The sequence below is a fragment of the Drosophila melanogaster genome, chromosome 2R, assembly GCF_000001215.4.
Source record: "Drosophila melanogaster chromosome 2R".
NCBI classification, from domain to species: domain Eukaryota; kingdom Metazoa; phylum Arthropoda; class Insecta; order Diptera; family Drosophilidae; genus Drosophila; species Drosophila melanogaster.
The window spans coordinates 5,801,703-5,945,881 of record NT_033778.4 but is presented as its reverse complement, the minus strand read 5'-3'; the positions used below and the strand labels follow the sequence as shown (position 1 = coordinate 5,945,881).

The following is a 144,179-nucleotide window of genomic DNA, read 5'->3' as shown; positions in this document are numbered from 1 at the left end:
AATGCAAAGTTTTTCATTCGAAACCCAGTTTCCAACCAGCGTGCTCTCTTAATATGCACTTTTATAATTTTAAAGTTGATTCGTGTTATTGGAAGACAGTTAGTTGCCTTGCCAACCTGGCTGAATGACTGGCTAATGCAGCTTGGCTGGTTAGCTCTCCTGCCACCCCAAATCGTTAAACCCCAGCAGTATATTGAATAATTCAAGTGTTCAAGGACCACTTTCCTCCACGCAGCCGGGTAGTGCACCTCGCAGTCGGCATGGCCGAACCTGCTAAAGTTGCACCACGATATCATCAGATTATATTGAGAAAATTCTCCACCCACTAATTGTCTGTCAACTCTCGGGAGGCGTAGAGTATACGTACGTATGTAGATTTATCCCTTTGCCGAGCAGCAAATGCGAACCGACGGAGTCTAACATGTTAAGCCAAACGTGTTCGCGTTTATGCTGGGTTAGTCAAAGACAAATTCCTTTCCCATTACTTCTGCACAATTCAGAAACCCCTGCACATTTTTATACACGTTACTCGTAGAGTACGAGGGTATATTGGATTTGTTGAAAGTAGGTAACAGGTGGAAGGAAACCATTTCGATCATATATATACATATATTCGTGATGAGGATCAATACCCTAATCGATTTGGTCATATCCGTCTGTCCGAATGAACAACGTCTAGATTTCAGTAACTACAATATAATAGCTAGATTAAGCTAAATTACGCATGCAGGTTCTAGAGACATACACGCAGTGTATGTTTATTTGCTGATGTTGCCGTGCCCAATCTAACGCCCACAAACCTCCAAAAACTTTCACGCCAACGCTTTTGATAAGTGTTCTAATTTTTTTTCGTTTTATTTTTAGTCTTACCAATATTTATCAGAATATCAAAAACATTTTGGACACGCCCTTTCTAACGCCCACAAAGAACCCAAAACTGCAACACCCACACTTTTGAAATTTTTTTAATTTACTTTAATTTTACGATTTTGCTTGCATATTTCTATCCATTGGGTAAAAAAGTGAAATGGCTTGTTCGCAATTCCACAAGCGGAGTAACGGGTATCTGATAGTCGAGAAACTCGAATTTACGGAATTCAGTTGGAGCAAATTAAGCAATTTCGAATTAAGTGCAGTTCCGTGAGATTCTGTTCACAGATTCAGTATGAACATCACTCAGTGTGCGAAAATGCCCGGGTTTTTATAACTGAGCTCAGGTCATAGCCGTACTAATAATATTTTTTTAACGGTGCTTGAACGGAAAATGACTCATAATATATATTAACTCCGTGGAAAATTCTTCAGTGACAGCTCCAACGATGGTTGGCAATACAGAGAGCAAAACTTTTGAAATTATTCGTACTCTCCACTTATTTTGTGCGAATTTTCGGAAAATGTTCAGCAAATTTCTTTACGGCTCCTTTTCTGCTGCGCTTTTTGTCGTCCTGCTGATGCTTTTAATTCGAGTGCATTTTCCCGTTGGACCAAAGTTTCGAGTTCCGTTTTCAAGCTCATAAAAATGTTTTCTTGTTGTTTCTGCGTTTTGTGCCGTCTGTGTTTCCGCATTGCTTTCCTTTCAACCCAGCCCCGAAAAACTCTTTCGTTTGCATTTGTTTATCTTTTTATGGAGCGACAATTTTGTAATTAATTTATTACAGTGGCAGCAAGGGTTATGCATAAATAAAATGGCAGAATCTGTTGGAAATAAACTTAAATTAACATGCAATACAACTAGACAATGCGAAATCCCTTGCTTGTTTGCATGAGCCTTGCCATATCAGAAAAGGCAGACGATTTCGATACTCTATTCACAGCCCACATAATTTAATGGGTGAAAAGTGCACAAAGTACAATCAATCATTTGCAACATGAAAAGTGCATCGCATTTACTTTGTAATTAATAAAAAAGAACAATGTAGTTGAGTTCCCGAGGATCAGGATTACTAGCCAGGTCGATCTACCAAACAATAAAAGTTGGTAAGTTTGAGATTAAGAATGCAAGTTATAGTAAAGTTTACGCTGTGTAAGTTTGTTTCAGATGGTTGACACGCCCACTTTAACGCCCACCAGCCACCCAAAACTGACACCCTTTTGAAAAATTTTAATTTCCCTTTATTATTTATTTTGCCAATTTAATTTGGTATACAAAAAATATTTTGGACAAGCTAATTGTAACACTACTAGTAATGGGCATTAGTAGAAGAAAAAGTAAAAATATTCGTAGCGCGTTTTATGCGATTCTATTATACGAAATTATTTTTCGTCGCAAAATTTTGATTTCAGAACTTGTGAATCTTGGTCACTTGCTTGTTTCCTAGTCGAAAGCTGTTCTTTTTATATATATTTTTATATATACATTTTTCATCATATGCAATTTTAATGTTTGGGTTCTCTAAAATAAAGTTAGGTATGTTATTTTTTGACCTAACCGAGTTTGAATACAACTTTCAAAAGTGATACCCAAAATATTAGTGGTATCACCCCATTGTTCCTCAAGCGCAATGAGATGCCTCGTTTGACTTCAATGGGTTAACATGCTGACGTTCACAAAACATGAAACAATTCTTTAACGCACCATTTGTCACATTGAGCTTCAGTTCAGGACCCCATTTGCCGTGTGTGCCTGTTCTGTGTGGACGGGTGTGTCAACGCATTTACACTTAATTAATTAAACGTAATTGAAAATCAAATAAAATGACATCCCAGCTGGGACAATAGACTATGCAATGCGAAACAATGGCGTAAAATAGCCATTGATAATGTCGTTAAAAGGAAATGAGCAAAATAATGAAGTGCAGTCGAACGAACTGCACCATCCCATTCCTCGCTCGCGATTCCTTTTTCCCCGGAGGAGCATCCACAAGTCACTTGCAGTTGTCGCGAGCTTTATGAACTGCCGCGACAACTACGGCAATAGCACTAAGGAATGGCATAGTACACGCCAAAAAAAAGTCGTGCCTGCCGTTGACCTTCATGACTGCAGTTTGTCACATCCGATAGAGAATAATGGCAAAAACTAGACAAAACGCTTTATTGTAGTTTCTCGCATATCAAATACTCGTTACTCAGGTAGTTGCAGTGCGAGGAACAAAGTTCAAAATTCTTTTGAAATTTGCGGCATATGTACCAGTAACAAGAAAGCGTTTTCGATCAGAATCATTTTCCTTGTCGATATTGCCAAGTCGTTTGTTCCTCCTTCCGTATAAACGTCATGATCTAGGGAACTGTAAGGGTGGGATGAAGTGCTGTGCAGACGTATTTCATATTAAAGCGAGTTTTGTTATATTGCCAAGAAGCTGCCGTAAACCGTCGTCAATGCAGCAATTTGGAATATGTGTTGTTTTTTTTTTTTTTTTGAGGACATAGGTTTATATACATACATACATATGCGTTTTTTTCCCACCTAGCGGAGATTGCAGCTCGTAAGTTTTTAAGTAAGGGACTCAATCAAAACAATTTTGGAAAAGTGATTCTTGCTATACATATGTGTTCATTTGGCCTATTGTTTTTGAAACACCCAAGTATTTAACTCCGCTTTAAAGTGTATGGAGATTTCGTTTCATTTCCAAATTATAATTGAGCCTGCTTGCGCGGCCACAGCAACAATGAACAGCCGGAGGGTGGAGCGATCTCGATGACGTATATATGGTCAAGCTCGGGGACTTTGTATTGATGTGTGCGTGAAACAACAACGTGGACATCAAGAGCCGTCAGGCACAGTGATTGCTTAAAATTAAATTTATGCCCAACGCTTTCAATTGGGGCCCAGAAACGGGAGGCTGGCCGAACAATAGCTGGAAATTAACAGCCATGAAAGAGACATTCGGCTTGTGGCCTACACAATATGTCCGGTTTTGGCTACGTCTCGCGCTCCGGCTTCATTTTGCTGACATGGTCCGGCGCTGGCTTTGGGTCCGACAAGGGCTAAGGCTCAGTTGCCCGGCCTCCGGGTACAATAAGTCAATGTCAAGTTTAGTGAGTGCTGGCGCTGGCACCCGAAACTCGTTCACTTTTCGGGATTCCCCTTTAGCGCTTAATTAATATTGCAGGAGCGCAGGCGCCGGATCCAATCCGTTTGCAGCTGTTGCTCGCACAACTCCACAATTACAGGTCGTCTCGGGTCCGGGTCCGGGTCCGGGTCCGGGTCCGGGTCCGGCCCAGACTCCTCTGCTGCAGCTGGCGCGTTTTTGTCCTTTTGTCCACGAGCGCAGGAAATTTATGCATCGCTTTCTTTTGTGAGGGGCTACCGAAGCGTTTTCATGTTTATCGAGTGCATTGAGTAATGTTTTTTTGTTTCTGAAAATGGACAAAATTGACATCCGCGGCGAAAAGATAATAGTGGACGATTTACAGTCCCTGTTGGTAATAACATTTACATATGTACACTCATATACGGTAAAATTGAATAATAAATGGCTAATGTGTTAGTTATTTCTCAACTTCCTTTTATTTTTCATGCACAAAATTTGAGAACCGTAAAAAATCAAGGTCTTTCATTCACAGTACGATGAAACATGCAAACACCGGGGGGAAAACGTGATTTTTGTGTGTTTTTGAGAAACTTAAAAAAAAATTTTTTTTTCCTCTGAATCTGTCAGTTTTTTCTGAACAGAACCGGACGAAGGAAGAAAAGTTAGATTGTGGTACATAGAGCCTTATCTATATTACATTTAATAGTTTTGCCAAAAAATGTAGTGTAATACCAATATCTCTGCTATTCGGCTGTTGTAAAAGTTGATCAGATCACCAATTAGAGAAATCTGGAGATCCCTAAATGACTCACCAAGGGACACCGGACGAGCAGGCAAGCAGCACGTGCCTAAACAGTTCTCAGTTTAATATCGCTTTGACTAGCAGGACTTTTGTAGACAATTGAAGTCTGCTTGAATTGGCCTTGACCGCTGTAATCTAGGCCCCCTCCAAATGAGTTTTTGATCCAGCTAGACTATCAAGTACCAAGTAAAAAGTTACATTCGATTGCATTCGAGTCCGAGAGAGTACTGGTGGACGGAACTGACATATCTGCTGTGCATAGGGTATTCAGACAGTTCCATGAATCGCTTCAGAAGAATGCGTTCGAAGACTTTCGAAAAGGTTGGAAGCGAACTTATTGGGCGGTATGAGTCTATCTGCGTTGGAGGGTTGCCGTCTTTGGATATCGTGTCAACCCGCGCACGCTTCCATTGCTTAGGGAAGTACCCAAGACTTAAAGCATTGCGTTATAAATAATAATTATAAATAATTCCTTTGTGTGGAAAGTATTTGACTGCACTATTGTCAATGTCATCGGGTACAAGTGTCTTCTTCAGTTCGAGGGCTTTTTAGTTACAGTATGTCTAATCAGCGGAGTATGTCTATTGCCTCTTACTCATAGAGTAAAGATAATACTAAATTCATTGTTAAGTATGGAACTGGTAAAAGGAAGCGAATATAAAGTACATATATTCATGATTAGGATCAATAGACGAGTTGATCTGGCCCTGTCCGTCCGTATGAACGTCAAGGTCGCAGTAACTAGTAACTAGTAACTGCTAGAAAATTGAAACCATGCATGCAGATTTCAGTGACATAGTTTGCTTCCTGACGTTGCGACGCCCACAAACCACCCAAAACTGCCAAGCCCGCACTTTTAAAAAATGTTTTGATATTTTTCATTTTTTTATTACTCTTGTAAATTTCTATTGATTTACTAAAAAACTGTTTGATGATCAAAATTTTAGATCATCTTCCTTTTATATATTTTTATTTTCCGGCTTAGATGATTATTTCCCTCTTGTCGCTATCACGCTTCAGCCAAAGACCCTAGAATATTATTCTAGTGTCTTTGCTTCAGCCTTGTTGACTCGCTGGCTTGCGGCCAAGTCCATCTTGTCGGTTTTGTCCATAATAAATAAACGATTCTTTTCGAAAACACTTACAGGTAACGTGATTTGTACCTCTTCTATTGGGTCTATTGGCCGCGAGATTCAATGCTTGGTCCAGTTTTTTAAACACAGCGGATATACCCACGAGCTTCAACACTTTAATGCCATACTTATAACCATGGGATAGAAAAGCAGCTACCAACATCTTGGTGTTAGATGGCGGGTTATCATACTGGAGTATTGAAATAAACGTGCAAAAGCGTACTAAGTAGCAAATAAACATGTCTCCAGCTAACCCTTAATAACACTCAACTTCCAGCCCCTAACAATGTAACACACCTTCGCTTCCACCTTGGCAGGCAACTCAGAAACAATTAGATGCTGAATTCACATAAACGATCGCTACCCCTCTGCCTGGATTTCAGGTTCTATAAGTACTTAGATCTTTCTGTTAAACCCGTTAAGGATGATGTATTCAAACAAAAAGCGACATACCCCACTTAACTTACTTAGTGATTCTCTGATAGAAACTGGCAACACAAAAATAAAACCAATAAAGAAATTTTGAAAATCTTCGGCGTGCATGAAGTTCGAATTTATAATGCCAGCCTTCTATACTTTATAGTTATCACGATCTTGACGTCCCTACCGACCTACATCGACTTGGCTAGTGATCCTTATTAGCTTAAAGCCAGTTACATACTTTTCACCGAGTGTAGAATATCCTTAACCATACGAGGAGCGGCTATCCAAGTAATCGAATTTCGTTTTAGTTTCAGATAACAATTGCTGTCCTATTTGAAAACCAAAAAGCCATCCGCAGGCCCCCTCTGCCGCATACCAATATATTCCCACGAATGAATTGTGCAATTCTAGTCAGTGGACTGACAACAATTCAAATTATTATTGCAAATAAAGGACTGATATGGAAGACGAGCAGCAGGACGTGCAGTTCAGAATTCGTTTTCCCCTTTATTGTGCGTCACAGCTCTACAATTTTGCAATATGTAAAGTGTATTTAATACATTATTCTTTATGCTCGGCTGCCTTTAATCAGTGTTGTCTCTGGCACCGTTTGGTTTGAATTCGCATTTGCATTTTCATTTGAATTCCACTCTCACTGCATCCATTTGTCTCTGTCCAGCTGGCTTTCGTCCGCCGTCCGCCGCCCGTCGACGGCCTTTGACCTTGTTTCTGGGTCTGTGTTACCTTTGCCCATATGGCTTGCAAAGATAAGAACGTCAGATCGTAGCCTCGTAGCCTCGTAGCCAAGCGCTGTTGGTCGTTGGAAAGAAAACACTTTGCTATTGTTAATGCCCGGGCTGCAAACTCTGTCGACTTGTCGCTATCCTTGTAGTTGTCGTTGTCGCTGGCAACCAGACAACCAGATACCTGGGACCTGGGACAGGGTGGTACATTTTTAGAATTCATTGAATTTTAAAACATAACAATAAAGCACTCAAGATGTGCTGTGTGCCACAGCAAACCAAAGGTATGCCGAGCACACACTGCGGCCCGTGAAAATGGGAAAACTTGTTCTCCCTTGGTTCGGTTCGCTGTGCTACGTTGTGTTAAATGTGGCTCCGGATTGCTTGGCACAGACAACGAGCTCGAAAATAGCGCGGAAAATTTCAGCAAGTTTTCCACGCCCTTTGCTGCTCGCGGGAAAATCACATTTATAATGAATTGCAGCTGTTGCGTAGACACTGCAGCAGCAACAAGCGAGAGGAATGCTTGGCCCGGATTTGCAATTCATTGGCGTGTATATCCTGCCAGTGTGTGAGCCTGCTTCAAGCATTTTGTATAAATTTAATTCGCGGCTATAAACGCATCAACAACACAGACGATCCGGGCTGGGCGGCGTGCTCTCGTTCTTGCGAAAAGCTGCAGCTGCCAGTTACTCAGTGCACAAATCCACCCTTTCCGCCCAGGGACCCAAATACGTTTACAGCAATAAACGTGTTGATTTATTGATTTTGCACGTCGCATAATTTACTTTACCTGCATGATGGCATCAAAAAAGTGGGCGACACCCAAACAACAACGACGCCGGGCGACAGGCGACGAGGGGATCTGGAGGCAAAGGCAAATAAAAATCATGCGCCCCTGTTTATTTCCCAGCTCGCACGAACCTCTACCTGGATTGCTTGCATTTTGTATTTTCCATTTTCCATTTCCATTTCACTTTCTTTTTTCGGTTGTATATCTTGTTGTCAACTCTCGGTGCCAACTCGCCCGCCAACCCCTTTCACCTGTCTGCCATCCAGATTGTCATCCCCTTCCTCGTGGTTGTTAAGCTGGAGTTGCTACTTTTTTGCACCTATCTATCTGATGGCGGCAGCAACAACAATGGCCACCGCCGACTCCATGCCGTGCGCCATTTTCAAGTCGCTCCTGCTCCGGAAACGAAAGCGGTTTTCATATGCATGTGCGCGCCCAGCAGCACAAACAAACAAGCGCATGTACACACAGCGTTGTGCTGAGCTTATGTGTGTGTGGGTGTGCGGGACTTTGACGCCTATGGCCACGCCCTTCGTCCTTCCTGCCCTCGCCGAGTCCGCCCTTACATGATGACAATATGAAATGTGCACAAGATTTCTGGAAGATTCGACTTGCTTGCCGATTCGGATACAATGACTGCAGAAAATGTGTTAACAGAAGGACCAGGTTTTGGGAAAATTCTTAATACTCGAATTTTTGTCTGCCTGCAGCGAAACGCTTTTTCCGAAATAATTTGTGTTTTGTAGATCAGCTACATATGTATATAAAACACGCTAGCTTATCGGGAAAACAGCTATAAATGCATTTGTTTTAGATATTGATATTAAAATGACTTCTTTTAAACTTGTAAATTCCTTGAATGTTTGATATATAACACATTTTCGTAATTCACATTTAAAAGGAAATAAGCAACAAATAAACAAATTCAACAACTGTCTTTTTTATGCAATATATTTTGTTTTAGCGTAGCTAAACAGTGTTTAACGGTTAAGAAACAATCTAAATGATTCAAAATTGTGAATATTTTGGATATATTTTTTACAAATATTGTATGTTGGCGGTGCTTACGTCACTTGTCTTTTCCTGAGGTTGGGTAACCTTAAAAAATGAATACCCTAACCCTAAAACTTAGCCTAAATAATAAAAAAGTGTACCTATTTTACCTGTCACACCCCATACTTTTTAAAAATGCTGAAATTTCTACCTACGTTCATACAAGCTGTGTAACGGTTATCTAATATTCAAATAATATACTATAATCATCGCATTTATACGGACAGTTTTCTTTTTCAACTCTTCTACGAATCTAGTTTATCGAGTAAAAACTGCGTAGGTCTGATTGAAATCTGCATGCTTAATGACAACTCTTGAGCTCTTGTAGTTTGAAATACATATCCAAAGGTTCCAAAGGACAGTGCCTAGGGAAAACGGACGGACAGTAGGAAACGGTTACATTGAATGGGCATGCAATTCTGATTAAGATTATGGAAACGCCTCCGTAAAAGTGTGACATATTTTTTAATGTTCTTTAAGCAATAGCTCCAGTGAGAGAGATACATCCTATTTAGCAACAGAGACGTGATGGCCATAAACTAATACTGGGATAGCTAACACCATAAAATGTGAACTAATAAACTGTCAGACAGATGAGAAGTTTAAAGCTGAATCCGTAATGGACATATAATTTTAACGAGGACTGTTCTGGGCCGGAGACCTGGTGATCCCGATGATTGTTTATGTACTCTCTATAGCATACATTTGTTTGGCTTTACCCACCTGTCACCCCCTTTGCGTTTCTCTCTCCGTTGTGTGCATAGAAATGGTAAATAAATTTGCATACTTTAGTTCATCGTTAGCTTGGCAAAAGCTCAATTTTCTATGCAAAAATGCAGCTCTGTTGATGACAAAAAAGTAAACGAATTACAATGCCAAAATAAAAAGATGGCAACAAAAGGGTTAAGCTAAAGATTCTGGCAAAGCTCGGAATGAATAATCGTATGTGCTGGGCGTGGACGGGTGAAGTGGAAACATGTTAATGAGGAATTTGTTTATCACATTATTCCAGTGTCCTTTGTTTAAAAGCTGAATGATATTCAGTTAGCATAAAAACGGCGATTCGTGACAGTTTCTTTTGGACTTGATTTATAAAACCGCAATGTGTGGGCATCTCCTTTTTTGCCAGGTCTCTGCTACGCCCAAATCTATTCGCTCCTTTCCCTGCCCCTGAATGCCAGATTTCTGGCATTGTTTTTGCTGACCGTGGCTTTAATGGCGCATTTAAGCGCAACCGCAGCCCCTAACAACATCAACGGTAACAATCCTGACTGCATGTGTGCACTTTATGTACTGGTCTCGGCTGCAAGGATGCGTTGCCGGGTTGCTGGGTTGCTGGGTGTGTGCGGCTTGTTCGCAGGAGCACGACGGGTGGAAAGAGGTGGCATGGCTCAAAACCCGTTTCGGTTAAAATGCCGAGACACACGCTTGCGCGAAATTTTATGATAGTATTTTGGTGTAATGGCGTACCGCATTGTAGCTTTCGGCGTCGCCCCGCTTCCACCTCTGCCACCTCTGATGCCTCGGCTGCTGCCTGTTCCTGTAATCTAGTGCTGAAATATGGTTTTAAGGTAGATTCAAGGCAATTTACCATATTGGCCGCAATACAATTTCCGCCGAGCAGCGCCGACAGAACGGCGAAACAAGGACAACTGCCGCATAAGGCCACATAAATACCCAACAGCAGCGGTAGCGGCTACAACAACAACCGCAGCAGGAATTACAGCTGCAATGCCAGCGACATGTGTATTTAAATTTGCTGTGGCTTATGTTATTTGCCTTGGCGTTGGCCGTTGTTTTTATTATAACAACATCACACGGGGTTTCAGGAACAACAGAAAAGCGACGAGCAATTTACTTATCATAATAAGCCTCGGTTATGTATGCATTCATATATGTAGTATAAACCTATAATGCGTTAATCTCCAGTGTGTAACTTTCCAAGGAATCTTGAGCAGCAGGAGGGGTTTCGTTTTATTAAAGAGTCATTGCAAAGTAGAGGTCAATCTACATTTTATTTGTAATTAGTTTATAACATCATATTTGAAATATTACTATTAAGCACTTCCGAGTAAGAAGCTGCGATTACTTTTTAGACACGCGAACTTACAGGAGAAAGATATAAAGTACAAGAAATGAATCCAATTGGTAAAGAACAATTGAACTTACTTATCAAATATCAAGTGGAGATCACCAAAAAGAAATGTACCGATGAAGAGGTACTTAGTTGTTTTCGGAAGCAGTCGGTAATTAATAATGCGACAAACAACAAATAAAGCATTTATTATTCGCTTTGTGGTAACGAAACGGTCGAACGGTCAAAACTTATTAAACAAGAAATCATATCCTAACATTGGGGCGATCTTCTATAAGCATATTTTTAATCGCATACTTCCAGCGGAAATGGCCTTCTTAATATCGTTAAAAGTTAAAGGAACTCAAACTTTTCTTTCATACCTAATATTACCAAAAATTTTGACATCCTAGATGGTTTCAGCTGCACTGCAATATATTCCATTTCACTCTCTTATCCAAGGCGTCAAAGTTTCCCAGAGTCTGTGTCATCATTTTGGATTTGAAGCAGCTGCATAACCAAGGGCTCTGCTGAACATTCCCCATTGATTCACATAGTAAATTTCACCTATATGATCTAAGGAGAACTCAAGCGGATCAAGTCATCTAATCGATCCAGCATTCAGATTCGTGGATCATTCCACCGATCCAGTTCAGAGCCTTGATCCCAATTCCCAATTGTTACTGTGGTCAATGGCAGCAATCTGGCAAACAACAAGCAGAACTTTGCTTACAAACGAAGATACCTGGTGGCTCTTCTAACCCCGCGAAATTTCGAAATCCAAAAGTCCTTTGCCAAAAGTCCGCTATCGCATTTTCGACTTTCATCTCGCTGACGGCCAACACAGAACACCAAGCAAACCGATCTAGGTCTGTATTGGAGCAATCGGAACATTCAGTTATACATATTAAAACATGACATTTTGTTAGTCAACTTCTTACTCCTGCTTTAAGCTTTGAAATCTTCTGCACGAACTACTTATCTAAACCTGCAACGAAAAGAAATCAGTGTTCCCAACGACAGATTCAAGATAGATTAATAGGGTCACTGTTAAATTGAGATAAAAACATAGCTTTCGGTACTTGCTAGGAGAATTCTCTCCCTGGGTTGAGGTATCTCTCGCAAGCATCACCGCTGAAATACTGGCTAAAGCTTTTGGTTATCTATGCTGTTGAAATACCTAAACCAGTAAGAACAGACCTAGTTTAAATTTACGCTCTTCAAGGAGCGTTCTCAACTTAGAATTAAAGTCTAAAGGAAATAGACAATTGCTCCAATATATCAATAATAGAGTATTTACTTTATATTTCAATAGACCGTCTCTGTCCATCTAAGCCTGCCTCTAAGCCTGCTTTTATCGCTTTCGTTACGATCCCTTAATGGATCCTCAACTGGAGTTCCACGGTCACGTGTACTCACGTGTGCGTGTACCACGTATACTGTAACGTCCACAAACTATAAAGCCTATACAGTAAATATTTGTGCAATCGACACCACTTCGTTAATTTACAAGTTTTTAAAAAAAATATTCTTCACGTCGTAAGTAATCAATCTAATATGGTTTTTATTGCTCCTTTTTGTAAAGCAATTCTGACTTTAAAAAATCTCGCTTTTCCAACTAATGCCTTTCAAGTTTTTGGCAAATATCCTCACACAATTAGCTCCTTTAGCGCTAACAACGGACGTGAGATGCCACTGGCAGTGCTGTTTCCGGGTTTTTCCATCGCGATGGCTAACAGTGGGGTTGCGTTGCCTTAAGTGCCGTTTGTACGGGTACCCAATTCATTTGGCCGCTCAGACAGTTCATGCAACCCACTCCCCAGCCCGTAGAGATACCAGACTGGGCCGTCAGCCACAACTAGATTTTTGGTTGGCTCGTTGCTGCTTCAGCTGCTGTTGCGGCGTTAGGCAATTTGTTTGTCATTGCAATGCATGTGAGGGTAGTGGGTGCACGGGTACACTGCAGGAATTGGGAAGTGCTGTATAGAACCTCTAAAATTACCAAAAAAGTTAAAGTGCGTGTTACGTGCAAGCTACATCAGTTGTGGTTATATGCAAAACTGCTGCTGCATCTCTGACTTTTGACTACATGGCGTTAATCAATAGGCTTTCAGTAATCTAGAAATTTTCTGTGAGCTAACAACATCGACTTTTCTCCAGTGTGCTGATATGTACGGGCTTGGAGGCGTCTCCGCTTTCTTTTGGCTGATACGTTTTGCGCCGTTGCTATCCTTCCCCAGGGGCAATCGTCAGCGATGGCTGAAGCCCAGACAAGAGATTTATGCGCTTGCCAAGCTGCAAGCAAGCAAACGGACAGCAATTAATTTGCATTCTGGTAATTAATTTTGCATTTCTCCAGTCCTCTTTTTTCCGCTGCTGCTGTGTGTGTGTTTGTTTGCTCAACTAGCTTCCGTTTCTTTGGTGCCATGCAGAATGTCATTTGCCAAATTGCTGTTTGCGTTTTAAAGTCCTTAAAGGTAATCAGCCGTGCGCTGTATGTGCTGCTAATAGAAACCTGTTGCCGGTGGTACAGGTAAATCAATCAGAAGACTCTAAATTGGATCCTCTTGTTTACAAGGTCTATTAATTATGCAGTTGACCAACTCTAGCCAGCAAGCAGCCGGTCACTTAGTGCTTCCAAAACACCGGACGAAAACCAAAACATTAAAGTCCTCATTTTTATACCCGCCACTCGTAAAAAGAATATATAGTATATATATTCTTAATCCGAATCACTGACCGAGTCGATCTGTTCGTATCAACGCCTCGATCTCAGGAATACTATAGTCGCGTTGCCCGACTTTCGTATACCCGTTATCCAGCTAGTTTAAAAGCAAACACGAAATTTCAACATTTTTCTGAGATATCGATAGAAATGGAAAAATGGCGGTTTTAGGGCGTTAGAGCGAGCGTGGCAAAATTTTTTTTGACAAATCGATAGAAGTTTACAAGACTAATAAAAATGTGAAAAAATTTCGAAAACATGGCATTTTTGGGCGGTTTTATGGCGTCTAGACTGGGTGTGGCAACATGGGTCAACAAACTTGCGATGCAAGTCTTTGTCTCTAGAATCTGTAATCCTTCTAGCTTTTATAGTTCCTGATATTTCGACGTTCATACGGACAGACGGATATGACCAGATCGACTTGGCTATTTATCTTGATATAGAATATATATACTTTATATGGTCGAAACCGCTTCCTTCTGCCTGTTATATACTTTTCAACGAATCTAGCATACCCATTTACTCTATTGTCTTGTGGATTCCTATCGGTTTACCAAAGCCATTTTATCTCTTCAAACTCCCACATTTATGAAATAACTAAAAATGCTTTTCCTTTTTTTTTTTCTGATTTTCCCAATTCCTTTCGTTATGCGTTTTTTATTGCACAAGCAGCTAGGTAACTTGTAACTGATAGTCGAGGCTCTCGGCTACAACGTTTCAAATTTTTGTGATGCAAGTTCGCAGGTAAGGTCGACTGGAGAAACATTCTCGCAAGGTATCAGTTATCAGTTCATATGGGTTTGCTTTTAGGTAATATGTGTTTATATTTTTTATTAAGAGTTTTTATTTAAGCTTACATAATAGCATACATAACTTTTAGTTTGCGCATTTGTAAAGTTTATTTTACTAAATTACATTTGTTCAGTTGCCAAAACATTGACGCATTTCATGATTGCATTTGCATTTAATTTTCGATTGCGTTGGCAATCGCCGCCTACGTATTTGTTCAACATTTGTTTGCCAATCCGGCAATTTTTTCAGTGAACAAAAAGGGAAATAAAAGTGCTGTTCATATACCACGCCGCATCTGCGTTGTGTGCCGCACATTAAATGCAATCCAGAAAAATTGAAGATATATTTACGCAAACTGCACTTAAGTATTTAAAATATTTGCTTTCATTTTGGCAAATGCAATCGTTTGCTGCACATCAATCTCGTATCGGACCAATCCATCAAATTCGGGACGCGGGATTAAGGCACAGCAAGCAGGGTTCATTACAGATAAAATTATCATTATGCGTACGGTATAAATTCACTAAGTCACATTCCAAGGTTTAACAAGAAAACGACCCACACTTGCTTGTGAGTCTTTTAGCTTCACGGCAGCAGTCGGGGATTAAAACGCCCCATGAATAGAATCATACCCGTAGGGTTGTGGCGCACAAAGTATAAGAAAGGCTTGTCGAAGCGCAGTCGTGGAGCGTCAGGGACACGAGCCTGGCGTGGACGGAGTGGCAACGGCAGTTCCAAGTATTTCGGGTCCAGAAGGTCATCGTAGAAGCCTCGTCCCAGTGCAGATTCCTGCACCAACGAGCCGAAGTCCACGACCCTCTCCGAAGAATCAAAGGCGTCGTCATCTGTGGCATCTACGTCCTTGTTTCGCTTACGCAGTGGTGGCGCGGGGTACATTTCCACATGGTGGTGTTCCGAGATCTTCTCCTCGCCGCAGGTGCTGAACGTGTTGATCTGTATCATGTCGGACAGGAAGATGTCGCGATTTCCGGCGCCAGTTAGACCCCGCAGGTCGGCAAAGTCAGACTTGAAGAGACCGCGTAGACCCATCTTTTGCAGACCCAGAGAGGCGTTAACGAAAGAGCGGTGTGAAAAGCGCGGCAGTTGCACCTCCATTCCTGGTCGATCCATAAGGGACGTGAGCAACCTACGCCAGGCCTGCTTGTCACTAAACGCCGTCTCCACTAGACTGCGCTCGAGTCGGTCGAGGTTGTCCATCGGAGAAATGGAGCTCTGGTGGCCAGGCATTACATAGACTGTGCTAACAGTGTTCTGAACTCGACCGAAGGAAACGACGGTGGCGTCCAGGCTGGGTTCATACCCTGCCAAGAAGCCGGAACGGTACAACACTGCTGGAATAGGCACGAGCCGGCGCTGGCGAACTGTAGGATGCACTTGGAAGAACATCTCTCCATCACGATCAGTGGTGGAGCCATGCGAGCAGTCTGTCTGGAAAAGATTGGCCGAGATGGTGGCCAATGGTCCGTTTACCCATACGCTATTTGTACGTAGATACTCAAGAACCTTCCCCATCGTGTGGCGTTTCACCAGAAGGTTGGTTCGACGTCTCACGATGTCGTTAACCACGTGAAAGTTAACCTCCTCAACATGTCCGGCGTAAAGCTGCTGGGTCTTCTCCTTAAAGAAGGGTAGAATTTTTCCGTTGGCCCTATCGCTGAATATTTCACGCACAAAAGCAGCAGTCGCTATATCGCTGTCCGAAGCTTGTTCCACTGAGTTGGTTATATTCTTGAAGATGAGGTGCGGATTGAAGGTGACCATGTCGTCCAATTTCAGGATCTCGTTCATCTCGCCAGAAGTGCTACCGCGCGCTCCCAGAAAGACCATAGAAAGCATGGACGTGAGGGCAAATGGGGATATGACCAAACTTCTGGCGGAGCTGATCTTCTCCGAGGTTATAGCTCGCCAGTAGCTAAAGGCCAGCTCGTTGCAGAGGCGGGCGAAGGATTGCAGATCCTCATCCATCATCGCGGTGGAGGCCTCCAGCCCCTGAGAGGACTCGGGACTTGGGTCTAGCTTTACGGGTGGTCGAGTTGATTGTGTGGAGCTGGCCATCAGATTGATTAGCAAAGGTGGCCGTTGGGAGGGACGCTGCTGGTTGAGCATCGATTGACTATGGATCGGGACTTGTAGTTGGACCGGGTCTGCCTTATTCGCATTGTAAGGCAGAACCTTTGGCGGCTGCATATCCAGTTGGTTGTATCCCCCCATTAGCGAGGGTTGAACGTAGTAGGAAACTGGCTTTAAAGTGCTTAGTCGCTTTGTTGTTGGTGGGGGGACACTAGTAGTACTTGTTGACCTAGCTGGGGCTTCTGTAATAGTTATTTTAGTACTGCTCGTCGTTACAGTTGTACTGCTAGCCAGCATGGGAGGTATGTGGTAAGCTGCTTGATCATCCTCGTCTTCTTCATCCGCTTGATCTACTGGCGGATTCCCGTAGTTGCTAAGGGGCAATTTCACCTTGTAGTTATAGTTATCCTCGTCTGATTCAGTTGCGCTCTTATTCTCGCCGACTCCTTCGGAATTGGGGTTCAGAGGCCTAACTACAGTCGCTGTTGTTTCGCCTAGCTTTACGTAGGGATCCTCATTGTCCAGCTGTATTTCTTGGGTACTTGTTACTGGCTCCGCACTTTCAGCATCCTGTTCTTCCGAAATGGTAGCTGTAAGTTCGTCGGAAATTTCTTCCATCGACTCGTCGTTCAGTTGTTGCGATTTCACTGTGCTCAACTCGATTTTCTCAGTAACCTGCTCGGAGCTTAGCGACATGTCAGAATCTGAAGATGCCAAGGACATATCACCGGGAATTTGAGTGACCGGTGATTTATCCTCCTCCCGTTCTCCGCTGGGTGGATATTGATACTCAGGCTGCAGTTGCGCGGCGTTGGTGTCAGTGACCTCCACCACAATTTGGGCTTCCTGCGGCTGTGGTTCTAAGTACACATGCTTTTCCGTCGTTGATGATTGCTCTTCTTCCTGGGCATCTTGGTAAATATTAGTTGGTAGTGTTATTTCTTCTACCACGGACAGCTGCGTTGTTGACCCAGGCTCTTCCGACGTGGAAGGCTCGGGCTCTGTCTCCTTTTCTTGGATATCTATGTTCGGCGTCTGCTTCTGCTCCTTGGTATCATTTTTTAAGAGCTGCAGTATTTCCTCTTCATTTTCCCGGTTCGTGTTGCTTTCAGGAATGTTGCTATAGGTAGTCGTTGGTTCTTCGCTGCCGGAACCCTCCTCGCTAGAAGTGGTCTGCTGGGTGGGATCTTGTGGTTGAGGCTCGATGGGTGTGGTGGATTCAACACTGTCAGCATCGGTGGTTTCCACGGAAGGGGTTTCTGTGTATATCTCCTCTGTCGTTGCAACGGTTTCCTGCCCAATGGTCTCCATAGTTGATTGAACTTCTATTCGTTCATTGGCAAAAACTTGCTGCTCCTCATCTTCGTCTTGCTGTTGCTGCGCATAAATCTGGGACAGCGATAAAATCGGTATACGGTGGGTGCTTGTCTCTAAGTGCGTTGGACTTTCAGGCAAAGCTTCCGGATATGTGGATTCCTTCTTGAACGGACCCGCGGTTGTTGTACCGTGCGTCTGCTGTATTTGGTTTACCTCCGTTTTTTCTATGTTTGGCTGGAGCAAGAAGGAGGTATTCAGTTGGGCGAAACTGGTCAGGCGATTGGAATCGTCGGCTGGTTGGGCGTTTGGCGGGAGCTTGTTTTGATCGCCTTGGGTTATTTGCTGGATAACATCGGATATAAGGAATTCCAACTCATCCTTTGTTTCGTTCGAGTTTAAAGGAACGTCTGAGACAAGAGTATTGCTGCCGTCAACTAACGTTGAGGCCACAGTGGCCGCCTGGGTCTGAAAATTGGCCATTGATATTTGGTCCGTGGGCTTGAGCATTTCTAGGTTGAGTTGCTGAACGAGGTCGGCGATCAGGGGGGTTACTTCGGTACTGTCCATTTCAGCGACTGTGCTGGTCTCCGAGACTGGAAGTTTAGTAGTCTGTTCTGTGGTGACAACCGCTGCAGGCACCTCCTCCTTCACTTCTAGGTCAGTGGGGTATGATTGGCTAGCTTCTGATACGTTTTCGTGAACTGACTCTACAACAGACTTATCTGTACTTTCGTCAACGTCATCATCCACTTGTGACATCTGCGTTGTAACTAGAAACTGTGTCAGTCCGGGCAACTCGGTGGTCTCCGTCTCCTCCTGTCTGTGATCAGTCTTTATGTGCTGTAGTGGCTCCGGCACCCTTGTTACTGTAAAGTATTGTGGTCTAGCGGTGATCACAACTACAGGTGTTTGGTCCTCGTTTTCATTCTCAAGGCTGCTGATAGTGGTATCTGCTGGTTGCTGCTGGACCACTGAAGATTCTGTGAATTCGGTGATATCCTCATCTTCCTCTGAGAGCATCGTGGCCAAAGTACTGCCTCCGTAGTGGGAAGTAAGCGGCTTGTGGCTGGTCGATAATTTGGTGGGCTTGCTGGGGGTTGTTGTAATAGAAGAACTTGAAGGCGTAGTTGTTGAAGCCGGAGTGGTGCTGGATACGACTGCTACTTTCTTCTTGTTGGCTAGTGCCTCTATCTCGAGCTTGCTCTCTGCACTGTCGTATTTCACCGGACTTGCACCAGAAGCCTCTTCACCCTTGTCTGACGCCGACAAGTCCTGGGTAAGTGACTGCACTATTTGATCCATGGAGAGAATCTGATCTGGCGAGAGCTGTGGAGCCGGCGATGGTGAGCCAAGGTGCAATTGCTGCTGCAGTTGTGACAGCGAAGGAAGCGGCGTCTTTTTCAGAGGCTTATGTTGCACTGGTGGTGGAGTTAGTAAAGTAGACACATTTTGGACGGCGTCATCGTTGTAGCTTGGTAGCGGATAAAACGGTTTGTGTGTGGTGGTGGAGGAATGAATGACGTAAACTATGCCATAGGTCTCGGTTTGCGGCTCCCCAACAATCTTGCTCGACTCAGTTGTGGTGTAATGAACTGGACGACCTAATCCATGGTTGTGTTGCTGGGACAGTGGACGGTTTGCAGGTTTGTTGTGCAATTTCTGATGGTGTAATGCTGGTGGTATTGCCGTGGTCTTAGCCGGTGCAATGCTTGTTGTAGTAGGAGCAGTCACTGTTGTTGTGGGCGCCTCGGTGGATGTTGTTGTGTATGTTTCAGTTGATGTTGTAGTAGAAGCCTGTGTTGAACTCGTTGTTGTAGGCTCTGGTTCGGAAGTGGTGGTAACCGTACTCTCTGCCGGTGGCTCTGTTGTTTGGGGCTCAGTGCTTGTGATCACTGGTTTGAAAGTGGTAGTTGTAGTGGTTACTTCTTGCGCTGGCATTGTTGAAGTGATAGATGGGTTACTTGTTGGTCTCTGCGGTCTGGAAGGCTTTTGAGGTACCACAATCTGCGATCCACTTACTTCCTGGATCTGTGGCCTGGGCTTAGACGTTGGCTTACGTTTTGGCTTGGAAGGCTTGGAGCTGCCACCAGAAGATCCTGTACCCGGTGTTCTGGTGGGTTTTCGTTTCTTCTTTTTGGGTGTGGTCGATGCGGGTGCTTGTGTCGTTGTTGTCGTACTTTCTGTTGTTGCTGGAACAGGCTCCTCCTGAGTGGGTGGCTGTGTTTCAGGCTCTGGAGCCGGTGTGGTTGTTGTTGTCGTCGTCGTTGACGTGGTAGTTGTCTTTCTTTTGATCTTCTGCTTTCCGGCTTGAGATGTAGTTTGAGTTGTACCATTACCGTTAGGCTTTTTCACTCGATGTGGCTGGTTCGGCTTGCGCTGCACACTAGCCGGCTTCTTGGCCAGCTGGTGGGTGAGCACAACTTCTGTGGTAGAAGGGGCGCTGCTCGAGGAGGTGGGCGTGTGGATTATCTCTTGGTTGTTGTAAAATACCCTTCGTGTGGTCGTTTCCGGACGCTCTGATGTGCTGCTCGGTTGCTTCTGGTAGATGGGCTGCATGTGCACGAGCTCAAAATGTGGCATATTTGCGGCAACCTGCTGGTATTGCTGCATTCCCGTGTACACGGACTCCATTGGGTCCAGCTCCTCCTGCACCACCTGCGGAGTTACAGCGGTAGTGCTGGGAGTTGTAGTCGTCTTACGCTTTGTCCCCGGCTTACGCTTCGCGGGCTTCGGTTTCTTTGTGGCCATCGTTGTTCCTGTCGGCGTCTTATTGGGCGTTTCCAGAAGTTCCGATTCGGCCGTCATCACAATTTGCTGTGGGCGCTGCTGAGGGAAAATATCCCCACCAGTGTTGCCGAAAATGGCGGGCAAAATTAGTGACCAAGACGATGAGACGTCGGGCGTGTCCAACAGAGGAAGAAGCAGTTCCCCAGAGCTATTCTTTGCTGAGCTGGAGGCCATCTCCTTATTCAAGACATTTTGCACACTGTTCACTATGTCTTGGACATTCTTATCGGGATGGCTCTCAGCTAGCGGAGCCGGATGAATTATCGATGGTCCCTCGCCGTCACCGTTAGCAACGATACTCTGAATCTCCTGCATGGTCATCAACCGCTTGACTAGCTCGCCGTGATCGTCGAACGTATAGAATTCGTAGCGGTCTGGGTTAAGGAGATCGATTGGACTAGCCACTTGCAATGATGGCTGTGGTTTGGGAACTTTGTGTCCAAGGGCATCTGTAAATTGCGGCTCATTTCCGTCGAGAATCACGGACACTGAAGGGTTTGCACTAAAATGACAAGAGATTTTAAAAAAATTTTAGTCGTTTATTTTTATTTATTTGGGAATGTTTTATAGATCAACACACTGTTTCCCATGCGCTAACTAACGTTGATCTGCTTAAAGTATACCAGTTTTTATTGCGGGCTTGTTACTTAAAACTAGCAGAAGTTTTAACTGCGGAAAATTCTATAAGCTTATGATCCAATTTGTTACATTTTACCTTTGTAATTTTATTTTTTCTAATTATAGTAGTATATGACAATAGTAGTATATGTTGTAGATTTATTTGTAGATTTATATTTGACGATTTAAACCCATCAGGAGAGATGTGGAATGTGCGATCTTCCAGGCGAAGTAGTACAAATCCAGTAGTACAAATCCTGCCTGTTGTATGTCTAAAAGGGCTGCTACTGCATAGCCTTTCTTTTCCATAGCCCCGAGGTGAAAGTTCGCTACTCAGGCATGCAAATGGAAACCAAAATAGAAATTCGGGCTTGTAACATCCTGGCATGTAAGCAGTCTGTTAAAGGTCTGCCTCTCAATCATTTTTCCCAGGGAAGGGAGTAGACCTGTAAGAGTCAACGTCTGGCGGTGGTTATTCGAGTTTACGGATCATTATTCATTTCTAATTGAATCTTTTATTTCTAAGGTTTCGGAAAAAATACTGTTGAACATTGAAACAAGGAACTGCAATGCTTGATGTGTTAGCAGTCTGATGATTCTATTGTAAAGAAGAGCTGCTTTTGGAGTTTTCTTGGATGAAAGTTTTGGTATTAGTTCCATCACGTCGTCCAGTGTTATAGCACTAGCAGATAGGCTCATTTGAAAGGGCGCTTCCAAATACTCTTCAACCTAACACCAATATTTTCCAATCCAAAGTTATAGGGTGTAATGCGTTGTTCAAGGTTGTTAGCGAACACTTCAGCATTTTCGAGCTACTGCGACACACGCCACCATATTTTTGATTGCCGATTTTGGAGTGGGCTATGTATTGAATAGTTTCGTAATTCCCCACATTGAGTAGTTTGTACCCACGTCAGTACCCAAGTTATCCAGAAAGCTATATATTTTTGTCTGCTTTCTTCGAGCTAGAGACTCATGCAGGCAGTTGGCAAGTCATCCCTTGATTTTGTTGTAACCAGTGGACATGGTGTTGGCAGGCTGATATACAAAGTCTTCAGGAACTCTCTTCAGATCATCTACCCATTCTAGCTGTTTTGTATGCTACACTTATAAACACAACGCCCACGTCTACTTACCCATAATTCTGTCACAAAAATATTCAAAACTCATCTTGAACAATTGAGTGAGGTCAATATGCAAAACAGGGACGCGGTGCATATTGATAATAAATAAATTATTTGCTCTGATTGTTGCACCGAGAACTCTACTAAAATATTGGCTGCTTCAGCTAAAACGAAGATTGCGAAAGGAATATGCTAGAACAGGAGACCTACTTATACAACGGATTTGATGTAGACTTGCCAAATTCCTGCATAAGGCTCTAGCTCATTAAGAGGTACTTTTGTTTGATTAATTACTCTGGTGTTTGCGGGATATTTTAACATTCGATTTCGTGGATATCCTTTTTCCTAACCGTCTATCAACAAGTAAGCGCTACTGCACATTGTACCTAGGTGAGTGGGAGATTCTGCGTATAAAGCTGTTTTAGAGGAAGTATCGTTATCGTTTATCCCTGTCGCGTTGCATACTTGACGGCGCAATGCTGGCATTTTAATGGAAATTGAAAACTATGCAATAGTTGGAGAAAGTCACGCAGTCAGCCAGCCATCCTCCTCCATCTGACGCAACTGCATATGTATCCCTATCTGCATTTGTGCAGCTCTTAATGGAAATATCTCGGCACACACTGCGCTTTACATATGTTATGTTGCATCTGTGAGTGCGTCTGTATGATATGAGTATGCAAGTAATTCCGCTTGTGGCATGAGCACATCATTAACATTTAAGCACGTGAGTCGAAGCGTGCTTAGTCATATGCAGCTGCAACACACATACTATATATGTATGTATGGACACACATAAAAGCATATGCCATATGCCATAAGCCGGGTATGATGCCTCGTCAAAATCATCAGCGCGGTGGAGGCAAATCCGTTCATGCGAATATTAAGTGCAGAAATGTGTTGCAATGGGATTAGGACGAAAATATTCGATAGCATTTGAGTGAATTTTCCACTGCATCCCAACGATTTGCAGCTTAGTCCGATCTGGCCTTTGGGGCAAATAAAATGATTTATTGACTTATTTCCAATTTAATTTTTAGGTAAGCATTGCCGTCCAAGTGACGTTTTGTGGCACAAGACCCAAAGAATGTCAAGCGCACGGATTGGTTTTAATTGGAATCCAGAGGGCATTGCAGCACAATCAAAAATACATGTAAATACAAGTATTGCAGTTGCGCTTGACTTGTTTTGCTAGTTTTCAACACGGAGCTGCGAGTCATCAATTTCATTATCATCGTTATCACCATCACTGGCAACAGCTCGCAGTCATTACCAACGGTAAAAGGAGGAAAAAAGGAGGGCGAACAGCTGACGCAGAAGGGCGCTGGTTGCGAACAGTGGAATTAATCAAAAAACCGTAACCCGTTAATATGAACGATCTAAGGCCCGTTGAGAAAACGACGGGCCTGCCACAGAAAAGGAAAAGTGTGCCAATAAATTCTGTTTTGCTGTATTCCATCTCTATCTCTCTCTGCTTAATGTTAAGCCGTTTTGGGGCCCACTTCAATAACATCGCGCCCACATAAGCCCAATTGATTAGCATTGATTTAAAGTTAATGAGCACTTCATTTGGACAGTGTTGTCTGGCCCTCGATTGCAGCCCACCTTTGCCTAGCTACCACCTACTACCTTAGAGCCAACGCCAACTCAATGGGATTCCAAACGCGTGCCACAAAGTATGCTATGCTTTTCTGCCCGCTCCAGCACGCTTTGCGGCCTGAGAGCAAATTAATTAAAAATACTAAGGCGAGGACCCAGCCTGACCAACCCACGCTTTTCAATCGGAACGGCAGCTACAACAAAGCAGAAATTCTATTTCAATTAGTGGCAAAAATTGCAAAAAGCTGTGCAAACAAAAGATTTTCCTTAGCAACAGCAACACCGATAGAAACAACAAACAAAGGGCAAAAAAATTAGAAGTGGAAAAATAGCGCACCCTTGTACACAGAAAATAATAAGATTGGAGATTAAAAACAATATAATCTAGCTCAATCTGATAATATTTAAGTTTGTTTCTTTAACTTATTTTTCGGAAAACTAATCTAATTCCGATACTATATTTATTATTTATACTAGGCGAGTCGGATATTTGAAGTTATTTTCAGTGATACTCGTAGTGGTAAGAAGTTCAGTGTTGATTCCTTAATTCTGATGAGCGTAAGTCCCAGTATAAAACTCGTGTGTGTACTCACCTGGAACCTATGACTTTCTTTGACGACTCGGTCGTCTTCTCGTCTCGGACATCGGATGTGGATGAGGATGTGGATGTGGCCAGTGAATGCTTGGAACCTTCTTCCTCTTCCGGAAGGGGTGACTCATAGACGAATGCGGGCTGTAGGTGCGGACTGGCGGAGTGGCCCCGCTGACTGGACGACGACGAGGTCGTCACATAGGTGACCAGTGCCGGCTGTGACTGGGTGTTTGGATAGCCCAGAATGCCGGGGGTGGCCAAGGGTAGCACGGCCCAGAGCCAAAGCGCTGGAAAAGTGCGCGGTAGACGCATTGTGGAGTGGTGAAGTCCCGGGCGTTTGTTTGTGTTTCAGCCTCGTTCTAATCTTAAAATGGCTTTCCACTTCCTTCTGCTTTCGAGAGGTCAGGACCTTTGGCTCACTGAATCCGATTGGTGCTTGGTGTCGAAGGACGATGCATAAACATCAAGAAAAAGCTGCAAAGTGGAATAAAAAACTAATTAATGAAATGTTAATGAAGGCGAGCGTAAAGAATGCCGTGGGAAATTTGCATAAAACGCGGTACCCTTAAAGAAACTGCGCAACTTTAAGCGCTTAAGCGGCACTGCAGGAGGTGCATTGTGGATGCGTCTCGCTTTTAGGCCCTGTCATAATCAGGCGTCCTGGCAGCAGGCAAATTGCCAAGCACCTGAAACCCGGCACGCTAATGCGCCTGTAATTATGCTAATAATAACGAGCAGCCACATGAGGCGAGTGGGTGAAGTAATGCCATTGAAGTCGGCGTCTTTGCAGTAAAGCATGTTTTCGGTGCGGTGCCCTAAGTGCCTGGCAATTTGGTCTTAGGCGAGGGAGTACGAAGGCACTGCCTACCAAAAATGGACGGGTGCATTGCGGAATGCATATACCTGACGGAAATTAGAGATTCGCAATATCTTAGAGCGGCTGTGAATGCAGCAGGGAAGATTTTGAAGACCAATACGCATCTAGGCACAGGGAGAAATCACTTTATTTCTATCCAGCAACCTCTTTTGCTCTTTTGGGCTCCCCTTCTGTCCTCGTTGTCTGTCACTTGTTATCAGCTTCAAGAATCTGTGTCAATACTTGGCAGCCATTTTGACAGTTTTCCTGCTCTGCGCTGTGGCACTAAGCTTCTTCTGTACGCGTGTGTGTGATAACACAAATGAATTGACAATGGCGCGACACGAGGGAAACAACAAACAGGCAATATGTTAATAAGCACAATGGCCAACAGCAGCAGCAGAGCCGAAGAATGCGCTGACAACTTAAAGCCCATGCTGTCAAAATGTTAGCTAACAGAAACGTATTCCGCTACCCTCACTTCACGCACAAACTGACACATACACGCATGTTTCCATCCCCCATGACCCTTGTCCTTGTGAGCCCGACAAGTTTTGCCACATCACGTATACGCACCGAAACAGCCGATGAAACCAAGTCATATACAGCAGATAGCTAAACAATTCCTGGCCAATGTGGAAAAAATCGGGTATAAATACCGAGGCCTGCCCATAAAAGTATGCTCGTTGACTGGTTGCTGACGGCATTGGAACTTTTAGTGCTATTTTTGATTTTCTCCGTTCGTTTTACGGCCGGAGAACAGCGGGAGGAATACAGGCAAATTAACATAAATTGGGCGTAAAATATTTCAGAATAGTGCGGGTGTGGTGTCACAGAGGCTCTCGGTCCACCGAGATTTGCGACGAAAGGCTCGTCACGGCCATAAGTTGGCAATTGATTTGTAACGGAAAATAACGATTGTCAGTGCCGAAAGCGGGTGACATTGAAATGTAAATGAAATGCCACTCGGCAGAGTGGCTTACCCTTTGGAAGAAGCTTCCTCTGAGAAGTTAACTGAGGTGAGGTGCCAGAACAGATTGGTCGGACGGCCATTGTCTGGGTCGACAATGATGGCGAGTGACATGACAAGTGGTCGACAAACACAAAGAGAGCGCCGCACACAAGCATTAAAAGCTGAAGAAGTGCGCCTGTTCAGGACCCAATCCTGGAGGTTGGCCATGATTGAACCTGACAGCTGTAGAGACAAGCAAACGAATCGAAACGAGAGGAAATGAGACCGCACACGTATTGGACGTTTGTTTAAACAAATCACTCCAAAATTTCCATGTATTGGGGCCAGAGCAAACAGGGCAGCTGAAAAGGTGTAACATATGCAAATAGTATGTGGTAGGGAGACTGGCAATAAATCAAACGGCAAAAGGTGTATTTAGCCACATGACATTTTGGGGCATTTGGCTGGCAGACATGTTTTTAATAACTTTTCCCTATTTTAAGTAAGAAATTACGAGTATGGAATTAAAATGACAAGCTAACAATGTTTAGCTACCAGTGTTCGCATATTACTGAAATACCTAAATACCTGAATCAACCACAAATAAAGAGGACAAGCGGCGAGGTAATCACACCAAGACTAGACATGAGTGTGTGGGAGTGTTGTATAAAGTTGCGAAGAGTTAGCAAAACTTCCGAAGCGATCATCGAAAATGTGTCACGTTCCGTGGGTTTGTCGAAAATTAAGATTTTCAACCAAGGCGAAAGTTTTCTTGTTTCGGTTTGTTTTTTGCTTGTTAGCCGTTGATTTCTTATTGAATTTACTGTCCCTGTACACACAGCCGGACTGTCGACCAATCAGTGGTCGCTTGCGGTGAGGAAATTTAAGAAAATCGCATTTCTTTTTCCAGCGATTAGTCAAGGTCGTAGTCATCTTGAAATTGCATAATTTGGACCAAGGCGAGCGCAATCGCCACTCACGGACGAATGGCCCTACTCGGAATATCAGCAATCTGTTGAGTCCGATTTCTGTTTCATCGGTTTTTCCGTTCCAGGAAACGCAGCCAAGTGTTGGTCGACATTTACACGCCGCTTTCGACTGGCGGAGCTTGGCTTTTGTCTTAAGCAAGCCTCTGGCCGGTTGCTTCAGTTTCCTCCAGAGCTCATACTTTCCGTTCTTTCACACTTTTACAACATCGCGGGTGCTGCTGAGGGTTGGTGTACACTACGCTAACAGAACTTTATCGCTCTGTTTCCGTTTCCGTTACGTTACGTATACGCTCCCGAGGCCCCGAGCGTGTCCCCCCGACGCTCATAAGATGTAATTTCAGTCGCTGACCCTGCCGTTCGCCCAGCTTGAAAACTTTCCTTCTCGTGGCCAGTAGGTACATCTGATTTTATTTATTTATTTCGATTTGCGCTTTTCTTTCGCGGAGGGAGCCAAAATCACCGGCATACGATGGACTATTGTTCTTGGGTCCTGGTCGACGAAACCATTTCCTTCCTCCTGCCCCACAGTGGGCAGTATTGCTGTGATTTTCTGAAGTAATTGTTCAGCTTTAACATAATTATCATTGACCTCGTCACTCAGGGATTGATCTAAACTCAAATTATTCCACCAATTTAAGTTTCTTTGGAACATTTTGACAATTTATTGCTCTGTTGAAGTCATGGGGACACTGTGTTGAGATGGCTCATGCTCCTGCTTTTGTGTTTCCTGCAGTACAGCTGCTGGCAGTTGAGCGCCTCTGACCGGCTAATGTGCATTTTATTTTCCGCCCCCACTGCCACTGCCACCGAGCAGTGCTCAATCGATTCATTGGCCATTTACTGACTGCCAGTGCCACATCCGCACAGGTTTTGCTTTGGCATGTGCATGACATATATTGTTTTGGAAAAGATTTCGCACGCCGCAGGAGCTCGATATTATGCTCGGCATTCCATTCCCATCACGTACATATCTCGCTATGCCAATCTTCATTTGGCTATGAAACTTTTCAGCTGCCATACCCCTTATCTTGGAGTCTATTCTTTGCTCTGACTGTTATTGTTTGCGCGGATCGAATTTTGAGAGGACGTAGGTGGACTTATATTAATGCTGCCAAGACTCCGGACAAAGACTAAGGTAGAATCTGTCTGTCAGTGGCACGCCACTTCACTATAAATAAATCCCTGCGCCAGCACCCGAAGCTCCTTTTGGCTTTATAGTTTTTCAAGTTTCTGCGGCTCAACAACAATCGCCTTGCCTCGCATTATCCCACTTCGCACGTGTAGCTCATCGGACATACCGCGCGCCCATTGTCATCGTCGGAGCTCCAGTCTATTGAATGACTCTGTCTTGATTCGATCCCAGTCCGGACACGTTTCGGTTCATGCTGCCGGGGTGTTCAGCTGACCGGTTGTCCGGTAGCTCTGCTCTGTCGGTCAGCTGCGCCAAGTGCCAAAGTTATGGTGCTAAGGCGTGAGCGGGATTAGGACACGTGGGTTCGTGGCCTGTCGTCCGCCGTTAGGAGTACAACGCTCTGGCATTAATTAGAAGGACTTTTTCAGGCCTTCGCTCGACGTACACGTGATTTGTAAGTGCAACCTGATGTTGCAACAGCGCCCAACTTTCAGCCACGCATTAAGCGACAGGCAGGGCTCTGATTGCCGCAATTTATCAAATGGCGCGTGCTTGCCGCGCATTGCTCTCGCCTAGGCGTACGTCTTGGGGCTAGGCCACAGTAAGCTCCTGCTAACGACAACCGGGCACAACCGCGTATTAAATAATACCGTTAAAGCTTGGCAATAATCATGAGCGGCAGGCGCGCCAAAAGCTTTAAACTGTGAATAAATCGATTCAAATTAAGTAGAACGGCAAACAGCGATGCAGCTTTGCTTCCTGCAGAGCTCGCGGTCGCATATTTATTCGGATTGGAATTGATAAAGGCTTAAATAAGAGCGGTGGCGAGGCCGTAAACAAACGACAGGGGAATCAACACCAGGCCGTGCTTAATCCATTAAGCAATCGCCTCCCATTATCACATTTGTAATATATTTATTGTAGCGCACTTACACTGCTGTCGTAGGCCGTGAACAATAATTTACGCCTTAAAGCTGCACCGAAATCGGTCCGCTGTCATAATTATTCTCACTTTAACGTGTATGACCCGTATGCGAGTGTTCAGATGGGATAGCTTGGTAATTCTGTTGCTAACTAGCGTGTCCTTTTTGGCCCCACGCCTTTGTATTCCACATGAGCAACCCTTTGCGCTTGGCCACCCTGTCAGGGGCTGTGACACATGGAAATGCCTGGGTCCGAGAAACCCGTTGTCCGAAAGAAAAACGAATCTCCCCGCAAAAACTTTGATTTCGCACAAATTTTGCACAACAGCAAATTTTCAATTTATAATCAAAAACAAGCTGGTAGGAGCTGGGGCGGAGCCGAGGGATCATTCGGTTTGCCTGCGCCTGGCTGTGGCTGATTAGTATGAACATGAACCCCAAGAGGGGTTCACAGCCGCCCCTCTTCCGCTGACCGCCCCGCAACCTTGGCACATTCAATCATCAGGCATTCAAGCATTCATTCATTCATTCCCGGACTTTATAGTCAACAAACTGTAAAAAAGGACCTTGAAAGGTGCACAAAATCCTTTTACTCTGCTTCGTACAAATGGCGTCATATCCTTTCATGCCCAACTGAGTTTCTTCTGGTCAGTGTTGGTGGCTTCCATCGCACTCCACTGCTCTCTCGGATAGCTTGCTTTGGGGTATGTGAATGGGTTAAGCTCCCATGAGTAAGTTTGCACCGAGAGTTTCCCCTTTGAGCTTATCCCAACACTCGTTCATTGGTTTTTTTTTGCCGCCCGCTGCGTCATCCTCTGAATGACGATGGAGCGCACGGGCGTCACCCTCATGTTGTCCGTATCCGTGTGCTTTTGAGTTATGACTCGCACAATCACTTGTCCTGTTTTATCAGCACGGCTTAATTGCCGAGCTTTCAAGCCTTACTTGGCCGCTAGTGCGAAAGACCAGGACTGATTAGTGCCCGCAGTGTGTCAGCTATTTCCAGTGCATTAGTCATGTTAATTAACCCTAGGCGAGGGCTTTTCATAATCTAGTTGCCTGAATTACATTACGCTGTGCCCAAGCCCAAGATGAGTTAAATCTATTATTTAACTGCATTTTAAACTCACCGACGACCACGGCAAAGGAGAAAGTATGCTCCGCTACGCCCCAGTCTGTCAGCTGGGCATCGGGTAGCAGGGACCACCAGAACGGGAGTCCGAAGGGAAGGGTAGCCATTCTCGAAAGGATACACACTCACTCACTTTGTGTGCCTGCACACTGGAGCGCAGGTTGGTATGGGCTATCTGCTGTGGAGCCAAATCCAAATGCGGACCACCTTCCGGCCAAAGGCGCTAACTACGGGAATATAAACATGAGAACATATTTCATGTGGATCTGCTGGCCAAGTCGGAGCTGGGTCCTGGAACTGGGTTCTGCAATAGCCGTTGAACGCGTGGGCCTCAGATAAGATTCCATGTGCTGCCACAACTACTGCCGCCATGCCTTCGTTCCTGTTTTAGTAGCAGATGGAGGCAGGGAAACTGTGTAGTTACCCAGGGGAACTTTTTTGTTTCACTTTACTTTGGGACAGATAAGCGAGGTGGTGGCCAGAGAAAGGCTACGAAGGACGCTAAATGTGTGGACAGTTATGAAGATTTGTGGTGTAGTCGTGTGCATGGCTCACACTAAGGCAGCGATATCAGGACTGATAGGTGATAGGTTGGGCCGGCTGAGCAGATACCCTTTATTGCATTTGGTTGATATAAGTTCGATGAATTATTGACCTTGTAGGTATGTGATTACAAGCAGAGCGAACAGAATTTATGATGAATATATTGAATTCATTGAGTATCTAAAGTTTTTCCGGCTCGGTAAGCTTGTCGTTCATTAGAATGCACTCCCTTCCGCTGGCTTCGACAGATAACAGCTTCTCGACCCTCTTGCTTCCAAAAGCACTCGATTTAGATTAGTCAGTCAAGCATTGGCAGAGATTTGGAAATAGAGAAGACTTCTTAAACGGACTGCGACCTTAAAGTATCCTTGCGGACCTCCAAAGGCGTCGCCTTTCATCGGACCGCTTTGCTCCAAAGCACATAATTTAGTGCCTGCAGTTGAGGTTCAGTTTCGCCAAAGCAGCTTTACCTATTTTGCATAATTTCCGTTGTTCCCCCGTAACGCCGTCTCCGCCACAATGACAGCGTCAACAGCAGCAGGAGCCGCAGGAATATATGCAGCCGCACCCACCACCTCCCCATCGGCTGTGGTGCATTTGGGCCGCTCCGCCCGTGCACCCTTTAGACATTAGCCTGCTGTTTAACATTTTATGCTGGCCGGAGTAGCAGGTGCTCCGCTCTGACCGGGCTCGTCAAGTCCGGGCTTGTTTACTCTTCTTGAGATGCGAGTCGGGCTGACTGCTGTTGACACAGTTAAACGCTGGCCCATTTGCTATGCGAATTTATTGTGCCAGCGACAGGAAGTTGCCGAAACTGGCGTTTTGACCGCGCAGGGCTTAAATATTTCCGCCCGAAATCCCTGGCTAACTCAATTAGGGCCCTATCGCAGGCCCTCCTGCCAGGGCGTGCATATCTTTGTGGACTCAGGTGTGTACAAGTTTATGAACTTTGCTTCAGAGAGTGCACCCCGGCGCAGTCATATGGACGGACTGCATGTTAGGCAAACACGCAACGCATTTTCGCACTCACGCAAATTACCAAATAAGCGACGTGCGAATTTGCGTATGTGTGTGTGTTCGTCCCAGCATGTGCGTATGCGTTTGGGCGTGGGCGTGGCTCTGCAAGTGGGAGGGGGTGAGGAGAGCTGTCCGCCAGCAGCGTTCAAAGTTTACCTTTGGTTTTTCGTGCAAATTTGATTTGGTTTCCGCTGCCTGTGCCAAGGAACTTTAACTTCCATTTCGGGCACCAGCGCTCGTGATTTCGGGCCTTTGCTCTGCGATGCTGCATTAGGGCGGTCCAACATGCTGAAATATCTCACTTATAACAAAAATAACAATATAACAAAATGATCTCACTTTTTTATGTGGCACGCTTTCAATAAAGTGCGACATTAATCAAACGCATTTCCGGCTTATTATGGTTACCAAGCGATTCATCGCGCTTAAGTTAGAAGATCAATCGAAAGTTAATATACAGACGATTCGAGAGAATTTCCAGCATGAATGTTACTAGGAACATAGGACGAACGGGTCAGAGTAGAAACTCAAAGTTTGGAACGCCCTAATGTGCATGTGGTTGCGTTCGTGGGCAGGTACATAGTTAATTTGCACAACAATGCGCCGCGCTGGGGATTGCTGCGTGTAGCTGCGCATCTTTGCCATTAAGTGGTGCGAAGAGGTGGTGTGGGACCGCTAACAGCTACTAAAAACTCAATTACCAGCCCCTCGCCCTTCGCCACCAACCAGCTTGCACCACGCCTCTATTTTGGGCACAGAGTTAGAGCGCATCAGACTGCGGAGCAGACTAAGATGGTTAGCTTCCACTAGAGTCTTTCAGTCGGACTGGCAGAAATTCTAATTAAATGCTGCTTACTGGAAGCTGATTAAGAAATTTGAATATTTATGGGCTCCCCAAGACCCCCTCCCCACACATCAACATGTTATGAATTTGGGGCAGGGTCAACAAGCAGCTGCAGCTGTTTAGTTGCGAAGGCTCCACAGGAAGGGGAAGGTATCTGATAGATACTTACTCCCCAATGTTAGTGCACAGCTTTAAGGGTCCATCCCAATTTATGTCGGAATGGACAAACTTTCGCACGAGATATACGCGCCGGCGGCCGAACTGCAATTTCATTTCGCATTCATATGCGAAAGTTTGGCGGATGCTTTCAGCTGGCTTTCAAACAAAGGCGGTTTAAATCGCCATTAAAACTCGCTCACATCCAGGAGCGTAGCTGAGCAGACCCACATGCCACGCCCACTGCAGACTATCCCATCAAGGGCCGGTCCGTAAGTGCCGGAGGAATGCGTGGAGCAGAGAGCCATATTTTGGCAACATTTTGTGTGCGCACATTAATTTATGCAAATAGTTGGCAAATATTAATGGCGGCCAGCAGCTGCTAAGGTTACTACGAGAAGGCGGTGAAGTGAGCATTTAGTGAGCGGGCATTTAGTCAGGAGGCAACAGAGCGGGCAGGGGGCGCTCGAATTAAACATTTATGCCTTTAAAAACTTGGACAATTTCCGTTACATTATGGGGCATAAAGACCAATAAGCCGCACACACCAACACTAACACCAACACAACGAAACTAGGGGCAATCGACATGGCCAGCGCCCGAAAGCGTGCTGCACAATCGAAAAATATGTAAGCAAAATGGCGCACAAGAAATAAACTTATGGCGCACTTCCGCAGCAGTCAAACATTTTATTCCATTTTATATTCCCATCTCATCTCCCTTCCTCTTCCGCCAGCGTGTGTGTGTGTGTGTTTGTGGGCGTTTGTGTGTGTATGTTCTGTTTGTGCTTGTGTGCTTACCATCAAAAATGGTCAAAGAGCAGTTCGAGAATTAAAATGAAACAAAACGGAAATGCTACAGAAATCAACCAACTGGCATAAACTTTGCGACCGCTTTCCACCCACAGTTCCACTCACTTTCAGCTTTTGTTATTTCTGGCCGGCTGGCTGGCTGGCTGGCTGGTCCCGACCAAATCAAGTAAAAAATGTTTGTTCTGCCGTAGTTGGTTGTGCAAAATGGTCATTTCCCGTGCCCAATAAAAGGGCCACGGGGTTCTGGCTCTGGTTTTAGTTCAGGATCGGTTCGGGTTCGGGTTTGGGTTCGCGTTCGTACTCTGGGTCGCAGAGTGGATTCGAAGTGACGTGCTGGTTAGCAGCGAGGCCAGCTCTAATAGCTTCATTAGCTCGGTTGCGCGGTAAATACTCGACGCTGGCTCCTAACCAATTCCGGGCGGCTTTTGTTCTTTGTTGAACCCACATATTGTCCATCAATGCGCTCAATATTTTCAATCGGCAGCAGGAACCTTTCATCGGAAGGGCTCACCGCAAATTCCGAGAGTCCGTGGAATTGTTGGATTAGTTTTGCCCAAAAAATACAACAAATTGCAGCGGAGCGCCGGAAACTATTTACTTTTATTACTCGCGCTGAACTTTTGGCAGTTCGATGATAAAATGCAATATTGGCTGATAAAATGGATGCGAATATTTTATCGCTGCAAAGGAAGGACTTTTAGATGGGGTATGAAAAGCCAATGCTGCTTTTGAAGGGGGTCAAACTTGAAGATAAGTTTTAGATGTTTAAAGTGCGATTCAACTTAAAGACACTGATTTTTTTTTTCTTAATTGGACTCGTTTGCCATTTTTCAGTCTCTTTGTTCTTCCAGACGAATGAAAGAGCATTTCGACCACGTCCGGTCCGATATTGTATTTAAAAAGCCCTGCGAATTCCGGCGGCTCAATCGAATTGATGGGCAACGACTGGCGGTATTCATATGTATACCAACAGGCACTGGATTGTACGGAGTGCAGGTCGGTCCGTGAAAATGGCCAGAATATGCAGAGCTATGGCGGCCCAAATTCTGTTTATTTTGGCTGTCGCACATCAAAGTATCTGAAAAATGACATGTGCTCGTCGACCCCTGCCCTACACATCGGCCTTAGCGGCTTAAAAGCTCAATGAGCGAAATTGTTTGATTTTCCCTAACGTTTCATTTGGCAGCTCGCCCGATGATTGTTGTTACTGGCTGTATCGATGCTATTTGTTTGGACGGGTGGGTGGGTAGTTGTGTGTTTGTGTGCACCACTTCGTCTATTTGCATTTGATGTGAGTGTAAGCTGGCAGCCCGCTGTTTTTGTCACTGACATTCGAAATAATTTTGTTGGCAATGTTGATGTCGTTGCTTTTTAATAAAATGCCCAAGCTTTTGGCAACTGAAATTAGCAATAAACTGCCTTTCCGAATGCCAAACCTGCATATCAGCACTTTATGATCCATATTTCAATTGCAACTGAGTATTGATACACGGATAGAAAACTGCAACTGCAAAAACAAGTATCTTGGGTTGCAATTAAATGTTTCTTATTTAATATTTGAATTAAAAACGGAAAATTAATATTTAACATTTTGATATCTCGTAGAGGAAGACGATATACTAGACTCGATGAAATGTCTGAAACCTGCGATGATTTAGTCTTGTCCTACGAAGCATTACGGTGACAAAATATCACAGTCATAGCTAAGTCACATTTATCAAAACTATCTTTATGAAGCTAAGCTGATGCCATAGTCTGATATATGGTGATTTTGGATTTGAAACTGAGGGAACTGTAGGACTTCCCAAGCATCCAAGAACGAACAAAATTAGACATTATTTTACTTGGCATTCATATGCGTAAACTGTTTCAGTTATTATATGAAAGCCCAGGGTGAAAGGGTCAAAGATACCATTATAAAAATGAAATATTTATTGGTACTTACGCACTTTTTGTTTATGTGCTCTGTACCATAAAAACAAGATCCATTCAATTTAAAATAAATTGATAACAAGAAATGTGCTTTAAAAATGTTGATATTAAACAAAACAATGATCACAAACTTGCTTTATTTGTGTAATTTTAATTCTTTTATTACTGATAATAATAATTGTTAAAAAAATAATATTGTCCCTACATGATGAACGTTCCATCCCAGAGTCTGACTCTTATATAGTGACATATTCACATACAAAACCACATAACGTAGAGTAAACATATTGAAAAGCCGCATACGTAAACAATAAGTGACCACCATGCTAATGTGGATCAAATAACAAAAATATCCACTCTGCATTTTGACACCCCCATACTGTATGCCATCTGCGCAGTATGCATTCTAATAAACAAATTCTTTGACAGCGGCACTTAGCCATTCTTGTAAACAAATCTTAAAGTCTGCCTGCTCTCTCTGAGGCTTCTCCTCCACTTAAGAATCCAAGAGCAATGCTCTCCCAAAAACACTAACATATTCTTTAAGCAAGCACAGAGGCTTCTCCTCATTTTCACTTTCATTTGATTTTCAGTCTTAAGCTGAACGTTAATCAATAAACAACAAAATCGATCCCGAAATTTTGATTCGTTTTATTTTGGCAAAACTCAATTTTCAGCGTTGGTCTTAGTTCATATTCGGAACGGTCCATTTAATAGACTCAAAACTATTTATTGCAACCATTTATTTGCAATTGGCGCAGTCGATGTGATCAGTGTTAAAGTTCCTTGATGCGGTAACCAGATTTGCCAATTCCTGTGTTCTTTTTGTTCTCTGACAAAAGTACCACGCTAACGGGCACCCACGTGACGGTTAATATCGCTTTAAGTTTTTAATTAAACCTCGACAATAAAGTGAAACCGAAAAATCACAATTTGCCTAAACAAACCTGAATTTATTATCAGGAAGACGCTATTGAATTTGTGAGAGGCTGTAAATCCAATTGGTTACCTCAAAGACCCACGAAAAAGCTATAGTGCAACCCTTGTGAAAATCAAAACCTATCTTAAAAAAAAAAAAAAATATAAATAATAAATTAATAAGCGAAAATTAAAACGTATTAAAAGTAAGAATAATAAATAAATAAGTGAAAATTCTATTTGATAAATTAAAAATAAGAATAATAAATAAAAAGACAACATTTTAAATTAAACAATATTAAAAAAATATAAAAATATTAAAAACTATATTAAAAAAAAAAAAAAAAAAAAAAAAAAACAAAAAAAAAATACACGATAATAATAATATAATAACTAAATAATAATAATAATAAAAAAAAAATAAATAAAAAAAAATAAATAAATAATCCAAAAATCAAAAATGGCTCAAGAACCAGCAATTGTGCCACCACTATCAGACAGCAACATGACCCAGGTTGCCTACCAGATTGGCAATGTGGAGAAATTCAACGGTGATCCAGGCTCACTATACACCTTTGTGAGTCGAATTGATTACATACTGGCTCTTTATGCTACCGGAGATGAACGCCAACAGCAGATCATATTTGGGCATATTGAACGCAGCATCAGCGGAGAAGTTATGCGCTGCATTGGAGCCTATGACATGTACACCTGGCAGCAGCTTAGAAGACAATTGGTACTCAACTATAAACCCCAGACCCCTAACCACGTTCTTTTAGAAGAGTTTCGAAAGACCCCATTTCGAGGCAATGTACGAGCATTCCTGGAAGAAGCAGAAAGCCGCAGACAAACACTTACTAGTAAGCTTGAATTAGAGCAAGATCTTGAAGAAAAGACTTTTTATTTGAAATTAATAAAATCCAGTATAGAATCACTAATTGAAAAATTACCTACACACATTTATTTAAGAATAAATAACCACAACATACCAGATTTGCGATCACTTATAAACCTTTTACAAGAGAAGGGCATGTACGAACAAATAAATCATACAAGTACACATGTCCAAAAACAAAATTTCTCTGATAAGCCACAAAAGTCCTTTAATCAAAATACTAATCAGTCTAACAATATCAGAAAATATCCAACACCTTTCCTACATTATAATTCACCAATACCATATCAAGCTCCACAAATTTATCAAACACCACCAACTAATAACCCACTTTATCGTCATCCAATACCCTACCACCCTAATCCAAACAATGTTTTTCAACCAAGCCAACAAAACAATGTTTTCCAACCAAGCCAACAAAACAATGCTTTTCAACCAAATCAACGTACAAACTTTACATCTCGACCAATTTTTAACACCAATCGAAACAATGCATTCGATCAGAATAGGTTCGGACAACAACCCCAATATCAAAATCAACAATCAACACAAAATTCAAGTTCCTATGTACCCAATCGACCAATAAAACGATTAAGACCAGCTAATAGTGGACAGACTGGGATGAGTGTTGACGAAACATTATATCAAGAGGACGCTTTTTATCAGCAGTGTGTTCCATATGACTATTTTTATTATCCAACTTACGACCATTCAGACTATTATCCAGAAAATCAATATCAAATTGACGAAAACAACCAAAATTTACAAAGAACACAACAGTTACAGCAGATTAATACAGACGAGACAAACAATGACAACCAAGAACCCAATGTTGAACAGGCCGAAAATTTTCAGCCACAAGCCTTGGAAAACCCCAATATATAACAATTAAATACAAAGAAAATAATTTGAAATGCCTTATTGATACCGGATCAACAGTTAACATGACATCTAAAAATATATTTGATTTACCAATCCAGAATACTAGTACTTTTATTCATACCAGCAATGGACCGCTCATTGTCAACAAAAGTATAATCATACCTTCAAAGATTTTGTTCCCAACAACAAATGAATTTTTATTGCACCCTTTCTCTGAGAATTACGATCTTTTATTAGGAAGAAAACTTTTAGCAGAAGCAAAAGCAACAATAAGTTACCGCGATCAAGAGGTAACTCTTTACAACAACAAATACAAATTAATAGAAGGAATAGCAACACATGAACAGAGTCATTTTCAAAATGTAAATATGATACCTGACACCATGCTCAGACAGCCAAATAAAATTTCACCCATTTTAGAATCAGACCTATACAGATTGGAACATTTAAATAACGAAGAAAAACAAAGATTGTGCGCACTCCTGCAGAAATACCATGACATACAGTACCATGAAGGTGATAAGTTGACATTTACTAATCAAACCAAACATACTATCAATACAAAGCACAATCTACCACTTTACTCTAAATACAGTTACCCACAGGCTTATGAACAGGAGGTCGAAAGCCAAATACAAGATATGCTAAATCAAGGTATTATACGTACCAGTAATTCACCTTACAATAGCCCCATCTGGGTGGTTCCAAAGAAACAAGATGCATCAGGCAAACAGAAATTTAGAATTGTAATAGACTACCGAAAATTAAATGAAATAACAGTAGGAGACAGACACCCAATCCCAAACATGGACGAAATCTTGGGAAAATTGGGCAGATGTAATTACTTCACAACTATAGACTTGGCAAAGGGTTTCCACCAGATCGAAATGGATCCAGAATCAGTTTCAAAGACAGCCTTTTCTACCAAGCACGGTCATTATGAATATTTGCGCATGCCATTCGGATTAAAAAACGCGCCAGCCACCTTTCAACGGTGCATGAATGATATTTTAAGACCACTCTTAAACAAACACTGTCTTGTGTATTTGGACGACATAATTGTATTCTCGACATCCCTTGATGAACACCTGCAATCGCTCGGACTAGTTTTCGAAAAATTAGCAAAAGCCAACCTTAAATTACAGCTTGACAAATGTGAGTTTCTCAAGCAAGAAACCACATTTTTAGGACATGTTCTAACACCAGATGGAATAAAACCAAACCCTGAAAAAATTGAAGCCATTCAAAAATATCCAATTCCCACTAAACCAAAAGAAATAAAAGCTTTTCTTGGACTGACAGGATATTATCGTAAATTTATTCCAAACTTTGCAGACATAGCCAAACCCATGACTAAGTGTTTAAAAAAGAACATGAAAATTGACACTACCAACCCAGAATATGACTCTGCATTTAAAAAATTAAAATATCTAATATCAGAAGACCCAATTCTTAAAGTACCCGACTTTACAAAGAAATTCACTTTAACCACAGACGCAAGTGATGTCGCTTTGGGGGCAGTACTGTCACAAGATGGACACCCACTTAGCTACATTAGCCGAACACTTAATGAACACGAAATAAATTACAGCACAATTGAAAAAGAACTCTTAGCAATTGTATGGGCGACAAAGACTTTTCGACACTACCTACTTGGAAGACACTTTGAAATATCCAGTGACCATCAACCATTGAGCTGGTTGTACCGTAGGAAAGACCCAAATTCAAAACTGACCCGATGGAGAGTAAAATTATCCGAATTCGATTTTGATATAAAATATATGAAAGGAAAAGAAAATTGCGTGGCGGATGCTCTGTCCAGAATAAAACTTGAGGAGACATATTTGAGCGAACAAACCCAACATAGTGCAGAAGAGGACAATAGTGATTTAATTTTTATTACAGAAAGACCTCTAAATACATTTAACAGACAAGTTATATTTTCAAAAGGACCACCAGACATTAAAGTTACGAAATATTTCAAAAAACACATCACCCAAATATTTTACGACATTATGACCAGGGAAAAAGCCGAACAATATTTGATAGACCATTTTTGTGGTAAGAAAAGTGCGTTGTATATTGAGAGTGACGCTGATTTCGAAGTCATTCAAGCCGCACATAAATTAGCCATAAACACCAAATATACAAAAATCCTGCGTAGCACGATTTTGTTAAAAAACATAACCACTTATGCGGAATTTAAGGAATTGATCTTGACTGCTCATGAAAAACTTCTACACCCAGGCATACAGAAAACTACTAAACTTTTCGGAGAAACTTACTATTTCCCTAATAGCCAGCTACTTATTCAGAATATAATAAATGAGTGCAGTATTTGCAATCTGGCAAAAACAGAGCACCGAAATACAGACATGCCAATGAAAACCACACCCAAACCAGAACATTGCCGCGAAAAATTCATGATAGACATTTACTCATCCGAAGGCAAACATTACGTTAGTTGCATAGACATTTATTCGAAATTTGCCACATTAGAAGAAATAAAAACAAAAGACTGGATAGAATGCAAAAACGCGCTTATGCGCATATTCAACCAGCTTGGCAAGCCAAAGTTACTAAAGGCGGACAGAGACGGCGCATTTTCCAGTTTAGCCCTCAAGAGATGGCTGGAGAGTGAGGAAGTCGAATTGCAGCTTAACACAACAAAAACTGGTGTGGCGGACATAGAAAGACTACATAAAACAATTAATGAAAAGATTCGCATAATCAAAACATCCGATGACGAAGAAACCAAATTGAGCAAAATGGAAACAGTACTTAACATATACAATCATAAAACCAAACACGACACCACTGGACAGACCCCTGCACACATATTTCTCTACGCTGGACAACCAATATTAGATACCCAACAAAACAAAGAAAACAAAATAAACAAAATAAATAATGACAGAGTGGAGTACGAAGTCGACACAAGATACAGAAAAGGTCCACTACAGAAAGGCAAATTAGAAAATCCTTTTAAGCCAACAAAAAATGTGGAGCAGACTGACTCTGATCATTATAAAATTACTAATAGAAATAGAATTACTCACTACTACAAAACACAATTCAAAAAACGAAAGAAAAATAATCAGCTCTCAATTTCACAGGCACCTGGCACTTGATAACATTGCTGCTGATGCTGATCACAACAGTTCATGGACAACAAATTGAAATTAATAATATTGACACAAACCACGGATATCTCCTTTTTTCTGATAAACCAGTCCAGATACCATCATCCTTTGAACATCATTGCTTGAGAATCAATTTAACTGAAATAGACACCATAGCTGATTATTTTGAGCAAAGACTACGTACCGACTACCATGCACCCCAGGTCAAATTTTTATACAACAAAATGAGAAGAGAACTAGCTGGAATAGCCTTGCGACATAGAAATAAACGGGGACTTATTAACATTGTAGGTTCAGTTTTTAAATACCTATTTGGCACACTTGACGAAAATGATCGAGTGGATATACAGAGGAAACTTGAAACAAACGCCCATAACTCGGTAAATTTACATGAACTCAATGACGCTATTCAATTAATAAATGACGGAATGCAAAAGATACAGAATTATGAAAACAACAGCAACATCATTAACAGTCTTTTATATGAACTCATGCAGTTTACAGAATACATAGAAGATGTGGAAATGGGAATGCAGCTTTCCAGACTCGGTCTATTTAATCCCAAACTACTAAACTACGATAAACTTGAGAATGTAAACAGCCAAAATATTTTAAACATTAAAACATCCACTTGGATTAATTACAATGATAACCAATTATTAATCATATCTCACATACCTATTAACTTTTCATTAATAAATACAGTAAAAATAATCCCTTACCCAGACTCGAACGGCTATCAGCTAGAATACACAGACACACAATCATATTTTGAAAGAGAAAATAAAGTTTACAATAACGAAAATAAAGAAATAAACAATGAGTGTGTCACCAACATTATTAAACATTTAAAACCAATTTGTAATTTTGAGTCAATCCACACAGATGAAATAATAAAATACATAGAACCAAACACAATTGTAACCTGGAATTTAACCCAAACAAGTCTCAAACAAAATTGTCAAAATTCATTTAATAATATAAAAATAAAAGGAAACAAAATGATAAAAGTAACCCAATGTAAAATAGAAATCAATAGCATAATTCTAAGTGAAAATCTCTTTAAACCAGAAATAGATTTGACACCATTATACACACCACTTAACATAACAAAAATAAAAACTGTTAAACACAACGACATTAATGAAATGATTTCACAAAACAATATTACACTTTACATATTTATGACTACTGTCATCATTATACTTATTTTATTGTACTTATATTTAAGATACGTATCATTTAACCCATTCATGATGCTGTATGCAAAACTAAAATTAAGAAAAAATCAAAATCAAAACACAGCACAACAAATAGAAATGGAAGACGTTCCATTACCCCTACTATATCCATCAATCCCAGCCCAAGTATAGGCTTCTCTTTAAGGGAAGGGAAGTGACATATTCACATACAAAACCACATAACGTAGAGTAAACATATTGAAAAGCCGCATACGTAAACAATAAGTGACCACCATGCTAATGTGGATCAAATAACAAAAATATCCACTCTGCATTTTGACACCCCCATACTGTATGCCATCTGCGCAGTATGCATTCTAATAAACAAATTCTTTGACAGCGGCACTTAGCCATTCTTGTAAACAAATCTTAAAGTCTGCCTGCTCTCTCTGAGGCTTCTCCTCCACTTAAGAATCCAAGAGCAATGCTCTCCCAAAAACACTAACATATTCTTTAAGCAAGCACAGAGGCTTCTCCTCATTTTCACTTTCATTTGATTTTCAGTCTTAAGCTGAACGTTAATCAATAAACAACAAAATCGATCCCGAAATTTTGATTCGTTTTATTTTGGCAAAACTCAATTTTCAGCGTTGGTCTTAGTTCATATTCGGAACGGTCCATTTAATAGACTCAAAACTATTTATTGCAACCATTTATTTGCAATTATATATATATGTAGCCAGATAAATAATAATCTCAGGAGACACAAAGAAATCTACAACGACAAGATTTTGATATTGGCTTTAGAGCTACTCACCTACTGGTATTAATTCGGCAGCAACAAAATTCACATATGAATTTCATGGAGCAATCAAAACCCCCTGCAAATAAGCAGATATAGAAACATTTATAATTAATAGTCTTAATATTTGCAAGTAATTCAGTGTGAGTAAATATATTTGCGGCTGCTGAAAATAATTGTCTATTTATCAATTTGATTTGCACGTGCCATGCGAAGTTTACGGCTTTTCTCTGCAAGGCAATTAATTTTTAATTGCTCACTTTCCCAAACTTAAAATGCGAGCCCGAAAAGGTCTGAAAAGTATTGTCGGTGTCTACGAAAATTTGACAATTAATGCGGGACAGTGCCAATTGAAAACCAGACAAAAGTATTCCCATCCATAAAGAAGGTGACTTTGGAAATATTTTCCTTTTTTTAATCTAAATAAATGCTTGCAAAAAGCGCTGATCACGCTCACATGCATCCCGCATTGGCCATATATTATATACATATACATAAATTGAAATGCCATCGTATATACAAGACGGTTTAAGCCACTCACAGTAATGACAAATTTACCCGCACATCTGCCTAAAATTAAAGCGTAAAGTATGGCATTATGAATTCCTGAAGAGTATAGGCCACAACGAAAACAACGCACGAAATAAGTGATCAAAAGTTTCACGACATAGAGTGCTGGCAAAAAGATTAATTCAACCCAAAATCGAGAGAAGGGCAGACGTTGTTTGTCCGCTCTCCCTTTTGCTTTCGGAGGCCAAAATGCTTGCCAACTCTCGTACAACAGAACTTGTCATTGGCCAAGAGAGTCCAATAAGAACCACCGAGAATAAGGCAAAACAAGAACCGCAGCAACCAAGCCAAGACATGCTGGACAGTTGTGAATGTGGGTCACCTGAATGCGTAGCTTTCAATTTTTATAACGTTACCGAAAATCATCTCCAATCGCCGATCTACTCTCGGAGCCTGTATCTGTATCTGCATCTGTATATGTATCTGCTTCTGCTTCTGCTTCTGCTACAAAGCTCTTTCTGTATCCGTGTCGTCGTTCTTCTTTTGTCCGCAGATGTGGCGTGAATGAGTTGTTCTCGATTTCCTCTCGAAGATTTGTGGATTTGAATTCTTGGGAGACAGGTGGACTACAGGTGGGATACAGGTGGACCGGCCACACTTGTTGCGGTCCCTGAGCCGTTGCTAATTGGCGCACTTAGAGCTTCGAGTGCACACTCTCTCGAGGCGGGTTAAATATACATACACTACAAACAAGGGCCAACGACAAAACCCCTTGAAGACGGAGGAGCCCCATCCAATCGAGTTACCTGATGAATGGGGAAGCAAACAAAGAGGCTCGAAAAGACAACCGCACACAAAAATGCCAATAACCTATTGATGCCTTCGATACGCTTTTTATTATGGCCATTGTGACTTGATATTCTACAGCGGAAAAAATGAAAGTTGTCGGGCTAGAAAGAAGATCTCATCGCGGGCTTTCGGCGGTAGAAAGGGGAGGAAGTTGCGTACTATGGTCACGCACCAAGACGGTAGCTGCCGATACAAATGTACCTATGTACGAGTATAGACACACTTTCGGGGCCGCCGTCGAGAGCCAGACTTAGGATCTCGAGAGCCCGGGAGCAGACTCATCGCTCAGGTGAAAAGAAGTTAATGCCAAAAATTGCAGTATCATGTTCGGTAGCGCAGGCGTTTGGCAAAGTAAAAGCAAAAATCGTCAGTCGTTGCCGTGTGCCGCTAATGAAGGCGACTGCGGACAACCCACTGACACTTTGACCGATTTTTAGCATACTAAATATAGTAATTTTGTCATTATGGTGTATTATGCGCCTTTCGCCCGCCGCTTATGTTTCTGCCACCATCAGAGCTGGCCGCTTGTTTCTCTGCGATTCAATTTGTGCCCGATTCGAGCTGCATTCTTGACGCTTCCGAGCAGAAGATGCAAGCCCATAAATCCCGACGCGACTGTAAAAATCTATGATTGCATGTGCGAAATGGCCGATCTGCTTGGATGTGTTGATTGAGACAAAACCCAATCAGTGGGAAACTTCTTGACCCATTTTTGCCGGGCTGCTCTCTTTTCTCTCCGTTTCTTTTGTGAGAAGACTCGAACGAATTCTATGTACCAGTGGGGAGGGGGGAAGGGGGAGGCGGCAGAAACTGGTTCTTGTGCTAAGTATATGCTAATGGCACTAACTTTTCGGTTCTCGGTCTCTGCTTTCTGGTATTTCGGTCAGAGTTATTAACTAAGGCGGTGCTCAGCCGACGCATCATTGGCTTTGTGAGCTCTAGCCCAGAGCTCATCTAATGCTTGCTCAATGCAACCGCGGCTGCATTCGGGCCCTGATGGCTGATCTAATGTGTCCAAATTGAGGGGCGTCTCGGTAGCCAAGACCCAATTTTGTGCTTATTAGGCGTGGAATTGTATGAGCCTCGAGCCTCGAGCCGAATGCCGAATGCCGATTGCCAAGTGGCAACACGCACGTAGCTCAAGCGTGTAATTGGGATGACGACCTTAGACCCCATGTTTCTTTGGATGCCACAAATAGAGCATTAATTGCTGTGGGGCGGCTGAGTACTCGATTGCAGAGACAATATGAATGCATCATTGAGGCGCCGACTTAATATACCGAGACCAAAAGTTTGGTGGCCCCAAAGCTGGGTAAATCATCGGTTGGAGGGGCCCACAGTGGCTAGGGTATTACAAGAGTTTTACATTTTGGTATGCCACTTTGGAGTTTTTGCCTTCACGACCCCATGCCCCGTCCTTCTCCACCCCCATCACCCTTCCATACCATCCTGGCTTCATTTTAGCGGAGCATACTTTCCAGCGCTCGCACACTTTGTGGCTCTCATGAATTTTTCCATTCTTCGGGCAAAGTGCAATAAATCATAATTTGCTACTTTTTCTAATGGATTATGGACAGTGGCGGCAACAGAAGCCGCAGCAGCATACTGTTAGAATCCACTTGGGGAGCTCTTAAGTGCTGATTGACCAGCTCATAAATGCGGCGGTGAGGACGGGGTCGAGTGCCAGTTCAAATGATCGCTCAAAGGGTCAGGAAATTAATCATACCGGATGAGCTGAGTGCTATCTCGGATGCGCATCGTTGCAAATAAAATTTTTAATTAATGCTTTAAAGTCGGATGCACAGGAATGAATAGTAATTTCACAATTAATAATTGTGTTTTCCATTATTTGTATAATTGTTGATCGTTTTTGTCCACATACACATACAGTGCATACATACAGTGCAGATGCTCCGGCAGACGCAATTCAATTTGTATTTTGTGAAAGTGATTGCATAAACCTCGATAAAGAAATTGCAAAAACGGCGAGCAAATTTACTACGCATGATGCATATTGTTATTATTAATATGTTATTGTAAAGCAATGGACAAATGCCGCCATGGAAAAAATATGCTTTACTTTTTCCCTAATGCAATCCCACATAAATTGAGCCATTCAGACCATTAATTGTGCGTTCGATGGGCATTGTTGATGTTGTGTTGAGGCGATGAAATGCGGCATGTGGCAATAAGTTTGGGCCTAGTGTGTCAGTTGAATAAGCCGCTTAATTAGATATAATAGCTCTGTTAACACAAACAGCTGCCACCGAAGGTCGCTGAAACGCAGCACCGAATCTGTCAAAGATTACAAAATCCGGGCCCCAATCCGCCTTTCTGGTGGCAAAACTGTCCTCCCGTCCGCCAGTCCGTCCTCCGTCCGTGCTTCCGTCCGTCCGTCTCTCCGACTGTCGGACATCGCCAAAGGTCAAGTCCCATAATTTGCGGCATAAAGAATTTATGTAGCTGAAGAGCTCATATTCCAAGGAAGAGGACGGACCCTAACCAAGCATAAATTCCCCAGTGAACTATTACCCCTAGCCAACTATGACAGCCGACTGCCAAATGTGTCAAAAGTTCAAAGTCATCCGGTTGTTTCGGTGCCGAAAAAGGGTTCAGCTGTCCGACAACGGAGACCGGCATAATATTAACACAGATGCGCATGAATTATTCGAGACTCTGGCTGTACTGCTACGCAAATAAAATTATTATTGGATGGCAAACAAAGGCGGGCCCCGATTCCATTTCCCATTCTGAGACGGCTGCCTAGAAGGAGATCTTGGAACAGCACGCGATGTGGGGCTGCTGTGTCTTCGACCACTTCAATATAAATTGAATTAAAAATTCCACACCGGCTATTGGAGCGCTGCCATGGCAAATGCGAGGAAGAGGCATATTAATATGTTTTTATTTTTTTCCTAAGCAATGTAAAATAATTCACTCCCATGATTTCCCAACTTTAACTGGCTCACTTGAAGTTCCCATGACGTGTGCCAGAAAGCACTGACTGGCTGAATGTGTGCGTTAGGGCCACCAGTCAGCGTCAGGCGATGACGCTGATGCCACTCGCAGTTAGCAGCTTGCAGCTAGCTGCTAGTAGTTTGCAGTTTGCAGTTCGCAGCTTGCAGTCCGCAGCTTGCAGTTCTCTACCCCAAAGTCAGGAGGCTTCGGCATCACACCGCCAACTGAAGCCAGCTGAAATGCACAGCACCGACGTCAAAAACTTTCAAATGCTTCAAATTAACCTGGGCCAAATATACTTGCGGCCGACAGCACCGAGCCGACTTTCATTGGGCGGACTTGTTTCGGATCGGCCTGCTTACCAGATATTTGGTAGGGAAATTGTTCTGAAGCGAGCTTAAAGGGAGGCAAAGCATTGCCAACCTGAGTGCTTTGAATATAATTTTCAAGTGTTCTACTTCATAGTTAAGAGTTAATATCTCGCAACCTATATAACTTAATATTCACTTACAATTCAGCAATATTAGTAAAATACGTAAATTAATTAAGACACGATCAAGTATTTCAGAGGCAGAGGTGAACTAATTACTTACATAGCTAATAGTAACCTTTTTTCGACTTATACAAATAAATAAAAAGCTCTTTCGTTTAAATAAGGCCAAAGCTCATGATTGCCTTATTAAAGGAGCGCATCGTTCAACTCAGTGCTCAAGCTTACGAATCGAGCTGAAGTTGGCGATTTATCAAAAGAGGATAACGCAATACAGCATTTCGGCCAACTTTTCATAATTCATCTTTAGTTCGTCGAACCATTGAAGGCAAACTTCCGATAGAATAAAGCAGCATCTCGAACTGAAACCGAACGAATCTGCGAACGAGAGTCATCCTTAACTTTAAACTAGGCATGGAAGGCAAATGGCAAATGGAGAAGCTTTTGCCGCTCAACTTCGATGGCGGCAACAATTTTCTCTTTCTTAATTAAAAGCAATCTTATTTATTAGTTCAGCACACACACAAACACTCGTTTGGAGGAAGGAGGTGCGGATAAAGACACTGGCTGCAGATACAGATACAGATTCAGATTCAGAGTCTAAGCCAAACCCATTTAGATGGCTATGTGCTGGCTCTATAATTGGCGAAAATTATTTAATTATTATTAAGTGCTCTTTCCTGCGAGCAGAGCCAGGACAGCCCAGTCCCCTCCGCATGCAAGTTCTCCAAAGAACTTTGGCTGGCACTCAACTCGACAGCGAATGGCCTGGCCTGCCCTGGGATGGGATGGGTTCGGATGGGCTGGATGAGTTGACTTTGCTCCAAAGTTTTGTTTTTACTGCATCCATTTGTTTATCGTCGCTTGCGCAAACTTCTGCAGCCATGGCTATTAATTTCAGTTGCGATTTCTTCGGGACTCGCTCTGCTTGCGCTGCAGTCCCACTGCCATAATTAGACAGAAATCTAATTTGGTAATCGCACATATGCACAAATGCAAAGCCGAGCTCCACATCGAACAACAATAATGCGCGGCCGCCTCAATTGGGATTTGGGTTTCGGCTTCCCCTTTCCGTCGAGTTGCATGTAATTAGTTTGCGGCGCGCATTGTTGTTGACAGATGAGGCTGCCGCCATTGCAGCTGCATTGCTCCGTTTGTTAACTTGATTAATTAAAATGCAGCAGCTCTTAATGGCGATGGCGTGCTCATTTGCCATGAGTTTGTTATGTGCCAGTTTATCAGCTGCTTATGCAACGGCAGCACCCATCCCAGGGTGGGTTCCTCTCCCAATCTTTAAAATATTAAATCGGAATGCTACTCTCTTCAGTTCTGCTCCCATAATAGGCAGTCAGCCAGTACCTCCCTAATTGGGCCAGGTCCAAGAGGAAGTGGGCTGGTAAACAGCGGGCAGCGGGCAGTGGTATCATACCCATTTATAATTTCAGATTCAGTCACAGAAACATCATCAGCAGCGGCCGAGCAGCCAAGCAGTTGTTGCAACGCAGTCTCGTGGCTGCCAAGCTGAAAACTAAGCAAGAATCGGGAAGAAGCAAAGGAAAAGCCAGAGCTGAAGCTAAAGCGAAAGCCAAAGCCAAAGCAAAAGGCTGAGACTTGGACTGAGCCGTGGAGTCATGCCGCTTTATTTACTTAACCGCAACAGTAACAGAAACCGCAATAAGAACAACGGCAACTGCAGATGCAACTGCTGCAACTGCACTAATCTCAGCCAGCCAATGGTACCAGTACCACTACTAGTACCACTACCAGTACCGCCCAGCGGCTGAGCGGATGAAATGCTGGGTAGAAAGTAACTCAAACTGTTCTGCGTTTCGCTCGGTGGCGGCTGTCAGCTTAAGTCTTTACTAACCAGGCTCATGCCCAACGGACAGCTGCTGGGGCTGGGTTGTTGGAAGTGGGGATCGGGGACTTGGTCTGGGGATTGGTATGGGTATGGCCATGGGGATGGAGATGGGATGGAATGGGATGGGATGGGAACCTGCTAATGCTTGCATAAATATTATAGAGATTGCGGCATTGTTCGCCCTGTTTCCCTGGGCTCTCAACTGTTGCTGATGTTGCTGCTGCATGAGGCAGCCATAATGCAATCGCAGACCAGCGTCAAGTAAGTTTATGTTTGTTTTAGGTTTGGCATGCCGAGTTTTTAGTAGTTCATTAAAATCACATCGCCTCGCCCCGTTCGTCTTCCTATCTGCGTCTGAATTTCTGGGTACTGGAGCCGGGGAAAGAGTTCTCGGCTCTTGCCAAGTACATTGCCTCATGTAAACTTGACCAAATGTAGCTGAGGCATTTCAACTTGTTTCCATTTACACGTGTGTGGTTTTCAATTCACTGTGTGCGTGTGTACGTGTTTCTTCTGCACTTGCTGGTGTTGCTAGTCCGATGCTGTTACCGCTGCTGCCGTTGACTTTTTGTGCTCCCGTTCTTGTTGCCCCTCCCCTCCCCTTCTCGCACTTACCCATCCCCTTTCCCACTTCCCGACAGCCAGTAGAAGGAGGGCTAGTGCTACTCCTTAATTAAAGACACGTTTTAATTTCATTCTTTCCGGGGCTCTGCTGTCCAATATACAAGCCGACGCTGAGATCCGACCCGATTCGATTCGATCCGATCCGATCCATTTAGCCAACTATGATGCCCAATGGCATAAATAATAATATGCCAGATAACACACACACACAGCGACATTGTCGGTGGTATAAACAATTTAAAACTTGTAAATATTTTCGTGGTAATCCGCTTTGTCGCCACTTGGCAGTCGATGCGGATGCAGGAACAGGAGCAGGAGCAGAGTCAGAAAGGAACAGGAGCAGGGAGTAGGAGCTTGGGAGTTTCACCCACTACACCCATTCCACCCACTCCAGGGCCTGCTGCCGCTATAGTTGTTTCGACAGTTTAAGCAAAGTTAATCCCGGCTGAATGCAAGGCTTACCTGTTGACGCCACTGCTACGTGTTAGAGGGACACTCGCGGAACCAAAAACCAACAAATCCATAAACAATACGACAAGGACAGCCGACAGGAATTACGCGCGCACCGAGTATGAATATGAATACGAATATGAATATAGGAAGGGCTGCGATCCTGGTACTGAATCAACCGTGCAACACGACGTGTCTGTGGGTTTCCCGTTCAGCGCAATTTAATTCAACTGTGATGTGTTCTCCGTGTTTTGTTTTAATTCTTTCAATAACTGGCGATTTAATTAAAATCGTGCAACATCCGAATCACGGCCCATTGCACGCACAACTTTTGCACCAAATGACTGCACGAGTTCGCTTTATGTTGGGATTATATCCTTTAGTTTGTTTGTTCTCTCGCTTTGCGGTATATTGGTTGATGTGTTTTTCGGTTGGTTGCTTCTTGGCACTCGATCTTCTGTCGCAACGCACCAGACGCTATAAGCGCTCGCAGTGAACTGAACGTTGGGCTGGCGCTTCCAAAAGACTTTTAAACATGTTGCCAAGAAAGTCCAAGAAGTTGGCCCGAAAGAAAAGTAGACGCTTCCAACCAAAGAGCCGCACACACTCACACACACACACAACCCAAAATGGTCAAGATGACAAGGCAGAGCGGAGAGAGCCCCAAAAGAGAGATCGCGAGCTGGCTTGCTCTGCCTTTGCCTTTGCCGGCTGCGCTTGCGCTCAAGTTTCTTGCTCTTAGCCGAGAGCATTGGGCCACGAACTGCGGCAGTTGAGTGTCGTGAGCTGCGTTGAAGTCGAACATGCCGAGCGGCGAGTAAGTGATTCCAGGGGTCAACTGGCCCTCGATGAAACGCTATTAAGTAATGGCGCCGCAGAATCTATGGACCCCTCAAATTAATTAAGATTACAAAAGCCAGAAGGCTTGTGCAACTCCTGCCATGCAAACGGCGGCGGCCTTTGACATCCAGCCACCAGGTTGTGTCCCTCGCAGGCATCTTAAATATCAACAGCATTATCGGGCTTTGAGCAATGAGCTCGACCACATAGCTGGCCAATTGCGAAACGAAAGCACACTCAGTGGCAGCACCATAATTGGGCCTGGGAGAAATCTAGAACCCAGTAACAATTGCAATCCAAGCGACCGGGCAACTGGCGTCTGCGGAGCACTTTCTTTGCCGTTTTCAATTTAATGCATCGTTACAGAAAGAACGACACACTGGCTTTTCAAAGTGCACACACATTCAATGGATTCACAACTGTGCCCTTCTTATCCTTGCGTCCTTGCGGCTGCTGTCATTGTTGTCGTTGTTGCCCCATTTGTACTGCGACGACAATCATGCCCATATGGCGGGGTGTCCAGCCCGTATCCTACGGAAATAGATATAGATGGAGGTCGAGATACAGATGAGGATAGAGATACAGGCTCCACAACGTGGCAGTTACCGATACATGTTACATATTACATATGTACATATTCAGCTGCAGACGTATAAACGGGATAGGGAATGGATGGCTTTGCTAAATTACTAGCAACTTAAGCGCATCTGCGGTAAATTCAATTAAACAATTTGCCAATTTTGTTGATTTTATTTTGCCTGTGAAAATAAGCAACATTTAGCAGGTTGCTGCTTCTGGTGTTGCTCTTGCCGTTCGGATGTGCAACATCTGGCTAAATGAAGTGTGAGTATGAGGGTCTGGCTGTGTGGATATAACAATTTGGAGAGCGTCGAAGCTTCGGCTTCTGCTGCTGTGGCATTTACCGAAAACATCAAGTGTTATGCAAATATTTGCGTATCATCGTTTTTTTGTTTTGTCCCACTCCAGCTCCGGATCTAACCATTTGATTTATCGCTGTAGTCTAAGTCGACAGTGAAATTTCGACATCATTTCGCATAGAAATTTCTCATTATCCATGACTCTGACCGCGCCACTTTCATATACTTTCAATTTCCTCGCTTTACCCATTTATCAACTATGCACAACTTGTTAGCAGCTAAAATCGTTCGTACTCCCAAGCTCAACTATCGCGGTACACAGCTAAATCTAAAACTAATGCTAAGTTACACTGGCAAGTTCACTAATTACGCCAGTGACACTAAGAAAATCCCAAAAACAGAAACAAGCTGCTCCGTCGCCATCAGTACTCCTCTGGTTTAGATTGTATGCCTGGGTGTTTGGGTGTCTAACCAACGTCCTTGCGGCCCACAGACGACCGGACAAGCCGTCCGTTACGAAATACGACTTTTGGAAGCAATTTACACAGACTTCGCCGCCTGACAAAGAAAAAAATATTAAAACGTGTGCTCATCTATTTTAATCGAACACGAAATGCTCTACAACCTATAGTTTATTAAAAGCTCGATCAACATAGCTTGTTCCTATGCCGCTTTTTGCTTAATCAAGGCCATGAATGGCGTTTAAACTAAATAATTTTATTAGGCTATGCTGGTATTTCATTACGCTTACAGAGTTTTTTGCTTGTCCAAGTTTGTAGATGGTCCCCCTTGACTTAGGGCATTTTAGAAAAAACCAAGCCATTTGGCAATACTCAATTAATTTATCATTTATCAAGTGGTGGCGAAAACAGAACCGGCGGCACTCGAATTCAAATATCGCGTTGTTTGAGTGTCGGCAATCGCTGGCCATCGATGACAGCAACGCCGCAAAAGCGGTTGTTGCTGTTGTGCCCCCGATGGCGTGCCTCTTGTCGCTGCTGCCTCTGCTGCTGCCGCGTCTCGTGTGACATGCTGTCCTGGAGGAGGGCTCAGCTCTATTACACCCGCCCGGTCACCCAAGGTTCACTTCGAAAAATGTTTTAGCTAGTAGTTAATATGAAGGGCAGCATGTGTTTCGTCATGTTTCTATGTTAGCAACATTGTAATAGTCGGCAGCTTTTTAATAAAAATGATCAATATACATTATTTTTAGTATGTATTTTTAGTAGTATTTTCAGCGTCTTTCTATGATTCCAAGTTCCAAATATTTCAAACTTTTGTACACCACGAAGTGAAAGAGAATATTAGATTTTGTATTCCCCTACTTGTATATATTCCTATATATTTATCTACATATATATCCAGTAGGTACTGTTGGAGTTGCAATAGACGGGCTTGAGTAAGAATATTTCTATTTTTGTATTGAATAAAATTGCAGATGCTAGTTCTATACAACTAACATGTAGATACAAGTCTAAAGTCCTGCCGTAGCTGAACTGGAATGGCTTGCAAAACGAATTAACATAACTTCCTTTAACATAAAGTGCATCTACCAGCACAAAATTTTTCACAGTGTTTAGCTGTGAGGATGGCTGTTACCTCTCCACGCTTTGACTGGGCTCGTGAATTTTGACATTTTCAATTGTCGGCCGCTCTTCGCAGCCTTTTGCTGGCGCGACCCCACAACCGAAAGTGCTGCTGCTGTAGCTGTTGATTTTCAGTTAATTTTTCATTTTGACATTTCCATTTGTCAATAATAACATGTTGACCAGACCGTTGCCCTCGCCTCCGTGGCTGCAACATTCGGACGGACGATTGGTAATTGGATTTCTAGCCAAAGAGGCGTCAAGTGGAATCGCTGTTCATTTAAAATGCATTATTGATTTGGTCTGATTCGTTTGGTGGACAGAGTGGGTTTCCGCACCATACTGCACCGCACCCACCTACAAGAGAAGCCCGAGTGACGAATCACTTACGCATCTTTGGCCGCTCCGTTAGGTCTGGCCCTCATAAAGCTTAAACGCTGACACACCATCGGGTGCCCGAAACGGCAGAGTTCAGAGGCAAGTGGGAGATGCTGGGTCATCGCATAGGTGCCACGCCGTGCTAATGAGATGCAAGCCACAGAGCAAGACACGAAGCGACCACCAGGCCCACTGGCAATCAGTCGCGGCTCTCACATAAATCCGCTTACGTTAAATGATGGTTAAACAGCAACAGGCAACATCGGCTGCCAGCTCCATCTGCGGCGTTCAATGGATTTAATTTCCTGCAAGAATACGCGTTGAAGTAGAAGTGAAATGCACTCGAATCGACCGTGCTACACTCCAATACTTCGATCCCCATGGCGACACGCAACTGCGGCGCAATCCATTCCAGTTGCAGACAAATGGAGATGCTGACAGCAAGAGTCTGGATAGACAGCGCAAGTGAAGTGAAGTGCTCGCCGATAATCGGGCTAACAATCTCCGCCTGAGGCAATCGTTATAGCTGCTCCTCTGTCTACTCCACCGACGGCAGATGATGTTTAAGATGCCACTGCCACTGCCACTGCCGCTGTTGCTGCTGCTGCACATGCGCCCATCTTGTGGGTTGCCCTGGTGCATATAGAACGCAGAAATATAATAAGTTCAGTTACACGCCTAAATTGGTTTCTTCATAGTAAAGCAATTCGGATCTGCACTGCTATGATGACTCTTTAATTACAATGAGTTTATTAATAATTAAAATCTAGATTTTGTACCACGATTTGAATGTTGATTAAAAATGTATAGTTCAAGAGGCAACCGTATGCATGTTTGACGCAATCATTTGATACCCTTTAATCAGCTGATGATAGTACAAGCGGAATGGAGATATGCTAACAGCAATTCGGGCGCTGTAGCAAGCAGCAATTGAATGAATTTGCATGTAGTAAATAGTAGTTACTAACTACTCGTATATATATACATACATATTATTTATTTGTGGGTGTCTTTAATCAAAAGGAAACAAGAGAGAATTCTATAGTCCAGTTCCCCGACTATCAGGTACCCTACACTCAGCTAGTGTGGGATATAAGATATCTACAGATAGATAATAAGTAGATAATGATATATATCAGTCCATCCGTATGAACCTCGACATCTTTGGAACTATAAAAGAAAGAAGGTTGAGACTTAGCGACAGTGCAAGTATGTTGACCCATCTTGCCACGCCCACTCTAACACCCACAAACCGTATAAAACTGCCACGCCCACTCTTTGCAAAATGTGCTGATATTTTTCACACTTTTATAGTCTTGCAAATTTCTATCTACTTGCCAAAAAACTTTTTGCCACGCCCACTCTAAACCGGTCACGCCCACACTTGTAAACCATTTTTAAATTTTTTCTCATTTTTTTCCCCAATATCTATTAAAAACCCAGAAAATTTTTGAAATTTCGGGTTCGCATTACCACTAGCTGAGTAACTGGTATCTGATAGTCGGGGAACTCGACTATAGCATTCTCTAACAAAACAATGTTAAGTTTCTCGTTCACACTCCCTCTAGCTGAGTAAAAGGAATCTGATAGTCGAATAAATAGTTGTCGACAGTCGTTTTCTTTTCTTTTTGAATTGAACCCGGTATAGCCCTTTAAATTTTCTATCTCTTGAGAATGCCAAACATATGATATTCAACACTCAGATAAAAAACTTCTAAAATCACGCGAAATACCCTTGACAAGACAAAAAAAACAAGGCACAAATATATTTCAGATAGTGTATTTATAAAGTGCAAACTCATTTGACGTCACAAAGTTGATATCAGAACTTTGTAGTGTTGAGAATGCGATTGTCACTCATCGTCAAGAGGTGTAATTGTTTGATATGTCATAATACATTAACAGTTAAATAAGCAAAAGTTTTCATCTGTCCCGCTGAACCTTAATTCTGATGAGAACCCGCCTGGAAAACCTGTAACTCGCAGCCTCTGGCCAATAGACCTAGACTCAGATGCAGATACCACGCGTGCACGCATTTTACCGTTTTGCTTTGAGAATAGAGCGTTGCGTGTTGGCTGTGGACTTAAAACCTCGGCGGAGTTTACAGAGTAAAAAAAAAAAACGACTTATCAAGCTCACAATTCGGAAAGATTAATATATGGCTTTAGAAGCCCGACATACTGATACCTCCACTTTTGATTACAATTATGCATATTTGAAGTTCCAAGCCCTAACCACTGAATTCACAAAAACTCCAAAGTTCTTATATGAAATGGCATGAGAACACATTCGAATTTGCTTCATGTACTTACAGCGACTTCTCCTCTGTGTGTCTTGGTTGTTCATGAGGAGGTTAAAGTTTTTGAGCCCAAATGGCTACATGTGCAACCACAATCACTGCAGTTGAAAAGACTGGCAAAAGAGTGAGCTTGTGGTGGAGAACATAGTTCCGACCAGTTTGAGGTATTCAGAATTTAGAATTGTACAGGCTATTTACATCAAGCTGAGACGCACATGTTGTAAAATTAATATACCCGTTACTGATGGAACTTATTCTACACTGATTTCGTTCAGAAGTTTGCAATACATGAAACGGGATTAATAGCCAAATCGATTTATATACTCCCCTCTGTCGATACGCCTACTCACCCGTTAAAAGGTCGAGAATAGGTCAATAATATTGACTCAATATACAGAAACTTAAAGGTTTATAGATATATTTCAACAATGAATTTAAGGATGTTTTTACATTTACTTCGCCTTCCTGTTTGTTAAACATGTGAGGTTTGTTATACTGGGCGTTGTCTGCGACGTCATGGTTGAGTTTGCCGTAATGTATGTTTTTTTTTTGAAGTATGTAAATAGCTTATGAAGAACATAACTGGATTGTAGCAGTCAGGGCATTTGCTTGCAGCGTTTCTACTGGTTTTAAATACTTATGTGAATATGTACGCGAAATGAAAGCACACAGCAATAAATGTTTTACTGGAATAATTCTAAAATTAGACTGAATTTAGATCCGCACATGCAAGCCTTTAATTTTAATTGCTGGTTCAGTTAATAGGGGTTTTAGGCATCGGATTTACTCCGTTCTTGCTCCCAACTGAGATGGTTGATTTATGGCTTTTAGGCGGGTATTTGTGAGAAAAACAGTTTTCGATGGAATTCCAATAATTGTAATAATTGAACCAGAGCTTATAGGTAGGGCCAAAGGGAGAATCATTGCTCACTCCAACGTATATTACAACCAAATAATATGCTCAGCATAATGGTCAATAGTCTCTTGACCAATAAATCAAATTTGGCGTTTGCCTAAACTATAAATTAAATGCTATAGGCCCAATAGAAGCCATTGTGCTCGGCAGCAACAACAACAACCAGAGCCACAGCTGGACGATAAATGCCGGCAACAACTGAAATAATCGCTCGTAAATGCCTAGTGACAATAAAATTGATGATAAACCAAATTCAATACTCGAACATTTCCAGTTTGTCAACAGTGCAAAACAGAGTCAACAGCAAAGCGAAATAATGCTAAGCGAATTTAGCCTTGTCCGTTGGACGATGGTCGGTGGTCGATAGGCCTGCAATCACTACAGAGGGTGGTGGGAGACTGGATAACGCTACTTGAACATAAAATTAAATTAATCTGACGATTGCACAGTGGACTAAGCATATTCAAAAATCAGCAATTAAATTACTTTATAGTTATTAGGCTTTCGGCGGGCCGCCTCGTAGTATTTTTCCGACTAATCCGCCTTCTTTGAGCTTTGACTTGAATTTTGTTACCAAATTCGATAATAAAATCGTATGATATCAACAAAAAGTGAGTCATCCAATGTATTTATTTATTTATTTATTAATATTCCTATGAAAAGCAAGTAGTTTTATTTAATTGGATTATCCACAAAGAACATATTAAGTGTTCTTTATACTATATATATCTATATATACCTATATGCTAGGTCCACCTTCATATCTACCTTTACACTCCCAAAGGCAATCAATTTTTATCTGTATACATCTACGCGCGAACTAGTCTCTCAGTTTTACAGCTATCTGCATAAAGTCTTCGTTCTATTGCAAATATTTGAAATAAAAGAAAATATATAAAAGTTTCGTTATAAAATGTCTTTATTCTTTATTGAAGAAAATGTGTGCTTTGTGCTTTCTACTGATAAATGTCAGAATATACTTAAATATTCTCTTATGGTACGTTGGCAGGTTTTCAATAAAAAATCGACAAATATAAATAAAAAATGTACATGGACATAAAATATAGCCGCAATCTCACTCCTATTGCCTTACTAGAATTTCCCACTGTGGTCCAGCTTGATTGCTTCTCCAGGGCCCAAACCGAATTGACGGGTTGTCCGCTAGTGACTGCTTGGATTTTATTATTCCCAAAGCAAATACAGCAGAACAATTGCCCCTTCTTACTCCAACTTACGTCTTATGACAGTGCACTTTGATCGCCCCTCAACAGAAATCAGCTGCAATTATGCTGAAAACTCAAAACTGTACTTAATTCTCAATTTTCAATGGTAATCAATTTTGTAATTGAAGATTCGTTTAGAGGTTTCAGACCGCAAGCAGTTGCTTATTGTCTCCGCAGTGACCGAATGAAAAAGTTCCGTTCGATGGGCCAATGAAATGTGTACCTCAAACGCAAGACTTTTCATCCTCCCCTCTCTCGTGGACGACCACTTTTGTGTCGTTGCATCTGGCTTGTTGAACAGTTTTGTGCTCTTAATTCTTATTTAAAATTGCATGCTCATCTCTTAAGTGGGCATGCTGCACTTATTTTTATTTATTCATGTTCTCACAGCCCCTTGTAGTTCTTTCATCTGCGTTTTCCGCTGCGTTGCTGTCTTTTAAAAGCCAAACGGTCTGGATAATTTTCTTTTTCGCTCCATCAGGGGAAAAATGTGTCTTTTATTAGTTTTGTTGTGCGACTTCAAGGCGACTGTCCTTCTTGACAGCGCTGTGGGGCTATTTTTTAATTATTTTGTCAATGGCTTGTTTTTTTCCAGCTTTATATTTCTTCTGTCCGAAGCTGCAGGCAACGAGTAAAATTCAGCTGCCTGGCAATGAAGTAATACTTATGTATATATAGAGTTTCGGTCCGTGCGTCGCAAAGCATTTATTGATTAGCATCTGGGAATACATTTTTAAATTCGAAAGAAAAAATGCAAGTTGAACTTTTGTATTTCACTTACAGAAATGTCTGCATGGCTTCAGAAATGATTATATTTTATAATGTGTATGCTAGGATATATAATAATATTGTACCAATTGAAAACATGACTGCAATGCCACACAAGAAACGAATTGAACGTTGGCGCATATGTCCACAAAATGTCATTCCAGGAGTCTGGTTGTCATTTTAATAAGCTTATGTTTAATGACAAAGACATTTAATGTTAAATGGAATAATGATTGAGTGACATATTATGGTTGGATTTTTAAATGTATAGACTCGAAGAGAAAATAAATTCCATAAGCTTTGGTACTATTGTACTTTATGCTTAGTCCAACTAGAACACTCATTCTAACTGGAACAAGCGAGTGCTATAGTAAGCAGAAATTGAAGGCTTTACATTCAGTAAGATGACGATTGGACCCCTTCATCGGAGTATCGGTATGACAGTGGAGTATAGCCTTCCCTTGCCTTCCTTGCTTAAAATAAAAAGTTCTAATATGAAATCAATGTGTGTCTTATGAATTTCAGGAAAATAGTTTTTTGAAAATATCACATAATTTAGTTTCCAACGCCGACTAAATAGATAGACTAATATCATACAAATAGATGGGCTATACAAAATTCGAATTGTGGAGGTATACTTGCAGCATGTGCGACAAGAACCAGTTACATAGTTACTAAATGGCAGCCGGCAGCCAATTAAAATTTCTTGGGTCCGCTAAATTTTTTATTATTTCGCTGTGCATTTTCTGGGTCAATTTTGCAGACAGCAGCCGTTTGACTAAAATAAACTGTGTTCACAAAGCACGGCTTTGTGTGAGCAGTCAAAGGAGAAGCAGACCGAAGTTCAGACGGAGCATTATTTTTTCATTTTTTATTGTCTGCCATTTTCTAACACTTTGTTTACTGTCTTTAACGCGGACGTTCCCTGCTAAACTATGTACTTTTTGAATTTGTCTTTCTATGGGACTTGATGTTAAAAGAAGACTTAGAAAATCAGCATGAAAGGGCAAAACCATAGAAAAGTAGCTCATGTAATGTAATGTAGTTAAATGTAAAATAATTACCTTCCTTGTTGTCTGCTCTGATATAAACAAGCAACTCCGTAGAACATAGAATGCCAACTTATAAAAGACTTATAATGGAGTCGGAGTTCTCAAAGTATTATTAATTCTCTGGAGAACAGACCGACATAAGCAATCGATTAATCAAATATTTCGTATTTTAATATAACAGAAGCTAGTCTAATTTTTTCATGTTTCAAATTAACAATTACATATATTTAAAAAATCAACAATTTTTTGAAGGTGTCTGTTTGGCTGCCTAACAATAAGAATTGGTTTATTAAATTCAGATATATTGTTACTCAAAATCTACAACAAAAAAGATTTTCTATGTTTAAAAAATTACTATCGACTTGCCCGAATTCTTCCAAAATGTACCCTAATAGAACAACCCTCTTTAGAACAAAATATCTTTATCTTAGTACATTTTCATAATTTTTGGGTGACAATCTCTAAGTAATAAACGCATAACACTTACCAATATAATAAAAGATTTTCTGAAAACTAGTAAAAGTTCTAATAGTTTTACAGTAGGTGCCGTCGAATAATAAAAACAATTTTTTCCTAAATTAAATCTATAGAAATTTAAATTAAGGGTAGTTGAAACAAAAAATAGTTCTGGGTATATTTATACCCGTTACTTTACAGTAAAAAGGTTCGTTGAAAAGTATGTAACAGGTAGAAGGAAGAGTTTCCGACTATATAAAGTATATATATTTCTGATCAGGACTAATAGCGAGTCGATCTGGCTATGACCGTCTGTCTGTCCGTCAGTAACTATTAAAGTTAGAGAGTTAAGATTAGAGATGAAGATTCCAGATATTCTAAAAAGTATTGAAACGGTTATCTTATAGTCGGTTCTCTCTTGTTTTTGAATCAAAAAATGTATTGATCTTCGGGTATACATGTTATGTTTTGGAAAATTGCACCCAACATCCATATGAATAAAAACCTATTTCTTGTTATGCCTTTGCATTTGTTTTTTATACAATTAAATGTATTAATAGGTACATCAATGTGGACGGCATTCCGCTTAGTGACGAATCCTGACAGGAGAGTGTGCTAAAGCGACCGCTGTATGCAAAAGAAAAAGCGAAAATTTGCTTTAAAATTTTAAAAGTAAAAAAAAATATAAAAGTTCTTTCATCAGTTAGCATCGAATGACAATTTAATATGTCCCAATCGCACACTTCAAGGGGTAATATCCGCCTGAAGAATTAAATTGGTTTGTAGTGGTTTATGCTTGATATACAAATATATTTTGTATCCGGCCGCTTAAACAAAAAGTAGGTAGAGTAAATTTACCTCAAGACTTTGATAAGCAAATTTTGTATTATTCTTAGTTCGCAATTCTGCGAAATTCGCTTCGCAACACTCAGTGCCGCGGGCTGTTGTCGGATTTGAGCGGAATGGAAGTGATGAGCGGCTGTTGTCACTGGCCGTGTAATTATGCTTTCATTTGGACATCAAATTTAATAGCGCCGTGCGTAGAACGAACGACTTTCGTTTTGCTGAATCAGCTGATTTTGATTTGATGGAGTGGCACTTATAAAGCACTTTTCTGGCCCAGAACACAAACAACGAGCACAGGCATTCGGCTCGCACGCACTCCAATTTATTTGCACGTTGCGTGTGGGCAAAGACACCAAGTCCAATACCAATAAGCCACCAACCACCGACAATAAACAACCAACAAACAACAACCAAAGACCGGGGGCATCAGACAGCGACAAAAGCAACAGTCGGCAGTAGTCTGGTGGTCTGGTGGACTGGACCGGACCAAACTCGGGGAAAAAAGAAAATGGAGACTAGCCCAATATCCGAGTGTCATAGGCAAGTCCACGTAAATTGTCAATAATGCTGCTCCGGCGTTGTTGTTTTCCACTTTGGCCGTGATTTGATTTTGACCCGCCCCCAACGCTTATCGCAGGCGCTTGTTGACTTTTTTTCTCGACTGAGTTTATGCCAATAGCTACTGGCCAAAATGTCACTTTTTTATGGTCTTTTTATGAGCGCAGCGTATCGTTTGGCTTTTTTGCCGCTGATTTGGCCCATTTCGGCCTCGGTCGTGTTGTTAAGTGTGCGTCGCAACTAACAAAATTATTTCACTACCTAAGTGGCCAAATGAGACACTTTCCCTAACTTGCCTCCCGAAAAACGAAATACGTCGGATTCAGACCACGTGGAAAGCCCTCAATCCGCCCAGAAGATGGACTAAAGCGATTTAGTTATTCAGACGAGCAGTGAATTCCTTTTGCACACAGTCCTCGAACCAGTCAAATGGCCAAGTTAGACGGTGGCGTTTTATATTTGCGTTTGTCGCCGAGCAGATCTCTAAAGTAAATGTGCGCCGAGCATTTTAATTGCAGTCTTTTGATAAATGGCCAACCAGCGGCGAGGTGGCAGCGGCTTTCGTTGCCTAAACTACATTTGACAAGAGTCGTCAGCGTCGTCAGCGCCGTCGTGGGTGAAAATGGCCAAAATGCCATTCAGCTTTCGCCCATTTGAAAGCATCGTCATCGACACAAAGCTGCCGTCAGCAGCAAGTCGCTCGGGCCGCAGTTAGCCTGGCATTCACTCCAAAAAACACTGTCCAAAGAATCAATTACCACGCAAAGGCTAACAAAGACTGGATCGCGGAAAACGCTTTTCTCTATCTTTCGGTGTCAATTTTCCACTCTATATGTACATATATGCCAAGGGTCGAGTTTCAGTCCAAGTGATGTTTGCTGCTAAAATTTTCCCGCGTGTAGGCTTAGCTTTCCCGGCTGAAAGCTGGAGTATTCAAAGAGTCGCTCTCTAACTACCTATGCATCTGGGGGAAGCCTCAAACAAATTTTCTGGCACAAGGTCAGAGCAGTTCTTCAAACCCGCCCAGACCGGAGCATAATTTCTATGGCCATCTCCCTGCCCCAGCAGCACAGATTACGTGCCCGCCGCACTTGTCATGCCCGTTTCAACTTGCCGCATACAAATGCCTTTCAAGGGGCAGACTGCAGCTGCAACTGCACCTCCGTTCGGGTTCCGTTTGGAACGCGGTCCCCGCTCAACGTGCCGCAGGGCTGGCCAATTTTCACGCCTCTCATGGCAGTCACTAATTTTACTTTCAGGCCGCCCAACTCCCACTGAGCAGCAGAGTCGGTCACGCATGCGTCTTACGTAGCCCGCTCACGTTTGCTGGCGGGGGACCGTGGTCGGCGAACTTTCGTGAAAGTTCTGTCTTGGCGAGTGCATAAATCTGGGCGCTATCTGCTCGTGCCTGGGATCTGGAGCTTGGGAGAGACCGGAGTCTCTGGGTGCTCGAATCTGGTGGACGCGATCTAGACAATCGCGTTCCTGACTACTTAGCGGATGTGCCGTCGCAGCGGTTCCCACATCAGCGGCTGGCATTGTTCTGCGGGGCATTATGAAGATGGTAATGAAAATTTCGAGTGCCTCAAGACATTTTCGACTTCTGACCGCATTGGCTGCGAATGGAGATGGGCGGCAGCAACTGTTCTTGCCGCAACCTGCATTAGCCCGAACGGCCGTTGCGGTGGGGCAATAACGTTAATTACAAGTTATTGGCATTTGCTAGCGCAATTCCTGCCCGCCTATAATTTGTTTATTTTATAACATCTGCAGCTGCGGCCACTGCGACTGAAGCTGCCACACTCTCATAATAGGGCATTATAAACGCGTACGTCGTCGCATTAAAACAAACATAACAACTACGTGACTAATTATGTTGATATCAAAGTTGTTCCCCGTCCCTTTCCTGCGGCATTAAAGTTCATTCCCTTCTGGGCGCGTTTATGCGAGTGCGGAAGAAAGTGAAATTAATGTTAAGTACGCGTGAAGCATGAGAGTTCGGTGCGGACTTAGTAACAGTTTGGGCCCGTGAAACGTGTTTCTGATTTAGTTGAAATAAATTAACAAACTGCTTATGAGATTAACCGGAATAAGAACTAGCAAGTAACTGCGAAAAGATATCTCCTAATCTCGGCGCTTTGTATGGACTGTGGGCTTATCAGGCCGTAGGTTCACTCAACCCGATTTGGCAAGCTTTCAATGCCGTTTCTTGATTTAATTTAACCAAAACTAAGACTCTTCATTGACAACATGCAGCCAGAATTTGGCCCGACCACATCGGCAGTGGTGCACATAAAAAATAGTTGCACGTATTTTGGTAAAAGCCGCGAACAGAAAAGCAGATACAGAAAACGAAACTACAACCCGAAACGGAAACTAAAACGCGACCAGACAATAAAAAAGTGAAAAACGCTATGCAAATGGCCCTTTCCCGTCGCTTCTGCACTGCCAAGTGCATGAGAAAATATGTAAAGCAGAAATTAGACGATGACAAACTGGAGAATGGAAACCGAAAGTGCGTAATTAATTTCTTTTTCATTGCAGCCCGCTAAAAATGCTGCAATGCTACAAGCAGACTTGGGGCCCTGCTCATCCCGTAAGGGGCATGGCCATCGTATATGAGTGAAGCCAGACCGACCATTGATTCCATTGGTTGGCCGGAATGGGGCAGAGGCTCCACCGTCTCCCCCTGAAAATAAATTGGAAAAGTGCTAAATTTAATAAATTTCTTATTTTCAGAGAGCCTGTCTAAGGCCATTTAAGTCCCAGCGCAAACAGACTCGCACATGGCACTCACCCCAGCAGGAGCAATAGCTCCAGTCCTGCGGAGCACTGGCTCCCACTCAGGCACACACCCAGCGACACACACACAAACACACACGCGACCCAAAACAACAACCAACAGCCAACAGCCAACAGCCAACAAGCAACAAGGGGCACAACTGATGTGCGGTTTTGGTTTCATGGCTTACGGCTTTGATTGCTGTCATCGCTCAATTGATTTTTCACTAATGCCGTCGATTGGCAAACCCAAAACCGAAATAAAAGTGAAATGCAAAGCATTAAAAACAGCAGAACTTAAACGCCAAAATAAACAATTTGTCGAACAGTGACGTGTGTGTGCGCTTTTGAGGCAAACAATACATAAAAATCGCCGGAAAGAAAGGAAAGAGCTTATGTTTGACATGAAATTAAATCGCATTCGAAATGGGAACATGTTCCATGGCGAACAATAAAACTAAAATAGGATTAGTTGCGGTCCGTGCTTAATTTCAGAGTGCGAAATGCAGGCCTGATTTCAGATGGGTTTTGTAGAATAATGCGAAAAGTGAAAATAAACAAAAAGTGTTACAGATACGCTTCAACACAGCAAACACAGCGAAAAAATTAAATCAAGCCATTGTTGGGAGACTGGCCCACTTTAAACGAACTTTAAAATTATATTTGATAGCTGTCATTATTTGATTACCCGTAACTCGCAGCGTAACTGGGTATAATAGACTTTTTAGTTAGTATGAAACAGGAGGAAATACATATGTTCTTCTTCAGAGAGTCTGTATAGACATGTCCGTCTGTCCAAGCTCGGGAAGCTACCTTCCGGACTGATTCCGGAGAATAGAAATCACCGTAATGGTCTTCCTCGAATATTGAATACCCTTTATTTAAGTAATGAAAGTGCAAGAATGAAGGAAGATAGGATAGGTATAGGAAAGGGAATGTTGCGGTTCTCTGGAATATGTATGCTTAATCTCAACTTTCTAGCTTATATAGATTCTGAGATCTTGACTTTCATAAGGACAGACAGACGGACAGGGCTAGATCGACTCGCCTATTGATCCTGATCTATATATATTTATTTATAATATTTTTTTTTATAATATATATAATTATATGGTCGTAATCGCTTCCTTCTGCCTGTTACATACTTTTCAACGAATCTAGTATACCCTTTTACTCTACGAGTAATATAATACGAATAATATAATAATATGTTCAATAATCATAAGTTTGTTTAGGTTTCGTGTTGGCATCCCCACTAGCTAAGTAACGGGTATCTGATAGTCGAAGAACTCGACCCTAGCCTGCTTTAACCCCGTGTTTCCCTCTACGAGTGCCGCACTCTGCCCTTTTAAACCAAAGACACTAGAATTCTAGTTCTAGTGAACTAGAATATTCTAGAATAGAATATAATATTCTAGTGTCTTTGACAAAACTATCTTGTATTATTTTATTAGGCATATATATTTTTACAGTAAAAGTATGCGAATTTTGGTAGACATTCGTATCTGTATGTCAGTTCATATGCATTTCAGCGCTTTCGGAATGGTATATTCAGATGGCCCTAAATCGAGCAGGAGCAGTTTATATGCCCGCAGTGGTCAGAAGTAATTGCATTGATTTGAATGACCGAAAGGTTCGACCACTAGATAGACGGTGTCAGTTTATGAGCACACTTTTAAATGAACTCACTCTGGCCACTTAGGATGAACACACATCGCTCCGGATCAACCAACATTCGGTGGCCTTCGCGCCGACGCTGGCTCCGTGCATCAGCATTCAATTTGTCTGGTGCTCACAAATCTTTGGTCAGAGCAGCAGCAGCCGCTCCGAGCTCAGCTATCTACGGAAATTTGCTCAGTTACTTTTGCGCAATCCCCAAATCCCAGTTCAATTTTATCTATGTATCTATCTGAAACTGCTTGGCAAATAGCAAGCTCTTGGCTCAGTCCCTCTGTCTCTCTGTGTGCAGGTTGAATGGAACTGTTGACGCAAATGGACAACAAAGCCCGGCACTCAGCAACCCTGCTCTATTCTTTGCAGCTGCCCAACTAGTGATTGTGGCTAAAGGGAAATGCATGGTTCGTTTAATGGCAACTGGGCTTGAATTCATGTTTATTGCATTTCGCCTCGTTGTGTGGCAAATAAATGCTAACTGATACCAGCAACCTGCCCCTGCGATCTGCACGGCGCTTTTAAAAGGTAGTTCTGCACCCCCTTAATTTTCGTATTCGTTCCTCCTTTCATTTAGCCTGGGAGAATGCCTGGCAAGGCCTCCCTCAAAGCCGCCGCCGCCGTGTTGTTGCTTTAAAACGTAGCTTTGCCTCTGTAAACAGGTACTTGATTGGCTGACCTCAACACCCACCACCCACCACCCAACACCCAACACCCAACACCTACCAGCAATTTGCACATGGCGTATGGCTTTAAATGGGAGATGTGTGCCGGTGGCCTTTGTTTGTCCAGATTGATGCTGACTACGACCTCTACACCCTTCCAAGTACTGTGTTACTGGTCATCCATTCATGCTTCTTTTTATTTAGTTATCCAGGCCGTTAGCAAATACGAAGGGGTGGCGGGGGGGTCGGGGCACCAAGGAGACGAAAAGTTGATTTGGCATTGGTGCGTATGAGCAATGCGTCCGTGTGCTTGTCAATTAGGGCTGGTTGTGCAACGAACAACGCAGCTTACCAGCTGGTAAGCAATCGATTTCCAGTCCCACCTTCTCACCTAATCCCACTACCTATTCGTCAAGCTACTATCAAGCCATTTGTGTGCCTCGAGGCTGCAGCTCCGCCAACTTATTTTTTATTTCTTTCCTGTGCCGTTGGGTGCCTGGAGGGTTGTAACAAAGACACTAGAATAACTAGAATAATATTCTAGGGTCTTTGGTTGTAAACTGACTACACATCCTTCGGAGAGTGGCACAAAGCAGGCCTTTTCCCGCACAACTTATGGACTTCCTTTTGTACTTCGGCGGCGCATTTTTGTGTGCATATTATTATCCATCATGTTTCGGAATGGAAACTTAAATCGCAATCATATTTGTTTTACTTTTTGAAAATCATTTGTGCCAGTGAGTGTTTTTATTTTGTGTATCTTGCAATTCAGCTTTTCGTATCTCGAAAAATGATGGAACTAAAGGGCGAACGATTTCCTTGGTCTCTGAGCACCAAGTGCTCGCTCAATGGACTTAGTCCAAATGCAGTCCCAAGAAATTGCTCAGAACTTCAGTATATCTCGAACTACACAAGGGATACAATTTCGTTTTCCATCTTTTAGTACAGAGTGCAGCAGTTGACGTTCTATGTCGTGCTGTTGGTGGCCGAAGGTAAATTTAACTGCACATTGGCAAGCCGTTTTCACTATTAATTATTTACTGAAGAGGCAGGAAGGACAATATTAATTTTCCATTTTCATTTCCAATTAAGGTGGCTGCTCAAAGGAAAAAGAGTTTCAGTGGAGCAATCAATAAAGGCGACATAAATAATATCTGATGATAAGGCGAGTGAAGCTTTTGGAATGGAACGCATTTCAAGCCAGCTACGTTGGCGCCGTCGGTAGGCTGTGTTACATGAATATTCGATTAATTCGCAGGCCAATGAGGCCATAAAATTTGAAATCAGAGAGAAGAAGACAAGGATTTGACTATTGGTTTTATATATTTGACTTAGATATTGCTCTCGCATTTGGGCAAGTTCTTATGGCAAGTCAGGGACGAGAAGTGTGGCATTAGCCAGGATGACCAAGTTGCTGCCTGGTGCTTTGGCATCAGCTCAATTATTCCAACTTGGTCTCGGCCAAGCATTTGTTAATAATGGCTTAAAATCATAGGGAATAGGAGATCTGCCAAGAATAGCAATTCCAAAACTTTTTCTGTTCACATCTTTGCCTTTTATTTGGGCGCATAAAAATTTGCAAGCTAATTTTTTTTAGCTAGGCAGTAAAAAGTAAAAAGTGGGTCCAAATGAGAAACGAAGTCAGAAGGAGGACTGGTTGGCTGCTGGGAATGATATAGATTTTTGCAGGGCCAAGGAAAAACTCTATAAAGGCCATTATGTGAATTGACAAGGACTTGGCAAAGAATAAGATATAAATGCCTATAGATGATACTACTCCCAAAACAATAAATTAACACGAAAGTAAGGCTGCCGAACAAAGAGCGAATCGGCAGGCTGGAAGGAATTCCAAGCTCTAAATTTTATTTATTTAAAGCTGAAATGTGTGGGTGAATACATATCCGTTTTATTTGTTTCTTGGAAGTTTGCCCGATTGTGCGATATTTTTCGCATACACATGCACACAGTGTAGATCAAGGAACACATTTCTGCCCGACCCTCCCAATCTAGGAATGAACGCAAAATTTTAAACGAGAAGCAGGAAAGCAAAATAGTTTTCAGCCATTTCATCGCCGCACAACTTCGTTCGTTAGAATCTCGATTTCTCCGTCGCAGGCCCTGGGGATATTTCTCTAAATCGCTCGTAATCAATCAGTTGCAAATTAAATTTTTCTGTGCCAGCTTTGATTAAGAATAAGCAATGCACCTACCGGGAACGGAGAGCCCGGATGAGCGTTCGATGTGTCTGTCACGAAGTTAGTGTTGCAGCGAGCTTCCTTCTTTTCGATGTAGAAGAGTCTGGTCACTGTAGTAGCCCCCAATCGGACATCTTAGGACCCGCTTCAGTCTTCAGCCTTGCTCGGCACCCCAAACTCGACTCCGGATTAATAATCGTGCCCCAGCCAATAGGCATAGGCCTGGTCCACAAGTTCTGCTCACCGCCCGCTGACTGCCATTTATTATACTAGCCATAGACGTCGCCACGGAGCCCGCTTGGCCGAGGGGTGTGTGAAAAATTTTATTGCATACATTTAGCCCGTCAGCGTAATTTCTCTTTTTTTTGGGGAGATTGGGGACGTTGCGCGTTGTGCGAAGTTTATTTGCTTTCGGGACGCCCTGACGAATGTGCATGCCCTCCAGGATATGGGGCATTTTCCAGGAGTATTTGGGTGAAAATGGCCGGCAATTTAAGGGAAAGCAATGTAATGTTTCATTACAGCGTTTGGCCTCATCTAGTTTCCACATAAATACCGAGACAATGACATTCGGGATAGAACTTTTTTATTAATAGTTAGTCACGCCACCCACCTAAGCCCATAAATAAAACTCCAACAAGTCAAGATGATGAATTGTATTGACGACTCTTTCGGGATCGTTTTTTCTTACCTAATGCACAGTCTTGTTTTTTTTCCACTGGAAATTGAAATGGACATTTTTTGTCGGCTTTTCATCGGCTTTCAATTCTATTTACCGTACGAAGTGGAGACTCAGTTAATTGGTCAATTAGGACAACTTTCCTTGTTTCTCACGTCCCTCGTCCTTAACTTAAGATAAGCTCAGCAATCACCAGAAATGCTTAAGTTGCAAATGGCAGCTGATATCTTCACAAGTTCATTGATGCTATTTATGTAAGATTGTTTATTATTATTGTTTATTATTAATTTAATTATTAGTTTAATTCTAAATGCGGTAATTATATAAAGTATTCTTAGTTTGTGACCGAACGACTGCTGCTGAGAACTCGACTGACTGCCACGCTGACTTCCACACCACTGCTGCCTTGCGATCGTTCCTTCGATGACTGATTGTCGATAACTTCGATTTCCGACAATCATGTTGCTGCTCAACAGCGCTGCCAACCGGGTTGTTGCCAGCCTTCAGCCTTACTCCATGTTACATTCGGCCCTCCTGATCATCATCATCCGACCCGGATGACAATAGGTCTGCATTTTCGGCTATGTACTTCCACAACTTCATGTTGTCACAGCTGGTGGATGTGACATTGGGTCCTTCGACGTTTGCTGCTTTTTTAACGTCATATCTGCCATTGTCTTTGACCCCTGTGACTTCGTATGGACCTAAATACCCGCTTGCCATCTTGCGGCCAGCTACAAATTGGGTCCTTTTAATTGCAACCAGATCACCTGCTTTGTATTTGTATTCAGCTCGGCGCTTTTTGTCGTAATTGCGCTTGTAGTCCTTCTGCGCCTGCTCGATGTTGCGTTTTACCAGCTGTCTCATCTCATAGCGGTCCTCGTTGAATTGACAGACCACTTCTTCTTGGAGCAGTTCCAGTAACCGATCCTCAACTCGGGTGTACATCTTGGTGCCAAACATGACCTCAAATGGTGACAGCTTCAGTGATGAATGCACGTGACAGTTGATCGCCTTTTGTACCTCAGGCACATATTTGTACCACTTCGACGGTTCGTCTGAAGACAGCTTTGATATTATTGCCAAAATTAAACGATTTACTCGTTCTATCTGGCCGTTGCCTCTGGCCACTCCAGTAGTTGTGCAGACGTGTTCCACGTTATGGCTGCTCATAAATTGTTCGAACGCACCACTCGTAAAGGCCGTTCCTTTGTCGCTAACAATTCGCTTAGGGAAACCAAAAATGTTTGACCAGTCGGTCAGCCTCTTGACCACTTCTTCCTGTCCGGTTGATTTGGTTGGGAATAACCAGACAAACTTTGAAAACGCATCGACTGTTGCCAGAATGTATTTATACTGTTTGGCCGATGAATCCATTGGCCCCAAATGATCGATGTGTAGTGTGTGCAACGGTGCGTCTCCTTTATCTATGCAATTTAGATATCCCTCCTGCTTTCCCAACTTTTTGCTGTGGATGATACATTTTATACAGTTAGAAATTAGCTTTTTTACCTTGTATTCCAAATGAGGAATAAAAAATTGCTGCTGTATGCTATGCATCGTCTTTTGCAACGACAAATGGCCAACTTCATGTGCGCTTTGAATCACCTCCCTCTCCATTAGTGCAGGGACAACCAGTAGTTCATTGCCATTGACCATACTATACAACAGGCCACCTTTTAGCTTGTAGGGTTGGAATAGACGATCTTTTAGAATTTCCGGGATTGCTCTAATTGAATCATCGTTCTGCTGCGACTTTTTAATACGTGCTGTCAACTCGGATGTTATCATCATGCATGCTTGGGGATGGCGGCTTAAAAAATCAACGTGTCTCATTCTTTCTCCTGCACGATGTTCGGGTTGAAAATTAAAATCCTGCATATAGAGAATCCATGGGCCAACTTCTCTTGGGACATCTGCTTTTTTTGTTGTCTGTTTAAATGCGACACAGTCCGTGACGAGCTTGAAAGGGACTCCCAATAAATAGTGTCTGAACTTTTTCAGAGCTAAGTATGCGGCTTTTACTTCAAGGTAGTAACTATGACGATTTGATTCGGCTTTTGTAGTTTTTCTGCTCCAAAAGCAGACTGGGTGAAAACTGCCTTCGAACTTCTGCAATAAAACGGCTCCTAACCCGTCCTTAGAGGCATCTGTATGAAGTTCGGTTTCTGCTTCTCGTGAGTAGATCCTCAATACTGGTTCGTTTACCAGAATCTCTTTCAGCTTATTCACCGACTGCTGCTCTACTGGTCCAATGTTGAAAATGGCATCTTTTTTTAATAGGTCCGTCAGTGGTCTCGCAATTTGGGCGTATCCAGGTATGAATTTTCTGAAGAATCCTGTGAGACCCAGAAATCCTTGAACGGCTTTTACATTCTGAGGTGTTCCAAAGGAATTCACTGCTGATGTTTTCTCTTTTCCAGGGCATATTTGTCCACCTTCGATAATATGTCCCAGGAAATGAATTCGCCTCTGCATAAAGTTGCACTTCTTCCATTTTATTTTTAGACCAAATTCTGCAGCTCTCTTAAGTACCATTTCCGTCTTTTCCATGCATTCTTCTGGGGTAGCGGCATATACAATTATGTCATCCATATATAGCTGCATTATATTGGAATTGATTAGTTCTTGAAAAATAAATTGAACGAACCGTATAAACGCTGCTGGGGAATTCTTAAAACCAAAGGGCGCTTTGTTAAACTCGAATAAGCCTTCTCGGGTAACAAATGCTGTGTACGGCTTGCTGGCTTCTTCTACGGCCACATGAAAAAATCCGTTCTGTAAGTCCATGGTTGTAAACCATTTGGCACTCTGCAGTTTTTCAAGCACCTCCTCCATTATGGGTACCGGAAAACAATCCATCAGAACCATGGTGTTCAATTTTCTATAGTCCACGCAAACGCGTAGGGTACCATCCTTTTTCTTGACAACGACTATGCGACTGGCAACATTTGATGTAGATTTACGGACGATTGACTGCTCGACCCATTCCTCTACCTGCTTCTTTACAGCTATAGCTTCTTCTTCAGATAGTCGGGTGTGTCCATGGCGAAAGGGTTTAATCACGCCATCAGGAATAATTTTGAGTTCGACTGGACATTGCTTTATCTGCTTGGGTGGTGTTTCGTATGTTCTCTCTATCATGCGTTCAACGTCTTCTCGGTATTGTGGTGCAACTGTAAAAGAAGATTCTTCACAAATATTAAACATTTGGGAATACTCAACCGCTTGTTTTTTATCTGCTTCCAGGTCAAGAAAAGTATAGCCTTCTGCACTACAGATAAGACGAAACTTGCTGATAAAATCGTGTCCCACTATTCCATCGCAACTGAATTTAGAATCGTGGACGACTAAAACGTTGTGGCTTGCTTCCACCTGGTCGGTCTTGATTAATGCTCTGAAGCATCCAATCGGCTGTGTTGAGGCATTTCCCAAACCTCGCAATACTGTTGCAGTGCGGTTTAAATCAACATCTTTCATCTTCTTGAATATAGCTTCTTTAATTATGGTCACATCTGATCCTGTGTCCACCAGACAGTTGATGATAATCCCATTTATGATTACTGGCTTTGTTCGTGCACTATCAACGTGAATGCGCATGCTGTTTACTTTTTCCGGACACTTGCTTGAGATATGGCCCTCTTGATTACAGCTGAAACATTTGGTAGGAAGTGTACAATCCTTTCGTTTGTGTTCCCTCGAACCACAGTTGAAGCAGTGATCTGCTTTTACACCTTGTGTAATTTGCTTTGGTTTTGGTTGAATATTCGGCTTGTCAACAATATTCAGACTCTCGTAGATTTCGAATTCTTGCTTTAATTCCTTAAGAGTTTTACAACGGAGCATAGCACCCTTATACTCCTTTTTAATGTCGAGGCCGTTTACGATATGAGTTATCAAAGCAACTGTTTCAACTTCACCTAAGGCTGCTATTTTCTTCATTTGTAACAAATAGTCGTGTAGAGTTTCCTCCCTCTTCTTCTTCCTGTCTTGCAACTTTTTGTGAATAACGGCGCTATTATAGCTGCCTGAAAATTCTTCAATTAGTAACTCTTTGAGTTCAGTGTATCCACTGACACATTCAGATTCTAAGAAAAGTTCTGCTGATCCAATCATCTTACTTCTGGCTTGAACATATTTTTGTTTCTCCGAAAGTTCATATGCCTCGGCATTTTTCTCAAAAATTTCAAACCATTTTTTAATAGGAATTGATTTGCCATCACAGTCACTTACAACTTTTTCAAATTTTTCTGCAGCGATAATTACTTGCCCCTCTTGTTTAGATTTTGCCAACATGCTCTGGGTTAGAGTATTCATCATTTGTTCAAATTTCTCTTCGACTTTAGCACTAGCGTCTTTATTCTGCTTCTTTGCCTCTGCTTCTCCTACAGGCGCCAACTTTTGATCTTCTTCGTTCATTTTTTCTTTTCTGCTTTCGTCCTCGCTTTCGTTCTCTAGAATTGCTTGTATTTGGTCGGTGTTAAGTTTTTTATTTGTAGGTGGTGTACGTGTGAACATTCCGCGACAAGGCACTAACACCAGCAAACAACGACAATGTTCTAACGGCGCGACGGTAGTCGATTTTGCAGACGGCGCCACCGGTTAAAAGACAAATTTTGATTTTCGTTAGAAACGAATTTCACCACCTTTGCAATTTAATTGTTTTAAATTCCACAACAGCAAAACGACTTGAGTCTGTATGAGTTCAATCGATTTTTTCAACTTTCAATGCAGTAGACGTAGCCATAACTTTACAACTTTAAAGACTAAATCCACGCACACGACAATTTCAACTTTATCAGTTCTCTCTAGCAGCTTTCCCGACTTTTACCGACTTGTGTTCAAACAAAATCTGTACAACTGATTTTTCCAACTTTAAATGCAATAGATATAGCCACAACTTTACAACTTTTAAAGACTATACCCACGCACACAACAATGTCTTTTTTCTTTAAACAACTGCACCTTCATATAACCGATTTAGGACTGGACGAGCCCCCATGTAAGATTGTTTATTATTATTGTTTATTATTAATTTAATTATTAGTTTAATTCTAAATGCGGTAATTATATAAAGTATTCTTAGTTTGTGACCGAACGACTGCTGCTGAGAACTCGACTGACTGCCACGCTGACTTCCACACCACTGCTGCCTTGCGATCGTTCCTTCGATGACTGATTGTCGATAACTTCGATTTCCGACAATCATGTTGCTGCTCAACAGCGCTGCCAACCGGGTTGTTGCCAGCCTTCAGCCTTACTCCATGTTACATTTATGTGCTGATTTACACGAAAGGTGTTGACCCCTACATATCGTTTCCTCTTTGAATCAATTTCCAAATGTTGTATTTAGTAAAAGGTCATAGTTTTTTAGGTGCTCCCACCTTATCAATCTTATTGCTGCTTGCTCGTCTATATCTCTCTCCTCCTTCCGGCGAATAAGTAAGGGTTGCGGTACTTGCCTATATACATAGGTACTCGATTAACTAATTGCAATCGTCAATCGTTCGACAAACTTCGAATGCTATGGTCGAGTTCGTGTGGTAGTGCGATTGAGAAAATACAAAATTTTTCGAGCATATTAATAGAAAATATGAATATTATGGGCGTCACAGCTTTTTCCGTCTGGTGGGCGTGGCAAAAGTTTTATCTCCATATCAATGAGAACTGCCGAAACATAATAAATTGAATGAAAAATCTAAACATTCTTCAAAAGAGTGGGTTGTTTATAGGCGTTAGATTGGAAATGAAAGACTTAAAAAACTAAGATCAAGAATAAATATTCTAGTGACGTCTAATTTTAAAATCTGACTATTTGACATGACCTACACATTAATCAGAAGATTAAGACCGCCTCAACCTTTCTCACACTTTCATAAGCTAAGCAATGGGTATTCGATAGTCGCTTACCTTGACTACACCATTATCTCTTGTTTTATTTCATATCTTAATACACGCAGCGCGACTTCCGTCAGCACTAATAAAATATGTGTATATTATACTGATTTTAGCACTTATGTTTTGCACATGACCCAAAAATTCACAGATCAATCACAGCCGAATAGCAATAGGTCGTATTTTTAAATTTGTGTATTAATTCTGTGGGTTAGCTGGGCACAGCGATAAGAAAGTTTATGATAGGGTTACTAAGATGTCTTCTCCTAGAGGAATGAAGGAGTGTGTGTATGTACTGCAATATATTTGACTAACGCCCTTCCAGTCGTTGTAGACAGTGTTTACTTCGATGTTGTGGCGCATAATATATATTAATATTGTAGTGTCTGATAATACTGAGCATTTTTGTTTTCTCTCGGTAGGTCAAACAGAAGGACCTTAGCTATCCCACGGCAAACTAAGTCAGCACTAAATCAAAAATAAAACCTACCCCCTCAGTGTCCAGGAATCAGTGCACTCTTTGAATTGCGGCAGTGGCTACGTGAGAAGGCTGTTTTTCGAATTTATGCACTTTTCGCATGCCAAGTCTGAAGCCCGAGACGAAAAAGTTGGAAAGAACTCGCTGACGTCCACGGGTCGAGCGGAAGTAGTGGCCTATGATGGCTCAAACCTAAATCATGCGGCAAGAAAACGGAAGCGAGGGACCAACGCAGCTCGAGCCAGAGCATTGGGAATGACATGCGGACATCCGACATAGGTCAGAAGCTAGAAAGCAGCATGCTAAGCACTTGGGCCCTACCTCGACGTCTCGGACAACTCCCGACCCTGTCCATTGGCGGTATCAATTATGCAAATGGCAAATTTAACACCTTAGCAACGCGGCACATACGGCAGTGCAGTGCAGACGTACCTGGTTCGAATTGGGCGGCGAAGGACTCTAGCGACGTCATTGGCCATAAATCGTTGTACTGGAGTGCAGTGGGGCGACGTTGCGAGATCGGGAATAAATTTAAAGTACTTTGGTCCTGTGGCGGTATTTGGAAGTGCTGTGGCTGCTCGACGCTGGCTAACCTAACCGCGCTGTTTAACTTTACGCTGTTAAACTTGGTTCCGGAAATCACGGCAAAGTGGATTTTTCCGTGAAACATAAAAGCAAAGTTCGCTCTGTCAATTAATGCAAGCCCGACGTGGAGGCGGGCAAAGTCCAGGAGCACTTAATACTGCAGCGTTCGGGACGGACCTGCTGAACTGGACATGGGAGCAGGGCATAAATGGAGATGAAGTTGATTACGTGGTGAAATATTTTATGCGATTGCGAAAATGAAACACAAACGGCCAGCGGGCTATTAATTTATATGCACGTGCGAAAGCGAAAGAAAACCGCCCGAGTCTTAATACTTTTTCATAATACTCTGTCGCTTTGCTAGCATAAGCATTTGTTTTATTCCGCCCACACCCACATTTTCGACGAACTCCGCCAGCTGCTGCTGAGGTTTCAGGCTTTTCGTGTCCTGCTGAGCGCAGCACAAATGCCTTCGCTTATAATATTAAAATAGCCGGAAGCGGAAATTCAAAACGCCACTGCAGCAGCGTGTATCAGTACGTATGCATCCACACGGGCTGCGGGAAGTAGGGGCTTTTACATATTTGATTACGTAGGAGAACCTTAAGGAGGAACCCCTTGCATGTGGCAAAGTATTTATGAAAGTTGCACGCAGGCATTTCGATAAAAAAAAAAAACGTCCTGCAGCCCAGACGACTCCCAAGTCCAGTGAAGGCTCCGATCCTGAATGCAGCTTAAATAAGGAGTCCACACTACAGAAGCCACACGCCCAGAAGCCCAGAAGCCCAGAAGCCCGACAAGGCCTTTTGTTTATATGCCCTGCAACAAATTATGTGTGCAGAATGTCGAAGGCTTCCTGGCGAGTGGTTGAATTATGGCAGCTTGTTGGCATAACATGCACGTGCCTGTAAGGCAGTCGAGGCTAGAGGAAATCGCATATAATAAGGCGAAAAAAGGACGGTCGAGTTCAACGACTGGAAGTGGGAAGGACGGGCTTAGACGGATCCATTAAGAGTGTTTATTCAGTGCAACTCCGGTCTAAAGGCACAAACAGCTAGCCAAGGCCATTCCAAGTGACATGCCCGAACCATCTGACATAACATGACATTGATGCCTACCGAGGCAATTAGATTCCGCCCGGCTCTAAACTCATAGTATCCCATCTCTGGGTCCCCACCCTGGAGACCCTTATTAGACGAACCGCGTGTTCCAGTGTGCCATGGCTGTTGCCAGTGGGCTGTGTGTGTGTGGCATTACATGCAGCATGATGCAGCTTTAACATCCCGTTCATTAAGCCAGTTTTTTTTTAAGCCTTTCTACATATTTATGGAGGTGTAAAGTTTATATTGTATTATGTTAGGGTGTTGTTGATGGAATTAAAGATATTTAAGAATTTAACTGAAATTTGGGAGATATAGAAGGGAGGTATTTTAAGATACTTATGTGGTCTATTGTGCTGGGGAATCTGTGACTTCTTTTTGTGAATTAATAAGTTTTTTAAGAGTTTTACTTTGGAATGGAGAATGGATGGTTTACCATTTAAGAAGACTCTCTTATTTTCCGAGCTTTAATTGCAGAGTTATGCGTAGTTTTTAACAGCTTGAGGTAGATTTGGTTCTTAATAGGACTGAGCCAGAGTGTGTCACCAGTCATTAATTTGGTCAAAAATTTTATGATTTTGTTATGAGATTTATGTTTTTGTAATTGTACGTAGAGATAACTTTAATAAATGCGTTATAGGCAATAAGGCATAAAACAACACATATTCGAGAGCATCGAGAAATTAATGCCTAGGGGACAGAATTGATAGAAATTGATAGAAATCAAAACATTTTTCAAAAATTTGGGCATGACGGTTTTCGGCAGTTAGAGGTCATTAGGATGGGCGCGGCGACATGAGTAAGCTAACAAGCTCTTTTTGCACGCTTGATCTCAACTTTCTAGCTTTTATAGTTCCTTAGAACTCGACGTTCATAATATGGTCGGAAACTCTACGAAGAATGGGTAGAAAATGGGATTTATTAGTTTTGTCTTGATAATGAGAGGTTTTCCATTTAACATTAATTAATTAATTAAAGATAGAGTCAGTTCACATTCATTCAGGCCGCATACTTTTTACGGAATGTCGATTAAATTGTATGCATTTTGCTGGGTTACGTAATATGGTGCTAGCAAATTACTCAGCTCAAAAGCTGTGTTTGCTTTAACTCATTAATTATTCTACTCCTACCATTTTAGACCAACTCTTGCATAAGTGTCCGATCAGTCTTAAACAACAGGGACCCAAAGGGCTGGGGAAGAGTATGTGCGTCTAAGTGAATTACGGCACGGACGTGATGATGCACTTCTAGCCAAGCCCGATGATGATAACTTTTTTCAGCACTTGCTCTCAATACTCAAATGTGCAATAAAATATGTGAAAAAATATTTCTTCTGCTACTAGGATGGTCAGCTGGTAAATGGTTTTTGGCTTTACTTTATGAGGGCCTCCACGCCTCATCCCCACCCTTCTCACGAAGCTACCCGGCGTTCCTGCTCTCGACATCGTTTCTGCTGCTGTTACCACTTTTTATTTCCTCAATGCTCTGCACGGTTGCATCATCAATTATGCTTATCAAAACAGTGGAGGGCTAAACTTTTGCTGGCCAACTGCTGCCCGGGTGGGATTCCAGACACTCCGGCCCAGCCCCTACACGCCCATCCACGCCCCTTAACCGATGCCCTTCCCGATGACCCAACAACGGCTGCAAGTGATTTGAGTGCACTCGACAGGTAATAAATATGAAGTGCTAAACACGAGATATGCGCATTTTTCTGCCTGCGAAACTTTTGCCACAATGTGGCCAACTATATTGAAAAAGCTTTTAAACAATTGCCGTGGGCACGGGCGGGGCAACCATGGATTTAAAACAACTCGAAGTGCAAAAGGCAAATATAGATAAAAATGTCGACAGAGCGGTACAAGGTCAAATCCGCGATAGGGCTTTTGCTGAGCGGTTGGAGCTTAGTCCCGTACTTTCCAATCAATTAAAGGTGGTAGGGAAACACGGAACGCAGCGCGAGTGGCATGCATGTGTGGCACAGATTTGCAGAAATGCACAATAATTTCTAACATCAGTGGAAAACATGATGACTTACTGCTGTTGCTCAAAAAATAGAGTACACGTTCACCAGCTTGCACCTTGTGACCATGGAGCGTATGCGCAATTTGAATGATTGTTTTTCGTTCTGTTCGCTGTGTTGCTGTTTGCTCTAGCCACCTGGGATTGGCAAGTGTGTTGATTACAGTTATTGCAAGTATTTGCAAATTTATTGTGTGCACTTTAGTCCTTCAACTGTGATTAATGTGGCTTTACATTTTCCGAGTCGTTATTTCTCCCTAATGAATTAAAAAAAAGGAAACCTATAGTTGAGTGCCCCAAGGATATGTACGATTTCCACTTTTAGATAAATATATCTATTTCTTGTTTTATGATGCTGTATACCACTGTCAAATAGAAACTTTTACTCTACGAAACTTTAACCTGTTGTAGGCATATCGATAAAAATTTGCAACAACTTATTTAAATAAAAAAGTAAATAAAACGTATTAGAAAATTGTGGGCGTAAAAAAATGTTTTTGCACGTCTATAGAAATGGAAAAGACGAAAGATAAATGAAAAATCATAAAAACATTTCTCTAAAGTGTGGGCTTGGCAGTTTTGGGCGCTATGTTTGCTTTAGAATGGAAATGTCAACCTTCTTGTAATAACAAACTTACAATGGAAGTACGTCTCTGGAATCTTTGTTATATATCAGGCTTTCTAGCTTTAATAGCTTCTGATATCTAGACATTCTCATACAGACGGTCAGGACATGGTGATCCCGATCGGAAACCTGCCTTATACCTGTTACTTTTCAACGAAGCTATTTCACCCTGTATCCTTTCGTTTGTAAAGTTTGTGAAACTTTATAGGAAAGAAAGGTTCTAAGTATTTTTTAAGATCATTAAGAAATATTTTATCTGTAATTAACCACTGTAAAGTTAGACAAATTAAATATGAAAGTTAAATATATATATATGCTATATATATTTGTAAATTTACCATTGTATGTCCACAATACGTAAGATTGGAGGTATATTTATGTAGCAAATAGCTGAAAAACTAAAATATGTTTTTTTTTTCACGAACAGCCATGTCAACAGATTTCGTATGAAGCTCAGAATAAAACGAGCCTTTTTTCCTTTTTTCAGTTTAGCTTTACCTTTGCTGTTTTTAGTTAGTTATTTAGTTTTTTTGACAATGTATATTTTTTTCAGTGTTAATATAATAAAAATCATATAGATGGTATCATAGTCTCGTTTTACTTAATCATAAAATGTTTCAACTGGTATTTTTAATTTGATCAAAATTGGCTTTAACAGAAAACAACTATAGTAAAATTAACTTAAGCATAGGAGAATACTATAGTAGAGTTACCCGACTATCAGATGCCCGTTACTCATAATTCTTCTGGGATATCGATAGATATTGGGAAATAAAATGAGAAATGGGTGTGACAGTTTTTGTTCGTTTTGTAGGTGTAAGGAGGAGCGCGGTCAAAGCCAAATACTTAAACGAAGAAAAATTAAAGCATTTCAAAAGTGTGGGAGTGTCAGTTCTAGAACTTCAGTAAGCTTAGCGAAAAGTTTTTTAGCAGATCGATCAAAATTTATAAGAATAATAAAGATATGAAAAAATATCACAACGTTTTGCTAAAGTGTGGGCGTAGCAGTTTTAGGAGGTTTGGGGGCGTTGGAGTTGCTGTGGCAAAATGACTCGACAAGCTTGTGATGCGTCTATGTCTCTGGAAACTATATGTCTTATCTCAACCTTCTAGCTTCTATAGTTACTGAGATCTCGACGTTCAAACAGACGGAAAGGCGGAGTTTTATTGGTAAAGTTCCTTTCAGTTAGAATCCCAATGTGAAACTGATTTTACAAAATGCATTTTTTTTATAACTATGGCTTTTATCGGCGATAGCGACACGGGCAGCGATGATGGACTTTGGTCAGAAGATTTCTATTGTTGAAATCTGTGGCCTGATCTATACATCGCCAGGCTGCATCTTTTGTTTAATTAATTTGGATTGGTCAAAGCTTTTATGCTGACGAATGGGTTAGCATGCGGGACGCAAAGTTTAATAGTTTGAAAATTGTGTATATCTGCTGTCGACGGCAAAGGCGTAGATTTATGTTGTTGACAAATGGAATAATGGGTATATCGGGATATACAGGTAGGGTTTGGTGTCTAGGATATTTGCGTATTTGTTACTTATTTACTTTTATATAGTAAAAATATATATAGTAAAAGAATATTTTACTATATGGGTTACGGGTATGAAAAGCAAATAAAAATTATTACTATATTACCTATCCAAAGTGGGTTTTATGCCTCTGAATCCAGTAAATTAAATCGAATAAATTAGGTGTAGTGCTTGAAAAATAGTTCAATATTTTGTTGGCATGGGTATAGAAATTGGCAAGAAAACTGGTAAAATTAAAAAAAAAATAAATCATATTTAAAACTATATCGTAAAACTAAAAAATCGTTAGTGTCAATAAATGGAAAGGTAAGCGAATTAATGCTGAATTCGGAAAGAGCTGAATACGAGAGCTGTGGTGTCGGTAAATGTGGTTCCGTTTATCCTGTCAGCCATCAAACTTAATGCATCGTAAAATTCGATTATTTAATATTTTTTCACTTAGCCATATATTGATGTTGAGTCCTGAGCTTTTAAGCAAACAGGCGACCAAAAGCCTGAATTACAGCTGTCACCGTGTGGCTGAATGTGCTATGTGTGATGTACAGCGCATATGGGTGGGTGGTGGCACTCGCAGAATTTCAGTTCATCGGAGGCAGCAGGCTGGCGCTGAAATTAGACTTCCATATTTGGAGGGCGGGATCGAGACTTGGAGTTCCGTGCAAAACTTTTTAATCAAAACGGCAAATCGAAAATAAAAATGGCAAAGTTTTCAATCTCCCAAACGTCGAAGTCTTTCGACACACTCAACTCGGAGCTGTCAACAGCCAATTTCGCCCTCGCCCATTTGGCTGTCCCACTGAAGGAATGCGCCGTTGAGTTTCTGGTCTCGGTTCAGGCGCGCGCTTGAAGTGGCTTGGCAGGACTTTCTCGCCGTGTGTACACTATAATTTCTTGTTGAAAGTCTCCATTACTTTTGCAGTTCAATGTTTTACTTTTGAGCCTCCTCCCATTGACCCCGGTCCGCGTTGGCACTTGTGCATGGCAAATTTACCAGGGGTTCATTTGATTTGCCAAAAACTTTGGTGGCCACAAAAGTTTGCTCCTCGGGACTGGAGGCAGCGTTCAATGCATTTGATTTCACAAACACACTCGGAAAACTTTAGGGGAAGTTCGTGGCACGGGTTTTGGCGGGTGCCAAAGTGCAACATGTTCGCTGCGAAATGAAAGGCAAGGAGGCGCTGAATAAAATGTTGACAGAAAGTAAACTGCCGGTCTTGAGGAAAACGTCGGAAAATAATTGGCGCACCGCCCCAAAAAGATGGCAACTTCGTCAAATAGGCAGGCAATCTACTGTGTGTGTTGCGTCAACAATGGAGTCCAATTATGGCGTGTTGACGAGCAGCAGTCCCTACAATGGCCATCGATTCGGCATTTGTAGGGAAGTTTGCTGATTGATTGGCTATGGCCCCCGGTTGGATAACTTACCGGAATGCCTTCTCCAAGCCCTTATCGCCAAAGAGATAAATGAGAAGTGGATTGCATAGTTATTATTTAAATTACATTTATTTTTCAATGATAATCACTTGATTTATTTCAATGCATTCGTATTGTTAGCCACGCATTGCTGCTTTGGTATTTTTGTCGTCGACTTTATTTATTTGGATTTGTTCATATCTGTACTATTATTAAATTCATATTCGTCAAATTGTTGCAAGTTGAAATTTTACAGTTATTTGCTCGAGCACTTACATTGAAAACAATTGAATGATCCTATATGGGTTTTTGGTTTAGTTTTGCTGTTTCCACACCAAGAGTACAATAGCCTATCACCATTTTTCTTTGTTTTCGCTTGTGATTTTCATTAATTAACGAAGGGCCATAGCCGGTCATTCGATATACATATGTAAGTACAAAATATTTACAGTGGAAATGCTTAACAGTAAAAATCAACTAAATGCTTCGCTTAATACATTTTATTTCAATGGAATCGAATAACTTTAACCTTTAAATTGTCCAACGGGCTTTGGGCATACGCATACACATACAGACACTTTAAGGAGGGTGTGGAATCGCTTAGTATTTTTGTTTTATCAATAGTTTATTAATGATTAAGCTACGATTTTAGGTTTGCTGTGGGTTCGCTCTAATGAATCTATTCAAACTTCAAATGGTATCCCTTACAGTTTGTTCGCTTGTTTCTTTGTGTGTGCTTGTTTCTTTTTTTGTTTGTTTGTTTCTTTGTTTGTTTGTAAATTACGTACCGACGACACTGAACGAATGACAGTTACTTGGCCGGCCAGCTCTGGCAACACATCAATTTGAACTGGAGCGGATCCTCTATACTCGTATTGTAATCTATCGTAAGTGCAGCCTGCAGCCGATATGGAGCCAGCCTAAGTATATTGAACAGTCAAGAGTTGTACATAATTCTTTACGTAGATTTTGGTTTCATAATTGAGGTGTCTCAGCTCGGCTTAGCACAAAGACTGGAATACCCCAAACACTGGATACTGCGGCACTTTGTTCCCGGCCAGTGCCAGGTCAGAAGTCGCGTATGATGTGGAGAATTTAATTATATTACCATGCTAGATATCTGCTTGTAAAGTAATTATTTTCAATTTTGCGATTTGGCAGACTGATGAATGTACACTATCCATTGTTCGACATTATGGCTAAGGTTTGCCCCGACCCGCTCGACTTTCTCCTGTGTGCTTTTGCAATTAATTACAGCTTGATTTTGACAGTTTCGAAGCCCATAAAGTGTTCGCACACTCGTACACCTCATTTCCGTCCAGCTCGCCATCCTCTTTCCGTCCACGGGCCCAGGGTTGTATGGGCAATAAGGGTAATGTGGGTAGTATTGCACATTTTCAGTCAGCTGTGTGCCTTGTGGTTGGAGCTGCATGATTTCCTTTTTATTTACACAATTTGAATAAATTTTCCAGCACACTCCGTGCAGCCCTTGTGAGTGCGTGTGAGTGGTGTGCCATTTGCAATAAAATGTATGTACAAACTTAATAACATAATTAATTAATAAGGGTTGATGCTGTCGTTTTTATGCTCGTTAACGTTAATATCGCCCCTGTTCTGTATGCCCCATTTTGGCTTTTGGGCTGGACGTGCCCGATGCATTTTGTTTAGTTTTCAATTAGCCATTAGTAACAGTTATAATATCGTTTTAATGCCTTTCTGTTCATAAACCGATTCGTATATATGTACCTTATTAAATGGACTTAATTTGGCTACTTATGCAATTTCCGCTCACAGTAAACATTTTTGGGTCGCAAAGCATTGATCTTGGCCGAACGAACAAAGGCATGTAAAATAAGTTTAAGCACCGAAATCAATCAGTGAAATTGCACTACACATATACATAACATTACATCGATGGCGGTAAATGAGGAGTCTGTGGAAATCTAACCGAGCGATAACTCGTAAAAAGAAACTCACATACTCTGAAGTCCTTAAACATACTGTACAAAATCAATGGGAAGAAGGTTATTAACATAACCAATTTTCATCCAAACCGGTGTGGATGGATGTACGGGTAACTGTCTGGCACACAAACAAGTCGAGTACACAGCGACGATTGGTTTAACATGATTTTTACACTTGAGTGCGCATCTCTTACTGAGCTTAGCTTAGCAATTATCCTAGACTGGGGTTATTCAGTTATTAACTGTGTTTCGGCTGCCGTAGTTTTAGCACTGAAATAGCTTAAATAGGATTTCCTTGTTGCCGTCCTTCCGTTCGCCTCGTCAGCCAGCAGGTCCGCTTAGGTCAGGAAGATATGTCTAATGGGGTCGGAGTTCAGGACTTGCACATCACTGCAGATTAGATATCAGCTTGGACCACTCACCTCACAACAACCGTGTTCAGCAGGAGACAGGGCGCCAGCATCGACCTAAATATGTGCGTCAGGCGATCGGCCGAGGAGGTCTTCCGCCGCGAGATTGCCGCCATATTGTCGCCTGCAGGTGGCATAAAATGGTGGGATAAATTTGCAATTTGAAATTTGAATTTGAATTTGAATTTGAGTTAGAGCCAGAGTTCGCTTAGCGACAGACGGGCGAATGCAATTATGTGCACCAACAACCGAGCTGTGCAGTTCCATTTTGCCCGCCCGCCGCATTTCCCATTTTCATTTTAATAAGCTGCAGGCTGCGCCATTTGCATACTTTCATTTACACGTCTTATCGTTATTATCAAAAAGCGTGCCATGTCTATTTAAATGCTAAAATTACAAGGAACGCAGCTTGGTGAAGCAACAAGAGTGCCGAGGGCTAATTGTCTATGATGGGCAACAAAACATCTGCATTGATTTAAACTAAATATCACGGACGCTTGGTTTGAGGAATTCACCGTAAAATATCAGAATGTTTTGTTTTAGTCCTTAAATAAATATTGCCAATGAGCAAAATAACAACACATTTTTAAACAAATTCAGAGCATGTTAAAGTAATAAATAAAACTATTATCGAATTCATCATTCCCCTTTTTGACAAAAAAGTACGTTATTTTAATATTAAGAAATTTGAAAAATAAACAGATCTCGCTTATATAAGTATATTCTAAAACAACCTAATAAAAGTAAAATGAACAGTACCATTTTTAAATCGGAAAATTGAAATTTATAATTGCAAAAAAAACTATATTTTAGTCAGTCTTAAGTGAGTTTCTTATTTTCTGATTTTCGTCATCATGTGAATGCAGACATTGATTACTGACCAAAATATTCGCAGTAAATAATTGATTTGTTAAGTATAAAAGAAACCCGAATTTGGAAATGCCTGGCACTTCTGACTCTTCACAGAAAAGTAGATAGGTATTTCATACCTTTCGAAACGAAGACGTATATGCTCGCCGGCTCCGTGTTGCTGGCCGAGCAGGTGTAGTTGCCGGAGTCCGTGACCTGCGGTTCCCGGATGATCAGGCGGCTCTGAGTGCGGGGTCCCGGGGTCGTCTCAATGGTTATGTCGCGCCGGGAGTCGACGTAGTTGATCAGGCGATCGTTCTTTTGCCAGTATACGTACTGCGGTGGTGTAGGACTCTGTGGCAAGGAAGTGATGGGGTAACCGGAGTTGGGACTTTTAAGCTCACTTCTCGACTTACCTTCTCAATAATGCAAACTAAATTGATTGTTGAGCCCATGTCGACATGCAGCTCGCCGGAGCCCAGAATGAATGCCTCTGGAACAACCACTTGAAGATTCACAAAGTGGGAAATGATGCCAGTCGGTGTCGAGACCTGTGTGTTGGTGTTTGATTTTATGGCGGATGGTCCGGGGGAGCGTTGAACGAAAGCGACGGGAGTGGAAAGAGCAAGAGCAAGTGTGGCCATTGAGTGCGATTGGTATTCGTAATCAACTTGAATCTTAATGCTTCAGCAAACTGCGAGCAGGAATTACTTTCCTCCCAGCTAGTTCCGAAAAATCGTTGCGAGTGCAAGAAATGTTGCACTCATTGAAATGCAAATCAAACAATTTCAATTTGGCACGCAAAAAAGAAACAAAACGAACGGATTCTATTCTATATAAGTGGAGCGCTTTCTACACGTCCCAGCTCGGAGCTCATCTCCAAAATATCCGGCAGGCAGCGATTTCAACTGCAGTTTCTCCGGATCCGCTGCCGCAATGGAGTAGGAAAATAACCATTTCGGCATATTTGCATGCAGCTCTCGTTTGCTGCTCAGCTTCATAGTCCATATTCTGTATTCCGTATTCCGTACTCCGAGGTCCTTAGTCCGCAGTCCGTTGTCCGAAGACAGGAGTCCGGAGGGGACATCGCCCGACCCACTGACTCTGAGCCTGACTCGGTGACTGACTGGTTTGTTCTGGCATGCGGCTTCTCATATTGAAATTGCATGCAAACAATTTTGAAATTGAAGCTACGTTTCTGAAATTGCACCACGCTCCCCTGCCCATCATCCATCTAGTCAAAGCAGGGCGAATGGCACTTGTGCTGCTGCACAAACAGAGTTGCTGTCAAGTGTCCATTTCAGCAGTGTCTAACTTTGTTGCTTTTCGGTTAGTTGTCTCCCCTTTCCCGAGTCCCCCTCTAAGCTGTTTTTCTTTTCTTCTCCCCGACCCCGCACGACCGTGCACCTTCCCTATTTGCATTCTCATGACTTTCGGGCTTACTTGTAAATTACTTCGTGAGGTGGAAGACCTTGGTTCTATGGTACTTGCAGGGACCCGTATGTGTCGGGGTCCGGTTTATCTGGACCCGTTTTCTGGGTCCAAATTTGTCGCAGCCTGCCGGCTGACGCTCACACGCCCAGGCGGACTCGTCAATGTCACCGCCACTATCCCAATCCCAATCCCACTCCCAATCGGACTGATACGAATACGCACTGACATTCGCATTGGAAGCTTCACCGTTAAAGAGACTTCGGTCAGAGCAGAAGGCCGCGAGCAGTGGTCTTAAATCGAACCTTTGCATACACAACTTCATTTCCATTTTACAATTAAATCATGCGCAGGCGAACAAATCGACATGACGTAAAATCAGCGAAAAGCCAAAGCCCGAAAACCTCAATACAACGTTCTTGTTGAGGGAAACGCAGGGACGCGAAACGAGAGCATATGCAAATGGACTTTAGTTTATTTCAACTGCGCCTCATGCATAAAATATGGAGCCATCATTCCCGGCCGGCCGCCCAATCCGACTCCCATGTCCACCCGCGCCCATTGCCACGCCCATGCCCATACCCCCGCCCATTCCCATTCCCACTTACCTGGCACTCGTACATGCCGTGATCCCGGCGCTGCACAAACTTTATCTGCAGCGTCCACATGTTGGAGCCGGGCGTGTGCAGTATGGCGAAACGCTCGTCGTTGGTGTAGAGCTGGGCCCCCGACGACAGGATGTGCCAGTCCCGGCGGCGGATCCAAGATATTTGGTTCTGTTGACGAAAGCCCGAGCGGGCGCGTTATTAACGAGCGGACTAATTGGTAATCGAGTACTACACACACGGATAATTAATAGCACTGCAAGTAGGCAGCACAGACAGATCAGCTCATGCAATTAGCGAAACATGCGAATATTACTCGAAAAGTAATTAAAAAATACTCAAAAGCCCCACGCTGAAACCAGGTGGTGGTTTACATCACCAATGTCCGTGCCGCGTTGACTTTTCGCAGGGCTGTTGTGGGTGGTTTGGGGGAAAGCTGGTTGGATTAAATTACGACATTGGTTTACAAGTGGATAAGCTATTTTTAATGTCCCTGGCAGGTGCAGACTCACAAAGAAAAATACTTTTAATAGAGGCAATTCCAGAAAATGCTTAAATAAACTAAAAGTGCCAAGGCCACCGAAAATAAAGAATCAATTGAAGTTCTACATAATTTTAACGCTTTTTTAATTGAAACAACAAACACTTTATTCGGGTTTATTTCGGTCAAATGATTACGGTAATTGATCTTTTTTCTACATATTAAATCGAGAAAATAAAACTTAAAGTTGAAAATACGTGGTACTTGTACATACATATTACTATCGAACTGATGGCTAGATATGCCATCATATCATATGTTATCACAAACATGAATTTGCTAAAAAAAATATATTTAAAAGGGTACGATGGTTTCTTCTACCTATCGTATTTTGAACTATCCTCAAGACCAGACAAGAAGACACTTATCTACCCATGCTCTAATTGTATATGAAAAAACTGGGTTATACCAAATAAAAGCAGTTTATGATCTAAAACAATTAAACTATGATTCCTTTCCTAATACAGCCCATTCTTACTTTTACTTTTGAGAAAGTTGAATGCAGATATTCTTGAAACTGAAAGACTAGACTGGTCCTAATATTGATCTCTTTACTGGGTTGCAAACTTCTGGCTGAAATCGAAATACCCTCTGAACGGATGTAAAAGGAGTCGTAATTAATGCTGGTCAAATTGAAACAAAGTTTCGCGGTCTAATATAATAATATTTCAGAGTAGTCACAGCCCGGCGGTGTGCGAGGAACTTGGTTGCTAACCACACCGAATGTCAAACATTGTGTACTGAAATTGTCATCCAACCAAACGTTTCCTTTCAACTACAAATTAAGCTCTTGCTCTGCTGTTGTTCGTGCTCGACTGCTTAACAAATTAGACTTTTGCGTGCCGCTTTCAGCAAAGAGGCAAATGAAAATGCCATATAATTAGACAGAAGAATGAAATGGGAATGAAAACGAAAACGAAAACGCAAACGCAAATGGGAAAAATGGGAAATGGTGCAAAATATCTCAAATACGATATGCACATAGAATTGCAGAAGCAGCTGTGCTCGCAGCAGATCCTGTCCATCATCATGCGCTGGGCTCGAATGGAATTCAATTTTGCTGCCACTAAACAAAGCGCTTTTCCATGCAAGGCATGCGGAATGGGATTAGGGGGACTTGGGGTTTCGGGTTTCGGGTTTCGGACTTCGGGCTTAGATGTGGGACGTGGGGTATGCGACACGGGACAATTCAGGATGGGTCATTGTGATTTCGGCAAGCTGAGGGACAGGGCGTGCACATTGAAGAGAACAGAACCGAACAGAATAGAACAGAACAGAGGAATGTCATCGCCGTCGCCGACAGCGTGGTTCGACGAGGTACAATTAGAAAGACAAAAACAAACCCAATTTACACCCACTCTGTCCACACCGGAGACCTTGCAGACCAGAAAGGCGGTCCCACCCAGCTGGACTGTGGTGTTGTGCGCCATCAGCTTTTGGAGCAGGAAGAATCGCAGAATGGTGGCAGGAAGAAACAGAGCGAGAGAGAAAGAACACAAGACAAAAAGTTAAAAGTTCATTTTTTACGATGCCGAAAGAGGTGGTTTAAAAAGCGAAACGCGTCCAAGTCGCACAATTAGTCAGCAAAACAGTGCCAGCCCAGGATCCATGACCCGGACCGAGCAGCACGAGCAGCACTTCAGAGGCAGAGCTGCTTGGGCTCAAGGACAGGGACGCGAAGAGGTTGACTGGGTGTTGGTTGTGGGTGGCCGTGGTCCGGGCGTCTGGTGGTTGCGGCGCGCCTGCTATTTGAATAATTAGATTCGAAGCCAGCGCGAATGAATTATAAATAAGCACTAAAGATTAATTAGTGCCGGCAATGGAGTCCAGATCACATCGGACTCGTACCCGCCGTGCTGGTAATTAGTGTTGTACGGAGAAAGTGGTCCGAATGATTCGCCTTGGGTAATGCTGCATTTTTCGGATACGGGCAGGGCACACTATTTTGCTGACTGGAGAATCGGGTGTCGGAGCAACTGCACTTGCTGGCGATTCAATTTAAATTTGATTTCGAATAGCACTTTATTAAATCCGGCCGGACGGAGAAAGAGCGCAATCTGTCAATGGGACTTACCTCGCTGTCTTCAAACATTGGACTGTCGCTCGAGTCGAGATTATTATCCAATTTTGAGTCGCCATTTATACCGCCGCGCATCCATAGCTTCTTCCAATCGTTATCTGTGAGTATTGACTTTTGATCTGCAATCAAAAAATAGCAGCCACGAGCGTTAGACAAAACCAATTGCAGAGTGGAAAGTGCAGTCGCAAATTGTGTTAAGGTCCGGTTCTTGTTTCCTCTCTTCCCTGCCACCCACCAAATCCGATTGATGCGATTCGAATGTAATCAGCACAAGTGTCCGGGGTGCTGCAGCTGCAAATGAATGTGATTGGCCCCGCAGCAAGGACAATCCAATTCCCAAGCAGGTCAAGATACTTACTTTCGCGCTTTTCTAAGCCTACCGAAGTGTGCAGTAAAGCGGTTGATTTATGTTTGGCTTTGCTATCCATTACCAATCATGCGTGAGTCGAACTCCACATCTATCTATATCTATACATATATCTATCTATATATCTATCTATCTATCTATCTATCTATAAAAAAAAAGCGTACGAACTTTCAAACATGTAAAGTATAGCTTTTTCGTACATATAACACTTTTAGAGCTGCGTAAATCATAAAAATTTATTCGTTGTTTTGGGACTTGAACTTGGAAGAGCGCAACAGTAGAGCCAAACTAATCATAATCATTGGACCTGACTAAAGTATTCGGTAGTTAAACCAAGCTTCACCACAGTTTATATGGAAACTTAATGAAGGGATAGAGGGAGGAAAACAGATAAGTTGGCCCTCTTCACAGGTAAGATTTAATTTCTTGAGAAGCTCTTGCTTCCAAACTTAGAAAATAATATTTGCTAAAAGCTTCTGCAACTAAAATCCGTATGCCATCATTGCTTACGATCAGCGAAGTGGCAATTAATATGCCGGCTCTGGGATTATTAAGAATTCACCGAGGCTTCCTTTCGTATTTTAAATTTAATCAGAGCAACTACGGTCCCCGTCTGCCTTTTGCTCTAATTAGGAAACTTTGATTGCCCGGGCAACGTGGTCGAGTAGTGCAGCTGACCGTTTGGCATCCAAAATTAAATTTACGCAAGACTGCGCAACGGTTTTTAATATTTTTTTATGCTGCGTGCTCGAGACCCGCTTGGCAGAAACCAGCCGAAGGCAGGTCGTCTACTATTGACTCACTGGGTGCTCAAGGGTTGTGTGTGCTTGGCTGTGAAAGTGAGTGCCCTCTGGAAAGGAATTTATCCAATCAATCAGACAGCGTAGCCCGTAGCTCTACGAGGGACTCCTTAGCCTCGGCGGCTTGCAATTTGTTGTGCTAAAAATCGAGAGGGGGATCAAAACAGCGCAAAGCAGCGCGAAACGCGCCGTGTCGTTGGCCAAATCGCCCACCTCCGGCTGTCGGCCATAAAACACAGCGGAGCGAGCTTTCACTTTTATTGCCTCGTAAATTTTTATAGTTCATACTTTAGGCATGCGTATGCAATGCCGCAGTTGTACGGTATCTGTGAGTGTACTGCTCCTGCTCCTGCGTGTGTGAGGGTCATGTCGGGCCGTATATGTGTTGGGATTGTCCTTTGTGCGCCACCATGTTATTTATGTGACCAAAGTCCGCAGTGACGTCAAGGCCCGCTGCATTGATTTCGAATTTGTTCTGATTGACCGAATTCGAGCTTATTTATTTCGTCATCAGATATATCCACAGTTATGATTTGACTAGCACAATGAGCAGGACAATGGTCAAAACACACAAGAAGGTAATGACAAAAACGAGCTTCGAGCTTTATCGTTTTTATGGTGGTTTCTGAATGAGTGACAACCAGATGGCCTTTCGTCGGGACTCATCCGTGGTACAAATTTGGTAATATCGACAAGCTTTCCGTTTTACAGTGGGTATATAATTGAGAAACACACTTCTTGTTCAAGCATAAAAACGGTTATTAAAATAAAATCACCTTCTTCCTCCTACAATCAATGCTATACCAATTCAAATACTGGGCTTCAATTTAGAAAAGTTGCCAGAAGGAAAAATTAAAAAAGGTGAAGTGTATATCTATATATATATAAATTTTAATGCTATACCGTTGGGCTTTCATATAAAATAGAACCAAAAAAAAAGCTCAATTAACAGCTTGAAAATGTCGTAAATAAAAATAAAGTAACATTAATATAACTCAAATTTGTCTTATAAGCGCTTTCTATGGAGCCAAAAGTGTGGGAGTGTATATACATATAAAACCGAAATGTTTTCAATCTGCGAAATTGGTTAACTATTCCAACGTCTTGGTATTAGGTACTACAACAATTTGCGGTTATGTTCGGAATTCAAAAACCCATCTGCATTTGAAAAAGAAATGATTTCGAATTATTACATTTAAGAGCCACCATATTTTTAGTTTATTATACCTATACGGCTTATACATATATGTAATTCAGGTCGATATAGTTTCTTCAATGCTAAAAAATAAAGTTCATAGATTCAGGATCGGCCAATATGGATCCATCTGATTTTCGGGTATTACCCAGCGTTCTATATTCGAAAGAGCTACGAATACCGGTGTTCAGTTCGAAAGGAATATACCCTCAAACCATCGCTTCCGGGGTATACAAATCAAGGGCAGACAATGGCGAGGCCACTTGACCCAAGTCGATTGAAGGCGGCTTTATGACGGGTCAGGTTGGTTTTGGTGGTGAAAAGATAGAAAGCGAAAATGTTTGTACACACACACACTCACATTATTTATTCCTGCTTTTGTATGCATGGCAGGCCTCCACACACAGGCCAAGTGGAAATATATTGGGCAAGTTAAGAGGAATTTAAATGCTCAGCTCAGCCCGAGACACAAAGCCAACTGCTCAGAAACTAAGGTCATGTGTGGGAGTGGAGGGGTGAAGGCCGAGCGCGATAATAGTGAGAAAACACGCACTGCTAATAAAATGGCTCGGGCCGCGTATTCCGACGCATCCCATTCGGCGAGGCGGTACGTGCGCATGTCAGCTGCCTGCGGCTTAGGCGTGTGAATTATATTATGCCTGGAAGTAGGCAACAGTAATAAAACTTCGCAAGAAGCGATAGGAAACGGACCCCGGCAGTGGGGCTTTCAGTTAGAAATCCATTTCTGGGCTAACCGGACGCCGCAACAAAAGTGGCTAAAACGGGCCATATATAAGTTTTCGTTTCGTTCGTCGCATATTTCATTCCCCCTCCTTCTCCGCCGCCTATGCCCCTGTCCCTGCGCCTGCTAAAAAGCGATAAATAATGAAGTCAGCAAGTGCGGCTGGCATTCTCGCATGTTTATTATTTATAATAAATATTTCTTGTCAATCTCTCGACCGACGCCCACCCCCACGTCCACGCCGCTTAAGTTGTATGGCCCACAGTCACGACACATTGGTTATTGTCCTTGTTGTCGACGATGTTTTTGTTGTGACTGTTGCTGTTGCTATTGCTATTGCTGTTCCTGCGCACTTGCCATGCTTCAAATTATTATTTATCTGTCCCAGCCCTGTCAGCAGTCAGAGTCGAGCCTTTGTTCGCAAGCTCCGCGCGACGTATACGTAATATTTTAATACCCCACCAATATGTTTGCAGCGGGCCTGCTAGTGTGCGAGTGTTAATCCCTAAATCTGCTTAAGTCGACGCTCTTTGCCCGCCAGCCCGAGTGCCGAAGTGCTTAGCTGTTTTTAAGCCCTTTCCCCCCGTTGGCCCCCGTGGCCCGACTGATGTAGCCCGTAACCCATAACCCATAACCCGTGTCCCATAACCCATAGCCCAAGACCCGGTCTCAGCTCGCAGGTGAAAGATCTCGCCAGGTTTTACACACGGCCCACGAGCTTAATTTTAAAACCGCTAAGCAAATTTGCAAAAAAGCTGACTGCGTGGGAAGTGTCTTCCTTAGCCACCCAGCTTCAAACTCATTTGCACTTGAGCCCGGGAACGAGTGTGTGGGGAAGCCAGGTGAAAGGCATCCGTTTGTGCCTCGTTTGTGCTTGATAATGTGCGTGCGGAGGAGCGACCTTGAGCGGAGCGTACCACCTACACATGGACAGACCGACATATATGTTTGCTGAGCCGCCTGCCATTCACTGCCAAAATAATATTTTGGCCGTGCTCTGCGCTGCCAACGAAGCCGGAAAAATGTAGCTGTGGAAGCCCCTCACCCGGATGAATAGGATAGTGTTATCAGTAGGTGATACTTTCGGTCTCTCCCTGCAGAACCCGACTCGCTTCCAAGTAGAGACTTGCAAAAATCTGGCCCTGAAATTAACCCCAAAGTTACTGGCTTCGTCACTCCACTCCACCTTGTAAATTTCACCTGCGCCGACGCTTTCGCTCTTCTCCGCAAATACCGCGCATATTTTCACACGCCACGTCACACTTTCTGTGCAATTTAAAAGTCAATTTTAAAAGTTTTCCCCGACAACGATTTTCAAGCCACAAGTCGTCGCCATAAATTTTCAATTTTTGCACTGTCACACGAGCCCCGTTTGTTTTCGCCGCGCCAAGTGTCCACCCCACTTGCCTCGTCAGGTTGCGTAATGAGCGGACCGCGCGCTTTGATAAGGTGTCGTCGTGGGTGGCGTGGCTTGCTAGGTAATTTATGCGTAACGCGTTTGGCCGGGGGGGGGGGGGGCGGTAAAAAAAATAGGACCAAACAACGAGGCAAACGGCGCGACTTCGACTTTTCGTGGCGCCTCAGGTCAAACCAAAGCCGCAAGGGCAGCAACTGCGCCGTTCCCATCAACAAGGTGGGTCGCCCTTGGCGCTAATCTCTCCCCTGTGTATTTTTCATTATCCTTATTATTTGTGAATGTTACGTGTTGGCCATAACTTAGGCGCTCTAACAATGCGTATACGTGCCGGTCGCAACTGTCAGGCGGAAGGAGGCGGACTTGGGGGCGTCGGGGCGGTCTCTTAGGGTGTGGATCGCCGCCTATTTTAAGTGAATTAGCGGAAGGTTAAATCGCAATGCTCCGCGGATGGGTCATTAAATGGCTTGCATAGAGTATCCGAAGGCCTTAAGTTACTTGACTGCATTTGGATAATTGCTCAAGGCCTCCCCATTGCCATTCATACATCCCTCGTGCTCCTCCAAGCTCGGTTGCATTCCATTTGCGAAATGAATTGCAAACATTTAAATATCCCACCGATAGGAGAAGCCACCCCGCCCTTCCATAACTGAAAATATTCGAGGCAAAGTTTTGTGCCGCAGGTGCTTGCTTAGAACACTTCTAGCGTAATTAAATGCGGCGGAGACTACAATAAAATTCCTGGCACAATAAATCCGCAAATTGGTAAAGTTTCGCGCTGGCTTACCGTCCGCGTTAAGGAGCTTTAATTGCGAACTGCGACTGCGACCGAGACTGAGAGCACGGCTTGAAGCAATTTGATAGCTTGTGTAAATATTAAAATAAACCGGGTATCGGAGTGTCAGTCAGCCCTGTCAGTCCAGCAGGCTGAGCCGTTCGCATAAATTTCGCTTTAATTTACTTAGCACTTCAGCAAGTCCCTGCCAAGCAGGCCTAATTAAATTCTGTGGGCCGGGGAGGACAATAAAGTGGACACGGCAAGGTGATTTGGTGATTTGGGGGGCATTGGAACGCACCTGGTTCGAGGGTGGTGGCCAGGAGCAGCGTCGGCAGGCAGAGCAGCAGGATGCGCAGTTCCATCAGGTGCAGGGGCCGCCGCAGACGCAGCAGCAGCCGTGGCGGCACCATTGGCATCCTTGCTCCCTTGCTCGCCAGGCCCGTGATTTCTCTGTTGTTCCTCTCCTCCGATGACGGCCTACTGTCCGCGCCCTTTGTCCTGACACATCGATGGGCGGGCGGATCGTATTGTCTGACTGCCTTTTGTGGCTGCTTATTAGGGTTAATGGGTTTTTGAATGAACGCGCTGAATCCTTTCAGCTACGGCAACCACACAATGCCGGCATCTCCGGTGCACATATGCCTCGCCGGGTTGCTCTTGCTGCTGCTGCTGCTAGTTGATGCGATGGGATGCGATGCGTCGCTGATAAATGATGCTGGTCCGATGGCGATGTGCAGCTCAGCCTTTTTTGCCAGCTCCGTTTTTCCGTCGCCTGTCAATGCGTTGTTGTCCTGCGAGTCACAATGCGCTTTCCCGCCGCTCGCACTCCTCACAAATTTGCAGCTCCTTTCTTCGAGGCTTCCCTCTCTATTGAGTCGGTGCGGAAAAAAGCTGCATGGTCTTCATCATTTTTCATGTCACTGCGTGTTAGCACATTAAGCCACGTCGGGGTCCGTGTAACACTGGCTGTATCTATCTTGTATTGTGTGGCTGGCAAAAAATTAACACTCGCCTTTTTATGAAATTACATTCAATTTGCTCTAGTGGACGTTCTGCCTCCTTGCCGCCTCCTGCGAATAACAATGTCGGAAGCGTAGTGCCGATGATGAATCGCTTTCAACGTGATGTCCTCAGAGGGTCCTTCCTCTTTCAGCTACCCGCTGCCCGCGTTGTTAGCTAAAAAGAGAAAGCGCGCATATGAGATGGCGGTATAATATAATATAATAAAATAATAATAATAGGGTCTTCGTGCGCCAAGAGTGCCTATGGAAACTAATGGTTGCTCCTAATTACAATTGCAATGCCCATCGCGAGATTCGTTTCCCGACCTAATTCCGACGGCGCGCTCGACCTCACGAGCTGCGGGGGATTCCCATTCATTTGCATATAGAAAGAAGGAAATTTATTTATTGTTCGAGCGAATTTGGCACATTATTTATAGGTCAGCGATAGCCGGACTCCCCGAGCGAGGGGAACAGAAACAGGGCGGTGGCTCTCTGGACAGAGATTATGCAAAATGGCCGGCCAACAATTTGCTGAACTGGACGCTGCGCAGCAGGACTCAGTCGGGGTTTTCCATAAATTTGTATTTATTTGCTCGCACGCGTGAGTAAGTTTATTTAAATTTTTATGCTGAGAGCCGTAAAAAACGGAGAGCACTTGAGACTCGGACAAAGTTTTGTGGCATGTCATAATTTTTATCTGAAGCGCGGATCTGTCTTCTGAGTCTGCTCCTTATTATTGCCCCACATTTAGCATTCAGTAGTATTTTCACATTACGACGCAGCTTATATTGCTATGGGAGCCAGGGATAGCTCTCAAATCCAACGATTTCACGGACAGAGTTTGTTCAACTCGCCAGGCCAGGCAAACAGCGCTAATGAATACAAATTTCGCGAAGCGCTGTGCACATAAATTAAAATTGAAATTCGGCCGCAGAATTGCCAAAGCGTTCGCTCATTTTAATTACAGAACTATGTGGCTTTCTGAGCTCGCCGATTCAGAATTTCTGATTTCGCGCTGCAGGCCGCAAGTTTGCCATGGTATTTAATTAACGCCGCCGCTCTCATGGACAAACATTAGCAAATGTCATGCAGCCCGAATTTATGGCACACTCGTGTGCCATTCGTTTAAATTGATAATGCGCCGGGTGGGCGGGCGGCGATCTCCGGGGTGGCAGTTAGTCGTTATTTGCTGCCACTTTGCTTCTTTCGTTCAAATGCAGCAGTTTATAGTAATTCGGAGAGTAAATGTCATGCCGGAGGAATTCTTGTTTATGTATCTGTGTTCTTTGGCCGAGTGCTAGTGCGAGTGCTAGTACGAATGTGTGAGTGCGATTCCGAGTGTGCGTGTGAGTGTGAGAGCTGTTCTACACAACTATGCACTTAAATGCAGTCACGTACACACACTGCGACGTACATATTATTATCTTGACACAATGGTGCCATAAAACTTAAAGACCCCCCCAGCGTTTTGCATTTGCCTTTGCCTTTGCCTTTGCGATTGCGAGGGCAAGCGCTGAAGGACATGGCATTTGCTTTCGCCTCCCCCTGACCCTTTACCACCCCCTTTCCCAGGCCCCATCTCTCCACCCCACCCAGCAAGTTCTTTCTGTTTTTGTTTCTGTTTCTTCCACTGCCACTGCCTCTGCTCTGCTCTGCTGCTCCTCTGCTTCTGCTTTCCTTTCATTCCACTCGCACCCTGCATATGCGCATTTGTGTGCACTTCCCCGTCTACCCCCCACCACACACACACACACAATACACACACACACTGCTGGTGGAGCTTGCTTTCTTCTTGCTCCTGGCGCTTTGGAGGCTATATGGAAATTGTAATAAGTTGCAAACCCAAAAAGCTGATGTCATGAGGTTAGTTGCTGGGGCTCAAGTTTCAAGCGACAATCATGTGCTCTCCCTTTGTGTTCTATGTTTCTCCCTGTTTTGTTTTGTTTTGCCTTTCTTGGCTGCTGACCTCATGCTCGTACTTCATTTTGCTGCTTTTGTCTAGCCTGTCATACGGCTGGGGCTCCAGTTTGCTGCATAATGCACTGCGAATGGGCGGTTAGCCCGGCCATATTGTTGTTGCTGCCGCAAGTCCGTGCTGCCGGAAGAGTAACTGTACGGCGACTTGCTCGGTCCGCACACACACTGTTCAGTGAAGGAGCTCGTATAATTAAGTGTTTCGAAGGACCGTGTATTATGGTTGACAGTATTTGCAAATGGCTATAAATAATTTAAATGTATACTCGGGGATTTGGACCATTCTCCGACAGCACAAGAAACTGAGAGCCACCACCACGGCGTATGCGTGATATGCACTACGCTTTGAGACTCAGCTAGGTTTCGATTATTCTCACCTCATTACTGCGCAGAAAGGTGTGTCTCCCCTAACTGTATAGACATCCGAAAATTATTTCCCATTAAATGTGATTCAGATATTATTCTAAGTGCACACACACACCATGCTATTGGCCAGGTGGGAAGGCACTTGTAGGGCTCAACCACCAACTACTGTTTGGCAATTTGGCCTCAGGTTTGGTAAACAGGGAGCGCCGCATTAGTTGGCTTTTTAATTAGCATTCGTAATTAGAGCGATTACCGCGCCAAGCGCTGAAATTAGATAATTATTACGGTTAACTCCGGCCTTGGCCAGTAGATTGCATTTGTCACTGCCAGCTCCGATGGCTTTGAATTCCGTTGGCATGGGCATGGACCAAGCTATTTATGTCGGATTGCAATACAAATGCCATAAATGCGGAGGCAAGCCATAACAATGTCCATTCTGTGGCTGAATCGTTGGGGGCGAGCGCTTGGCTCCTAGCGTCCGGACCCCACTCACAAACCCACAAATTCAAATGGAAATTACGCGTTTCGAATTTTGATTGCACTTGAGTGCCTGCATAAAAATGAACATTATATAAATTTCCCCACCAAAGTGCCGACAATGCAGTTACACAGTAATACCATGTTCTCGGATCCAGCCATTCTGGAGCGAATGCGTATATGTATGTGTGGCTGTCTGATTGCAGGCGTGTGTGGGCATTTTCCATCTCTCATGTTCGGGTAATTGTTTTGTGCTCTTTTCCGTTTCCGGTGTATTGCACTTGAATGCCTTTAAATTGCGCTATTTTTATTTACAGTCATCTCGTCGTCCTAATTATAGTAAAATTCATGTTTAAAGTGCTCTGACGCACAGCACATTTATTTATCCATAAAGTATTGGTCTTACCCATACCATATGGTAATCACAGCATAGATTATTAAATTTACACTATCTGGGTTCCCAATAAAATTTCAGCACTGAGCGACGCTATGAATGCTATTTTACATAACATTTTTTAGTTCACTTAGTATAAAAGTTCTTAATTCATAAGAAATACATTTCTCATATATGAATACTGAAATGGGTTCAGTATCTCGACTGCATCTTCACGTGTCATAACAAGACACTGCAACTAATACTGATCGATCGATAACTGTTACAGATGTTTCACGATCTTAAATGTATCAGAGTAGACAAACCTTTAAGTGCTGTTTTCGTGCGGAAAATTGACAAGCTCAGGCAGAACACACAATCGCCGTGGGTGCCAGAGTATGCCAGTATGGGGAACATGTTTGCTATCCCGAGGGGTGCAAGAAATCCTTTCTAGATTCCCAACATTTAAAAACGGAGAAACTTGCAAGCGGCAAAACTTTTTCAATTTAAGCCCGTTGCACCCGCCAAACAGCCCGTCCGAGCTGCATCCGCTGCGACGACATAACTTTAACTTTGGGCTTGTTAATTCACCGCTGAAAAGTGCATTGGCAACATTTGAATTATTCCGTGCCATTGCGAGACAGCGAGGACAGTTTTCTGGGCCCGACTTGCCCCTCCGTTCACCACCCGACCACGGCTGCTCATTTAGCCTTAATTAAAAGTGCCGGAGTTGCCGAGCGGAGACTAAGTTGTCGACAGCCCATTTAGCGGGTGCGTTCTTTAAGACGCTCGTAAGTATGCCACCAAATATTTAAGGCACAGTTCACTGACGCCCCCTTTTTGGACGGGGATGGCCGGTGGCAGTCGTGGGGAAGAAATCGGGGCAGTAATAATAAAAATAAAACTATTCCTGGTGTTTATTTAAGTTTAGAAATTGTACAAATTTTCGTAAATTGTTTTGTGCTTTGCCACGGTTGTTACAGGCTAAAAGGACGAAACTTTCCCAGCCATCGCCTAGGTATTGTTTGGATGTGTGCGTCACTACATTTGTGCCACCGACTTCCCCTGCCCTCCTGCCCCTGCCCCTGTTCATGTCCCTGTTCCGCCACAGGACCCCTACTTGGTCGTTCAGCATTTGCTTTTTTTTATTCAGTGCCGTGACTGCAGCAAAGTTTTAGTTTGGCAATTTTGCCTTTCCGTTCGCTTCGTGGGATATTTTTCTTTCTATTTTCGTTTTTCACTTCCCCTGCTTTCGCAGTTGAGTTTCGCTTTTTGGGTGGACATTTTTGTTTCGTTTTGTGCTTTGTTAGTTCCGTTTCCGCCCAACGCTCGCTCACAACACCCACACCCACATAGCCACCCACCACTCGCCACCCAGCACTCCCTTGGTGCCAGTGTTCTATTTTCGTTGCTGGCCCGTTCGTTTTTATTTCATGTGGTGTTGTCAACTTATTTCTGCGTTCGGTGATTTATTTTCTAAACAATTAAAGAAAAACAGTGATACAAAGGGCGAAAAAGCAGGTCCGCCACAGATAGCAGCGGGGGAAATGCATCCTCATGAATTTTTCAGTTGAATTATTTACAGGAAAACGCAGGATAACGGTGCGCTGGATGCAGGTAAAAGTGTGGCGCAAGCCCGAAACTAACTACCTTACAAATATCATTCAGTGGCAAACGTTGGTTGTTCGAGGGAAGGGAATGGCATACGAACTATCGGTGCTTCGTTGCGAATCGATAAGATATTAGTCCTCGTTTGGCTGATTCTTAAACGGATGCTTCCCATTTTTGATGGGTTTCAATGCGCCCCCTGCAGCAGGATAGCTAATAAAACGATTCAGCACTATTGCCCTGCAAAATTAATTTCTTTTCCCGCCTTCGCCCGTTCACGCGTGTGTCCCCTGTGCCAGTCAGCTGGCACATAAATCTTGGCAGGTATTTCATTAATTCAACGTCGGACGACGTCGCAGCACATCGCTGCTCATAAATATGTGCAGACACCCCGCAGACACGCCCAGCGCCACCAGCCCCCAGCGGCAGCGCCAGCCAAGCAGCGCACGTACATAAAGACCCACCTATAAAGTCGTGTAATCGTCTTCATAATTCGCGCCAAGACAACTCGACTCAGCCGTTCTAAGCCACCCAAGCCATCCAAGCTATCCAAGCTATCCAAGACATCCAAGCCAGCCAGCCGGCATAATGTTTAACGCTGCGCTGCGAACAATAAAGCGCAGCAGCGAGACTATTGCACACAGCAACATTCACACACTCGCACTCCAAAGGCGCACACGGACAAGTTTTCCTCACTACTCCAGGAAAACCTACTGAAATTATGCGCATTTATCAAAGGAGCAGCGCAAAGAAAACTCGTGCGGGCGAACGAGTGCACACACTACTACTCGTATACTCACCAATTACATGTGCGCCACGGCAACTGGGGAAAAGTGCATGTAATTTTGTGTCAGAAATTATAAACTCGGCACACACACTGCGAGCATAAGTTCGTATGGATCGCGCAAAGGAAAAGGTGCCTTGGCAGAAGGAAAACCTGAAGTTTACTGTTTCCATCTCCTCTGAAAATGAACGGAATCTAGGGCTCGTTGGCGTCTACCTTTTTTGCCCTTCTTATCGAACTCGTACTAAAATGAAGTTGTATTATCTTCATCAGAGCCATAAATTTATAAATAACTAGATCATTTCTCCCTTCCTAGTGGACGCTTTATTTGCTTTCTATTTGGAAAGGATGGGTACGTAAACTTCAGGTTATCCATTAAGGGAAATCCATTGGCATGGGAAAAACCCGGTGAAAGTGATAGCTTAGATATATGAAGCTTTCTCGAGCCATGGATTCAAAATTTCGATTCAATTTCCAAGTGTTCTTTTTGGTAGAAACTTACAAGCTTAGCCGGAAACTGTTTTTACCACGAAGAACGCGTAAGTCGATTTGCCTCGACTATTATGCACTCTTTACCAATACAACAAATATCGGTACATATATGGGGATGGAAACCATTTTTAAGTGCACCGACTTAATAAATGTATTCTACACCATTGGGTGCAGAAATCCTTACACTTATGAGCAAATTTAGGAGTTATTAGTTAAAGGTTAAACCAACTTGGCCGACAGTTCTTGTGAGAGCTTGAAATATCAGTTTCTGCCTTCTTAGACCCGTTCGTCAAAAGCTTGGTATCATTTCCCAGTACCAGCTGACTTAACGTTGGCACAAATCAAAGGTTATCATAGCCCATCAGTCCATCATCCCGGACTGAAGGTTGGACCCGCACCTTTCACTGAGCACAAAGCCCCCGCCCCTTTAATCTGGCTCCCTGTTTTATGCAAATTGTCGCCTGGCCATATTTCATAAATGCATGAAATTAATTTCACTCGCACACCCTGCCGCATGCAAAACTGACTAGGCACTAAGCGTTAGTGTGGGCATATACACACGTATGCGTTTTGATTGATTGTCCTCACTTTGCGGTAAGAGCGTTGGCCACGTTTTCGAGCCCGAACTGGGCTGAGCGTGAGAAATGCATTTGAATTTACAATGTGTCAGCCCGGGCACCATTAATATGCCCCCTTCCAAGTTTTCGGGGCTATTATGGCAAAGGGTCCTCTGACGTTTATGATGGCCGGGCCGAAACTTTGCCAGTGCATAAATATCTCCACCCGCCGACACCTCCAGGCCAGATAATAAGGGCTTGAATTTACGATAAATGCTTTCCAGCCGGGATTTCTTTCTTTCATTCGGCCTTCCTTTCGTCCGTCCAGGCGGAATATTTTCAAGGACAGCACGCGGGCCTCATAATGTGAACCGGTTGCTATTTAAAAAGGTCCCACCCAGGGTGTGGATCAGGAGTAGAAGCAGGAGCAGAACCAGGAGCGGCCCAGGACCAGGACCCAGGGAACACAAAGGCTGTCAGGCCGCAAATGTTTCTCCTTCGCGTTCGATTAAGCGGCGGAAGGAAGTCCGCGGCACAGCCAGTTGTCCGTTGGCCTGGAGCCGGTTTCGGGCCATTGCCATTGCCATTGCGTGGTGGACATCATTGCCGCCATTAAGCTCTAATGACCGTAATAAATAATAATTTATTTTACCTGCAGGCCACCCAACACATCAGGCCAGTTACAGTAGCGCCATACCAGTCCGCCCATACATGGGGATTTGAATTTGGGCGGTTGGGTGGCGCACGGACCCTTTGAGGTGAAAAACAAAGGGCTATTGTTGCATTGGCCATATTAATTGTCCTTGGTTCGGCGGATGCTCCTGGCTGGGATTTAAGTGGCATTTTATAGCCGCCGTCAGAGTCGAATTGGCCGAGACCCCTTTGCGGGTTAAGCCTCCTGACACAGCTGACACAGGACGACTTCCTGCTGGCTAAACGGTAATTCAAGGCTCACGAAACCCATGGGGTTGCCTAATGCATGCTTATTAAAATGGTGCGTCATTGGATCGAATGAAAACTTGTGCAGGTGCCCCCAGAAATGGTACACCACAGCCCCACGTACATCAAGTTTAATTTGATGGTCTTGTGCGAGGGGAAATCGTTTAATGAGCCACGTTATCGGCCACACCACTTAGATGGACTTGTGGTGTGAAATCAATAAGAGCGAACGACCAAGGATGCCCATGGCGTGGCCCATAAAGCACTTAATTAATTTTTAGACCAGCGCGTACATACAAGAAATGCACAACCACTGAACCCTGAACCCTGGACGTCACAGAATTCGGGCGAAGCCGCTCAGCTGATGCGGCTTAGCCTGGCTGGAAATAAAATCAATAGACGACAACGTCCTCGACAATGGCAGCATATGCTGCAGCGGGCACAATAAACATGGGCGTGAAAACCACAAAATTTTATGCAAACTCATAAAATGATTTTTACAGCTACAGCTAAGCAACGAACAAAAAATAAGACCCATTGTGGCGGGGCTGCTGCCAGGCATAGACAACCCAAGCTGTCCATAGATGGCCACATAAAACTCCCAACAAAAAGTGCAGTAAAACATGAGGCCCAAACGTGTTTGGTTTGGGGTTTTGGGCGGCTCGGGGCGCTAAAGCCGCTACAGCGTCAATATTTTTCCTGAGGCGATTTCGCCGAGTTTGCCAACAACCGCAAAACACCCAACGGATTTTTATACACAATTGCTTGTTTGTGTACGTATTGCGAAAACCGATCAGAACGTTGAATGGATGGAGGGGAGCGGAATTGGCACAAAATATTGAGGCCAAATCGGTGGCAAGCAATATATACTGCTAGCAAATGGCAAAGTCGGGCCCCCAGCGCCTACTAGTACGCCTCGGATAATAGAAATTGAGTCGACCACGCCCATTCTGAAAATCTCAACCCAGGCTTCCACATGTGTGTGTGTGTGTGCGTGGCTGGGCCAGCTTTTGGGCTGACCCCAGGGGATTTGGAGCATCAGTTGGACAGTCATGACTATTGAACTAATATTTAGGCCGGTGGGAGGGTTGCGGATTTGGCAGACCAGCGGCGAACGTTCCCTAAGCGCCACAAAATCGAGAATTTTATGACAGGCATTTCCTTAGCATTTCCCAAGCATTTTCAGCCGTAGTCAGGGATGGAGCAGTGCCAAAGATGTTCGATATTTGCTTGCCTTGCAGCTGATCTGCATCAGCCAGAATGCGGGCTAATTGGCTGTCCTCAAAGGGCGGGCATTTCCCTTTCTACATTTCGCCCTTTCTCCCATTCTTCCATTCTCGCTTTCTCCTCTTCAGCCGGAGTTCTAGTATTCGAAATGTCTCGGAAATCTCCAGGCCGGTTGGCAAGCAATTGGCGAGTGTGCAGGTCATTTAGGGCAAAACGACCGTCAAAGCCGTATGCGGTGCACATCAAACACAGCTGTCACATACGAAGCCACCTCGCTGGGGATGGTCTGATTTGCCATGGACACGCCCCCTTGCCAGCGGAGTCGTCCTTTCGCTGGAGATGTCATCAAGGTTTCGGCTGAAGTGCTTATGCAGAAGTTCAAAGGTAAGCGGAAACAATGCAAAGTGAGTGGAAAAAAAATATTTACATTTTATTGATTGGCTGACAAGTGGCTTAGCACTGCATGTGCTGGTCCAAAGAAATGCGTTAAAGTCAGGCGCCCTTTTCGAGCAATATGAAGAGGGGCGGAATTATTGCGTATACGAAGCGTGGGACGAAATTCCCCTGGTGGCCATAAGGTCGGAATGGAAATAGCAGCCAGCTAGCTGAGGGGGACTGGATCTGGAAGCTGGGAGCTGGGAGCTGGGAGCAGCGCACATGTGCGTGGTGCGGAGGGAAATTAAGCAAATCCCAGCTAAGCAATTCCTGCAAACATGCAGCATTTATGAGCAGAAGGGAGTTGGGCATGGCATGGGGGCACTCGGCGATGCATGTGGGGTTCATTAAACTTGTGCATGTTGCTCCGTCCGTTTTCCCGTTCCGTTTTCTGCAGCTCGTTGTCCGTGCTCTGCAGGAAAACATTTCGATTACCCTCACCTTCATCCTTGACAGTCCCAGCAGTCAGCCTTTTCCAGGACAAATTCAAGTGCCCGCCTTCCACTAAATCGGAATTGGTTACCCGGGCAAGTGCGGAGGACTCGCATTATCCGGATGTTTATAATTATGGCCGACAGTCGGACGAGACAAGGGCAGAGGGGAGCCAGTACCACACCGAGCACATACGTGCATAGGAATTGCATGCTGAAGTGCCGCCCGCAGACCACTCTCCACTCCCCCTTCGTCAGCATTCACATAGTCATTACAAATGCAACATGGCCAAGTTGAGCTGAGTACAGCCGCGGGGGTGGATACCAAAAAAGAATTATTATGTTTCTGCTCGTCACTGCCGCAACATTATTCTCTTCAGTTAATTGCGACTGGGATCGGAGTCTATGTAGAGACAGGCAGAGCTCTAAAGGGGCGAAGCTCTGAGCAGGGAACGGCACAAAGAAAGAGTTCCATTTAAAAAATAATGAGTTTTCCGGCTTGCACACTAGCAAAAAACATGCGGGCTTGATGGAACGAAGTCAAGTCACACTACGACCACAGAGCAAAAAATTACCTTTGCCCTTAATTATGAAGCTGACAAAATGGCGGACTGCAGTGGGAAGGGCAAGCCTCCTGATCCAAGCCGCACCAGGCTAATGAAAGATGAATTCTAGAGAGCTGGAGGGACTTCTTATCACGGCGATCCCATGGGGCTGTGCACGACATTCCTCCTCTGAACTGAGCTCCAGGAGGCCGGAATCGAGATAAAGTTTAGGTCAGCGACAACCACAGATCCGAGCCAGGTTCCTGTTTCACTGGGCATTGAATATTTTAATTAATTACCAGGCCATTGTGAGTCCTAAGATTCTAAAACTCTGTTATAATTTGAATGCAAATGAAAGAAAGGAGTGGCAAATGGGAACTTAGCCCTTGAACTTATCTGGATAAGTACAACCCCGAAACTAGAAGTTGTGAAATAATTATGGTGGCAAATGCCTCCAGAATGCAAAATCATCCGCAGTTTAATTTGCCTTTCAAGAATAATAGTCTTATCGGACACATTTTCGCTCCCCCACCAGGTTAATTTATTGAACTTGAGCTCTGGTTTAGGGGCGAGTTGATATGGAAATGGGTTTTCTGTATTTCTGGCACTTCCACCTCTTTTTATGATCTTTTAACCATAATTGCCCCACATTAGGCAGATGTGTGCGGAATATGTATGCATTAGTTATTTGCATTCCGTAAATACGGCTTTCCGTAAATGAATTGCCATTTTATTTCCAGTTGCTCTGACAATTTGCGAGTGTGTGCCTGAAAATCAGGGGTTTTGTTTCCTTTCCAACGCGCATTTAGGCAAGCATTCGCAAAATTTATCTTTTGTGCATCGTAAATCTTGCTGCCTTTTCAGCATTTCTGTAAAATTTATTTCCTGATTAAAACTTTTCCCTTTTTATTTGATTGAACTGGGAATCGACCCACCCTCTAGGCATATGCAAGGTAATCGCAAACTTAAGCGTGAGCCACACAAAATTTGATCTATGTAACGACTGTTTGGTCTGTTATTTTAAGGATTCAAGGAGGCAGGAGCGATATCTACCCTTTTGCAGAGTCAAATAGTTTTTCGAACAGAACTTAACTTTATCGTGCGTTTCCTGGGAAATTAACATTCTGCCTCTCCACCGAATCCATGTGGATCCTAACTAGCTCGTCTTTTACCAACCCTCTAGTCACCTATGGCTGTAAAAATACCATATGTTTTGTTTGCCTGTGCGGGACTTTGTGTGTGCGTTCGGTTCAGCACTAAACTTTTATTTTAGATTAAGTCAATTTGGCCAACAGCATGCGCCCCTACTCGAGCTCACCCGCTCACTCCCGAGTGCCCACCCATATCGGTGAGCGGATGTGGGACTGGGAAAAGTATTTTTCATTTGCTTGGCTGCCCTTTTTATTAACAACAACCTCACTTTCGAAGCTTTTCGAGGGCCGAACATCAAACTATGCAGGCAAACGTGGCCCAAAGGCTGATCACCGCTTCCATCGTTAAACCTTCTGCGTGTAGATTGTCTGCTTTCGTTTTGAGTTTGGCCCATTATTACGTATACGCAACGTGGTCTCCACGGTGTAATCGACAAAGTTAAATTTCGCATTTCACCGGAAACTTCTCAGCACAGGCCGGATTTTCGATTCACTCGTTCGGCCGCATATTATCCTCCCTATGCGCCAGAGACTCGTTTCGGGAAGCGAGTTTAAGGCACGCCATAAATTATGTCGGAGGCTGTCTGTACCAAGTGCACTCGCACAGCCGAACAGGTCAGCCCTTTCTGTGCCTGATTGCTTGATTTATCCACCGTCTTTAGGCTAAAGACTTTATTGGAAAAGTTTGATTGGAGTTCTCACTACTCAAGTCGACGCTCCAATGCCATGGCTGCGAGTGCCTCTGCGGTTGGTCTGATGGCTTTATTTCGCGGAAATAACCAGGGAAGTTGGGCGTTCTGAGTGTATCGTGATTGAAGCCAGTTCGCTGGGCCAATAAATCATGCATGCACACGCCAATAAGGCGCAATTTTTAAGTATTTAAATATTAATGGGTCTCCGCACAACCGATGTCAATCAATATATAATAACCGTTCGTGAAAAAAGCCTTCATTAAAAATGTATAGACATGTATCCCTTGAGATGAACGGATTTGTACTGGCGCATTGTGAAAAACTAGTGAAATGATATTGAAATTGAACAGTTTAAATAGTTGAATAACTCTAGTATGTTCCATTGACCCTACTAATAGGTCAAAAACAAAGTTTCCGGCGACCTAAAAATATGCAGAAAATATATTTTTGTACAGCATTGTACCGAATAACGCAATTTAAAAGTGTCTTCTTATGTCGTTCATAAATGGCACACAAACATCAGTTTTCACACTCTAAGGTCCTGGTTCTCAGAATTCCAGCTATAAGCTCACTTTCGCGGCAGTCAATTTTGTTGGGAGTTTATCATTTATTTGTGAACATTGTTAACATTCTGCGATTACCACAACTGCATTTATTAAATTACGGGAAACCGTTGAAGGAGTCCTAGTTTGTATATATATTGGCCTGACATTTTCCGAAGTAACTTAAATATGCTATAATAGTGGTCGCTTGATACGGCAATGACAGCTAGGCTTATTTATTTGTCTTAATAAATACTCCCGGGGCACATAAATCATAAGTAGTCGGCCTCACGGGTAATGCAAATAAATCATCGTAGGAGTTGGCCCTAGTTGAACTTGGGCCATAGGCATGCCCTAACGCCTTCCGTAGGCTACAAGTTCAGTGAGTGCTGCATATCATTGTTAATAAGTTTCATGGCTTCCTTTGAGTGCCTCTGTTTCTGATTGAAGCTTCTCCAAGTAGTGGCCAGGCTCCTTTTTTCGCCCCTGGCATAAGTTGACATATTCGCACTATGGCTGGCAGGCCACAAGATTTATCGCCCCTTAACTCCCTCGCCGGATGAAAAAACTTATTATTGCCACATCTGTTGCCCAGAAGCTATCAATACCAAATTGCAGTCGGTTAAAATATGCTTAAACTTTCCGAAATAACGAGGGAGGCAAGTTTTTGACAGCTTGATTATACGCAAAGCCCAGCCAAATTAGGGTTCCTTAGCTGACCAGAATATCGGCTAATTTGCACTCATTAGGAGGCAGCTTCTTTTCTGTTTGGTATTTGGGCTTTGTGCCTTTCACTTGTTTTTTGTTTTATGTTTTTGGAAATAAAATTTCAAACAAAACAGAGCCCAGAAGCTGCGCGCATCAACGCAGTGTGTGCAGCCATGCGTATAATTAATCTGCTGGCATTAATTGCGGCAAGGGCAGAAATACCGCAATGCCAGCAGAAACAGGACTGAAGTGGGGATGTGGCAGGAATGTAAGGAAAGCCAGAAATTATTTTAACGCTCAGCCCGGCGAGATAAACTAAAGCGGGCACTTCTCCGCGCTTAAATGTCATTCGTAGTCAGCCAACCGTGGCAGCCAAATAAAAATCCGCCCACCATTGGGGAAAGCATTGAAATATCAGCGAAGTGGGAGTTATTTGGTCTTAAAGCCGAAACCCCTTCCAAAGCCCAAATGCGCTTTAAATGCCTTTTAAACAGATGAACTGACGCTTCCTATAAGGACGAGTGCCGCACGCCTGTCTATCCTGCTGACGTAATTAATTGCTAGCCAAGTTGGGCCGGCGCCAACACATTCTCACCTGGCCGAGCTCGAGTTGGAGCACCTGGCTGAAGGAGGGGCCAAACGAGTGCACAATTTATACAAGTCAACACTTGAACACGTTTTAACCGAAAGAAAGAGAACACTACTCGCTCAGCCAGGTCACTTCATTTTATTATCAAGCACATTTCTGCACGTAATTGTTTTGACGTTGCATTGCAAATTGTCCTTTTGGCCGGTGCCGCGCTCCTGCTCGTGCTCGTGCTCGTGTTGTTTTTTACTCTGACCTCAGGCGATGGTATCGGGTTTTGGTCAACTAGTTCATTATCTCAAAGTATCGCAATTAATCCCTAAGTGTCAAGACGCTACCGTTTCCATTCCCACGCCATGAAACGTGCATGAACTGAATTTAAATGGCGGCTGGACACGGGGCGAACACCTGGCGTATGCGTAATGTGGCAAACAATTAGTCTCTGCCTCGAATTGATAGAGCTATTAATCTGCGGCTTTTGCCCCTCTTTGCTCACTTACCAACAAAGCAATGCGTCCTCACTATCGTTACCTAAAAATAAAACAATGAAAAGAGTTAGTAAAGAGGGCGATATGCTCGAGCGAACTTGAGCTTAGTTCAAGGATTATTCTGTTCAAAATGCAGGCCTCGGGTGCCAAACAAGAGCTAATAGCCTCATGTACTCAACGTCTATTGTGTCTGTCTGTCATCTGTGCAAACGCAAACGCAACACACACGAAAGCACAACGCAAAAGAACCCAGGCCAGGAGGAGGATGTTCATGACGATGCCCAGGGACACACACTCATACAGTGACACAGCGCGAACCTCGCTGATTGCCGCCTGCTGAGTCAGGCATGTCAGCTTTGGCGTCATCAATTTGGGTGCTATTGACATTGGAGGCGGACGGAGTGGGAATCCGACTCTGCATCCGCATCTGATCGTGAATTGAAATCAGAGCCAGAACATGTGCCCAGCCTTTTGTCGGGGCTTAAGTGAAATGAAGGCAGCCTTAGGCCTGCAAACTCGTGTCTTCGCCGGAGTCGTCATCGCCAGATGCAGTCCAATAGACTCTGTGTGAACCGGCAATGGAAATCCTCTAATCTGCGTAGCAACAGGCAAGCCAGTTTGGCGGCTCGCAAAAGAGGGACACTCTCGCGGAGCTGTTACATTTAATTATTGGAGCCGTTCTGGGGAAAATAAAATAAATTAATTATGCTCGCCTCGCCAGTCCCACGCACGGCAACCTAAAGTAACCGGGCTTTAGGCAAATAATTAAAAAAGGACACGCTGCTCCAATCCGAAAAAGTAATTATTTGACTCCGGCTCCCCTCTCCCCTTGCAAACGAGCTCCCAACTCCGATGGCGGATGGGGTAGAAAAGTTTCGCAACGAATTAAAATTAATGAAAATAAATTTTCAGAATTGTTTCAACCCCTTTTTCGGCGCGGGTAGAGACCGGTAAAGTTGACGCTTGAAAATGATTTGAGTGCTTTAAACCAAAGCAAGCCCCGACCGAGAAAGAACACAGTGAAAGGACGAAGGGTCCTGGTGACCCATCCCGAGTCATCATAGCCGTCATTTTAGAGAGCAACCCGCGGGCCCGACGTACATAAAAGCACTTAAGATATTTAGTTCTTGTTCCCAATCTTGTATTTGAGGTCATACCGGGGGTCGCAGCATCCTTTGCCTCGGCCAGTTCCTTTTTGGCCAAACACAAATCTTGCAAATGCCTTTGACTTTGGCTGCGGCTTGGTTGCCCCCCGAAATTCCGAATGGGAGCACCATTCCCCCCGTCGTAAGCTAATCTTCGAGTCGATTTGGAAAGGCATCAAACTAATTAAATATTCGATTAGCCAAAAGGCCAGGACGGCCAAGCGAAGGCACTGACAAATTAAAAACGATTAATACAACCTCGCAGCGTATTTCATTATGCACGCGAAAGCTTTGCTTGCTAGTAAGTTGGCTTGGCGAAAAGTAAAGCCTCCGAATCGAATCCCTTTTCGAGCATCGCAACGCTTCTCTTCTATTTTTTTTTTAAACCGTCCACCATTTGTTATTTTAATTAATCTCATTAAATGGCGTCCACTTTGAGCTACAGCTTTTTGGCGAACCTTAGTTGCCCATATGCTGCCAGCCAACCCAACCACCTTCCCACCGACCCAGAAACCAGCAACACCCCCACCCACACGCGCTCTCGGGCTCACACACACATGCATAATTAATGGGCGGCTTCATCTGATTATGAGCATATTGAGCTTTGTTTTGGCCATATTGTGCTCGCAACTGGAAAACCCGGACGCCTTTGCTGAATTTTTTGAAAAGATTCCGTGTTATCCCTTTTAAGCCGCCTCGACTGACATTTAAAACGCTTAATTAGCCGCGGGCCCGGCTCCTCGCCGGCAGATCCTGTTTCGGGTCCTAATGAAATTATTGAAGCATGTTTGTCATGCATCCGAGAATCCATGTACGGCCATTCATCCGTCCCAGCATCCTCCTTGCTGTGAGCATGAAATGACCGCTTATTATAGCCAGCTGCAGACAAATTTAATTTATTCAAAATGGGGCACATTGTGAGCTCATGTGTCCTTGCTGAAACTTTGAGTGGTCAAATGGCTGGGACCATAATGTCCTCAATTTCGAGCTAGCCTCTTCCCAATCTCCGTGGTCCGACTCCACCCGTATTAATGCTAATTTTCATGGATGAACGAACCTTGGAGTTGAGTGTTATTTAAAGGAGCATCACATCCTTGACCATTAAAAGTGGCCCAGAAGCTCGAGCAATTTCATTTGAATTGTGAACGATCCTCATTTTATGCCAGTGATTATACTATTTTTATTTATTTGGCCCCGCACGGGTTCAGCAAGGGGAAACGTGCTGCCCCATAAATAAGTGCACTGCCTGCTTGGGTCTGCTACCTAATCCCCTCGAGGTTATTGAACTTTACGAGCTTGGATTACAAGCCAAACCAAACGAGTGGGAACCAGAATGGGAAACGGAAAAGGATAGGAGGAGCAGACCCTATGCGATTTATGAGCCTATGTGTGACTGACAAGTTTATGTTTTCGTTTTTCTTGGACTCATAAATTTTATACAAATTCTGAGAGATTTAAAAATGAGTGCCACTGAACTGCGGTATAAATTTCAGGGCTCCGTGACTGGGAGCACCCGGGCACCTGCCCGAACCGAGTTATGAGCTCAAGGACTTTCTGGGCCGAGTTTATTGAAATGTTAGGCAAATTACAACCCGAGTTCAGCGCAGGTCGATCTATTTATAAAACTTGTTTCCAGCACGGTTTCATCTAGGACAGCCAAGCTGGTGTAGGATTCCCTTTGAAATTTAGCCTTAATGGCGTTATGCACACTTGGATGCATCACGGCTCATAGCTCGATTTCCACTATTTGACTATCCGCTAATGCTCCGCTTGTCCTGTGTATTTTGGGAGCTCCAAACAAAGCTCGATGTTTGCCTAGTGTTCCAGGCATTAAATCAATTAATGTGTGAGTTTGTCCGCCGGGGTGTAAAACACAGAACTTTATCTGAGCAGGCAGACCAGACAGCCTGAAAACCTCCGGTTCGAGCAAAGTGAATACAGTCCGAATTTCTGTGCTTTTTGCTAGGCAAACTTCGTCTCACTTCGCCGTACTTTACTTAACCTAACTGCGCTCTCCACATTGGCCACGTTGGCTCCGCAAAAAGCCCTTCAGCGCGCAGCCTTTAAAGCGCTGCAATTGAATTGACTGAACATGTTGCTTTAGCGCTTCCTTCGTGCACTTTGCAGCCATTTATCTCAGCCTCTTCGGTGCTGGGGATGTTGGGAGCCGCTCCCGCTGCCCAGCTCATTGTGCCGGAATGACCAATTTTCGTGATTTTAAATTCAGTTAACGGAGAGAGAGACCTTCCACGGCTGGTCAGTTGACCCGCCCCTGATTGCTTATATTTCTGTAGCACAGCTGTAGTTTAAACAGCTGCCGGCTGCATTTTTAGCCCAAACTGAAAGAGGCTGCTCTGCGTTGCCTTGGGCGACTGGCCCCATTAGATGGGAAATTTATCTACATGCACCTGACAGGTGGCCAGCAGCCAACGGGAGCAGCTCAGGTTGATTTAGTTGGGGCGGGTGGACTGCCTCCTTCAATTGGTCCACCACTTGACGTGGCAGCCGGAATGGCACACGGACACCGGACTTCGGACTTCGGACATCGGACATGGGGCTTCGGACGAGGGATGCTCACGGCAATTGAGATGCTGTGTGGTCTGCTAAGTGCTGCCTGCTAAATTAGCTTAAATTCAATAAGTTAATGGCAGCGCCTGCCACTCCGCTGGCTCTGGCCTGCCAGCTGAAAGCTGTCGACATTGCTCGTTGCACACAATTTCGTTTTGCATGTGGCAAGTGTTTATTTTGGGCAACAGCCATCAGCCCTGATTACATTAGACATTAAAAGCAGGGAAGCGAGTCAGTGCTTGGCGGTCAGCTGAGGCCACTTCGGTTGGCTGTCCGCAAAAATGTCTGGTAGCACGAGTCCTTCGCGCTGGCCAAACAAAAAATCACACAAACGGTTTCGCTTCATTTGCCATAATCGCCAGCAAATAAAAGCGACTTCCAATGCCATTTGTCCCTGTCAGATCGCAGTTTACGATTGACAAACGATGTGCGCGAGCAACCAAGTAACCAAGTAACGAAGTGACCGAGTATCCGAGAAACCCCATACCCAAATTGGAGTGCTGAAGTCATTTCGAGTGCGCAACAGTCGTTGTCACGAACGAGGACTAAGATAATAATAATTATGTACATATGCCTTGCCGTGGTCTACATGGCCGACATACACGTGCGCCGCAGTTGAGAAATGAGTAAGCCGAATGCGAAGCAGACGATGGCGGGCGAACCCTTTTAAGATGTCAGATTGCATTTTTGTCGGGCCTAATGAACGCTGACGTCAACAACGCCACTGATTTCTAGGGAGCAATCACCATCGGCGGCGGCCACCGCCGTGCTCCGCTTGCTTTCATACTCAATTAGCCTTAACAGTGATTAATACTGACCGTGATTTCATTAAATCGCTTTTTGATATGACCTCCCACCAAAATCGACAGCGGGAATGGGAGAAGACCATAGGCTCGGGCCGTGACATAACTTCGTTACGATTGGTGGCCCTTTGCCTTTCAATCTGTGCGCATGTAAGGGCGTGCATGAGTGGCTTTGGACGGACTATAGGAGTGTCGAGGAGTGCCAGAACGAAGAAGACCCCAATCTTCCTGCCTGGAGGGGTCATCATTAGTCCGTGCAGAGCTGGACCTTAAATCTTTATAAACGATGCGTCTCAATTCGGTTTGCTCGGGCATAGGCTAGAAGCACTTTATTCAAGTGCGTAATAAAGATTAGTAATAGAGTATCCAGTCTCAGATCGGTAATATGTAGAGGTAAGACTTGTGGGCCCATAAGGTACACGGCAAAAAAGATGTCGGGTAAAAATTACAGAAAACAATCACTACAAATGGGAACAAATCATCTTCCTATATGGATACTAATTATTTACTGAATGCAATTACATAGTCTGTTGCTTAATGGTAAGACAAAGTGGGCGGCTTTAATACGTTTTACTCAAATTAGACGAGCTGATTCTACTACTGCCAATGAAACCCATGTGTGCACAGTGAAATGTCCATTAATTATATTAGTACAAGTTATCTGATGGTCGAGGCAATCGAATATAGCGAATAAAGATATCGATGAATCTGTTACAGCTGAGGCAATAATCGTCAATATTCAGCAAAAAGCAACTGACTTGACTTACTCTTCCTCGAGTAATTAAACTGGGTTATTGCCAGTGGTTCTTCTTTAACACTCTGCAGTCGAGACAGACAACTAATTTTTAGTGACCTTTTGCTTCTGACATCCTTAACTAAAGTCTTGAACTCCATATAGGGGGCTTTCTTACCTTTTGGGCTACAAACATTTTGAGGTGGGACCGTCGAGATATATCTATTTGTATTCGAAAAGAAAGCCACAATTTATACTAACAAGCTTCTCTACGAAATCGCATTACATTGTGTGTGTATACCAAACAGTATACGCTGCGCGTTTTTACTCACCTGCCAGGTGATGGCTATGGGGATGTTCTCTTAGTTTATCGTGTGTGTGATAATAATGTCGACCTGCTGCATATTTGCTCTTGTTAGCTGTCAAAATAATTGACATAAAGTGGCATGTGTCTTCGGCGTTGTTATTTACGAGCCGTACACGCATAAGCGAGTAACGTAACAAACGAGCTAGCCACGCCCAACATTGAAAAATTGGAAAGCTATCTGACTGGCAAGCGAGAAGGCAACAGGAGTCGACAATCTGGCTTCTGTATCCGATGGCATCCCATCCCATCCCATCCCATCCCATCCCAGCATGGCCACGATTTATTTACCCCGAACTGGCGGGGAGCTGGCCATTCAAAATGCGTAGCTTGTTTCTCAAGACTTTCATAATAAAGGTGGTGAGGACTAATTTATCAGATATTTGCGCAATTGTGATAAAAAATACTTTAATTTCGTGCCTCAGTGGCGGCGGAAGAGGGCGCGAATCATCCGCTCCTTCCAATCCACCCACGAAAACTGCGTTCGAATATAATATTCACGGCCGACTGAAATATTTATTAATGAAATTGCTCGACGCTGTTAAATATTTAGCTCCTGTGCATAAACAACTCTCGAAATATGTCCAAGTATTTTTGACTGACAGCCTGCTCCCATCTCGCAATGCCCGCATCCTTTGCTGGGAATTCACGCAGTTCACTGTCATCGGTAATTTTTGGGTTCATCAAAAATTAAGCACGAGCTGCGAGGCATCAGGGCAGGCAAGAGATGTGAAAAATTCCTGGCGCAAAGTTGGTTAATGGCCATAAATGTGGCAACAGACGATGACAACGACTGAAGAATGAAGTTTAATGCGAGCACAGTGCTCCGTCCTCACTATACCCAGAGTATACCCAGAGGAGCATGTGGACGCCAGCATACCAACAATGCTTTCCGGGCCCAGTTGCCTCCTGGTGGGGCTTCATCTTTTGCTGCTTTCGTTTCGCGTGTGCTTTGGGGCTTGCGAGCATTATTAATAAGTATGTACGACGCTGCGTATACGTGACATTTACGGAAATTTGATTGAAAAATATCGAACATACTTTTCGCCACTTTCCCGGGGCGACACAGCGATTCCATTTGATGCGAAGGAAAATATGAGTTGATATGCCAATTTCTGGCCCGGATCTCAGGGGAGGCGGATTCGCGGAAGGAGCAACCGGAGGAATCACGTAGTGCTCGCGTCGACTCCGGCCGTGTTGTGTCATATTTTACGGACCCGTTTTACCCCGCCCTATGGCGCACTGTTACCGATATGTGATGTGAGAGTGCGTGTGTGAAATTACGTGTCTCCTGAAAAGGGTAACCTGAGTCGACCCACCAACCCCAAGTCTTATCCAAACGCCGGAGTGGCTTTGCAGCGGTGCAACCGCGCTGACAGCTCGCAGATTTTCAGCAGTAGTTGACATTGATTCATCAAAAATTAATCGAATTCCCAGTCTACGGGCCCGCGTCAAACTGTCAGCCGTCACGCAGGGCCAGCTAGCCCACTGGGCTCGACTTTGGCCTCTGATTCGCACACGTTTCGCACATTGCGTAATCCGCTTAAAACAACAACTCGCATTGACGTCGATAGGCGGCGGCCCACCAAAAGCCGACTGCGGTTGCCAGTTGACGGCGGCAGCGAGGCGATGGCCATGCCCACTATTGTTGTCGCATTAATATGAGCGGAATATGCAGCACAACTCAAAGGGGTCGTGTAATTGGAAATCTCGTACCTCGCTGAGCCCGTCCCTGGACCAGCATCCGCACCCGCCCCGCACCTGCATTCCACTTGACATTAATTGCGCAGGACTGAGGACTGCCATTAGACATACATATCCGTATCTATATCCATCCGTATGCGGCTTTGCAAGAGATGTCTTTGCCTTTGTCGGCGCTTGACAGCTGGCAGCGTGACAGCAACTTTTATTTATGCCAAGTTTAAGTGCGGCTTTCTAATCTCGCTTTCATCCGACCCTGGGCCGGTCCGCCTCCGGCTCCGGCTTTGAATCTAGATCAGGATCTGGCCATTTGCCATTACCCAGATGCCCCTTGCCGATTGCCCCTTGCCCCTTGCCCCTTGCCGATTGCCACATGGCAGCCACGAGCTGTGGAGCCTTTGCAGCTGTGCTTTCAGCCCCTTCAGTCCATCATCCATCATCTCTGATCCCCCGCGAATGCTGCAATTTGCTGCACATCGCTGCTGCTCCTAGATGCTGTGCCAATCAATCGCCTGCTTTCGAAATGAGAAATAATGAAACATAAATGTATCTGCTTCGAACATCCGATGGAAACGAACTTGTAGTAACTTAACCGGCGGATCCGTTCCGTAATTGCTTGGCTGTTTGGACTTAATACCTCGTTTATTTTGCGTTGAGTTGATAGGGTCGGCCCATACTTATCAATCCCAGTCGCGGCTCCCATGACGAATGAGTGTTGATGCCCGCACTTTGCCCAACATAAATCAGCCCAGGTGCGTTTCAGCCTGCAAATGAGCTCTACGAGCCAGATTTGCGGCAGGCGAAACTTTTGGCCTGGCCAGCAACCGCTACCCGGTCCCGTCCTTTGGGTGTGTCAATAAATGAAGCGTGATTGATTACAGGGAAAAGTTTTTGGGGCACCCAAGCAGGGAGTTTAGCCATAGCAGAGAACGGCCTTGGGCCGACCGGGGCTACTGGACAGGTGTGCGATGTCGGCTGTGGGCATTTGCAGGAGTTTATTGTTTGAATTTCGTGTATCTTTGTTCAGCTGGCACTCCCCCGCCAGCCGCTGCGCGCCCCACTCCCATGAATATCGGCTTGGAAAATATTTTGTCAGCCATTTTTATGCAAATGAAATACATTTTGCATAAAAAGTCAAACATCAACAGAGATTTATGACTTGTTGAAACTTTAGCATAATTTCATAAATATTTAAACATTTTCATGTGCTGCTGCAGGAAAGGAAACCAAAATTATGCACAAGTACGAGGACGCCGGCCAAAGGAAAAAGGATGATTATGTGCAAATATTTGCGCTTATTATGCACAGCACTCCTTCCTGCCCAAAATTGCGAAGCTATCGAGTGGTCAGTCGGTCAGCGAAAAGTATCTTTTATCGGCGCATCAACATTCTTCCCTCGCTGCCTTTATAATGCATCACCATTACATAATCAGCCAATCTATCGGGAAATTAGTACAAACAATGAGCAGCTAAATTAAAAGTAAGGCGGTTCCCTTATATCTGCCTGCCAAGAACAGAATACGAAAAAGACCAATAAAATCTATCGTATATTTAGTTGCGCTCTTTTAGCATACGAACGTAGTCATCATCTGTAATGTGTTGTTTTCGTGTGTATCTATCTTAGGGCAATCCCGGGAGTTGATTAACCCTCCGGTCGAAAGTGTGGTCCATGACCCTTCCATTATTTGTCGGTGCTGCGAAATTGGGAACAAAGCACTGTTAAATATACGCCTATTTACCCTGCCAAAGCAAATAAATAATGCATTCTGCCCGGCGTGCACGAAATAACAAGCTGGGCCCAATTGTCGAGCACGCTCGCACGGGCTGCGAATTGCTTTGAATAAGCGCACAAATTGCCTAGCTCGCCGACTGGAGCCGCCAGAGTGCCAGTGTTTTGTCGGACTGCCCATGACAGTCGCAGGCACTTCAATTAATGCGCGCTCGGCTAATTACAGGACGAGCAAACATGCGGAATTAGCCGCGGCATGCAATAATTCAATTGCACGGCGATGGATAACGCATGCCGGGCTCGAGCCCCCATTTGCATTCAGCCCCGCATTAGGACACGGCATTCTAGAGGCCCACAAAAGGACGAGGGCGCTGGAAAAGGACTCGGCGGGGCGTACTCAGTGGGGGGAGTGCGGAACGCAAGGGCAAGAGCCATGCGATAAGAGCCATGAAAGTTGCCACGAACAGGCTTATGTCGGCCCGCTTATCGGCTGCGTTTTATCGCTTCCAACGATTCAAGTTAATTTACTTCGCTACTTTGATCTCCCAAGGGCCGCCGCAACGACCGAGTGCTGCGAAATAAGTTTTCATATAAATTTCTCATTTTGAGCGACAACATGCCAGGCCAGCGCCGAGGGATTTATCTGTCCAATAAATTGAGCATCTTGCGATTCAAAATATTTTCGAAACCTCTCCGCAATTTGTGCGGGCCAAGCAGTCTATCGGCAGTCCACCAGCCAGCACTTTGCCACAACGTCCAATAACATGGCAATAACAGCCGAGTGTTTACAAATAAGCAAACGCCAAAGAAGTCGGCAGGACGCGGAATGGGGGCAGGTTGAAGCTGAGCTGCATGACAAGTGATTACACGGCTCCTGTCGTGCTGATTCAGATATCGGGTCCTTGGCAAGAGGACAACAACTGCGTGCCACCGAAAGTTTCTCCAGCCAACGAGACGGGTCGAATCGCGTTCCTTTACCACCAGTTCTGCAGGCCAGTTCCATCTGCATACGTATGTATGGTGCGGTGCAACTCGTCACGGATTGGGATCGCTCTTTATCAGGATTCCAATGGGCCTTGGTGAGATAAGAGGCAAGGAAGCTATAAATAGGCTTCTAATGAATTTCTGGCAAAGGAAAGCAATATTTCGAACATAAACAATTATTTTGCATAATATCTAGCCCACCTTCAGGCGAATATCAAAGTGTAATTTTTATTTCATTGCTTATAAGATATTCTCTTTGCTCAACTGCCACATTTTTTCAGCGGGGAAATAGTGAGGAGATGATGGAAGTGCAACGTAACAACTGTGGTTGGTGGTTGCAGCACAAAATCGAATTGTATGGAATATGGCCAAAATAATTTGTTGGTAAATCAATCTAACTCAATGTAAAACTTTCGTTTTCAACGCGCAGTAAGCACAGACAGTGTGGAACTATTTTAGAACACTTTATCGGATTCGTAGACTTCATTTAAGGTCTTGAGCCTTGTGTCCCAGCCCTCCGCCCCGACCCGGCCACTTCCATTTCGCTGCCCTGATGCTGTTGCTTTGGAAAGAATTTTCCGCCTTGCCTCGCGAAATCGTTTGCACAGCTTAACGACATCAGAGCGAGGACGTGGGTGGTGCAGGTGGGTGGGACAGGTGGGTGAGCATTGGCAGCCATGGCTCCGCTTATGCTGCGCAAATAGCAACGCCGCCCGCTCCGCCCGCTTAGTGCTTCCAACGCCCCGACGGCGCCCTTTGGCATCGCGCTTTGTTGAGATTTTATAGCTTGCATTTGTTTCACGCTCACTCGACGTCAGCGGCATTGACACACATACACTTGAACACTGCGCCAACATTTGCGCTGCACACAGGCACACACTGGCTCGTTCGCTCACACACTTCGATGCCCGCACTATGCATGTGGTGCACTTTGCACTTACATACATACTACATGCACGCAATTTACGAGGCGCTGCAAATGAAATTTTGTTTGTTCGTTTGTCGACATTTTGAACTTTCGCTGTGCCCCCATTGTTGCGCCGCTGCTGTTGTTGCCGCACTTCGTTTAGTTCACAATCTTGTGCATAATAGTTCTTGTAGCCGAAAAGCGTCTAATGCCGCCTTATGACGGCAGAAAATAAAACTGCGCACTTCCTGCGAGCAAGAAACTTGCAAGTGTGTTCGCTTCCCAAGCGAATGAGCGGCGTGCAAGTGTGTATCAAAAGATGCATTGGACCGTAGAAGGACATTCTGGTCGGGATGTGATCCGAAGCTTTACTCACACCTTAGCAGTCCGCGTGTCCCTTTCTTTGTTTGCTTGAAACTACGGACCCACCGTCCAATTCTGGGAAACTTGGGCCTTATCGATATCCATTACGCAGAAGTTATGTACTTGGAAGTTCCATGATGGAACCCTCCACACATATTTCGCTGCCTACATATGTGCGCATTGACTTACATGTATGTGGATCTCTCTGTGTGGCAGTCACTGTGCGTTTCCGGTGCGCTGCGGCAATTGGCAGGTGCCGTAAAATTTTTAATGCCGCACTCGAGCGCAGCAGTCAAATATGACAATGTTCGCAGCATCTTTGCCAGCGGTGGGGCGAGCGAAGTCATGAATAAATTTATTTATTGAATGTGTCTTCCTGCTCTCAGCGGAATATCAGGCCTCTGCAGGAAGTGGCGCTGAAAGCAGCGGAGCTTTAATTTATTGCTGCACGTCTTTGCAACTGCCGGGGGCGATCCACCGTCACTCGCTTTAAGTGCGCCGCGGCGGCTGCCGCTCAGCATGGCACATAATTGATGCCACCCACCGGCCGCCTGGTGTGGGAAAATAGGGGTAAGGTCGCAGCCCGTCTTTGCCGCCCAATTTGCGGAGCTGATTCAATTAGAAACTCCAAAGTCGCAGCTGCTAGTGGCTCGGCCTTGTCACTGTCAACCGCAGGATACATGGTTGATAAATTAAGTGGGCCTGCAACAGGCAATGTCGGCCAGTGGAAAGCCATTAACAACGCGAGACGAGGCCTACAGCCGCCAGGATTACGAAAGAAAAGGAGCCGGAGGTCTGGCCAGCTGGTCAGATGCACCTGCTGCGATTTATTTACTCGTGCTTTGAGCACACAAGCTCGTCAGACGCTTAAAAATAAATGTGGCTCGCTTTTCGGGGCTGAGTGGTGGTGAATCACTGGTGATGGTGGCTCACCATTGTGGATAAAAACGGAAAACGGTCCGCCAAACAAAAGTTTTAACTCAACCGCTGAACGCACGATTTATTGTTAATTAATGTCCTGTCAAATATGCAAATGGCCTCCAGTTCGGGTGGCGACAAAAATTAAGCGTCGCAAAGAAGGTCGCGAGGCGAAATTGAACGCACCGCAAGCCCGTTTCGTAGAACAATGACGGGGTGCGTGCGCGTGCCGAAATGTTTGCTGTGTTGACATGCCCATGAAGCAGGGCCAAATACGGCACGGAATGGATTCCAGACCCCTCTCCGCAGGAACTCAGACCCTCCAGCCAGGAATCCTGGCACACGCACATAATTGACGTCGTTCGGAGGACCGCTCTTTTCCAGCCCACAAATTGATCAAAGGAATGCGTGGCATTGCCAGCGGAAGGATGGAAGGATTGCATACTCCCGGCGCTTCCCGTAGTACTGCCTTGCTGCTGCAAAGTGAGCCAATAACCAAAAATTCCATCTGCACCTTTAAGAGGTGCCTTTAAGACCCGAACGCGTGGCGAGCAAAATACCTGCGGCTAGCCATGCCCCGATTCAATCGAGCCTCACACATGCGGGCGTAATCAATGGCATAGAAATAATTTCCACCTCAGTTCAAACGCATAGCCCAAAAATTTCAAATCACAAAAAAGACGTTCTGAACGTTCGATATTCAGACATATTCAGGAACAAGAACAGGAACTATGGGGAGTTGGACCGCGTCGGAGCTTACTGCGTGGCCCGTGTGCCTGTGGCTATTTTTATTGAAAATTGTGGACTTTGCATGTGGCACATGGAATGGTGGAGCAGGACTGGAATTTAATTTCGGCCTAGCGATATTTCTACGAAGTTTCAGGCGCACGCTTCCGCTTCTGCACCCGCCTACTGGATAGCCTTCCCAATATTTCACCTGTCAAACTCGGGCAGACAAATAACACAAGCCCGAAAGTCATGCTCCCCGGGCTCAGAGCTGGTCAAGTCAGAATCGAGAGCGACAGGCACGAAGATGGCTATGTTCCTATTTGAGGGACCTCCGCTGGAATTAAGAATTAAAATCTGATTTATGGGAGAGCCGCTAGGAAGGCACACACTGAATCAGGAACCCGGAGATGACTGCATTAAACCTGAGTCCGTTTACATTTTTTATGACCACAGTGTACTCTGCGCGGTGGTGCAAAAATTTCATTGAGAACGAGATTCATAAATAATTCTTTATTGTTCGATTTTTTAGGGCTAGCCTCCCTCACAAACTCACAAAAATCGCATCAAATCGCCCGCTGCTCTAACCATTTGCAGTAATACCCTGGCGCCGATACTCGCAGCCGAATGTGGACTGGCTTCATCGCCATGGAGGCAGTCGGTGCTACCCCATGTCAGGTTGTGTGGTGGCAGAGTAACAAACCGCTTAATCAGCAGCGCAGCTGTCAGAAGTCCAGTATCAATTTTTATGTCGTTGACTGTTGGCTCACTGAATTTCTGGCTTCTTTAATGCTTGGTGTTTAGTGCGGTGGCCACAACATTTCGGTCATCAAAAGTTATTGTGCCGCGCTGGGCGTTATCACTTTCTAGCCCGCAGACCTCTTCGCCGGAAGTGCTCGCGCAATTGACAAAATGGCGCACGCAATACAGCCGGAAATGGCGAGGAGCCGAACGCAGCTGGGGCATCCAAGGCCAAAAGTCCAGGTACGGATTTATTTATCGCTGCAGGCGGGCGGCAAATTAATTTTGAGGGGCTCTCCACTTCGCAACATCTTTGTCGGTGGGGTGGAGTCTCGTATCTTGATGTCATGGCACTTTGTGGTATCATTGACGCAGTTGCCTCTTGTGAAAGTCGAAAGCCTGGCCAGAGAACTCCCCAGCCCACCCAGCCGACGTGGCCACGCTTATGGGTGGCAAATTGCAGCTGCTGCCCAGCCTTTTAACAATAATCAAAACACAAACAGCAGCCTCGCTGCGACAGCTTAGGAGCTCAGCAGCCCGGGGCTCTGTGGTCCCAGCCCGCCCCCCACACTAATTGCTTTCAATTTAATGAAAATTTTAATAGAAAAGCGCTCTGCCAAAAACAGTTGTCGCTCCTTGGGCTCGTTGCCATGCATGGTCATGGCGTGTATAAGGTACATAAGGACCCAGGAAGCGGTCTGGAGATCTGCAGTTCTGGAGGCATCCCAACAAGTGCGCCAAAACAATTTGCACCTAATATTGTGCAGGGAATTTATTTGGCACACACACTTGATAATCAAAAGTTTGCATATTCGGGTATGTTTCGGGCTCGTTTAAGTTTTGTCTTCCATTTGGCGCCCAAAACTTTTAGGTACACAAGAAGTGCAACGAAAGCGACAAGGGTGCCTACGAGAATCCAGGTTCTATCTATCCATGTACGTTTCGGTTTTTGAGATGTCAGTTTGTCGGATTCAGCCTTCAACCATGGCAACCAGCTCTCCTCAGTCCTTTGCACAGGCTGCAAAGAGTTGGCTGAAAAGAGCATTCACCTCACTTCGTTGACTACCTGCTGAACTTCTCCCCATGAGCAACGAAGATCTGACGTTGGAATTGCGGTCCACTAATAAAGACACAACCGCAAGCTGGCAGCAGAAGATTTTTTTGCCTTCGCATTGGCCTGCCGAAATTGTCAGCCATAATCTTGGTCCTCGGCAGTTTGCGCATCGATGGAGCCAATAAACAATGATGAATCACTTATAAATTGTTGCCATATTTTGAGGCCCCACCTCGCGGAATATTGGACGTGGTCGTGGAGGGGAGTATGGTGGAGTGGTTGGGGTAGAGTGGAAATTGAAATTGATGACGTTGCTGCTGGCGAAGCTTTTGACTTGTCGCCGCTTAAATGCTTCCAAGTAAGAACTCCGACTCTTCTCCCACCCACGATGCGGTTGTTTATTTACCAACATTAACAAAATAAATGACGTGCAAAGAAAAAGGCAAATGCGAACGCGAATGCGAGGCGACGTTGCTGCGAAAAAGTTTGAATAGACAAATTATTGCGATGCCACGGCGGCGCTGGAACGGAGCAGAAGGCGGGGTAATCACTAATGGTAACTGTCATCCCTTAATCGACAATCGCTAAACGCAATTCATTCAAAACTCGCGCCTGAAGGAAGGTGCTGAAGTTGCTATCGGGGATCGGGGATCGGGGATCTGGGATCGGGGATGGGCGATGGTGGGGCATTTTTAAGGTGACCGTCATGGGTCGTCTTTGTGACGACTTTCACGTTGATTGGTTTTTGCCCGGAGTAAAAGCGATGGCTTTTGGTCACGTAATTAAGAGCAAACTTATTAATCGCCGTTTGACAACTCCCGGCAGCCAGCTAATTAAGTCAAATTGCCTGCAAATCGGAATTTTATTTAATCGCTTTTTCCAAATGAGACGTTTCCCTTTTGCCCATTGTCATCTGGCCATAAAACCCGTCATGCTGAATGGAAATACGGCGTCGTCAACTGTCTCGCGGTCGTGTCTGCAAGTCAAAGTGAAAATTTGGCACTTTCCAAAAGGTTGCCGCCGTCCCAGAAAGTCACTGGAAGGGAAGGGTAAGGCTTTGGGCACGGGTTCGGGCTCGCGTTCGGTTTGGTGGGCTTACCTCGTCGTCGCCTGGCGTTTTGCCCTACGGAAGCGAGTAGGAGCTCTGCCGTTGACAGCTTCTGGTGGAGGGCGGCGAGCGGCGATGTCGGTGGGCATCTACATTTACAAAATGTTATAATAATTATAATTTTGTGAGTATTTGCATATTCGCCTGCTCAAAGGCTGGAGGACGCGGCCAAAGGGGTGTCTTGGCTTTCTGGCTGTGGCAGCTGTGGGCTTAACATGGCAAAAGTTGTGCCTTGGCAAAGTTGGCACCATTATAAAATGTTTGCGGCAAGCTGCGTAGCAAGCAAGGGACCAGTACCTTCGGTATTTTCCCTCGCGGTCCTTTTTGCCTGCGCCATCAGTGTTCTTAACAATTTCTGCGAATGCTCGACAAGCTCAATAATTGTGAACTGGATGCGACAAGCCTTACAAATACGTGTACAATGTAATATTTTTGTTCCTGCAGCAACTTCAAAATATTATAATAGGATAACATTTCAGCGCAAGGAAAATAAGCATCCATATTGGACGTCACCCACTAAGGCAATAATAAGGCCTAGTTGTGTTAGTTTAGATGGAAAATAGGCAATAGGTGTGAGAACTAGATGTTAGTTTAAGCCAAGATGCTGCGGATTAATTTCTAGATTCTAGTGAACCGATTTCCCAGTCATCCAGTCATACCCGATTGTCAGCAATTTCATTCCGACTGCAGAACATCATCCCAAATTGCAGTCCGGAACCATTGGATGTCCTTGTTTGTACCTCTGTTCGACAGCTGGCAAATCGCTCCATTGTGCCCGTACTGGAGAACAAATGTAGCTTTTAATACATTGTCACTGCAATTGACATTTTGTCAAATGGCAATACAATGCGATTTCCCCTTTAATACATTCCTCCCGGACATGCAACAGCACACACGAGCACATGTGGCCGGGACACCCATTCTACGTATCTGGCTCTCGCGCATTTGTATCTGTAAAGCAGCTTTTAATGTTGCGTAATAAATTGAAAAGTAAGCAAGCGAATAAAACACACGCACACACACACACACTCACATTGCGGAAGAGGCAGGGATCAGGCTTTGGCAATGGCAAGGCGACTATCGCTTTCAGACAGTCATAAAAGTAAGTTTAACAACCCACGCTGCCGCTGCTTTTGTTGCTATTGCTGTTGATGTTGCAAAGATTCCTAGTGCAATCCAATGCGAAACACAAAGATACTTATTGAGTCCAACAATCTGCTGGGATTGAAAACTCCACCGTTTTGTTTTGCAGCAAACCCCCTTTACCCCCCCCCCCCCCACAACACACAGTAGAACACTCCACTCGCTTGATTTGATTCGGGATGCTGGGAAATATCAATAGCTCAGCCGGAAGGATACCCACCCGGCTACTCGCATTCAATTTTCAGCATCTTGCGATTTGTTACTTGGCATCCCCTAAGCCCCGCCCTTGCAAACTTAGTGTCACGTATTTGATCAGAAAATTAAGGATCAAAAAGGCATTTGTGTAAGCATCTGAAAATGTTGTGATTTATTGCGCCACAGCCGGCTGGCCCGTCCAGCCTTCCTGGCCAAGCTGTGGGGATTTGCACACATCCTTATGACGAACGAGACCGAGACCCAGCTGCTGGCGGTCTGGAAGTGCTGTCGCAGGCTCAGACTGTTTAGTTTTAAATGGGGACGTGTACAATTTAATTTAATCTTTGGATTTTCCTCCGCACAAGCTGCCCCAGTGCCTCGTTAGCTCTCGCTCTTCTGGACTCAATCCAGCTCGGGCGAGATAAATTTCGCACATGGCTGGCGCAGGACAAAGTGGAGTACAAGAAATATGGAATATGGAAAATCTTGTACTTGTTCAGGGCTTTTTGCCAGAGCTAGATTACGGTATTTCGTTTCATTTTATGCGGCTTCATTGACATTTGTCTCCGCAAAGCATGTTTTTTCCAATTTACGAATTACTTTCGGCCACATTCCTCGACAAGCACTTGCCAGGGGAAAAGTGATAAATCACTTACCTGGAGAGGCAGGTATCCTTTGAGCAGGTCAAGGGTCATCGCATCGAGATGCGAGTGGACGGCGAAAACGCAGTGTCATTGCAATTAGTAAATGTGGCAAAGAATATTTCAAATATTAATTAAACTCACAGTATCTTCATCCGATAATAATCCGAAAGAGCCTGCCACTCCACAGACCTCCACTCAACATCCTGTCAGCTCGTCGAGCGAGCAGTCAATTTAATTTGCTGAGAGCTATTGCTTCCCTCGGCACGTAAAGCAATTTGAAATGAGCAACTGACGGCAAATTTAATACATTTTTCACGTTGCGAGAGCAGTGTGTGTGTCGCTCCGTGTCAACGGGAAAGGCCCGACGAAACCGATAGCCCAACATAGTTATGTCGTTGCATATTGGCGATGATTTCTGCACATTGGCGCAATTATTGCCTGTTTATGCTAATTAAAAATCAATGGGAAGTGCCATCGCGATGTCATTTTCCCCACTCATGTTAATTGCGCTGGCCGTCCTGTTTACCTATCAATCTCCATCGCTTCTTGCGATCCGCTCCTGGGGATGGGCTAGCGTTTTGGCCATCGCGATGGATAGCGTCTCAGAGCAGAGTGTGCAGTGTATTCGGTGTGAAAAGAGCAAATAGGGGCGTGGCCAAATAGAGAGCGAGCCAACAGTGCTTTTGGCAACGGAAATCCAGCTTTGTGTAAGCTAAATTATGTTTTAAATCCCACCATTTCCTCATTTTCTTTAATTATGTGCTGCTGCTGATTCCGGGCTTAAAATATACAAAGCAAATAAGGGGCGTTTACTCAATTTACGTCCAAGCCTGGACGACCCAGCAGAACCAGGACCAGGGGATGGCAGCGGTTATTTTTGGTCTTTATGCCAAATGAAGCGTGAGAATGCCATAACGCCCCCAAAGCCTGGCTATTATGTATATGCGCAGGCGGCCCTGAGAACGCGGCCTGCAGGCACTTCACATCACTCAACAGGGGCGCCTCGTCAAGGGGTAGGGAGGGGGGCGAGCGTTCTTTTGTGTGTTTGCCCAACAAGTGACCAAAGACGGACTGAAAAGACAAGCGCCGCTTGTTGATAAAGCCATCAGCTGAAAATCGATAAAAATAATAAAGGACGCAGGAAAATTCCCAGAGTGTGTATTCTCGGCTATACGGTATGTGTGCTGATGTGGATGTTGCTGAGGCATGATGCGATGGTGACGCTTCACTTGAATCGGAGGTTCCGACTGCCAACTTTATGCATATCCTCTCAAAGACCACCAATTAAACAAGTTAGGAGCGCGTGACGTCATTTTGGCTCTAATTGATTTCAATTTCAATCGGCTTTTCGTATGCCGCATCGCACAAGTGAGCCCGCTCAGGCGCTCCACCAGGCTTTCGAAACGCAAAGAATAATAAAGCGATAAATTAAATTAGTGCGCAATATTTAAAAACAAATAATCTCTGGTGGCTCGACGCATGTTTGCGAACACAACCAGCAATTGCAGCGCCATAAATTATGCATAAACATCCATGCAAATCAACACTGCCAGCACGCGGGCCTTGTTTGTGTAGATGTTAAGCGCAGCGGGAGGTTGCCGCTTTCGGGGGGTCTAGTATTTGGGTGTTGGGTGTATAGTGCAGGGCGATGGTTGGATTGGGTTTGAACGCCGAGCGGACTCATAATCGAATTAGTTGCAATAAAGCACGAAATTAATTTCCGGTCCGCACGCCGCAAGCCACAAAACATAATTGCGGTGCAGGCGTGGAAAGGGGGGACTAGAGAATTGTGGTGGGAGTGCCTGGCTGGAGGTGGATTGTAGGGCGGTATTCTTTTCGGACCCAAATCCAAGCTCTGTTCCAGTTCATAAAGCCAGGCACTGAATGACCAATCGCACGTTTTGATAAAGCGGAGCATAAAAGGATAACGGCATGAGCAGGCCGCAAGCAAATGTCCGCAGTCAGCCCATATTATTGGCCGACTGCCCGGACAAACGAGGCAGATAAAAAACGATTGCAGCGATACAAGCTGTAAATAAAGAGGACCCTGGGATCCGAATCGGGGACACACAGCAAACGCACAAACTTAAGATTGCGTCGCACACAAATTGAATATTGCGGTCTGGGCGGAAGGCCTTTGTTTGAGCAGCCGGCAACGCAGTTGTTGTGTATCCACCCGAGTATTATGTGGCAGCATATTCACGCCGAAAGCCACGGCATGCCTCGCATTCGCCCCATAACATCTTTCTGCCGGCTCTTGCCGTACTTGCCAACTTCTGCGGCTGAAAAGTTGCTCGATGTTGCATGAGAAATTTCTCGTGAGCCGGGAGCTGCAAACGGAGCTGCAAACGGAGCTGCAAACGGAGCTTGCATGCGTGGATATACTGATACTGATGGATCCACGCAGCCACAGAGACATCCACACCAGTACGTTCAGCTTGCCAGTATGCCAGTGTTTCGTTCATTCTGCCAGCTCCTCAGGGTACTCAACATGTATTGACTCAGAATTTCTTTTTGCGACGCTGGCTTAAAGGCACACTCCCCTGCGGCCAGCCAGATGCCATATTTCTCAAGTCCGTGGAGTGACAGAGTGCCAAGGCAGCTCTGCGTCGGATCCTGGCGATATAATCGGTAGACAGGCTGGCCATCACACTACTTCCTAAGATCTAACGGGAAGCAGTTAAAAACTTTTGGGCAGAGCAGTGTCTTTCAGACCCGCCCGAAGGCCCAAAAGAGCTATTACTAAAATTGAACACATCTATAAGTTGTCTTTTCCACTGGCAAAGGGCCCACATCCTCTCGGCCAAAAACACAGGCGGAGGAATGTATGAGCGCGGAAGGCAATGCTTTTATGGTAATAAGCTCGCATTACATCCTGCAGCATGGAAAACGACATGACGGCCACATTTGATGGGGCGCAGCGGAAGTTTCGAACGCACCCATATCGGAGCATCGGAGGCTTATCACATAACACCGAATGACTCCGCTCGCTTTTAGTGTTCCTTTGCCCCTCTGATGTCATTTTCTCGGCGCAGGACGTTCTGCAGTCAGTGCGACCCAGACTGTTTATTTCCGTAACTTCACTTGAGAATACTTTCGCTGCTAAATTGTTGAATGAACGCGACTTGGAGGCAACTGCCGTTTCGGCTACCGCCCCTCACTATGGGCCAAGTGCGCAGAGCCAACACAAGTGCCTCGTCCTTCTCCTAGTTACAGACTCACAGCCAGGGACACATTTCATTTGCGCATCTTCCAAGACCCTTTTGCTTAGAGGCTGGGACACATTTTTAAATCTTGATGTCGTGTGCTCACTTCGCCCGGGCATTGTTTTTATTATGGCTGGCATTTGCATGCATTTGTGTGCCGAGAAGACACAACTTGATCTTAGCACGGCACAAGGACCTTGAACCCTCTAACGAGTTACAGCGCGAGGCACATGACAAAGGACATGACAAAGGAACGGTGGTCCTTATAGTGCGCGCATTTGGATTGTGTTTTACATTTATATACTCGTTACAGCTTGTTCCTCTGTCAATACTTGGGCGGGCACGCCCACTCGAACGCCAACAAACAGAAAATGAATGGCACGCCCAAATTTTCATTTTGTCGTTTTCAAAGTTGTATTCATTTTACTTTCCCAAAAGCTGATTAATATTTTAGAGGGTTCGGCTTGAAACCATAACAGCTTAGTGTCGTACATGTACAGTACATGCACATGTATAGTATTGTACATTACCTATGTGTATAATGTACACTGTCACCTGAAGGCATATTTATTTTAATTAGTAAACGGTATCAGATATATACTTATATAAAGCTTGTAAATTCGAAAGACGCTAACGCTGTGAAAGTTGGTTTCACAACTTTCTCAAGCACACAATATTTTTTGACAATATAAAATGTCGGTATTAATTAGGAACAATCGGAAAATTATTTTAAATATTTTAAATTAAATCATAGCTTCGATGATTTTTATCATAAAACTTTCATATTTGTTACAGGTTTTTATACCCGTTAGTCGTAGAGTAAAAGGATATACTAGATTCGTTGAAAAGTATTTAACAGGGAGAAGCGTTTCTTTTGGAAAAAAGTAAAAGGGTATACTAGATTCATTGAAAAGTATGTAACAGGCAGAACGAAGTATATATAAAGTATATATATTCTTGATCAAGATCAATAGCCGAGTCGATCTAACCATGTCCGTCTGCCGTATGAACGTTGAGATCTCAGGAACCTTTAAAGGCAAGAAGGTTGAGATTCAGCACACAGATTCTAGAGACAAAAACACAGCGCATGACCAAAGACACTAGAATATTCTAGGGTCTTTGGCATGACCCATGCTGCCACGTCCACTCTAACGCCCAGAAACCGCACAAAACTGCACATTAAAATACATTTTTTTCCGATTTCTTTCGATATTCCTGAAAAGTGTTGAACATTCTCGGTCCCACTTGTACTAGCTGAGTAGCGGGTATCGGATAGTCGCGGAACTCGAGCCGTTGGGATGTATATTTCGCACTCCTTCCTTTTAGTTCGCTTATTGGATTATTTCAGGACCAGTGGAGCATAATTCTAGATCTGCTGTTATTGCACTCTAGCTCTATATATCCGCCATTATAACCCAATGCTCCGCTAAAAAGATATTCAAAGGTATTCAAAAGGTATTCAAAGGTATTTTCACAATAACGGCGTATGTTATTTGTTTGATTGTCTGTCGCTTTAGCTACTCATGAACAAAATGGTTGTCTGAAATTTTTGAAGACGCACTAGTAATGTGAGAATAAATCTATATATACATATCATTAAGGATTAAATTGATAACGTATGCTTATCACTGTTTCATTTAACACATTAAATCGTTACCAGGCTATTTTCTTTTGAAGCTTTAGTATAGTAAAATCAAGTGCAAAATCATTTTTTGTGAATGCTAATAGCAAAACACTGGTATGTTAAGGGTAACTTGGTTTTTTGCCCCCTCAAGAGGAGTTCCTGTCTGATATCGAAAAATTTTTAAGAGAATTTTTATTGTGCACTGATTGTTTAAGATAATTACTAATACTACCACTTGAAGAAATTAGGCCAGAAAACAACACAAGCCTTTAATTGGCCATAAAAAGCGTGTGGATACGACGATCACACTAAATGTATTCATGAAAATTGTTAGTTGGAAAGTTTCTGTTCTTATTTCTTAATTACTTTTAAATCCTAGTTTTAATGGAATTTTTAAATTTCAATTTTAAATGAAATCATACCACTCGTTTTTTAAATATCCAAGAATAAGTCTTACAACGAAAATTGCTTGTTTTTTTTTTTGTGTTCATGGCTTGAATCTGTTGATTCAAGGTTGATATGCAATTCAAAGGATTTTAAAACACCTTAAATAACTTTATTATCCCATAATATTGTCTGCGTCAAATTCTAGTACGGTAAAATAGCGATTTTAAAATATCTCTTTAATATTATATGTATGTACATATATAAGTAGCTATGACTAGATTTTGTTGTTTAGAAACCAGAATCGTAAGCGAATTTCCAACTTTAAGCTTATTTGACTCGGAATACTTGTGTCGGGGGAAGGACAGCCATAAACCGAAGAGCTCAAGCAAGTGAAAGAAGACAACGCAGAAAATAATTGGGGATGACGGAAGAATAAATAAAAACAATACAATGTATAATTGTAATAATATTTGGCTGGACGTGGGTGGTGTCGAGAAGAAAGTGAAGGGGAAGGGGTGGGAACAAATGGGAAGCTAGCCCTAAGCCGAATGACTGGGGAAAATAACAACTTTTCAGTGTCAGCCTGTTGTTTTCTGCCCTGACAGAATTGCTTCAATAAAAACACTAAGTAATGCGAAAAGAGACAGCAGGAAGTGCTCCCCGAAAAAACAAAAGAGCTCTTTTCCACATGCCAAGCACACAGAGTAATTCTTACTTAACGAGCAACCGAAACGTATTCACGCTCAGCTTCAGCTCAGCTTCGTCCCCCAGGGATACGCGAGGCCGGTATCCTGGCACGGTCCTGATTAGCTCTCTTTGCACAGTGTATGTAGCGCCTCTCTATGGTCGTACTATTAAGGCCTAATTGTGGGCAATTACTTGCCGCTCAGCTAATAAAAACCTTAGAGATATTTGCGCATTTCAACTAATGATTTTCTGCTTAGACCTAAGCAAACACTGCCAAAAATTTAAGTGTCCAGTTGAGTTGTCCTTGCCATTACATGTGGGTGGGAAAGTTACACCACACCCTGAAGACGGTAGCGCACACAACATCTCATTAGCAGGCGGCTGACACAGTTATTAATAATTCATTCAGTGCTAATAGAATGTTTGTAGTTTGAACGGCACATGTGGCACAGGAGCTCAAATCCCAGGACAGGGGACATGAATCCGAAGCTTTTTCGATAATTAGCCAATTTCCTGAATAATTCAGAGCTCAGCTGAGCAACACTCGACTTATACCTGGACAGCACTTGTGAAGAGGGTGGGCTCCGGCTATCAATCAGGATTGGTTGCCAGCCAAACTGCTCGGGTAATTTTCCAGTCATCAATTCGCGTGGCCCGGCCCACGAACGTCTTTGGCTTGATTATGCAAAGTCCTTATTAAGGGCTTAATTTGTGAAGCTTTAGGCAGGGGATCTAATTTGAATTGGCTGCTCGACATCTTGCAGCCCATTGTTTATGTTTGCATTGGGAATAAATCCAATTCTCCGGCATAAAACCCTTCACGGCCCTTTAACAATTAAGACACTATTTGATTGACTTTATTTTCCCAAAGCCTGGTCCATTTTTATCCCCTAATAGCATCCACTCACTTCTCTCTCCTTTGGCAGGCTTTTGCGCTTGGAGCCCGATGGACTTTGCCAAAATCTCGGATTGCAAGTTGCAATCAAACGGAAAGCACTAAAAGATGCCAGCCGATATATATCTGCAAAGGGTTGCACAATGCGGGTTGAACACAATGGCAGAAAGATAAGCCGGTCAGCTCGGACCAAGAGTCACAAAAATAAATTAAAATTAAAAGTTGGCAGTGCCCGGATTGTACAGCTTCATCCCGGACAGAATGGCAATCGAACGGCCAGCGGCGTCTTAAATTATACTTAACCGTTCGTTTGGAATAGAATTTATACAATTAAGTACGTTGAATACTGGTAGTTATGCCTGGTAGGGAGGTAGCTTTGCATTTGAATATCGGGTGAAATGCCCCGGAGGACGCGTCCTAAGATGATGTCATCGTGCAATAAACGGACTCCTAGGAATGACAAGATTTAAAAAACAGAATAAAAACAAAGACTCTCGCCGGAGACACAATGAAGTGAAATGAAGCAGGAACGTTGAGAAGGCACCAGCAGGCTGCCAGCCAGTCTACGCACTGATCCAGCGACTCGTTCAGGCATTTGGCCAAAAAGCGGGCCTCATAACTAAATGGGAAACTTACATGCCCTCCAACGGCGCTTGTTCCCATTTATGTTTTTGCTGTGGCAGCAGCATCAGCTCCGGCTTCTTTGGCCGACTGGCTTGTAATCCGTTATTTAAATATTGGTTGTTTTTTATTTGACTTTTCTCTTATGGCTGTGAATATTTTGCATAGATTGCTATGGGAAGAGTTGAGCAAAAACCTTGCCGAACTACATATATACGACACACACTGGCAGGCACACAGGCACACACGTGCACACAGCACAGCAGAAAATCAAATCAAATCAAATCGCCTTTTAGTAGAGTTGCAATTTAAATACATTCGAGTATTTGCGGTTCCATGACCAAAAAAGTCGGCCGGCCTCGGGGCGGATGATAAACACACATTACGCAAGTCTTCCACGCTCATTAGCCAGCACACGAGGTGTCGAACTACAAGTCATAAAACTGGGCCGCCCCATTGGTTCCGGCTTCACCGGCAGGGCAGGGCGATAGCAACGGGGCGTGCCCCACTTGCCCACAGCTGTCCGGCTACGGACATGCCTGTGAGTCCCCGAGGTGATAAAATGCTCCTGCTTCGTTCGACCCACTTGTCCGGTGACAGTCCAGCATTGACATAGGACTTCCGCGCGCACACATCCTGTCGTCCCGATGACCTTTCTCTACATGCTCGTGTGTACGTGCATTCACGCTTTTAAATATGAAACGCGCATTAATTTTGACATTGGAGCGGAAATACATTTAATTGCTTTCTGCGTGGCCGCTCCTCTGACGTCTCGGCTAACGCAGACTTAATCGCCCAGCCAACCCCACGAAAACAAGACCCCGTGCCTTATCGCTGGGGGCTCCGTCACATACACAAAAACAAGCTTCGCCATTAGCGCCCGTATCCAAGGACTTTGTTAGCAAATATTTAGCTTGCGCTTTCATTTTGTTATTTCACAAGAAAGCCGTCGGATTCCCGATCTCCCATTTGCATGAGCCACTGCGTGTATGAATAAGCTTCGGCAGTTTTTCCAACTCCAGTCCGGCTATATCGTAGTCCCATCGACCTTAGGGGGTTGATAATATAGTTGTGAAGGACTTTGTTCAGTAAACTAAGTAGTTTTAATCTATCTATCAATTTATCTTCGATGTTGCAAGTGCTTTTGATGTTTTGACAGCTTCTTTCTGTGTTCCCAAACAAGACTAAATTAGTTATGTTCTGGACCATACATAAGCTTTATGTATCCCTTTCTAAGTGAACTCTCTGACTATAAAACTGAAAGCAAACCGCATTGATATAGTCATCTAAAATAATCACTGAAAAATACTCTCTACTATGAATTAAGCAGAATCCTAGATGTGGCCACTTTGCAAGCCTCCTCTTGCGGACTTTGTGCAGCCGAATCCTAATTTCATTTAAACTTTTCTTGGTTGATAACCAACGCAGTTAGGCATTTACCTCCCTTAATGAGTTAGAGGTGTTGTGTTTTGCAAGACACGTTCGTGTCGTATGTTTGACAGCAGTCAAGTTAGTTCTTGCCACAGGCTATAAACCAAAGCCCAAACTTACAAGTCCCACGTAAATAAGCTAACTCGTGTCTGGAGTAAGTCAGAAGGAAGCGGCGGAAGATGACAAGTCCCAAGCCTCCCGTCAACCACATGTCATACTCACAAGCGAGAAACGGCCAACTAGCTGTGAATCACTTACCAAGTACGGCTGATCCCGGAACCGATGCTTCAGAGGATTCCAATTGCTGGTGGATCTCGTTTTCTTATGTCTAGCTGTGGGGCACTCGCGAGCTTCGATTGGTGCTTATTGATCATGCACTGCTCGCACTAAGCCATTAGGCGTCCGCAGAGCCCGCACTCCGGCACAACGCGAATTCAATGCGATTTGGGTCAAAGTGGTGGCAAAACGACAATGCAGCCGCACATTTCACAGTTGTCACTACCGATGCCTGTTCTCGATTTCCCGGATTCTCAATACCTCTGGCGCTCAGGCGTTTCGGTTTCGGTTTACGTTTCCGCTTTTACTTTTTGCCACCGTTGGCTGCAACGTGCCCTCGCACTCGCAGTAGTTCGCAGGAACAGTTGACTTAACGCGGAGTCACTGGCGAATTTTACGCCCGCCACGCACCAGTTTCCGCGAGCACAAAGGAGTTCGCAGGGATAATACGTCGCTCGCGCGGCGAAACATCCAACTTGAACTTGTTAGTCGCGCTGCACCCTTTAATTGGGACAACTTTGGTAATTTTAAACGCACTTTTGCCGCCGGAAGCCCCCAACTTCAAATCCAACCTCAGCCTCAGTCCGGCACTCAGTACGGCCTTGTTGTTGCTGTGTTGAATGGTATGTCAATGCTCGATGTGTTGTTGTTGCTAATGGGGTAACGAGCGATGCCGTCGCTTCCGCAGCATGCACAGCTTTCGACGAGCAAACGAAGTGAACTGACAGGACTACCAGGACTCCTACGCATTCGGAAACCGCTCGCCACTGGAAGGGAGCGTCTGCGCCTGCGCCTGGCTCAGCTGAGCGAAAGCTGAGCGGAAGCTTCTTCAAGCTTTTAGGTCAGCGACACGAATCAGCGCATGGCCTTCGGTCCCCGACTTGGCCCGATGAGTCCATACGCTACACCTGAATTCCATGGCTTCCAGGGCTCTGGTAACCTAAGAGAGTCCTTTCCGCGCTCGCTCTCGCGCTCTCTCTTAGGGGTCTTCGCGGAGACTCTGAATTCCTTGGTCCCAAGATGACCAAATTGTGTCACATTTGCGAACGGAACTCACTTTGCCAATGTCACGTGCCGGAGCGTTTGGCTGCTGAAGGACCCCAACAGCCGGACCTCTTTTGGCACCCACACTTCGCAAGTAAACTGGCGAATCAGTGTCCCGCAAATTGATATCCTAATGCAACTGGCAGTCAGATGGCACGCACGCCCGACGGACGGATGACCGCCGCAAGCGGAGCCGCAACTTGCAACTAAACTTTTGCGGTGACCAAAACCGAACGTGGAGCAAATCCCCCGGCCAACTGACAACTACAACGACAGCTATCGGTGGCCACCAGGATGCAGGACAAGTGCAAGAGTGTGTTCCCACATGCCGCTTGTCGTATTCCATTAGTGTGCCGACCAACCTTAATGATTTCTTACTTACAGCCCGCCATTTCCACGCTGGAGTGGCTGTGTGCGGGCGAGAGCGCCAGCTCACGCACACTCACTCTTGCAGGGGCATAATCGCATTCGTATTGGTTTTCAAGTGCTGTGGCATCCACGAGTCGGCCAATGCGTTTCGAGTTGGGTCGCCGTCTTAATCTGCCAGAGGATGCGTGTGTGTCTGTGAGTCTGTGTGCCTGCATCAGCGGTCGGGTAAAAGTTCAGGAAATTGCTTTTGCATGAGCTCCTCCTTGGCGCGCGGCGGACTTGAGGGCGGAATGGCGGAGGAGCGGAAGAGCGCCGGTTGGCCGGACGCGCGTCCTGGACGCACAAAGGAAGCTGTGGCGATTGAAAACGTTTTGGGAATGGAGTGCGATCGCAAATTGTATAAGCTGCATCGATTGGCGGTCGTTCGAGTCCTAGTACCCTTAATTAGGCAGCGGAGTCGCCCTGCACGTGTCTGCGCGCTGCCGTACGCCTTTCGGGCTTAAAATGTACCGAATTGAATTATTGCCACCACTCACTAAAATAACTGCACTGCACTCACACAACCGACAACAGCCGACATCTGGCTCTGGGTTTGTGGTTGATTCGCATGTTCGCCGGCCGTTCAGTCAATGATCAATATGCTTGGTTCATTCAGTATGACTCCGCTCACCTTTGGTCGCACCTTTCCCCGCCAGCCTACTGTGCTGCTTCTGTCGACACCTGGAACGTAATGTTTATTATCAACGATTGCACTTTTTCCTTTCAGTTTCAGCTCGTATGAAATATAAGCCTGCTTTTTGGCGACCAAAGGAGCAAGTGACAACAAGAAGTGCCTTTGTCGAGGGCCGCGACTCAGCCAATAAATAAATAAATAATAAATATTCAAATATTTACATCTTATAAATATTTTTTTATTTACTTATTTATTGCTAAATGCTTAGTGCAAATTAAAAGCTAACAATATGAATGAGCAATAGCAGCTGAGTGTATGTATGATTTGAAGTTTAACATTTTGTATTATATATTGTCGTATATAAATTAAATTTTATTTTTTATATATTTTTTTTGTTTGCTAAGGATTGATTTTGTAATTTTAATACAATTTTGGCATTGCCATGGGTGGGGATTGTAAATGCTAAAATGGGGCATAAGTTCTGAAAGGCTTGGGTAAGCGACAGTCGGAAGCAAGTTACGTGTGGGACACCTAAGCGTGCAGTTTTGAACAATGGACACACGTTACCTTTTGATTGGTCTAGATAATGGACGTTTGCAAAGTTGGTGTGAACTAATTGTTATAAAGATTTGCTCGTCAAGGGAGAACTTTTGAGGGGGTTGTTGGGGGTAGAGGGGATAAATAGCTTTTGGAACCAACACCACCAGTGGTAAGACTCACTTGCAAAAGATTTACGGAATCGAGAATGCTGACGGAATTAAGACCGCCTACAAAATAAAATTTTTGTGTGGCTTAAAGTTCCTTATTGCGTCGTCGGAATTATAAAAAGTATAAAGTATAAATAATTCTTTTATTTATTACCGTCTCAATGTATTGCTCGGGTTCTACCGAATCTTGGATAAATTCCTTAATAAATGTTTACTAAAAATTTTATTTAATACACAGGATAAATCAATTAAATTACCGATACTTGCTTTCCTCCATCTAACAGACATCTTTAAATATATGTAATTATCCACTGGCAGTGACAACTTGGCAACTAATATTACTTATCTCAGGTCCACGGAGTTAATAGAAGTATTTATGGGCATGGTTTCTTGTCGAGTTCATTTAAGCTATTCTACTCTTTAATCTCAATTTGGAGACTCCGAAGTCGGGGGTCTATTTACAGTAGATGTTTATTGCCATCCTAATTGTACAGCTCCTTGATGAAACATCTTTGACCATGATCTGTCTTCTTAGCCATGAAATAGAAGTATATAGAATCAAGTTGTCTTCCATCAGGTACACACAACTCCAGAAACTTAAATACCCCTTTCCTCTACGAGTAATGGGTAAGAACTGATTGCTATACAGAATGGACGACGGCCTTCTATCAATGGATGGATGAAGCAATTGAAAAGGACATTGGGCTTTTATACTGTATTATGAACATTTCCCTTACTACTACGTATTTGCATTCTACGCATTTCAATGGAGAAGTACAGTAAGGAGGAAGACTGAAGTTTGATCGGCAGGAATCGCATCAAATGCCTTGGGAAATCCTTAGCCACTTATGTTACGATTATTTACTTTAGCTCTGATCGATACTTTTATGAAGATGACTCATAAGTGAACGTTAAGCCCATTGGTTGATTGGCGTAAGCAT

General features: G+C 43.8%; 3 protein-coding genes and 2 long non-coding RNA genes across 7 annotated transcripts, besides 21 other annotated features; 1 reads left to right on the top strand and 4 right to left on the bottom strand.

Annotated features, from left to right (window-relative positions):
* The first annotated feature begins 547 nt into the window (after window positions 1-547).
* Window positions 548-1,086: a mobile genetic element.
* A 1,924-nt stretch (window positions 1,087-3,010) lies between these two features.
* Window positions 3,011-3,084: a mobile genetic element.
* A 1,959-nt stretch (window positions 3,085-5,043) lies between these two features.
* Window positions 5,044-5,357: a mobile genetic element.
* A 46-nt stretch (window positions 5,358-5,403) lies between these two features.
* Window positions 5,404-5,704: a mobile genetic element.
* Window positions 5,705-5,794: 90 nt separating this feature from the next.
* Window positions 5,795-5,830: a mobile genetic element.
* Window positions 5,831-6,887: 1,057 nt separating this feature from the next.
* lncRNA:CR44126 (long non-coding RNA:CR44126) lies at window positions 6,888-8,482 on the bottom strand. The gene is made up of 2 exons (NR_073834.1): window positions 8,003-8,482; window positions 6,888-7,256 (listed from the first exon to the last, which is right to left on the bottom strand). It is a non-coding gene; the product is annotated as a long non-coding RNA:CR44126 (long non-coding RNA).
* Window positions 8,483-13,695: 5,213 nt separating this feature from the next.
* Window positions 13,696-13,768: a mobile genetic element.
* Window positions 13,769-14,227: a mobile genetic element.
* A 291-nt stretch (window positions 14,228-14,518) lies between these two features.
* Window positions 14,519-51,987, bottom strand: CG43366 (uncharacterized protein). The gene is made up of 4 exons (NM_136344.3): window positions 51,501-51,987; window positions 43,762-43,825; window positions 24,639-25,111; window positions 14,519-21,206 (listed from the first exon to the last, which is right to left on the bottom strand). The coding sequence occupies exons 3-4, from the start codon at window positions 24,947-24,949 to the stop codon at window positions 15,095-15,097; spliced, it is 6,423 nt and encodes a 2,140-aa protein (NP_610188.2). The 5' UTR covers window positions 24,950-25,111; window positions 43,762-43,825; window positions 51,501-51,987; the 3' UTR covers window positions 14,519-15,094.
* Window positions 21,243-22,317: a mobile genetic element.
* Window positions 22,318-22,710: a mobile genetic element.
* Window positions 36,168-43,669: a mobile genetic element.
* Window positions 51,988-56,198: 4,211 nt separating the features above from the next.
* Window positions 56,199-56,258: a mobile genetic element.
* Window positions 56,259-56,583: 325 nt separating this feature from the next.
* Window positions 56,584-56,803: a mobile genetic element.
* A 2,583-nt stretch (window positions 56,804-59,386) lies between these two features.
* On the bottom strand, window positions 59,387-60,988 carry lncRNA:CR44125 (long non-coding RNA:CR44125). Its single transcript, NR_073833.1, has one exon. It is a non-coding gene; the product is annotated as a long non-coding RNA:CR44125 (long non-coding RNA).
* Window positions 60,989-62,066: 1,078 nt separating this feature from the next.
* Window positions 62,067-62,239: a mobile genetic element.
* A 3,247-nt stretch (window positions 62,240-65,486) lies between these two features.
* CG44438 (uncharacterized protein) lies at window positions 65,487-66,686 on the top strand. Its single transcript, NM_001299214.1, has 2 exons — window positions 65,487-65,902; window positions 66,028-66,686. Exon 2 carries the CDS (start codon window positions 66,234-66,236, stop codon window positions 66,399-66,401), a length of 168 nt encoding a protein of 55 aa, NP_001286143.1. The 5' UTR covers window positions 65,487-65,902; window positions 66,028-66,233; the 3' UTR covers window positions 66,402-66,686.
* A 339-nt stretch (window positions 66,687-67,025) lies between these two features.
* Window positions 67,026-67,232: a mobile genetic element.
* Window positions 67,233-67,315: 83 nt separating this feature from the next.
* Window positions 67,316-67,370: a mobile genetic element.
* A 4,162-nt stretch (window positions 67,371-71,532) lies between these two features.
* Window positions 71,533-76,551: a mobile genetic element.
* Window positions 76,552-80,055: 3,504 nt separating this feature from the next.
* Window positions 80,056-80,213: a mobile genetic element.
* A 1,640-nt stretch (window positions 80,214-81,853) lies between these two features.
* Window positions 81,854-81,970: a mobile genetic element.
* Window positions 81,971-82,675: 705 nt separating this feature from the next.
* Window positions 82,676-83,137: a mobile genetic element.
* Window positions 83,138-85,050: 1,913 nt separating this feature from the next.
* Window positions 85,051-141,170, bottom strand: dpr12 (defective proboscis extension response 12). 3 transcript variants are annotated; one of them, NM_144205.5, is made up of 10 exons: window positions 140,428-141,170; window positions 113,505-113,535; window positions 98,412-99,289; window positions 92,812-92,936; window positions 92,081-92,170; window positions 90,200-90,367; window positions 88,577-88,711; window positions 88,301-88,514; window positions 87,324-87,435; window positions 85,693-87,258 (listed from the first exon to the last, which is right to left on the bottom strand). In NM_144205.5, exons 3-10 carry the CDS (start codon window positions 98,527-98,529, stop codon window positions 87,240-87,242), a joined length of 981 nt encoding a protein of 326 aa, NP_652462.3. In that variant the 5' UTR covers window positions 98,530-99,289; window positions 113,505-113,535; window positions 140,428-141,170; the 3' UTR covers window positions 85,693-87,239. The 3 variants fall into 3 exon arrangements, with proteins under 3 accessions (NP_610186.2, NP_652462.3, NP_001260716.1); NM_001273787.1 differs by lacking the exon at window positions 113,505-113,535 and having other exon boundaries at window positions 92,096-92,170; NM_136342.2 differs by lacking the exons at window positions 92,081-92,170; window positions 113,505-113,535 and having other exon boundaries at window positions 85,051-87,258.
* Window positions 135,420-135,813: a mobile genetic element.
* Window positions 135,617-135,653: a mobile genetic element.
* Window positions 141,171-144,179: the final 3,009 nt, after the last annotated feature.

Excerpts from the sequence above, each read along its gene's own strand:
- dpr12 (NM_144205.5), bottom strand. The coding sequence starts at position 98,529 with ATGCCAATGGTGCCGCCACGGCTGCTGCTGCGTCTGCGGCGGCCCCTG. Across the intron at positions 92,937-98,411 it reads GGCCACCACCCTCGAACCAG|ATCAAAAGTCAATACTCACA; the intron begins GTGCGTTCCAAT and ends TTTTGATTGCAG. Across the intron at positions 87,436-88,300 it reads ATACGTCTTCGTTTCGAAAG|GCGACAATATGGCGGCAATC; the intron begins GTATGAAATACC and ends TGCCACCTGCAG.
- CG43366 (NM_136344.3), bottom strand. The coding sequence starts at position 24,949 with ATGCGTCTACCGCGCACTTTTCCAGCGCTTTGGCTCTGGGCCGTGCTA. Across the intron at positions 21,207-24,638 it reads AAGAAAGTCATAGGTTCCAG|TGCAAACCCTTCAGTGTCCG; the intron begins GTGAGTACACAC and ends TTGTCATTTTAG.
- CG44438 (NM_001299214.1), top strand. The coding sequence starts at position 66,234 with ATGTGCGGTTTTGGTTTCATGGCTTACGGCTTTGATTGCTGTCATCGC.